Genomic DNA, 144,179 nt, shown 5'->3' on the forward strand with positions numbered 1-144,179 from the left:
TTTTCATTCTCCTTGTCTTCCATTCCTAATTATCACAAGATATTAATACTATGATTCACTGCATCTTCAGACATAAATACATACATTTTACATTGAAACAAGAAAAGTTAGGGCTTCAGTGACTTAAGCTATGCAAAATATCTAAGTTTGAAGGACAATATAAGGTAAGAGAAAGTATACTAAACTTTGAATCAGTAGAATTATTTATTTTTATATTAATTTTTATTGGAGTATAGTTGCTTTACAATGTTGTGTTAGTTTCTGCTGTACAGCAAAGTGAGTCAGCTCTACATATACCTATATTCCCTCTTTTGTGGATTTCCTTCCCATTTAGGTAGCCACAGAGCACTGAGTAGAGTTCCCTGTGCTATACAGTAGGTTCTCATTAGTTATCTATTTTATACGTAATATCAATAGTGAAAATACATCAATTCCAATCTTCCAATTCATCCCACCCCCCATTTCCCCAATTAGTGTCCATATGTTTGTTCTCTACATCTGTGTCTCTATTTCTGCTTTGCAAATAACATCACCTATACTTTTTTTTCTAGACTCCACATATGTGCATTAATATACAATATTTGTTTTTCTCTTTCTGACTTACTTTGATCTGTATGATAGTCTCTAGAGACATGGATGAAATCAGAATAATTTAGATGGCATGATCACCCAAGTACAACCATGGAGCAGTCATGTGGCCTCTTAACTTTCATTTTCTCATATTTAAAAATAAGATAACACCCATCATATACCTCACAGTCCTACAACCTAAAATAAAACCTCAGAGCATTAATTATATCAGAGATTCCATGAAAGCAAAAGCAATGTTGTTCCTAATTTTTATTCTATGCCTTCAAGCACAGCTCCTGGCTCATAAAAAAAAAACAAAAATATTTGCTTCTCATTGTTTGAGACAGTTCCTTAGAAAGCACAGCAATCAGTAAAACACTATACAAATATATAATTTCTATTCAAAGTCTACCTCTGGTCAGACTCAATAGCAATAATTTTCTGTCCAAGAGAAGAAAAAGTTTGCAAGAAAACAAATGGGGTTTGAAAATGAGTAAATGCAAGGTTCACAGGCTAGTTGAGCTGCAAGCACAAATGCTTTATCTAGTTCTTTTCCTGACAGTCCTGTGTTTGGTTTTTGCTGAATAACTCATGCAATATTTATAGATATGTGGAGAGAGAGGCACCCTTTAACAGGATAACAGGCAAAATTTTCAGTTCTTTTCACAGCTTCCCTAAAGGTACTCTTTCTTCTTAAATTTGTGGTATTAAAATTTATGAACATGATTCTCAAAATCTCAGCTAAGGTGCTTGTTAAAACATGCAGAAGTTCAAACACAAATAGTTATGGTATTCAGTGGGAAGGCTGAGAAGGAAAAGTCCTGTTTCTTGTTTTGTTTTATTGGAGTATAATTGCTTTACAATGTGGTATTCATTTCTGCTGTACAATGAAGTGAATTAGCTACATATTTGGGGCAGTACGAGAAGGGGATGACAGCGGATGAGATGGCTGGATGGCATCACTGACTCGATGGACGTGAGTCTCAGTGAACTCCAGGAGTTGGTGATGGACAGGGAGGCCTGGCATGCTGCGATTCATGGGGTCGCAAAGAGTCGGACACAACTGAGAGACTGAACTGAACTGATTCCCTCCCCTTTGAGCCTCCGTCTCATCCAGTTTCACTCATCTGTTATGTGGAACAGAGAACTCAGCTTGGTGCTCTGTGATAACCCAGAGTCCTATGTTTTTAATAAGTGATCCAACTTGATTCTGACACAAATATCCTTTAATACACCTTGAGAAACACTACTTTACAGCTTATTCCCTATCTGCCTTTTGATAAATTGGTTAGTCTCTTTAAAACTCAGTTTATTCATCTATGAAATGAGTTTAATATTATTACCCTACTTATAAAGTAATGTGAGGATCATTTAATATAGTGTGTAAAGCATTGAGCAGAGTACCAAGCATATAATTAATACTCAACACATATGTGTAACTTTTATAGCTCTGGACTCTGACATCCAAAGACACTTGATTGTTTTGCCGTAAACAATCAATAAACAAGCAGATTTGGCAGGGAGAGGGACACTGAGGAAAAACAGAAATACTAAGGATTCTGCTGCTACTTCAAATATCTTGAGATTTGGCTTTGGAGCATAATGTCATTATTTTCCTATTTTCACTTGTCCATTTAGAAAGTACAAATTGGAACTAATAACTGAGAAAACCAGATTATTAGTTTCAAAGATCAGCCATATCTCTGCAATTTAGTGTTTTATCTCTCCCCAATGGAAAAGCACAGATTTTATATCACTGTATATGACTGAATTGTAAAGAATAGTATTTTAGTGGATGGAAAAATTATAATTAAAAAATGTAAACCAATCAAGCCATACCTATAAAGATTCTTTTTATCTGATACTCATACCAAAAGTATCTTGTACAAGAAGTCAGAATAGCTTGGATTTTAGTAGCACAGTTTCTGTGATCAGCTCACCCAGTTTACATACTAACTCTTCCACTTAATACATGAATGAATTTGGGTAAATACTTTGACTTGTCCATGCCTCTATTTGCAGTTTGGTTACAACATACTAATAATAGTAACTATTTCACAGAGCTGCTGTGAGTCAAAGTAATGCATGTAAAAGACCTTCAAAACAGTACTTGGCACAGTAAATAAGACTGTATGATTAGAAACATTAAAAGTAATACAAGTAACATATTAATTTTTGGTTAAGAGAGCCCGGTGTTTTTCCCAAAGAGATTTATCAGAGAATATACCATATTGGGAACAAACTAGATCTTTCTGAGCGTGATATTTAGTGAGGATAAAATTTGAGAGCCCCTGGAAATTAATGTCTGTCACTGAAGTTCCATTTCTTCATTCTTGAAATGACTCTTAATGCATATTTTTATGTTTATTGTTTCCTCCTCTTTGTCACCTCAAGATAGAAACTGCCCTATTGAAAAGATTGAAGGGAGTTAAATCACATTATTTCCTATGTCAGAATCTCAGGTCACATAAAAATCATATGAAATATTTGGAGAATTTTCTGAATATTCTTTGCTTCTGGAGATGCTCTTGGTCCCATCATACACCTTGGAAAGCAGAACTCAAATATACAGAAATATCTGGGCAAACTTGGCCTCTGATTTCCAGTTAATTCAACTTTTGGGAGGTATTAGCAATGTTCATGGGGTGGAAGGGGAGAATGGTCCTGGTGTTTATTCCACTGGCTTTCTCCTATCATGCTGTGGTTTGGCAAAGGCTGCACATTCTATATCTTAGACCATGACCTTATCAGATAGGTCACAAAGTTCCAACAAACACCCTTTTCTTAACCTTTCAGGCCCAGGGGTGATAATAACTCACCAATGCATATTTCACCACCCCTTTTTGGTTCCCTTGTTGCTGTGGTTGTTTGGCCACTAAATCATGTCTGACTCTTTGTGACCCATGAACTGCAGCACTCCAGGCTTCCCTGTCCTTCACTATCTCCCTGAGTTTGCTCAAACTCATGTTCATTGAGTCAGTAATGCCATCCAAGCATCTCATCCTCTGTTGCCCTCTTCTCTTGCCCTCAATCTTTTCCAAGATCAGGGTCTTTTCCAATGAGTCCCTTAATCCTTCTCAAACTTTATAAAAGTGTCCTTGTTAAATGCCCTCAGATGACCCCTGGAGTGTGCCCTTTGATTTCTTCTGTTACAGAGATCAATGATTGATCCAGTGAGACACTGAAACAAAAGAGAATTTTGCAGATAGTTGGGATCTGCAGACTGTAAATTACTAAGATATGACTTTTGGCCATGAGGACAAATGGCCAATATACGAATGAGGATTAAAGTATCAAGTTTCTCAATACCAATACTGTAGTCACAAGATGGGGCAGAAACAACCCTCCATCCATTAAATAATTCATGCTTCCCTTCTACAGTGAAATTACTACAGAAATCTTGCCAGCCAGGCAAAAATTATGTTGATCTGGCCCAACCTTTAGAACCAAACACAGACATTATTAGTGGATGTGAATGTGATACCCAGTATTTCAAGGTCATGGCTTTTAAGAAATGGTTGTAGATTTTCCAGCTTCTCCTTTTCTATCCAATGGCTAGAAGTAGGACATTTAATCACTCACAAGACGGAAGGAGCAAGGCTACATTTAGAAGACAACTACCCATTAACTAGGATTTGTTGTTGTTCAATCACTAAGTCGTGTCCGACTCTTTGTGACCCCATGGACTATAGTAACGAGGCTCCTCTGTCCATTGGGTTTTTCAGGTAAGAATACTGGAGTGGGTTGCCATTTACTTCTGCAGGGGATCTTTCAGGATGAGGGGTCAAACCTGCATTGGCAAGTGGGTTCCTTACTACTAAGTCACCTGGGAAGCCCGTTAAATCAGGATTACTGGAGCTAAAATTGTTACAGGGGAGAATTTACTCCATGCGGACCTGTTATCTTTTACTTTAACCTTTGCTTCCTGTTGCTTTGTTCACTAAAAGGATACCTTTATTTTTTTCCCAAGGATAATGTATTCTCTTTCTTTTTTTTTTTTTCCTTTGCTGATTTTTTTAAATATTTTTAAATATTTTACAATGTTGTGTTGGTTTCTGCCATACAACAATGCCAATCAGCCATAATTATACATACATCCCCTCCTTCCCTAGCTTCCCTCCCCTCTACAGGGAAACAACTGAAATAGCACAATAATAAATGCATATGTTAGCATTATTGAGTCTAAGATTAAAATAGCAATGATCGAAGACAATAACAACAAAAACAAAGGATACTGTTCACACATAATAACCTGCCTTGGGGAACCCTGCCTCTATGCCTAAATGTTAAACAAAAATATCTTTGTTCAGGACCCTGTCCACCTGTGGATGGCTACAAAAAGGAAGAAATTAACACATCCCCCATGCTCATTCCGCAGAGACTGGCCTGGAATTCCAGGAAATATTTGTAAGATTAATGGCCTTTTTTATTTTACCTCCTCATCCCCATCCCATCTGTTCTATAAAAGAATCTGGTATTAAGTCCCCATAAGATGGTTATTTTGAGACATTTGTCTGCCATCTTCTCCTGTTCATTGCCTCAATACTTCATCTCTCATTTAATTGGCCTGTTGAATGGTGAGCCGAGTGAGCTTGGACTAGGTAACAAAATGTTATGTAAGTGAGAAATAAACTCTGTGTTAAACAATAATTATTTTGAGGTTTACGTGTCACAACAACTGCATCACCCCCAACTAATATATAGTGTGTACATTTATTTTAGGGATTAAATCCCTTTCCAGCTTCCTTGTTTAAAGATGTACAGTAATATACAACTCTTTCCATACTGGTTTGCCCAATGTGAGTTATCCTCATTCTTTGCTATCAAGGTCATTCTCATCTTCATATTCTATCCCAAACATAAGCTCATTCTCTGTCCTTTTCATCTTGATAGTAATCCAGTACTATCACCTTCAACATCTGCTACATTGTAAAAACAAGAGCAATAATCTATTCTGTAACTGGCCGTATTGGTTCAGTTTCTTTCTCATTTCCCTCTTTACCAAGTTATGCTTTGGCTAAAACCTCATAAACTTCTACTTTCTGGATGAAGATGTATGTATTCTATTCCTTAAACTCAACATGTTTTCCCAGGGGTGTGAAAAGGTAACTAATTTCAGTTCTTGCATTAATCTGCTCCGGACTACAAAAGGAGAATTTGTCTCAGCCTTTCATGTGGACTGCCTTATCCATCAAAGCATCCCAGACATGCAAGAGGATGAAATATACACCTCTCTTCAGTGGGATACTCCAACATCAAACCCTTATCAGAAACATCTGTCTTCCACCAAAAATTCAGGTAACCAGTTCTAACTATTTACACTAAGACCTTGTGGTTTATGGGTTTTCTTTTCTCCTGTTCTATGATGAGCCCAAGGTGATATTTATAATCTGAGATAACCCACTTAAAAGTATAATAATATGCATAATATGCTAATATTAAAAATGAAATAAAGTGGAGGAGGAGTAAGTAGAGGTGAAAAAGGAAAAGAGAAAAGGACTTGACATATGTAGTACATTGGGTTTCTCTCTCTCTCTCTTGCTGGAAAGACAATTCCTGGATTTGGAAAATAAGTGAAAGAACTCACATAGTTTGTGTAATTTTAGCTTCCACATAAAAAACAGACTGTAAATTATCTGATAAATACTAAGAAATAAAAGAGAAAACATAGGTTGAGAAAAGTGGCAAACACTCCTCAGCCTGGGTCAGTTCTGTCTTTAATATAGAATATTTATATCAGTTTCCTTTTGTTTAGGTAATAAATTACCACAGACTTAGGGGCATAATACAACATAGTTTTATTTTCTTATAGTCCTAGAGATCAGAAGTCCAAAATGGATTCTGCTGGATTGAAACCAAGGTGTTGTGGGGTTACTTTCCATAAAGAGGCTCTAGGGGAGGAGTCCCCAAGTTCTAGGAACTAATGACTGGTGATTTGAACTGGAGCTGATACAATAATAATAGAAATAAAGTACACAACAAACATAATGCACTTGAATCATCCCCAAACAATCCCCACCTTCCTAATCCATGGAAAAACCATTTTCCATGAAACCAGCCCCTGGTGCCAACAGATTGGGGAACACTGCTCTAGGGGACAAACCATTCCCTGTCTTCTCCAGTTTCTAGAGTTGCATCCTTGCTTTCCTTAACATGTGGCTCCTTTTCCATCTTCAACTACAGAGGCACATCTTCAGATGTGTCTTGGCTTCCTTTATTATATGGCAGTCTGTTCCTCTGATCTATGTCTCACTTATAAGGGCCAGATAAAACAGGATGATCTCCCCATTCAAAGATCCTTTACTTAATTATACATTTAAAGTCTCCTTCTCCTCATAAGGAAATATTTATTGGTTCCAGAGATTAGAACATAGGCATTTTGGGTAGAGTCATTATTCAGTCTTCATCATTATCCAGAGATAAATAGTATGCTTTTTTCTCTCACTAGCATTAAGAATATAACAAATCACTCACTCGTTTTTGCTCCCTGAATTGTTGCAAAATTGTCTTTAAAAATGTTCCTTATCCAAAATCATACGTTCAAAGGGAAATACCTTTGAATCAATCGTGCTCAAATGACACTGACCAGAGATGAGGAGATTGGAGACAGCTTTTTAAAATTAATTAATTTATTTATTATTTAATTTGGGGGACTGCACTGGGTCTTCCTTGCTGCACATGGACTTTGTCTAGTCGTGACAAGTGGGAGCAACTTTCTAGTTGCGGTGTGTGGGCTTCTCATTGCAGTGCTTTCTCTTGTCGTGGAGCACGGGCTCTGGAGCACAAGCTCAGTAGTTGAGGTACAGGAGTTTAGTTGCTCCATGTCATTTGGGATCTTTCCAGACCTGGGATCAAACCTGTGTCCCCTTTATTGGCAAGAGGATTCTTAACCACTGAAAGTGAAAGTGCTGGTAGTTCAGTCGTGTTTGACTCTTTTAAACCCCATAGATTGTAGCCCACCAGGCTCCTCTGTCCATGGAATTCTCCAGGAAAGAATACTGGAGGGTTTGCCCTTCCCTTCTCCAGGGGATCTTCCTGACCCAGCAATCGAACCTGGGCCTCCCACATTGCAGGCAGATTCTTTGTCTCTGAACCACCAGGGCAGCCCTCTGAACCACTAGACTCCCAAGAAGTCCTGGAAACAGCCCTTTTGCTCTCAAAAATCAAAACTCACTGCCTAGTTTGCCATCATCTCTAAAAGACTGTTGGAAGAGAATACATCTAACAAGTTACTGAGCTGGTGGTGTCATACAAGGATAAAAGAAGTATCTTGTGAAAGCTGTCCAAGCTGGCATTTTTCCAAGTTATGTCTTGCATTTCAAAGAGTTTGAGTTCACCTTTTCCTGTTATACACAGTTACAATATTACCTCCTCATTTTACTCGGTTTAGTATTTTCCTGTAGATTGAGGGCAGGAGGAGAAGGGAACGACAGAGGATGAGATGGTTGGATGGCATCACTGACTCGATGGACATGGGTTTGGGTGGACTCCAGGAGTTGGTGATGGACAGGGAGGCCTGGCATGCTGCGGTTCATGGGATCGCAAAGAGTCAGACATGACTGAGCAAGTGAACCAAACTTAACTGACCCGTTTCTTTCCCCTACTTTCTCTAAATCAATTTCATTGCCTCTATTTCTTGTTTAGGAGTATGGTGTCTTGTGACAGTGATCTTATGTATTTTCTGCATTGGTTCATTGGCAACCTCTGTTTTCTTGGGCATCAAATGTAAGTATAAAAGGATATCTTCAAAATAATCTATATAGATAGGTTGCATACTACATGTAGCATTACATAGAGGTATGCATAGCATTTTAACTGGAACTTCATAATTTATACATTGATAAATCAATTAGAAACACCTAAATGAATATAATTATATAAAATAATGACTTCCTTATTTAAGTTATGGGATATCCATTAGCTATAACTCTCTAAAGCACTCAGATGCCACTGATAACTTTTAATAGTCAATGGTAAGCTGTTTAACTCAAATCTAATACCATAGGTCTCTTTGGGAAAAATGATGCAAATAATCACTTATATTATGATCCCATTTATGAATTATGTTAATATGCCAAAGCATACAATTTGAAGGTTTTCAGTAATATGCTCTTCCTTTTCTAATATACATTTATTCTAAATTATACAGATTATTTTATTATGAACTTTCAGTTTATATTAGACAAGGTACAATTTTGTTTAAGGCAAATGTGAGGACTTTATTTGGGCCAGTATTTTGCCACATTTCTTTTTTTCTTTCAGTTCAAAGTGAAGACATGTTTTTATATATAGCAAATGAATTTTTTATATAGTGTAACAATTACAGAAGCACAGGTTCCAGAAAAAAGACCAAGAAACTTTATTGCCACTTATGCTAGCACAAAGAAATATGCTTAGAAAGACAGTGATGAAGAGTAATTGTCTAGATAATTCTTATGTCTTGTATGCCTTGGCAAATCATTTCTCCATCTAGGAGGAATTAGCTGGTGATGAATTAGCTGCTGTAGCAAATGAATAGAAGCCAGGAGGGAGTCATGGAAACTTCTAATTTGTAGGCAAATCAAAAAGAAGTCATGCTAACCTGGGAGTCTACTACTTGCATTGGCATCGGAGGTGGGGAGCAGTCTTTGGGACTGAGATCTTAACCTCTGGAAACTGACGCTATTTCCAGGAAGATAGTGTCAGAATTAAATTAAATTATAGGACACCCAATTGGTGTTGTAGAGCAGGGCAAGGGGGTGAGGTGGAATGGAGACAGTACATTTGGTGAACAGAAGTGTCAGAAGTGTGAGTGTGGTAGTAGTGTAAAAGTCAAGGAGATTCAAACCTATGCAGTTTGCATCAGGATACATGGAAGGTAATTTGGAAATATCTAATGCAATGTAAATGCACAAAACTTTGACCTATTAACTTATCTTACAAATGTACTTACACATGTGTGAAACTATGTATAACTATGGTTCCTCATTACAGTATTTCTTTCTACAATAACAAAAGATTACAAATAGTGTAAAAGTCAATGAAGCATTATTAAAATAAATCATGATATATTCATACAATAGACTCCAATATAAAAAAGAATGAGAAAGCTCTTCATGTACTAACAGTATTATGTCAAAAATACATTTTAAGTGATCAAATAAAAAGTGAAAAACCATGTAAAAAGATTGTTATCATTTGTGTAAAGAAGATTGAGGGAACTTTATATTCATTCGCCTGTAAATTTCAAAACACCTCTGGAAGAATAAAAAATAAATTGATAAATCTGAGTGCATCAAAGGGCTGGAATTGAGTGGGTAAGGAATCAGGGATGGCAAAGAGCTTGTTTGCTGTACATCCTTTGTAGATTTTTTAAAAAAATTAATTGGAATATAGTTGCTTTACAATGTTGTATTAGTGTCTGCTGTACTGTGAAGTGAATCAGTTATATGTGTCCATATTTCCCCCCTTTTTTAGATTTCCTTCCCTTTTAGGTCACCGCAGAGCACTGAGTAGAGTTCCCTGTGTTATACAACAGGTTTTAATTAGTTATTTATTTTATACATTGTAGTATATGTATGTCAAGCCTAATCTCCCAATCCATCCCACTTCCCCTTCCCCTTTAGAATCCACAAATTTGTTCTCTCTATCTGTGTCTCTATTTCCACTTTGTACACAAGTTCATCTGTATCATTTTTCTAGATTCCACATATAAGTAATATGATATGATACTTGTTTTTCTCTTTCTGACTTATTTCACTTTGTATGACAGTCTCTAGGTCTATCTATGTCTCTGCAAATGACACTATTTCATTCCTTTTTTTGACTGAATAATATTCCATTGTATGTATCTTCTTTATCCATTCCTCTGTTGATGGACATTTAGATTGCTTCCACATCCTGGCTATTGTAAATAGTGCTGCAATGAACATTTGGGTGCATGTGTCTTTTTGAATTATGGTTTTCCCTGAGTATGTGCCAAGTAGTGGGATTGTTAGGTCATACTCTTTCTGCCCGCTTCTGATGCCTATGTCAGAAGCTTTCTCTATCTCCTTTATACTTTAATAAAACTTTATTACACAAAAGCTCTGAGTGATCAAGCCTCGTCTCTGGCCCCAGATTGAATTCTTCTCCTATGGGGGCCAAGAATCCCAGTGTCTTTGTGTGATTCATCAACAAACTTTCATCTTGGGGGCTCGTCTGGGATCCTTCAGGACAAGATGGGAGCTAACAATTCCAGCCTCACTCCTTTGAACTGTATCCTGAAAAACTGGGATAGATTTGATCCCCAGGGCTTAAAGAAGACACACCTGGTCTTCCTATGTGATACTGTGTGGCCATGGTATCATTGGAGGACGGCGAACAGTGGCCCTTTGGAGGGTCTCTTAAGTATAATACTGTTCTACAATTAGACCGGTTCTGTAAGGAACAAGGGAAATGGGTAGAAGCAGCATATGTGTTGGAGAAGGAAATGGCAACCCACTCCAGTGTTCTTGCCTGGAGAATCCCAGGGACAGGGTAGCCTGGTGGGCTGCTGTCTATGGGGTCGCACAGAGTCGGACACGACTGAAGCGACTTAGCAGTAGCAGTATGGTACTTCTATTTTTAGTTTTTTAAGGAACCTCCACACTGTTCTCCATAGCAACTGTATCAATTTACATTTCCACAAACACTATAGGAGGGTTCCCATTTCTCCACATCTTCTCCAGCATTTATTGTTTGTAGATTTTTTAGTGATGACAAAATTATAGAATACTGATGAAAGAAAAAAATCAAAGATGACACCAAGAGATAGAGAGATATACCATGTTCTTAGACTGGAAAAATCAATATTGTGAAATACTACTCAAAATAATTTACAGATTCAATGCAATTCTTATCAAATTAGCAAGGGCATTTTTCACATGATTAGAAAAAATTACAATTTGTATGGAAATACAAAAGACCCTAGGTAGCCAAAGCAATCTTTTTTTTTTTAATTTTATTTTTAAACTTTACAATATTGATTGGTTCTGCCATATATAGAAATGAATCTGCCACAGGCGGAATCAGACTCCCTGACTTCAGACTATACTGCAAAGCTTCAGTCATCAATACAGTATGGTATGGGCACAAAAACAGAAATATAGGTCAATGGATAGAAAGCCCAGAGATAAACCCATGAAATTATGGTCAAAAATATACATTAGAGAAAAGAGAGCCTCTTCAAAAAGTGGCATTGGGAAAACCAGACAACTATATGTAAAAGAATGAAATAAAAGCATTCTCTAACACCATACACAAAAATAAACTCAAAATGGATTAAAGACATAAATGTAAGGCTGGACAATGTAAAACTTAAAGGAAGACATAGGCAAGAACACTCTTTGACATAAATCACAAGATCTTTTTTAACCCACCTTCTAGAGTAATGAAAATAAAAACAAAAATAAACAGAGGAGACTTAAAAGCTTTTGCAAAACAAAGAAATACATAAATGAGACTAAAAGACAACCCTAAGGATGGGAGAAAATATTTTCAAATCAAGCAACCAATAAGGGGATTGATCTTCAAAATATACTAATAGCTCATGTAGCTCAATATAAAAAAGCAAACAACACAATAAAAAAAATGGGCAGAACACCTAAATAGACATCCTTTGTAACTTTTAATCACAAATATAATGAGTAATATGTAGTTCTCTTCAGTCTAGATTGAAGGCTTATTTTGTTATGTGTCAGTATTTTATCAGGAATGGTTATTATTGTTTGAAGTGTTTCAGATGTCCACTACTATAATGAAGCAGCAAGAAAAACTCATCCAACAGGAGAGAGCACTGCTCAACTTCACACAGTGGAAGAGAAACCCCAACCTACAGATGACATATTGCCAAACCTTAATGCAGAATTCTTTCAGTTCAGGTAATTGATATAAAATCAATTTTCACTGTATGGATAACAATGTATACACCAGTTCCTCAAAACAATGACAGCAAAACAAAAAACCCATAGCAACGCATATTTCTCTGTAAATTATAGTCAGGATTTCATAAAAAATAGGAGAGAGATACTCTTGATCTGCTCTTTAGTTCAATATCATTTATACATGCATCAATGCTAAGTCACTTTAGTGGTGTCCAGCTCTTTGTGACTGTATGGACTGTAGCCGCCAGACTCCTCTGTCCATGGGATTCTCCAGGCAAGAATACTGGAGTAGGTTGCCAATCCCTCCTCCAGGGGAATCTTTCTGACTCAGGGATGGAACTCACTTCTTCTGCATCTCTTGCATTGTAGGCTGATTCTTTACTACTAATGCCACCTGGTAAGCCCACATTACATTAATAGTATGTGCAAAATACTGAGCTTCCAAGAAATAGAAAAAGAGGAAAATATACAGTCAAATGTCAAAATGTAATGAGTGAAATGAGTAGGTAAGATTAAACAAAAAAAGCATTTTATGTTTTATCCAATCATTCAAATTTGTGTGTATCTCCAGTATTCTTGCCTGGAGAATTCTATGGACAGAGGAGCCTGGTGAGCTGCATGCAGTCCATGGGTTCACAAAGAGTCGGGTACAACTGAACACACACTCTTTCACCTACACATAAAATTTAGAAAATTAACTTCTCTGTAGTGGCTATCATTTTAGTAATTGTCAATAAGCCAGGTAGTTCCTTCTAACTGAGATTTAGTCAAGTAAATATTTTAAAAAATACAACGGTTTATGATCTGCTGAAAGCATGGATTAGGCCCACCTCTGAATCATCAACCTTACTTAATCAGCGTTGTTGTTGTTTAGTCGCTCAGTCACGTGATCACTTAAATCAGTGACAAAATCCATTTTGGAGATTAATTCAAACCCAGCATGTTCTCAGCCTTTCAATTGCCATTGTCAGCACTGCTTATGCTATAACTTTAATAATATTCAGGATACTGATTAGCGTTGTTCTGAAAGGATATTGAAGAAGAGCCCTAAATAATTTGACATCTGGGCCACGGAAACTGATAATGAACTATTTGTGACCCTAAGTAGAAGGCTTTTCCCTGGAGACTACAGTTCTGGAAGTATCAGAGTCTTTCCTTCTATAAAATTGTGCTAGAAACACTTGGTCAAAGTCCTGATCTTTGGTTCCCCTTTTATACATCTGAGCATCCTTCTTTCATGAATACATTTCTTCTTGAGATAAGTTCTATAAAACTGGTGAAACATTAAGACTTACTTCTTAGTTATATCAAAGTCCTAAATTAAATGTATTGGTCACTTGTTCAATTTTCCTCACCTACGTATTTTAAAATCACTCCTCAAGGTGCCCTGTTTGTTCTCTCCGCTATATGAGAAACATTTTCATGCTTGACTTTCAGAATTTAAAAATCAACTGGAGGCTTACTACTCTACTCACCTAATGGCTCATTACATTCTCAATTAAATTGGGCCAATAATATTAATGGACACAAAACAATAAGCAAACAAGTGAAGATTATAAATGATGTAAAATTAAAAGGCGGAAAGATATCTAAAAATAGAATAATCAGATCAATTATTATAGAAGAGAAACAATCAGGGAAAAGTATTCCCAAATTAATTTTATCTTAAACTCTTAGAGACCTATTGCACTTGGAAGTAATTGTACAAACCTTACTGTCTTCAGCTTCAAAGGAGCTTAAACTGCTGAGAACTGCATCATATGAGCCACTGGGTTAAAGCAGGGGTCCCCAACCTATGGGATCTAATGTCTGATGATCTGAGCTGCAGCTGATGTAATAATAATAAAAATAAAGTGCATAGTAAATGTAATGTGCTTGAATCACCCAAAAACCACGCCCCGCTCCCAGGTCCATGGAAAAATTGCCTTCCACGAAACTGATCCCTGGTGCAAAAAAAGTTGGGGATCACTGGAGAGAATTCAGCTTCACTGGGAATAATACAAGGGGTTCTTTTGCAAAGGTGTGCTACCAATATTTGTACAATAACTTTAATGAAATGTTTATATTTGAAGCCTATAACTGCAGCCCTTGTCCAAACAACTGGATTCAGAATGGAGAAAGTTGTTATCATGTCTTTGAAAGCTGGACATTTTGGCACACTAGTAGAAAGGATTGTTGGAAGAAGGGCTCTGATCTTCTGCAAATAGAGAGCAAAGAAGAAATGGTAAACACTGCTTTATGATTTCATATCATTCTGAAAATACCTATGAAATGAAAAGACTGATTCTCATAGAATTCCTTAATACTCTGTAACAATGGTATATTTGTTGGGAAAAAAAAGTTTTAGTATTCAAAGTAGGAATTGGCATGGCTTGTTTTCCTTTTAATTGGAGAAACAAAATACAGGATGGTTATTCAGAAATCATGGAGAATATGTTAGTTCTGTGTTCTTTGTTACTCAAAAATGGAGGGAGCAAGAGAAATTCCATTTTGTAACATGCTAATCCACTCCCAGATATGCACACATTATGATTGTATATATGTTTAATTTGCTTTAAATTTGAAGTTTCAATACTTTAGGGAGGTATGCTAAACTATGACAATTATATAATTATCAAGAAAAGTAGAAGTACAAAAAGTGAGGTGACGTCATGAAATGGAGAGATCTGTGAAAATAAACATTTGCTAAATGAACTGTTTAATTGACATTATACCTAGTTTACTAATATTTTAATGAATAAGATGTTTCCTTGAAATTGTTATACCCATAAATTATGTGTGAAGTAGAAAGCACAGTTACACATTTCTGAATTTATTAAAAATATACATCTACCATATTCAGTAATTAGTCAAAGCTCATTTTTATAAGAATAATAGAGCAATTTGTTAAGGATATGTAATAAACCAAAGCAAATTGGACTAGCTAATGACAGTTATGGGTTTGCACTATTTTTTTCTGTGCAAATTAAGTGATAAAAGCTAGAAATATTTATTCCTACAAAATATGCCTGCAGTTAATTGCTTCTGGAGTCTTCTAAACTATTTCTCACACTGACATATCCTGGAAAAGACATATATATACTATCTGCCAAATTCTGAATCCATTAAAATTACTTTGACATCAGATGCCTATTTTTTTCATAGTTTTTAACACCACCTTGATCATTTAGCAATAAGGGGGAAAGTATACTTTCTTTAAAGTTTCTCTCTTTCCAGCCTTCAAGTTCCAATTGCATTTGTAGAGGCAAAATATCACACTTCTATTTCATGGTAGTTTATTAGCTTTTTGTTTGTTTTGGAGTACCACTCCAACCTTGGTTCACTGTTCAAGTCTTGTTTCTTATAGGACTTTATCACGGGCAGTCTGAAGAAGATCAAGAGAAACTATGATTACTGGGTAGGACTGTCACAGAATGGGTCCAACCAACCTTGGCTTTGGCAGGATGGCTCCTCTCCTTCCGCTGACCTGTAAGTCTCTAAGGGAAATGTTCCAAGAATTAGACACAGGTGGGAAATTAGCCATTCATTTTATCTTATACCTTACATTTCCTCCAGGAGACATAATGAGCATGATAATTTCATAGGCTTGATTGGAATCCAAGCCAAGATAAAGAGTAGCTACGTGGCTTCTAAATCTTTCTCCTTCTCAGCCCCACGCGAGCACATTCACATCAAAATCTGAAAGTCTGAATGAATGATATTATGTGATTATCAAGTACATTTCCTTTGTATCATTGAATGGAGAGAGTGCTAATTAAGTGATTCCCATAGTAAGATTTCAGAAAGAACTGGTGAGACTGGTCAGCAGTGCCTTCATATTTTGAAAATTAAGAGTCAGAAAAGAGATTTGAAATTAGAGCCTACCTTTGTGTATTCAAGCATTTTTAAAAATATGCTGCCCATTGAAATAATATTTGCACATTTTATTTTGAGAAAATAGCCCTGTTATTGAAGAAGGAGGGAAAAACTACCACAAGAGGGTGACAGATTAAAACAAAAAGCTGTGCCTCTCTCATTTTATTGCCCAAAGAACATCTCCGTAAGCCCACACCTAACCTCAGATGCACTGACTTGCCGCTCCAGGTTGCCAAGACAGGGACCCCAGTCAACTAATCAGGTCTGTGGATACCTCAGAGACAACGACCTTTCTTCTGCTAACTGCAGCGTTTGGAAATATTTCATCTGTGAGAAGTATGCACTAAGATCTTCTACCTGAAAGAAATTTTGCTTAAAGTGATGACTCCATTATGACCATATTTGCGATAGATCCTTCAAAAACCTGTAATAATGAGCCTAAGAGCAGCGCAGAACTAAACCAGTGCAAGAGCTGTAAAACCAGCTACCTGGAACACAAAGCCTATCTTGCCTTTACACTTGGTAATATTCCTCAATGCTTTCCAGATGTTTCTTTGACACTGTTCAAATTAATTACCAAGAATAAAATTGGTTTAGAGCAACAGAGGACAAAACGGTACAGAATGGAGACCAAGCTGAAGAAAAACCATTTCCATTTGTCTTTTTTTTTCTTTCTCTCTTTCTATTTTTTTTTTAAATTTAGAGTGACTATAAACTCTACAGAAAAATCAATAAATCACTGATGAGATTATGCAATTTTAGCTAACTGATACCCTTTTTAATACATGAATAAATGTGATCTTTCAAACTCACTGTTTGCAAAATCTTTCTATGCATTTGCTGGGCTTGCCAGGCATTATGTTATCAGACTGGTAGGATGGGAAGACAGTGACATGGATTTTCAAATTAGAGGAAAGATAGGCTGCTATCTGCTGCCTATAAGAAAAAAATCATTTTTTAGGACTGCAGAATTTTACTGGAGAGAACAACCAGAGCTACATGTATGTGGAAGGAATAGTCAGGCTGGCACAGCAGTGTGTATCCAGTAAAGAAGAGCTGTGGCCCATATGTAAAATAGGCAGCTAGTGGTGGGAAGTTGCTGTATAACACAGGGAGCACAACCCGGTGCTTGGTGAAAACCTAGAGAGGCAGGATAGGGTGAGCGGGGTGGGAGGAAGGTTCAGGTTCACATATGCTTATGGCTGATTCACATTGTTGTAGGGCAGAAATCAACACAGCACTGTAAAACAATTATCCTTCAATTAAAAATAAATTTAAAAAAAACTACAAAAATAGAAGAACTGTGATCTTCCTTTCTACCTCTTACTGACTACCCCCACTGCTCACATATAAAAAGACTCAAGACCTGTATGACAGACTCCAGGTTCACCCACACCACTACAAATGACTCAATTTCATTCCTTTTTATGGCTAAATAATATTTCTTGGTATGTATGTACCACATCTTTATCCATTCATCTGTTGATGGACATCTAGTTTGCTTCCTTGTCCTGGTTAAATAGTTGCTGCAGTGAACTGTTATACAGAGTAAAGTAAGTCAGAAAGAGAAAATCAAATATCAGATATTAATGCATATATATGGAATCTAGAAAAATGGTACTGCTTAACCTATTTGCAGGGTAGGAAGGAATAGAGACACAGGTGTAGAAAACAAACTCGTGGACACAGGATTGAAAAGGAGAGGGTGGGATGAACTGAGAGTGTAGCTACCATGTCTCAAATGGCATCTGGTGGGAAGCTACTGTATAACACAAGAAGCTCAACTTGGTGCTCTGTAATGACCTAGTTAGGTGGAATGGGGGTGGGGGTGAGAGGGAGGCTCAAGGGGGAGAGGACGTATGTATGCTGCTGCTGTTGCTGCTAAGTCGCTTCAGTCGTGTCTGACTCTGTGCAACCCCATAGACGGCAGCCCATCAAGCTCCCCCATCCCTGGGATTCTCCAGGCAAGAACACTGGAGTGGGTTGCCATTTCCTTCTCCAATGCATGAAAGTGAAAAATGTAAGTGAAGTCGCTCAGTCGTGTCCGACTCTTAGCGACCCCATGGACTGCAGCCGACCAGGCTCCTCCATCCTTGGGATTTTCCAGGCAAGAGTACTGGAGTGGGGTGCCATTGTGGCTGATTCACCTCATTGTACAGCAGAAATTAACAACATTGTAAAGCTATTACACTCCAATTTTAAGAGAAAGAAAGAAAAAAAAAAAAAGACTCATGACCTGGATCCCTGAGACTAACACTCCAGCACTTTTAACTACATCTCTCAATGCCTCAATTTCCTCTTTGAAAATATATATAGACTTTGCTTCAAATATTGTTTGAGGATGAGATTATCCATATATGTAAATTTGCTGAGAGAGCATCTTACATGGAATTTTACTCTCTACCTGTGCTTGCTGCTGTTGTCTGGGTAAATCCCCAGTCATCTCTAGACATCAACTGCTTTGTGTACTCCAGATAAAAACGATCTCTTTACTGCTCATGTTATAAGGATATCAAGAAGATGAAGTTTACAGGTAAATTGTCACCAACTTTCCGGAGAGGATACTTGTCTAAACCTAATGAATCTATAGACAGTCTCTGTTCTAGGTCTGCAGGCTCCCCTAAGCATGGACTAGTTTTTTCCCTAGAGACAGTGGGTGTGAAAGTGTCTTGGGACTTACAGGAAGGAAATTTCCACTAATAATTATTATACCAATAATATTTCACTAATTATTGTTATTAGTATACTACTATACTATTATATATAATATAATAGCATACTATGATGCTTTTGAACTGTGGTGTTGGAGAAGACTCTTGAGAGTCCCTTGGACTGCAAGGAGATCCAACCAGTCCATCCTAAAGGAGATCAGTCCTGGGTGTTCTTTGGAAGGAATGATGCTGAAGCTGAAACTCCAGTACTTTGGCCACCTCATGCAAAGAGTTGACTCATTGGAAAAGACTCTGATGTTGGGAGGGATTGGGAGCAGGAGAGGAAGGGGATGACAGAGGATGAGATGGCTGGATGGCATCACTGACTCAATGGACGTGAGTTTGAGTGAACTCTGGAAGTTGGTGATGGACAGGGAGGCCTGGCATGCTGCGATTCATGGGGTCACAAAGAGTCGGACACGACTGAGCAACTGAACTGAACTGAACTGATTATACTATTACTTTTCTACCACTTATCTACCATCCCTAGAACAACACCTTACCATAAAGCAGACTCTCATCAAATACATGCTAAATTAAAAATACTTTTACTTAATCTCTCATTTCTCACAAAAAGTAGCTGAGATATGTAAGATTCTTATCATTCTCTCCTTATAATAAAGACACCACTTAGAGTAAAATGAAATCTACTTTACTGCGGCAGTAGAAATCATTGGCCTCCTATACAATGTCAGGAACCTTTGTTCTTAGCTCTTCAGGCACTCTGTCTATCAGATCTAATCCCTGGAATCTATTTCTCTCTTCCACTGCATGAAAAAAGGCAAAATGGTTGTCTGAGGAGGCCTTACAAATAGCTGTGAAAAGAAGAGAAGCCAAAAGCAGGGGAGAAAAGGGAAGATATACCCATTTGAATGCAGAGTTCCAAAGAATAGCAAGGAGAGATAAGAAAGCCTTCCTCAGTGATCAATGCAAAGAAATAGAGGAAAACAATAGAATGGGAAAGACTAGAGATCTCTTCAAGAAAATTAGAGATACCAAGGGAACATTTCATACAAAGATGGTCTCAATAAAGGACAGAAATGGTATGGACCTAACAGAAGCAGAAGATATTAAGAAGAGGTTGGCAAGAATACACCAAAGAACTGTACAAAAAAGATCTTCACAACCCAGATAATCACGATGGTGTGATCAATCACCTAGAGCCAGACATCCTGGCATGTGAAGTTAAGTGGGCCTTAGGAAGCATTACTACGAACAAAGCTAGTGAAAGTGATGGAATTCCAGTTGAGCTATTCCAAATCCTGAAAGATGATGCTGTGAAAGTGCTACAGTCAATATTTGGAAATGTGGAAATTTGGAAATCTCAGCAGTGGCCACAGGACTGGAAAAGGTCAGTTTTCATTCCAATCCCTAAGAAAGGCAATGCCAAAGAATGCTCAAACTACTGCACAATTGCACTCATCTCACACGCTAGTAAAGTAATGCTCAAAATTCTCTAAGCCAAGCTTCAATTGTACGTGAACCATGAACTTCCAGATACTCAAGCTGGTTTTAGAAAAGGCAGAGGAACCAGAGATCAAATTGTCAACATTCTCTGGATCATCAAAAAAGCGAGAGTTCCAGAAAAACATTTATTTCTGCTTTACTGACTATGCCAAAGCCTTTGACTGTGTGGATCACAATATACTGAGGAAAATTCTGAAACAGATGGGAATACCAGACTACCTGACCTACCTTTTGAGAAATCTATATGCAGGTCAGGAAGCAACAGTTAGAACTGGACATGGAACAACAGACTGGTTCCAAATAGGGAAAGGAGTACATCAAGGCTGTATATTTTCACCCTGCTTATTTAACTTATATGCAGAGTACATCATAAGAAACGCTGGGCTAGATGAAGCACAAGCTAGAAACAAGACTGCCAGGAGAAATATCAATAACCTCAGATATGCAGATAATATCACCCTTATGCAGAAAGCAAAGAAGAACTAAAGAGCCTCTTGATGAAAGTGAAAGAGGAGAGTGAAAAATTTGGCTTAAAACTCAGCATTCAGAAAACTAAGATCATCGCATCTGGTCCCATCACTTCATGGCAAATAGATGGGAAAACAGTGGAAACAGTGAAAGACTTTATTTTCTTGGGCTCCAAAATCACTGCACTTGGTGACTGCAGCCATGAAATTAAAAGATGCTTGCTTCTCAGAACAAAAGTTGTAAACAACCTCAGTTCAATTCAGTCGCTCAGTCATGTCCGACTCTTTGCGACCCCATGAATCGCAACATGCCAGGCCTCCCTGTCCATCACCAACTCCCGGAGTTCACTCAAACTCATGTCCATTGAATCAGTGATGCCATCCAACCATCTCATCCTCTGTCGTCCCCTTCTCCTCCTTCCCCAAATCCCTCCCAGCATCAGGGGCTTTTCCAATGAGTCAACTCTTTGCATGAGGTGGCCAAACTATTGGAGTTTCAGCTTTAGCATCAGTCCTTCCAAAGAACACCCAGGACTGATCTCCTTTAGGATGGACTGGTTGGGTCTCCTTGCAGTCCAAGGGACTCTCAAGAGTCTTTTCTAACACCACAGTTCAAAAGCATCAATTCTTCGGCGCTCAGCTTTCTTCACAGTCCAACTCTCACATCCATACATGACCACTGGAAAAACCATAGCCTTGACTAGACGGACCTTTGATGGCAAAGTAATGTCTCTGCTTTTGCATATGCTATTTAGGTTGGTCATAACTTTCCTTCCAAGGAGTAAGCGTCTTTTAATGGTGAACAACCTGGACAGCATATTAAAAAGCAGAGACATTACTTTGCCAACAAAGGTCCGTCTAGTCAAAGCTATTGTTTTTCCAGTAGTCATGTATGGATGTGAGAGTTGGACTATAAAGAAAGCTGAGTGCTGAAGAATTGATGCTTTTAAAGTGTGGTGTTGGAGAAGACACTTGAGACTCCCTTGTATTTGCAAGGAGATAAAACCAGTCCATCCTAAAGGAAATCAGTCCTGAATATTCATTGAATATGATACTGAAGCTGAAACTCCAATACTTTGGCCACCTGATATGAAGAGCTGACTCATTGCACAAGACCCTGATGCTGGGAAAGATAAAGGTGGGAGGAGAAGGGGATGACAGAGGATGAGATGGTTGGATGGCATCACCAACTCAATGGACATGAGTTTGAGAAAACTCCTGGAGTTGGTGATGAACAGGGAGGCCTGGCATGTTGCAGTTCATGGGGTCACAAAGGGTTGGACATGACTGAGAGACTGAACTGAACTGAGATATCATTTAAATGAACCTGGAAGTCTCTTGTAAAAGATGACCTCAGAAGGAGAAGTTCCTTTAAGAGTGAGATGAGTGTGTTTTTTTATTTGTTTCTTTATTTACCCTTGACTAGGAGTTTAAATGGGAATTTCAATAAAAGGGATTTTTCTCTAGTTTTCTACTGAACCCATAAAAGGAGAATAGCAAAGAAAACATAAGCTGTCTCTTCTGGTTTGCACAGCTGGCAGCTGGCAGTTCAATACAATAACCTGGAATAAAGGAGAAACAATGGCAAATTTTAGTAGGAAAGACTGTTTGTCTTCAAGACTCTTCAAAGCATTGTCATGGAGTTGTGTTTAGAGAAAGGATAGGAAGCATTTAATAACTCTTTTGAGAAGAAGTACAATGAAGCCAGAGGCAAACATCCTTCGGCTGACATCATCCGTCAGCATGTGATGCAGTATTTACAAGTCTGAGTTTTATCTACAGAGCAGCTGGCATAAACCTCTACAGATTTCCTCAGTAGCAATATTGCTTTCCACACAGATCACACGGGTGGAAGATTTTTCCTTGCAGTTTTCTTTTAGCCCAGAACAACAAGGCTTTTTCAACACAGTGGTAAGATACTGGACTTTAGCATCGGGATAATCAAGTTCATACCCTCGGTTCAGTTCAGTCGCTTAGTTGTGTCCGGCTCTTTGAGACCCCATGACTGCAGCATGCCAGGCTTCCCTGTCCATCACCAACTCCCGGAGCCTACTCAAAATCATGTCCATTGCGTTGCTGATGCCCAGCTGGGCATACCCATAATGAACTGGGTATCTGATCCAACTCATTGAGTTCCAGACTAGTTCTTTTTAGATTTATTTTTAATTAGAGGATTACTTTACAGTGTTAAGTTTCTTCTGTACAACAACATGAATCAGCTATAAGTATACATATATCCCCTCCCTCTTCAGTCTCCCTCCCACAACCCGCATCCCATTCTGCTGGGTCATCCCAGAGCACTGAGCTGAGCTTCCCATGTTATACAGCAGCTTCCCACTAGCTATCTGTTTTACACATGGTAGTGTAGATCTGTCAATGCTGCTCTCTCAGTTCATCTCACCCTCTTCTTCCCCGGCTATGCCCACAAGTCCATCCTCTACATGTGCATCGCTATGCCTGCCCTGCAAATAGGTTCATCAGTACCATTTTTCAGATTAGTTTTTAAAAAGTAAAAGGATAGGAAAAATAAAACCCTATCCTGCAAATGTAAAGAGGCTTTTTTTTTAACATGCTTTATTCAAACATCATTAAATGCATGAAAAGAAAAACTTTAGTAACATTGAAAGAATAATAATACATTAGATTCCAAAAATCTATACATACAATGAAACTTGTACCAGAAGTTATGTACACCTTAAATCAGATTATGCTGCTTTTTGTATTCTTCGAAAACTAGAAGAATTCCATTAGAAAGTATCTGACTTCCAAATATTGAGGCCAACTCTGAGACAGCCTTCTAGACCTTCCTACATATTTCACAATCAGCTACTATCTCTAAAGCAAAAGTTCCCAGCAGACTTCTCACATTTCCTGCTGCTACAGGGCTCCTGACCTGTTTCCTGTTGATAAGTTTTTAAGAGCGGTTCAATATCCTCAGGAAAAGAAATAGCTCACTGCGTACCCTGGGGAACTCAGATCTACCAGGAAAGGTCATGTTCCTCATATGACTTTTCCCTGCAATTTCTTCAGAATTACCTAAACGCACAAGAATCTAGAAAATAAAAAGTCTTCCCTTGTTAGAAAACCCATTCACAAGGAGCTACCCTCTCTGATTTTTGACAGAAAATTGTTCTCACAAAGTCATATTTTCAAAGTCATGTTATGATTATTTCCTATTCTTAAAATTTAAAAAAAAGAAGAGCAAAGGGATTTGTCTGATAATAAATTACAATAAGGGGTCTTTAACTTTCATTTTATGGCCACAAATGTAGTTCTTTCTGCATGACACAATAAATTAATGCAAAATTTGTTCAACAATGAAGAAATTTCCTAGCTAACCAATGGAAAACTGAAGGGAAAATTCGTAAGAAGGAAATCTACAAGCAACGATTGATAAGTGGCACAGTATGATGGGAGTAAATACAACCATCTTCTCTTTATTGTGTATTGGCTAATTTTATGTCATTTCACCATGAGATAGATATTTATGAAAAATAAAAGTGAAGAATCCCAGCTTCCACTGTTGAAAAACAAAGAATGATAACAGATTATCCCTTCTAGTGTTAAACTCCTAAAATTGACTTCTCTCTAAGCCAATGAAGTCAGTGTGTCGTGATAGTGTTATTTGGAATTTCTGCTAGGTGTGTGCATATTGTTATTCTGAGCAGGGGACGCCTGCACAAGAAGCCAGCTGTGTCTGATGTCACAGTGTCCCTTTCATTTGCCATGATCTGATTACATAACTTACCCTATCACAATTCATTTGACTCATCCTTAGCCATATGCTGAAGACATATGCATAACTAAAAAGATTTAAAATTTAGAATGTTAAAACTATCCTCCTGAAGAAAGCATGCCTCTCCCAGACCTCTTAGTTTCCTCAAATAATGAAATAATCAGTACTATTGCAAAAGCAACTACAAACTCTCAATAAGACACGTATAACCACAATACTGACTGCTATCATATTTTGTGGAAGAGCACCTTAAAGTTGAGTTTTTCCCTAAATCATAAGTCCATTCTAAAATCGCCAACACTTTCCATTATTTATATTTATTATTATTAAATCTTTAGTACCTGGGGCAGTACACAATTTAGCGACTAAACCACAGCAACACCTGGAAGGTATAACAGGGACTAAATGGACAGAAATAGGAACTGGACCCACATTAGGCCAGGTGCACATAAAGAGTCGAGAGTTGTGATCTGCAGAGTAGAAGCTTCCAGCTCTCTGAAGGGGGCCTGCTGTTGCGGTTGTAGCTGGAGAACTGTTCACCTCCACCTCCGACTCAGAGGCTCATGGAGACTCTGCACCTTCACCATGGCTGCGGCTTTTTCACAGGCACATCGTCTCAGCTCTCTGCAGTCCTTGGAAAAAGCCTTCCCATTGAGGATGGTCACACAGTCCCTGCTTCTCAGGCTGGTCAAATCTACTATAACATCAAACCTCAAAAAAGAAAGAAAAAAGTTATTTTATCATAGTTTATCTCTAAAATAAGGAAAGTACATAGGGAGGGTCCTAAGCTAGATAAAGTTATAGAATAGACACCCAGAATGAGTTTACTGAAAAGATGGGGTCACCAGCCTCTCTTCTCAGCCCCTCAACTTCCACATACATTCCAGGGGCATCAGGTCACTCAAAACAACAAAAACTATTTCTGACTAAAATTAAAATACACATTGTCATCCAGCTTATCATATGATTTTACTGCCATCCAAAAAATTATCTATCTTCTCTGTGACTCAGTTTATTTAACTGAAGGCAATGGCACCCCACTCCAGTATTCTTGCCTGGAAAATCCCATGGACAGAGAAGCCTGGTAGGCTGCAGTCCATGGGGTCGCTGAGGGTCAGACACGACTGAGCGACTTCACTTTGACTTTTCACTTTCATGCATTGGAGAAGGACATGGCAAACCACTCCAGTGTTCTTGCCTGGAGAATCCCAGGGACGGGGGAGCCTGGTGGGCTGCCGTCTATGGGGTTGCACAGAGTCGGACACGACTGAAGTGACTTAGCAGCAGCAGAATAAAAAATAATCACAATGAATATGTACTTTCTCCTGGAAAAATAAATCTTATATAGTTATATAGGGGTTTTCCTGGCAACTCGAATGGTAAGGAATCTGCATGCCATGCAGGAAACCCAGGTTTGATACCAAGGTTGGGAAGATCCCCTAAAGAAGGGAATGGCAGCCCACTCCAGTATTCCTGCCTGAAGAATTCCATGGACAGAGGAGCCTGGGGGGCTACAGTCCGTGGGGTTGCAAAGAGTCAGACATGACTGAGCAACTAACACTTTTCACTATAGTTATACAGAAAGATGTCTGCTCAAACATGGCTTTAAATTGTTATTTATTTTTAAATTAATTTTTATTGGAGTAAAGTTGCTTTACAATGTTGTGTTAGTTTCTACTGTACAACAAAGTGAATCAGCTATGCATGCGTGCATACTAAGTCGCTTCAATCATGTCCGACTCTTTGCAGCCCCATGGACTGTAGCCTGCCAGACTCTGCTGTCCATGGGGATTCTCCAGGCAAGAACACTGGAGTGGGTTGCCATGTCCTCCTCTATGGGATCTTCCCAGCCCAGGGAACAAACCCACATGTCTTACATCTCCTGCATTGGCAGGTATGTTCTTTACCCACTGAGCCACCTGGGATGCCCAAATCAGCTATATGCATGCATGTATCCTTTCTTTTTGGATTTCCTTCCCATTTAAGTCATCACAGAGCATTGAATAGAGTTCCCTGTGCTATACAGTAGGTTCTCATTAGTTATCTGTTTTATACATTAGTATCAATAGTGTATATATGTCAATCCTAATCTCCTAGTTCATCCTGATTCACCCCTGCCATTCCCCCTTGATATCCATATATTTGTTTTCTATGTCTGTGTCTCTATTTCTGCCTTGCAAATAAGATCATCTATACCATTTTTTTAGATTCCACATATATGCATTAACATATGATATTTGTAATATATTTTGATGATATAGATATTACATTTACCTATCTTGAAGAATATACCATACTTATTCCTATCTAAATGCACATATAAGTTAAACTAATTTTTGATAATATAATTGTTTATATTGTAAATCCTCAGAGACTGTATTTTGAAAAACGTGCTCCCCATTTCATTGCACAGAAAACCAAGAGATCTAAGGTTTTACTTTATCTCTAGGTATTAACAAGTTGTAGAGTTGTGTGACCTTACACAGGTCACCATTACAACCTGGGCTTCAGTTTATTCTTCTATAGCAGAGTTTCCTCTCTCTCTCTCTCTTTTTTGCTCTCTGTCAATGAATCCCATTTAGTCTCTCTAACTGATTTACGAGCCAACCCACTCCAGTACTCTTGCCTGGAAAATCCCATGGACGGAGGAGCCTGGTGGGCTGCAGTCCATGGGGTTGCTAAGAGTCAGAGATGACTGAGCAATTTCACTTTCACTTTTCCTTTCATGCATCGGAGAAGGAAATGGCAACCCACTCCAGTGTTCTTGCTTGGAGAATCCCAGGGACGGGGGAGCCTGGTGGGCTGCCGTCTATGGGGTCGCACAGAGTTGGACACGACTGAAGCGACTTAGCAGCAGCAGCAGCAGCAGCTGAGAGTAAGGACTATATTCTATATATATCTTTGATGTCCTCCTACACAGTATCTTGTCACTCAAGAAAAATCTATTAAATGTTTTTCCCATGTAACATGCTAAAGGCTTACAGTTCGGAGGAGTAAGGGGTTCCATCCATCCACAGCCAGGCCTTGCCGCTGCCATTGCGGGATAGCCCTGTCCAATAAGAGTAGAAAAACTCAGAGTAGCTCTGAGGCATGGCAAACTCCTGTGAAAGGCACACAAGAAAACCTTTAGCTTTAGAGATGTTATAATATATACATGGAAATGTGTATATATTGCCTGGCTTGCATTTTAATACAAGAACAACACAAGTCCTGCCTATGTAACTAATAGGACATTTACAAAAAATAGTGTCCATCCTGAAGTTAGCTAATTTGCCCAAGTTAAAGAATTATTTTGTCTTAGTAAGTATGGACTGAATACCGATGTGCTAAAACCAAGAAACACATCAGCCAAGATTTAGAAATGATCCACTATTTTCAAGTCACAGGATTAAATAAGATTGATATAAAAAAATGTGGGAGACAGATTTGGAGACATTTGGGAAATGGAAGAATCTGGAAGGAAAAGTGCAGGAATGTGAAGAATCTTCACAAATATATGTGACAGGAACCAACCAGGAAGGAGAAAAGAATAATGCAAAAAAAAAAAAATAGGTAAAAGAGGAGTTTATAAGGATGATTCATGTCTCAGATGAAGAAGGAGAATGTTTCATATATTTGTATATACATTTTTGTGTATGTATATATAGAATTCCTTTTCTACTGTCCATATTAAAAAATGTTTGATTATTTTCCTCTATCTATTCTCATTCTTTAACTTGAAATTTATCTAAATCTGTTATAATTATACATTTTTATGTCTTTCTTTTCCACAATACTATGAATTCCTTAAGGACATACACTTCATTTTATTTATTTTCACATTCTTAATCCCTCAGATAATTAACAGCACATAATGGTTCAATAAAAGTTTATCACAAATATAAATGAAGCTATTGCTAAGCAACAGTCATAAAACAGGCATATCAAAGGAACTGTAGCTTAAAATATTATCACCAAATAAATCGTGATCCCTTCATGTTAAAAGTTCTATAAATAAATCATATGAAAGTGATTTAAATATATATAAACATACAAAGTACATGAGAGAAAATTACTATATAACTTCCACAATAATATTTCCAACCACTGAATATAGTGTTCTTCAGTGGTATATCTGAATCCTCAGTATATGCTGGAGGTGGAGGAAATGAAGAGAATATGAAAAATTAACAGAGTTTATGCCAGGTTACACTGGTTTGGCCAAATAAATTACCTCATTTTCTGCCTAAACTTAGCCATCAAGAAAGGATGAAAAAGATTATTTTAGTAGATGAGAGAGACTGCAGAGTTTCATTCATCATAATCATAGATTTCAGGAAGTGGAAAGGAATTAAGATGCAACTAGAAAGATGTTCTTCTCCAGTGGCTCAGCGGGGAAGCAATGCTCAGTGCAATGCGGGAGGAGACCTGAGTTCAGTCCCTGGGTCTGGAAGATCCCCTAGAGAAGGATATGGCAACCCACTCCAGTCTTCTTGCCTAGAAAATCCCACGGACAGAGGAGCCTGGCAGGCTACAGTCCTTGGGGTCGCAAAGAGTCAGACACGACTGAGCATGATGCACAAAGACAAGTTTACAGAAAGATGTTAAGAGTTTGCAGACTTAGTTGAGTATTAATTTTAATTAAATAACTCTGTTGATAAACTACTCTGTGCCATGATCCCTGCTGAAACAATGATAGGTAAACAATGGTCATACTGCTTGAGGAACTTAATTCAAAGTCAATAACAAATGTAAGAGAAAAGGGAACAATCACAGCATTTTAATAGTGAATTTGAATTGTATGTACCGATCAATAAATGCCAATTTTATTTTCATATTTTCCTTGACCACTCTATGTTAGGGTTATAAACTTTCAGAAGGCAAGATATTTATTTTCAGATTATGGAAATGATTTAATTACATGGTTTTCAATCAAAAGTTTTGTCACTTTCACAGAAAAACAGGAAGTGCAATTTTCGTTTCTCTGGTATGGCACCAATATCGCTTCCTTCTTACATAAGCCAAAAGAGGTTAGGAAACTGAGACATTCTTTATTTGAGTCCTGACTGATGGTGAATTTGAAAGGCTTTCTTTCATGTTTCTAAGGAGTGGATATTTGTGGAGATAGTTCCACAAATGACCACAGGGGATCACTCAAAGCAATAAAAATAAGATTAAGCTTTGATTACAATAAATGAGAAAGTCTGTGGACCTTGATTGCTTAGAATCTTTTTATTAAATTAATTTTTATTGGAGTATAGTTGATTTACAATATTGTGTTAGTTTCAGGTGTACAGCAAAGTGAATCAGTTATACATATATCCACATTTTTTTTTTTAGATTCTTTTCCCATATAGGTCATTACAGAGTACTGAATAGAGTTCCCTGTGCTATAGAGGGATTTTTATATATAACAGTGTGTATATGTCATTTATTTTATATATAATGGTATGTATATGTCAATCCCAATACCTCTTTCTGAGAATACTTCAAACACTCACCAACCTCAGGACCTTACCAGCACTTCCTGTGTGTTTATCTTCAGCATAGTCGAGTTCTCAGCAATGCAGAAATATTCACAGCCCTGCCAACTCTTACTTTCTTTATAGAATTGGTAGCATTTGTCCCCATGCCATTTCCATTTTTCTGGGCAAGGGCTACATCTGTGTTCTTAAAAAGAAACCAAATTTAGTAAGTTATTTTCTACCCTGTCTTCCTTCTCTTAAAATCACATAATATTTGATGACCCAAAAAACAATTGACTCTTTCTCTCTCTTAGATATTTAATTGCCCAGGCAATGATAATTACAAATGTTTACTGAATACCCACTGTACTCCAGGAATTATAGTTGGGTTTACAGCAGGAACAAAAACAATACAGTGGGAGTTAGAACAGACATGATCTGCTTTCATGGGCAATGGACTGTAGTTGTAAGAGTTAGAACTTCAAATGTCTTGCCCTGTGTAATTCAGCACCAAAAAAGTATATTCAATTTCATTAAGAACCTTTTCATCTGTTCAGAAACTCAATATGTATTGGATTTGAGAAACCATTGAAGTTTCTATAATTTTCTTCCTCAATATCCTCTTATACAGTAGTACAAGGATTTTTTAATGAAATATATAGCAATAGGATATGGATTATTTTCTCATTCAAATATAAGTAAATAAAATTTTAGAAAAAGACCACATAAATACTAAGCCATGCATGAATTAAACCAGCAAATTTCCATGAGTCAGAAGTTAGGATGGACATCAAAGTCAGAGAAGTAAGTGCACAGACCAAGGGTGAGATGGACTGAGTGGGTAGTGACTATAAATATAAGAACTAGGCTCTCAGAGCCATGGTCTAACACCTATGTGGGCACATGGTCCTGGGCCTTTAAGAGTTGGGTATCTGAAACCAAGTCCCTTGTGGGTATGCAGTGAGATGAAAATCCCATCATTCCACAAAAATATCTTTACTTTAAAAGCAATCCAGTGTCAAAATGTTGACATCTTAAAATCTGAGGTCAACATGCAAATGATTTTTATATTCTTGTTTGTATTTTTCTATTTGAAATATTTCATAAGGTAATCCTGTATTTTATTTACTTGTAGTGTTATTTGGGTTATTCAAAGTTAATTGTACTTATTATTTAAAAATGTCTGAACTTGATGAATCCCATCCTACATGATTTCAATAACTGGGGATGACCTGGCTGTTCAAACCCTTTGTTAAGTTTGCCAGATGACTTGCTGAATAATACATGGTTCCCAGGTACTCTGATGGGAGAATCAGCTCTGTAAGGACAGATGTGCTGAGAACAGAGAGAAGCTCAGTGATCAGCACTCACCTCCAGTTTTGTTATAGAGCTCACGACAGAGTTTCTCAGCCACGTGATGCAGAGTTTCTGCAAGTTTCCTGTTTTGGGTTCGGAGAGATTGCAGCTGTCGGGAGAGATTCCCCAATTTTTCCTCCTTTTGCAAAATGCTGTCTTGCTGAGTGTTGGAGAGCTGGTAGAACTGAAAAACTAAATCAAATTACCAAGTGAGGCTGGACAGCGTATTTCTTCACTTTTATTTCTATTGTCTACACCTGGGGAAAACAAAACAGTATGTTGTTTGAGATCCCAGGCTCTGAGATCTCAAATTGCCTACATTCAAGTTTGGACTCTAGTCTATAATAAATTGCATTGCCTTGGGCAAATGAATTTCTCTATTTCCTTATCTGAAAATGTAGAGTTATAATAACTGTTCCCAGCTTCAGGGGTAAACTCCTTAAATATATTTACTGTTCAATAAATCTTTCTGTGTATACTGTCAAACCATTACTCAACCTAAAAGTATAAAGCATTTATCTATTAATCATTATATTGAGTATTGACAATGTACCATATATTTTTATCATATTCATAGTAATATTATCATTTCTATATTTTATAGCTTTGTAAACTGGGCCCAGTGAGAACAAGTAATTTTCTCAATATGATTAGGCTAGAAAATTTCAACTTAGCTTTAAATTCCAAGTTTCTAAATCTAAGTAGAAACATCCTCCATGAATCATGAGAGTCACTTTCTATCTGAAAAGAATATTGCCTGCAAAACAACAGTTATATCAAAATTGGGGAGCCAGGGTAGAAACATTAAGATGCATTTAAAAAAATTTAATTTAAGATTACAAACAAGGTCTAAAATTTCCTGTAAAAATGCAATTTTTGACATTAAAACCTGCTTTTACTGCTAACATCTTTCTTCAACTGTTCAGGACATATTGTTAAAGGGTCCCATCTGTTGAAATAAATTTATCCCCTTTTGTTTTTGAGTTTTAAACTTTATTCTTACTAGTTTGAAAATTAAAGAATTTTATACATGAATTCTTCTTTATTTGATTTCCACAAGTCTCTGCAAAATGATTGTATAACTTCTTGGACTTCTTTATTACAATAGTGTGTGTGTGTGTGTGTGTGTGTGTGAGAGTGTGTATTAGTCACTCAGTCGTGTCTGACTCTTTGCAACTCCATGGACTGTAGCCCGCCAGGCTCCTCTGTCCGTGGAATTTTTCAGGAAAGAATACTGAAATATTCTCGGAAATAGATTGCCATTCCCTTCTCCGGAGGATCTTCCAGACCCAGGGATCAAACCCAGGTCTCTGGCATTGCAGGCAGATTTTTTACCATCTGAGCCACCAGGGAAGCCCCCCTTTTAAAAAATAATATTTAATATTAGATATTGTAGTGATTAAAGACTTGGTCTATTCTCTGTACCTTGAAGAGGTTGGATATAAATTAAATCTTTCCCTCTGCATGGCCCACTGAGCCATAAATGCCAGAAACAAAAATCACTGCAGCTGTGGTCTTTTGTGAAATGGAAAAGGGCTGATGGGTACATTCATTAAAAATTGCTGATGTTAAATATTGATATATTAACAGGCAAAAACCTTCTTATCGCAAACAGAATGTAAACGTTTAGCTGGAAAGTGATTGTCGTATTTTAATGCTTCTTCCACTATATTCATCATTTACAGGGTTTTATCCGAATAAGGACTTATTCACAGGCTCCAGAATCAAAGTTAAAAAAAATAATAAGTATTTCTTATCCTAGACAAACCTTGAAACCAGGATCCTCCCCCAAGTTAGAGTGTGGACTTACACACAAGCCCCAGAGCTGCCAGGCCAATCAGCAGCACCAAACAGAGAGTCAGCAGGATCAGGGCCACTGGACGCCAAGCAGAAGAGGGACGCCGGTGCTCTGCAGGGAACAGAAGCAAAGACAGGGTTTCACTTTTTCTTCCTCTTGGATCTACATCAGTAGCAAGGGAGTAAGAGGAGTTGGTTCTAACAGGTTTCAGGGTCTAGTTACCATTCCCTTGGTCCTGGGAAATAGAAACAAAGCTCCAGGCCAGGCCTGACTTAATCTCTGCTAGATTCTTTCATAAGCCCTGCTCACTTCTACCTTCCTCCTCTACTCAGTCCTACTTTGCATTGAATCAATATATGCATTACTGTTAACCTTCTTTTTGTCAAAATTAAAGTTGCAGAAGACTCTCAAGAAAATGCCTTAACAAAGAACAATTTTTCACATCATCAGAAAAGAAGTAATGTGTTGTTACTTTTTGCAAAACACTCCCTTTCCCAGTTTGAAAAAGCAAATTGCCTGTCAGTAATGAGGCAGTATTGGTAAAGAACCTTCCTGCCAATGCAAGAAAATGGAAATGGCATCCTACTCCAATATTCTTGCTTGGAAAATGCCATGGGCTGAGAAGCCTGGCGGGCTACAGTCTTTAGGGCAGCAAAGAGTCAGACACAACTGAGGTACTGAACACAGGCACACACAATGAGAAGTTATTGTTTTACTGTTTTGTTTTGGAATTTCTTTGTTGAAAGTCATTCTTATTTTGCTTGTTCATTCATTTGATTTTATAGCTCCAAAAATAGATGATAAATGCAACATGATCATCAGTTTTTCAATGACGGATTTAAGTAATCTCAACCTTGTACCCATTAAGGAATGGGAAAAACGAAACAAAACAAAACTCTAGCCAGCATCTTTCCCTTGCCCACAGCCCACAAGCTTGCCTTCAGGTGATTGCATAGATTCTGCTGAGTCAGAGATAAGCTCATCACCTTGTAAGGTCAGCTATCAATCTGAATAACTAGCAATATGTGACCAGGAAAACCCGCAGTCAGATGCAAGTATCCTCTAGCATTGTGATAAAAATTAAAGGGCAGTTAAACTCTCAAACCCTGGTCTCTTCATGACCTGTGAGTTTCACTTCATTGGGAATTCAAATTAAGTTCAAAAGCAGAAAGATTAAAGACATATAAATTCATTTCCTCCTTAGCAAAGTCCCCTACATGATAAATTTCAGATACAGAGATCTGTATTATGCATTATTTCCAAATAGGGAATGGTAACTATTAATAGTAAAGATAATACAGAAGTAGAAAATATGATCAATATCCTCTGAAACTTACCACCAAACAGGGAAAATAAGTAAAAATTAGGATCCAGATATTGATATATTTTAAAATGTGAATCTTATTTTAATTTTATGATCATATCTTTTCACAAAAACTTTCAATGGTGTGCATTATTTTTAGGATAAAATCCATTATCAGTTTTCCTAAAGACAGATGGCTCTTTTTAAAAAGTGGGCATTTTATTATTGTACTTCTCAACTTAAAAACTGCCAATAGGGGGAATTCCCTGGTGGTCCAGTGGTTGAGAATCTATCTGCCGACGCAGAGGACACGGGTTTGATCCCTGGTCCAGGAAGATCCCACGTAAGTAGGGCAACTAGGCCTGAGAGTGTGGCAACTACTGAAGCCTGGCATGCCCTGCCCTAGGGAGCCTGTGCTCTGCAACAAGAGAGGCTATCACAGTGGAAAGCCCATGCACCACAATTAGAGAGTAGCCCCTGTTCAGTTCAATCAGAGAAAGCCAACACCCAGCAATGAAGACCCAGCACAGCCAAAATAAATAAAAATTAAAAAAAAAAAAAAAAAACACCTGCCAATAGCTTTATTGCACTTAGAATAAAATTCTACAAGCATCTTTTTCTTCTGGAGCCTATCTAGGTCTCTCATCCATTTCTGAACTATCCTCTTCTCACTCAAACAGTCTAGTCACAGTGACCTTCCATTTATCCTTGATCCAAACCACTGTGTCCCTGTCTTGAAAGTGAAAGTGAAGTTGCTCAGTCGTGTCCAACTCTTTGCGACCCCATGGACTGTAGCCTACCAGGCTCCTCTGTCCATGGGTTTTTCCAGGCAAGAGTACTGGAGCGGGTTGCCATTTCCTTCTCCAGGGGATCTTCCCGACCCAGGGATCAAACCAGGGTCTCCCGCATTGGAGGCAGACGCTTTAACCTCTGAGCCACCAGGGAAGCCACAAATGTCCCTGTCTTAGTACCTTTGTATTAGCTCTGTTTATACTCCTGCATTAATCAATCCTCAGGTGGGTTACTAGTAGCCTACTTGCAATTGAGGTTCCCATTTGTAAGACGTCATTGGGAGTTCATCTCTAGCACATCATCCCATTATGTATGTATGTCAAAAAAAAAAAGATTACTAAGTGATATTCCATCACCTTTCTGTGCTTTTGTCTATTTCCTCTGCTTGAATGTACATTCCATTAAAACAGTGATCTTGTCAGGACTTCCCTGGTGGTCCAATGGTTAAGAATCTACCTTGCAGTACAGGGCACACAGGTTTGATCCCTGGTCAGGGAACTAGGATCCCCCATGCTGCAGAGCAACTAAGCCTGGGGGCTGCACCTCCTGAGTCTGCGTGCCACGACCAGAGGGTTGGTGCACTGCAGTGTAAGATCCTACATGATGCCTGGGTGCCACAGCGAATACTTGAAGCATGCAAATAAATAAGATAATACAAATAATAAAAACAATGATCTTGTCTATCTTGTTCACCAGTGTATTTCCACCACTGAAAATAGTGCCTGGCCACATAAGGGCTGAATACATATTTGAGGGCTTCCCTCACAGCTCAGTCTGTAGAGAATCTGCCTGCAGTGCAGGAGACCCAGGTTCAATCTCTGGGTCAGGAAGATCCCCTGGAGAAGGAAATGGTAACCCACTCCAGTATTCTTGCCTGGTGAATCCCCTGGATAGAGAAGCCTAGCAGGCTACAGTCCATGAGGTCACAAGAATCGGACATGACTTAGCGATGAAACCATCACCACCACATATTTGAAGGAGCAAATGCATGAAGGATGAAATTATGAAAAACTAATATTATCTAAACTATGTAATTTTTACAGAGGCACAGAGCATTGTCTAACATTAAGCTTTACAGGATGATTTTTTATTTTTTCAATCTGTTGACTTTTCAGCAAGATTTCTGTCAGCAGAGGGCAGACTCAGCTAAATTCATCTCCTGGCCAAACTGGTTTCTAGACACTGACTTAAGTGACATTCTGAAGCATAAGCAGATATAGCAGAGACTTGCTTTCTCCTCTGTTTCTTTCAAGTAGCTGGTCTATCAGGTTTTGTCTAAATTTTTCTGGAAATTGCTAGCTACTCATGACAGCATCCTTAAGCATATCTCAAATCAGCAGAACATGAAAGAGTAAGATCAGAGATACAGCTTAAGCTAAACATCCTCCTGCAAACTCTATGTCTCTTTAAAGTTTATAAGCCTATGTAGCTCAAGAAAATTAACCGGATGGATGTTTATAGATTCCAGAGGCAAGTGTATATGTAGACCCCACCACCATGGTAGCTTTATTTTTCTCTCTTATCTATTCAGTTTAGTCATGTCCGACTTTTTGTGACCCCATGGACTGCAGCACGCCAGGCTTTCCTACCATCAAATATATTATATATCCTACTTACTTGGGGTAGCATGGAGGAACTGTGGGAAAACTGACCCAGCACTAGGAAAACAGACTTCCATGATGGTGAGACTATAGTATTGAAAGTTTTACTTATTCCTTTTCTTTGAAGTTATTTTTTCTCTAGGTATGTTTTTTTCTAACTGTGAATTTAATTTTCCCGAGTTTTGTTCCAAGTACCCTGATCATAATTAAGTCTCTCTATGGGGACCACTCCCACCTTAAAATAAGAAAAATAAGCTGCCTGGAGGTGCTTTGGTTTAGCTTGGCTTTATTTTTTGGAAGACAACTCCAATGCTGTCTCCTGAGGCTTGTTTAGAAAAAGGTGTGGTCAGGCCAAGGAATGATACCAAACATCCCTAGGAATAATAAGATATATATAGAAAAAAACACCTCTTTCCTGTAACCTCTCACTATAATATGCCATAAAAGGCTGTAGTGCTAAGGTCAAGTTATGAATAAAAATCCCTTTGTAGTGACAAGAAATGTCATTGGTGAGAACAGTTGTCTTACTTGAACAACTGCCCTTCATCAGCCATCAAGGAAGAGTTTGTACACCTCCTCTCCCAGGGCCTCCAAGAAATAAAACAACATTGCTGAATGTAGACTTTTTAAATGCCTCTGAAATAAGAAGGGTCCTAAAAGCTTGAAAAGACACAAAGAATTTAAATAATTTGCATAAAATCACATTGCAAACTGGGCTTCCCAGGTAAACTGGGCTCAGTGGTAAAGAACCCGCCTGACAATGCACAAGATGCAGGTTCAATCCCTGGGTTGGGAAGATCCCCTGGAGAAGGGAAAGGAGATAAATACTGTATAGGAATTAATATCATCCATCCTTACAACTACTTTATGAGGTAGATACTATTATCATCTCAGTGTTACAGATAAGCAGCTGAGTCCTAGAGAAGTTAGTAAGGCAATTAATTAGTTAGAGGTTAGTAAGACAAGGATACACAGCTACTGATAATAGTACTTATTGTGTTATATATGTTTTAGCATTTCATTTGAATCTCCCAATAATTATTCAAGAGGGCACTACTTTAAACTTTTATTTGGATAAGAAATCTGCAGTGCCCAAGAGCTGCTTAATTTTCTTATGGTTGCACAGCTAGTGAATGACGGAACCAGATATGCTATCCAAGCATTCATTCTAGAGCTGAATATTTTTTAAGGGTGATTTTATTTTGTTATTTATTTATTGGCCAAGCAGCATGTGCGATCCTAGTTCCCTGATCAGGGGTTGAACCTGTGTCCCCTAGAACTGGAAGCACAGAGTCCTAACCACTGGATCACCAGGAAAGTCCTGGACCTGAATATTTTAAATCATTTCCCAATCCTCTCAACAAATCCCACATTAATATTTGCCTATATAACGGAGCTCCATATGGAATTACAGAAACACTAGCATTTCACCACTTGCAACTTCTCACATCTGTGTTGTGAATATCTTAATAAGAGTCACCTTAAATTCATATATTCTCTACTCTACCACCAAGGTGAGCTTACTAAATTTAAGTCTCCCTTAAGGTTAAGATGGGCTTCCCTGGTGGCTCAGAGGTTAAAGTGTCAGCCTGCAATGCGGGAGACCTGGGTTCAATCCCTGGGTCGGGAAGATCCTCTGGCGAAGGAAATGGCAGCCCACTCCAGTATTCTTGCCTGGAAAATCCCATGGATGGAGGACCTTGGTGGGCTATAGTCTACACGTCGCAAAGAGTCGGACACAACTGAGCGACTTCACTTTCACTAAAGTTAAAATGTTCCTCCAGCTATAAAAGGTCCTGCATAGAAGCATCCCCTCCTACTCTTCAGCCTCAGTTGCCCCAACCTCTCCCCCATCACTCCTTCCCTTTGAGGACCACACATTCTTCAGACCAACAGTCTACCTTGCCATCCTGTTTGACTTTGCTGATGATTCCCAAAATTGTCTGGATCTAAATTCCAATCTGACATCAACACCTCATCTCCTCTCTTTGTAGTTTTGTCTTCCTTCTTTTATCCATGAATATACAGCACCAAGCTAGCTCTTATCTCTGTGCTTTTGTCTTTCCACATGTGGTCCTCAGTCTGGAAAGGCCACCCAGGGCCAGAGTTGCTCTTCCTGGAAAACCTGAACTTAGACTTACAGACTAAATCAAATGTCACCTCGTTTAAAGATACCCACATGTGTAAACACTGTCAGTAACTTATTCATTCCTCTTTGTTTCTGTGACTTCCTACATATGTTCAATAGCAGTACATGACATGCTCTTCTAATCAGCAATTAAGATCATTCCTTCCACTTCTCCAAGCACCTAAAAATAGAGCCTCCCCTGTGCCTACCATAATGTTTGACTTTTAGTAGTCATGAATTAAAGATGTGTTGAAACAATTAGAAGTGGTTTATGCCATGACTCTTTTTCTATACAGTTTTTTCTTTTATTTACGTTATCATGGAGCTCTTTGCTTTTTTGAGGGGAGGGAGGCTGCAGAGCATATGGGATCTTAGTTACTCAACCAGGGACAGAACCCAAGCACCCTGCATTGGAAGAGCGGAGTCTTAACCACTGGACTGCCAGAGAGGTTCCTCTGCCATGTCTCTTGAATGAAGGGTTTGTGCTGTGGTTCAGGAAATGAAGCTAAAAATCTTGGAAAAATTCAAAAGTATTATAATTAATATGAGTAAGGAAAAAATGGAACTTGAATTTAATAAAGTTTCTCTTCTTACTATTATTTTCCCCTTAAACACAAATACGTTTTCATATTTTTTGATAAGGCTATATTTAGACAGGAAATCTGACCCATAATTATTTCATTCTCTCTCTCTGGTACATTATTACTGGGAAGTGCTGTATTTGCACCTCTTTCCAATCTACAATTGAGTTAGAATCTCCTACACTGTAAAAAATAATTTTAGAAAGCACTCATACAACCGCATAGCACATTAGCTCTAACTTTTTACCTTTTCTCTTTAGAGCCAGGCTCCTCAAAAAAGAAGACAGAAAGGGGGAAAAAAAGGAATGAAGAGAAAATTACTTAAATTATGTATTTTCCTTCTTAACTACTAGTTCCTTTCACACCCCTGCTATGAAAAATGACCAATAATCCATTTTGCTTCCTATTTCTAATAAATTGTTTTTAACCTTCCTCTTGCTTGGAACTCTCTGCCATATTGTTTATTATTTTTAAAATTTGCTATTTATTACCATTGGCTTGTCCGTTTCTCTCAAAGTCAGTGTCTCTTGGCTTCCTAGAAGCCTCTCTCTCCTGCTCCACATCCATTACTGTCTGTCACTCATTGTTAGTGGCTCCTACTGGATCCCTTTCTCAGCCTGCCCTCCAATTATATTCCCCAAGACTCTCTCCTTGGCGCTCTTCTCCTGTGCTTTGTCTTACTTTGTTTTCATTTTACATTCCTCAGTGATCTCACTCAGAAAGTTTAATCCCTACCTAAAAGCCATCAATTCTCACGTGTGTTGGGTTGGCCAAAATGTTTGAGTTTTTCTGTAACATCTTATGGAAGAACTCAAATGAACTTTTTGGCCAAGCCTATGGGCTTCCCTTGTGGCTCAGCTGGGAAAGAATCCAAGAGCCCCTGGAGAAGGGAAAGGCTACCCACTCCAGTGTTCTGGCCTGGAGAATTCCACGGACTGTATAGCCCATGGGGTCACAAAGAGTCGGATATGACTGAGCGACTTTCACTTCACTTCATACGTTTAGCTCAGACCCACATGTGATACATACAAGTGCCTTTAGGCAACTCCAACTGCTTTTGCCTTCTCTTACAAGCATGTCACACTCACACTGAATCCATCCTCTTTCCTAGTCCTCCTGTAGCTTTCTTAGTTGATGGGAGCACCATCTACATAACGTCAGATGAAACCCAGTCAACCTATGCTCTCCTCCTCCTTGCCTTCCCCCTTTGTAACCAGTCACCAATACTTTAAACACTCACTTCTCAGTATCTTTCATATCTAATTCCTCCTCCTCATTCCCACACTACTTTAGCTCAGGTTCTTCTCACCTCATGCTCAGACTAAAGTAAAAGCTGAGTATTAGCTCATCCAGCTTCATATTCCAGTTTCATATTCCTTCAAAACATCCCCCTCCAACTCTACCCTTCAGCCATAATATATTTCATTCTCTGTAATACAGTTACATAAGACTGCCATGGCTTTCCTCTTATGTATCTGGCTGCCTGTAGTAACCTCAGCCCCTTACACCCTCCCATTTCCGTTCCCATATCACAAGAAACACCTTAAAGTTAAGTCCACTCATTGGTCATCCCTCTTTCAAATCTTTCCTGATCTCTACCCTTACCAGACAGAAATGACCAATTCCTCTAGGAGAGCATGCTGCATCACAGCACTGCATCACACATGCTGTTCACTTAACAACTTTCTTATTCTTTAAATTTCCTCATAAGCAGGGATCATATCATATTTGAAATTATATCCTCAGTACTTTGCAACATGCCTGGCATGACACAGACCTCAAGCATAAATTTAGGGAAAGGAGGTCTGAGAGTGTTGTCTTTCATTTTTATTTTGTATCCTTTGAATTATTTGGCATGTTTTAAACACAAATGTGAATTTTATATCAAAAATTGAAAACTAGAAAATAAAGTGAATATGTAGACTTTATTTTTATTCATTCTAAAGAAAATATTAAATTTTCCCAGGCATAATTGTGTCACAATCTTAAATTGAATCTGAATCTTCTGCATTGCTGAAAAACTTCCAAAGTAGTTCTTGTTATTATTTTTAGCAGCAAAATGATATCAGATCTATTTTAATAAATAATGAGGCTTCTACTGTGACTTTCCTCTAAATACTTGCATTATCATGAGATGGAAACAAAATATCAGACATGTAGGGTAAGACAACTATTATCAGATGTTTGCCTTCAAGACACTTTGACCTCCACTCCACCTGCTTCAATTGCCATTCTTACAAAAAGGTTGCCAGATGTTTCAGCTGGTGTTTTATCCTGCTCCACCCCTCTCTCCACCCTCTAACCTCAGCAGAACTTACTGGTACACCCTGTTCCTGATCATGCTGATCACCAAGCCTTGTGCTAGTTCCCAGCTCTAGTCAAAGGTTAAACTGAAGCTGTATACAAGCTACTTGAAACCACAGTCCTAAGAGCTGACTCTTCACAGGATTTGTTGGAGGAACATACAATATCCTATTAACACATATCCAGTGGCTACAGAAACTGACATCTCAAAGTTATCAGTTTGTTTCATATCAAGGAGGCTGAAAATTTCCAGGATCTAGTACCAGAAACTAGATACATTAGTATAAATAAATCAATGAATAAAATCTAAAAAGCTGCCACAAGAATCCAGGTGGCACAGTGGTAAAGAAACCACCTACCAAGGCAGGAGACATGGGTTCAAACCCTCGGTCAGGAAGATCCCCTGGAGAAGGAAATGGCAAACCACTCCAGTATTCCTGCCTGGAAAATCCCATAGTCAGAGGAGCCTGGCAGGCTAGAGTCCAAGGGGTTGGCAAAGGAGTCAGGTACAACTGAGCGACTAAATAACACCTTGTGGTATTAGAACCTAGTCCCGTCTCTACTACAGTTTGAGATCTTTTTACCAGAATGCAGGTCACATTTCTACCTTGGATTGTCTGAGTTTTCTAGGAGATAGAATCCTTCTTCTCTGGACTGAGAAAAGTATCTATGTATAAATGTGTGCATGCTAAGCTGCTTCAGTTGTGTCTGACTTTGTGTGACTGCATGGACTGTAGCCTGCCAGGCTCCTCTGTCCATGGGAATCTCCAGGCAAGGACCTTGAAGTGGGTTGCCATTTCCTTCTCCAAGTGATCTTCCTGACCCAGGGGATTGAACCCAAATCTTATGTCTCCTGCATTGGTAGGCAGGTCCTTTACCACTAGAGCCACTTGGGAAGCCTGTATGTATATATAGTTACGTATAAATGCAAATATAAATATATATATATATATACATTATGCGAAAAGGTGAACTATCGGAAATAGCATAAGATAGGATGAAAATTACTTTCACAATTTAATCCAATCATTTCAATAATATTCTAGGGGTCAAGAGAACAAAAGGGAACGAGATGGGATGTAATTGCAACTGCAGCCATTATTTATATCACCAAATCATGGAATTTCAGAGGTGAAGGGATGTTAGAAAGCATTTGTTTTGATCCCCTCTGATTTCACAGATAATAAAACCAAACCCCTGATGTTGGCGTGACTCTCCCTAGGCCTCACAACTTCAAGAAGCAGAATTACTGTAACAAATTATCAGGGTTGGCGTATCCGCTTGGAAACGCCTCTCTAAAGCCATGAGTTCAAAACTAGCAGAAAGGTAGCGTTTATCAATCTAAATTTCCAGATCAGATCGCAGAGGGTAACTAAAACAGCACTGGATCTGAACACAGGAAGGAGAAAAGACATTGCTCTAACTGTCCATTCAGTCTGACGTTTGCCTGTGTGCTACACAAAACGGTAAAAGTAACACACCCTCAAATGCAAACCATTCTGCCAGAGACAGACTCTTAGAAAAACCTCTGTGCATATACTGAGTTTAATTTTCTCACGTGTTCATATATGTGGCATACAAGTTGTAGTTAAGTGCACAGATATGCATCATTGTAAATCACAGAAACATTTTCTCTTTCCTCCACTTCATACCCTCCTAGGCTAGGAAGCTGGTACCCTAGCTCATCTCATTTCTCAAGGGTCTGACCAACTTGGACTACGGGTACCTGTATGGCCAAGCTCTGGCCGCTGGGATGTAGCAGAGGCTTGAGAATGCAGGCTCATCGTGGTGTCTCCATCAGCATCCAGCATGTCCCGCGTGCTGCTGTACTTGGCCAGCATCTGGATTCCTGCACGGGTGACCGTGGGCTGTGGCTGGATTTCCCCAAGTGAGACGGTTCAGAGACCGAGGCACTGAAAGGCATGCCTGAGGTTCTCCTCCCTGAGCAAGTAGTAGGGGAAGCCTCCGACTCCAGTTCCTGCCACCAGAGGCCCAGCCCCTGTCCTGTGAACTTGAGCTCTGATTGCCAAATCCGTCAGGCCGAGGGGAAACAGCGTGTGTTTTCTATTTGGGCGGTCTTCGTCTGAACAATCATCCGAGGGGTTGCCCTTCTCGGCTGTCTTTTGTTTATTTGTTAGTACTTCCTGTGCAACTACAACCTAAAAAAACGGCAAGAATTTACAATCACCAGAAGGAAGGTTCCCAGCAATCATCGCAGAGGGACCTCACAGGGCTCTTATCCACCACACACTCCCTGAGTTACTCAGATCTAGTTTAGTCTGCCTGTGCCTTTGTGAAAAGAAATTATTGGACTGGCCTCTTTCTTTCTCCGAGGGCATACGGTAAAGCAGGGTCCCCAACCTGTGGGCATGGACTGGTACCTGCTGTCAGATCAGCCTTGGCATTAGGTTAGAAATAAAGTCCACACCTGGTCTTAGATCCCTGGATATGTTCCAGTATCTCCCAGTTTATTGTCTATGGGAACTTGAATAGAATTTATATCCTACTGTTGTGTAAAAATTATATAAATCTTAATTATGCTGAATTGGTTCATAGTGTTTTTCAGGTTTACTATATCCTTCTACTTCTGTGTATATTCGTGCTATTAATTTTTGAGAGTTTGATACTGAAACTCCAACCAAAAATCTTAATTTATCTACTTAAAAATAATTGCGATATATGACCTTGTTTTATATTTCCAAGTCTCCTGTAAATGTGTTATCATATTTTCACAATTTAGAAAAGAAAAAAGAAAGAAAATAGTAAAATGATTTTTAAAAAATAAATAAAGTGCACAAGAAACATGATGCACTTGAATCATGCTAAAACTACTCCCTGCACCCCTGGTTCATGGAAAAATTATCTTCCACAAAATTGGTCTCTGGTGCCAAAAAGGTTAGTGTGGGAACCAGTGTGCACATGGAAAATGGGGAGACTTCACCCTATAGGCTTTACACGGTAAAGCATCAAGTACAGCAAATGTCAGCCTAGGAGGGTCCTTTCATTGTTGCTGTTTTAGTCGCTGTTGCAACCCCATGGACTGTAGCCCACCAGGCTCCTCTGTCCATGGGATTTCCCAGGGAAGAATACTGGAGTAGGTTGCCATTTCCTTCTCCAGAGGATCTTCTTGGCCCAGAGATCAAATGTGTGTCTCGTGCATTGGCAGGCAGATTCTTTACCATCTGAGCCACCAGAGAAGTCCTATGAATTTAATGTGGCACTAATCTCAAAACTCCTCCTTCCAATTCTGCTTTGCAGGGTTAGCGTTAGAGAAAAAAGATGGAGATTGACTTCCACTTAAATTGGGAAGTGGAAGTCTTCCACTTTTCATTTTACAAAAAGGGAGATTTGAGTCCAGTCAGATGAAGCGGTTACTCTAAAGACACATCGCTGGTGCGCTTTAAAAATACTCTGTTGTAGTAGTCAATTCAATGATCTCTCTTCATAGCATACAGTCAAAGTGAAAGTTGCTCAGTCCTGTCCGACTCTTTGCAACCCAATGGACTATACTGTCCATGGAATTCTCTAGGTCATAATACTGAAGTGTGTAGCCTTTCCCTTCTCCAAGGGATCTTCCCAACCCAGGGATCAAACCCAGGCCTCCCACACTGCAGGTGGATTCTTCACCAGCTGAGCCACAAGGGAAGCCCTTATGTACAGTATATGGACTCAATTAAAGATTTTATAATTACACATTTGGTACCTGATGATCTTGAACATTCACATATTATACTGGAAGTCAGAAATTTTAGGTCTATTACTACCTATGACTTTAGAAAGCCAGGTAACCATTTTTTTTTTTTTTTTGGCCTAAATTTACTAAGCTGAGAAGGAAACAAGAAGATTGGTTTAGATAATATCCAAATTGTTTTCCCAAATAAGTACAATAGAATTACATTATTCTACCAATGCTTCTCTGTATTTGGGGGAAATAACTTGGTTAAATCAAACATTCTAAATGCAGAGGAGAGTGGAAGACAATTGGGCTGGGGCAGCCAGGAAACATATCTCCTGAATTCATTATGTGTCTCCAGCTGTGTATTGTTCATCAAGTTATTTTAAATTAAACAAATATAATGAGACCTTTCCCTTCCATAACGCCCTGTAAGAAGCAGAAGATCAAAAAGTATTTGGCCATTTGCATTGGACTGATGTAAATATTAGAAAATGTTACAAGAGAAAAGACAGTAAAAAAAAAAAAAATGGAAGGGAGAGGTAAATGAAGCAAGAAGACAGAATATCAGAAATAGTCACAGTTGAGATGTTACAATTTAGGAGATGCTGATAATTATGATTCTAATGAAACAGTCATTCGAATTATTTCTCGAACTTCAGTTATTCAAGGGCTTCACTGGTGACTCAGACAGTAAAGAATCTGCCTGCAATGCAGGAGGCCCAGGTTCAATTCTTGGGTCAGGAAGATCCCCCTGAAGAAGGGAATGTCAATCCACTCCAGTAGTCTTGCCTGGAGAATTCCATTGACAGAGGAGCCTAGTGGGCTACAGTCCACAGGGTTGCAAAGAGTCAGATATGACTGAACGACTAACACGAATCAGTTATTCAAGGAGATCCTTAATAATTTTTACCAAAGAACCTACATTAAGATTTTTACTACTTGTCCATAAACGCTTAATTTTTTTCAACCATGACAAAGATTCTTACTTCATTGTAGGTTCTATTCTCAGATTCTGAGGCACATCAGTGGAAAACAAAACTCTGTACTTTTAGAGCCTACATGATATGGAGGAAGTCAGATGCTATACAAGAAAGATAGTAAGTAAGTAAACTGTAGAATATATTACACTATGATTAGAGTTATGGAAAAATACAGAAAATGAGGAAGATGAAGAACATACAGGGACTTCCCTGGTGTTCCAGTGGCTGAAACCCTGTGCTTCCAATGCAGGGGATCTGGGTCCCATTCCTGGTCAGTTTCCCACATGCCTCAATGAAGACCTGAGAGGCACCACTGAGACCCAGCATAGCCAAAATAAATAAATGTTAAAAAGAAAATAGAATGTTTGAGCAAATTCTGGGAGATGGTGAAGGACAGGGAGGCCAGGCGTGCTGCAGTCTATGCGATCGTGAAGAGTCAGACACGACTTAGCGATTGAACAGCTGCTTTGTAGGTGCTAGAAGACTACTTTGAAATAGAGTTGGACATTTTCAATAATGTAGTGAGAGTCAGCTTCATTAAGGACTTGCACACAGACTTGAAAGAGTCTGCAGAAATCTAAGGTAAGAATACTTCAGGTAAAGGGACCAGGAATTTCAAAGTCCCCGAGAGGCAAGCATGCTGGCTGTGACTGAGAAACTGCAAGGAAACCATTGTCATAAATCTAATGAGTGATGAGAAGAGACCCTCAGCTTGAAAGAGTAAAATTTTTTAGAGTAATACTCGGTTATTTTTATTTAATATTTTTGATGCATTAAATATTCAGTTTCTGGGTAAAAATAAAATCTATATATAAGACAAAAGACATATAAGAAGACATGGCCACCTAAGCTCACTAAAGATTTAATAGCAAAGACCATCAGATTATTCTTGCCTGGAGAATTCCATGGACAGAGGAGTCTGTCAGACTACAGCCCATGGGGTTGCAAAAAGTCAGATATGACTGGGAGACTAACACCCTCCCTTCAATCAGGATTATGGCATGCTATACTGGCCAGCAACTGTCTTGGTCAATATACAATTGTAAAGGTCTTTAGTTTTTTGGTTAGATTTTTTTTTTTTTTTAACTCAAATATGTGGGAAGTCAAGGAGAGTTTTAGTAGAGGGCTGGTATGACTTGTTTAAACTGAAACTCCAATGCTTTGGCCACCTGATGCAAAGAGCCCACTCATTAGAAAACACCCCTGCTGGGAAAGATTGTAGGCAGAAGAGGATGACTGGATGGCATCACTAACTCAATGGACATGAGTTTGAGCAAATTCTGGGAGATGGTGAAGGACAGGGAGGCCAGGCGTGCTGCAGTCTATGGGATCGTGAAGAGTCAGACACGACTTAGGGACTGAACAGCTGCTTTGTAGGTGCTAGAAGACTACTTTGAAAATTATTGCAATAACTCAAGCAAGAGGAGATGGTGATCCTTGAAGACGCACGTGTTTTCCGTATCATGATCATTCCTCATCTTGAATTACCCTTGAGACATAAGGTCTACTAGCTGCTCTTTTCATTTTTCTGTCACTTGGAAAAGCGTGGATGTTTTCTGTTCATTCTCAGGCACGATTCCACATTGGCTGTAATAGCAACAAGGAATGTATGGCATATTTTAGACAGCCTAGCTCTTGTTTAAATCATGCTTTCAATTTTCACTTATAGGTTATCGTTGCCTAGCCTGTCTGTTCTGGATAAGTACAGCTGAACATTCAGCATCCAGAACTATTTTCTTTGATTATCATGATTTCTTCAACTCATGCACTCCATTTTAAGGATACAGGAGAAAAAAATTAAACCAAAAACAAAATTAAAAATACATGGCATCTTTTCAAAATCCCACTTTATGCCTTAATTTAACTCAGCTTTAATAACCTTTTCATTTTCACATTTCTTTCCAGTGACAACCCCAGTTAGTGTATTAGAAAAGTCATAGTCACTTCATGAAAATTTTTTCTCCTTCTCTTAGATTTTTAAATATTTAAGATCTACAATTTGTTCTTCAGCACAAAACTACCTACTATACTACTTCGTCTCCAGTGCCAAATTTATCGTCATTTTTGGGGAAAAGGTAAACAATAATAGTGTTAATTACACATGGCACATAATTTAAATGCCAAATATTCTTTAATTAACATTTTTATTAAAGTGAAATCGCATAACAGTAATGATTTTAAAGTGAAAAATTCAGTGAACTTGACACAGTTTCTGTTCACATATTAATAAACACTAGAATATCTCTCCAGTAATTATGGAAATCCCCACTGGAAATATAAATAACACCAATGGGAAAGTTTAAAAAAAAATAAGAAAGAGACAAATCATCATATGAGGAAACTTATTTATGTTCCAATAATACCTTTTACAGTAATTTCTGAAAAATTGCTGAAAACTGCAAAACAGTCATCATAAAAATAATAAAATGTTTTGCATTACAAAGAAGAAGGCAATGGCACCCCACTCCAGTACTGTTGCCTGGAAAATCCCATGGATGGAGGAACCTGGTAGGCTGCAGTCCATGGGGTCGCTAAGAGTCCGACACGACTGAGCACCTTCGCTTTCACTTTCCACTTTCATGCACTGGAGAAGGAAATGGCAACCCACTCCAGTGTTCTTGCCTGGAAAATCCCATGGATGGAGGAGCCTGGTAGGCTGTAGTCCATGGGGTCGCACAGAGTCACAACTGAAGCGACTTAGCAACAGCAGCAGCAGCAGCATTACAAAATGTTAATACCTTAGTCAATAGGACAGGTTACTTTTTTATATTTATTAATCAGATCTTTTTTTTGATTGATAGTATTTAAAAAGAGAAATCTTTCTTACCAAAGCAGATTCCCTACAATTTCACATTGTACAAGATTCTCTTAGAGATATGGCAGACATATTATCTCAGTTATTTAATTAAGGAAAAAAAGATGCAACTAATGGTTTTTATGATGCTTTTGATCATAATCATGATGTTTAAAATAATAAAATGTCTCTGATTTTAGTAAAGCATGTTTTTTTCTTTTTTTCATTTAGCTATTCAAAATATATTTCTATCTGTGTCTGATACACTGCTAAAAGTGGAAGAATAAGTAGTGGAAACACAGCACATGTACTCCAGGGGCACTTTTTAGGACAAAATACAACTCTGGTATAGTCAGAAATCAAGATCTCCTGAAACACCAAGAATCCACAGCTAATCCAGGTAAACAGAACGGTAGAATGAAAATTCTACCATTGATAGAATGAAAATTCAAGGTCAGGTGTTCTGACTCCATTTCTAGGACTCTAATAATTAGAACACAATACTGATTACCGGATAGACTTGGGGAGTATGGAAATTGAAGCCTTCCATCCTGTTTCTCAGTTAAGATTGAAGTTGGATGAGCTCTCTTGATATTTTTTTCAGCAATTATTTTGACCTCAAATATGTCTCTTTTCTGTTTGGATTTATACCCTCCTTAGTATCTTACATACATCTCTCTGCTCCTCACCATTATACTGACAACTTCTTCTCACAAATACTGTATGAATGCGCACTACAAAGTTGGTCGTAAATGTCTGACACGTGGATCCATGCACAGTTGTGAGATGAGTCTTTTTTGGTAACTGTACTTCTGATTTGAAACCTGTTAGAATAAAATGCAATATGATAATTAGTACAAGCATAGGGAATACTATTAATATCTACTGTCTCCACAATACTGGCATAGTTGGTAAGGATATGGGTGAAAAAGAGTTTCCGAAGTGCATATTATTGAAAAAAAACCTTGAATTTAAATTCAAATTTTCCAAATAGTAGCATAACAACTTTCACTATTAAGGCATAAAAAGGACTCAAAAATTTTTTAAGAAATACTACTAGTTGAAAATAAAATTAAATACTACTCTGACAAAAAAGAAAAATCATTTAATACTTTATAATATTAAATTATAATACATAATAATTCTTTACTTATCTTTAAACCTTTTACCTAGAGGTATACTTATTACTTACTCCTTGGAAGGAAAGTTATCACCAACCTAGATAGCATATTCAAAAGCAGAGACATTACTTTGCCAACAAAGGTCCGTCTAGACAAGGCTATGGTTTTTCCAATAGTCATGTATGGATGTGAGAGTTGGACTGTGAAGAAGGCTGAGCGCCAAAGAACTGATGCTTTTGAACTGTGGTGTTGGAGAAGACTCTTGAGAATCCCTTGGACTGCAAGGAAATCCAACCAGCCCATTCTGAAGGAGATCAGCCCTGGGATTTCTTTGGAAGGAATGATGCTAAAGCTGAAACTCCAGTACTTTGGCCACCTCATGCGAAGAGTTGACTCATTGGAAAAGACTCTGAGGCTGGGAGGGATTGGGGACAGGAGGAGAAGGGGACGACAGAGGATGAGATGGCTGGATGGCATCACCGACTCGATGGACGTGAGTTTGAGTGAACTCCGGGAGTTAGTGATGGACAGGGAGGCCTGGCATGCTGCGATTCATGGGGTTGCAGAGTCAGACACGACTGAGCGACTGAACTGAACTGATACTTATTAAATAAAGTAGCAGTTTAGTAAAATTATTATTGGGTATATTTAGTGAGTAGACCAAGTAGAAGAGTTCTTGCTAATGGTGACTGAGAATTAAGTGAAGAATCACAGATATCAAGACCATTGAAAAGCAATTCAAACAACTTTCTATATTAAAAAAAAATACTTATTATTTTATTTATTTGGCTTCTCTGAGTCTTAGTTGTGGCATACAGTATTTTTGGTTGCAACATGTGAAGTCTTAGTTGAGACATACCTAGTTTTCTGACCCAGAATTGAACCCGGGCTTCCTGTACTGGGAATGTAGAGTCTTAGCTACTGGACCACCAAAGAAGTCCCAAACAACCCTATATTTTTTAATACATCCTGAAGGTTGTATTTTATTGCAATATAATGATAGACAATGAGAATTGGCCTTCCCTGGTGGCTGAGAGGGTAAGGTGTCTGCCCACAATGCAGGAGACCTGGGTTTGATCCCTGGGTTGGGAAGATCCCTTGGAGATGGAAATGTCAACCCACTTCCGTACTCTTGCCTGGAAAATGCCATGGACGGAGGAACCTGGTAGGCTAGAGTTCATGGGATTGCAAAGAGTCCTGAACGACTGAGCAACTTCACTTATGAGAATTACCATGAGTAAATATAAGCATGGCTCTGTTCTATTTGCCCTTAGTTTCCTAAGGGAGGAGTGTTAGTTATTTAGTCAAGCTCAAAGGGCATTACTGAGCCTCAGTGTAAAAGCTAAGGTCTGTACATCTTCATCCTGTACATCTTGTACATTCTGTACATCCTGTACATCTATCTCTTCTTAAGGTCTGTACATCTTCATCCTGTACATCTTGTACATTCTGTACATCCTGTACATCTATCTCTTCTTGGTCCTGAGGATGGAGGATTGAGAGAATTCTTCTGTTGAAATAATTAGGCCAAGGTCATGAAACAACTTTGATCCAGCCTCAGGGAGAATTCTGGCCAGTGTTCTTCTCCAAAATATCTTTTTGACATCTAAGAGATTTTGGAGAATGTACAGAGCCAGATTAAAATGACTGTCACTGATGAATAGTTACACATCAAAATGTTAATTTGGACCTACTCTTACGACTTTAGGGAGTCCACTAGTCAGTTTTTAAAATAGCAAACGAAAACTCAACACAAACAAGTGCTATAGAAAAATAACATATATATTTTGTCAAGATCATTTGTTAATAAATTCAATGTGCTTGACCAAAGTGAGATAGTTCAGTGGTATAAAATCAAAGTGTGATCATACTCAGCAGTTTGTACTAGTCACACCCAATAGTGCTTGCCAGAAGCAAATGAAAAGCCCCTCTGTAAAATTCAAATTAATTCTACAAAAATTTAAGATATGTTAAGCGCATTAACAACAACAACAACAAAAAACAATTCAGGCATAGATGAAAACAAAAAAATAAATGAATAAAAATAAGAAGAAAAATGCGACTTCCCCAGTGGTCCAGTGGCTAAGCCTCCACGCTCTCAATACAAGGAGCCCAGGTTCAATTCCTGTTTGAGAAACGAGACCCCACATGCTGCAACTGTGTTCGCATGCATACTGTAACCAAAAAGAACCCGCATGTCACAACAAAGACCCCACCCGATCAAATAAATACATGTTTTTAATTAGAAGAAAAAGATAACAGAAATAGATACACATGAGTATAAAACACTAGGTTATCAAACACAAATAGTAAAGCAACTATACAGTGTATTCTAGGAGTTAAAAGACAATATTGAGAATGTTTTGGAAAAGCTAAGAATTATAAATTGCAACTGGATAGATTTGAGAAATTATAAAACTTAAAAATTCATTAAACAAAGTTAAAAGCTTAATCAAGGCTTTTAACAGCAGTTTAACTGAAGAAGAGGAAAAATAATGAAACTGAAAGATGTACAACAGGTAAATAGGTTAAAGAAAAAAGACAAAACTATAGGAAAATGTAAATGAGACGTATAGGATATTGTGAATGGGTCTATAATACATTTAATTGGAATTATAGAAGAAGGGTAGAAAGTCAGGAAAGGGCAACATTTGAAGCAAGTATGGCTGAAAACTTCAAAGCTGAAAAAAGACATAAAACTTATATTGCTTTCAGATAATTGACCTTTCAAAAACAACAATAAAAATAGAATACATTATAATATCTTTTAATGCCTAAGAAAAAAGCTACAGATTTCTAATTTCATACTCAAAACATTTTTTAGAAAAGTTGAAATAAAGAGTTTTAGACACGCACAAAGAATTCAACTGTAAAACTTCAACTCTAAAGGAAATACAAATGTATTCTTCAGATTTTAAAAATGATTCAAAATGGAAGGTAGGAGAGGCAGAGAGGAATAAGAAGCAGTGAAAACCATGAATCTGTGGGGAAAATCTAATAAACTGCATAGACTTCTATTGTTTTCTAGGGCTATATTTTTATTGACTCCAAGATGACATCAATTGTTGGTCGGTTCCCATTTATTTAATTTTATACTGTGAAATAAATGCATCCGAAATGAGAATTTAGCAGAAAACCCAGCAGAAGCTGGAAAACAAAGGACTATTTTGGTGCAGGGGTAAATGAAAAAAAAAAAAACTGCCCAACAGAAAAAGACTAACAAAAAATGTGCATTTCTCAATCTTGCCACCAGGTGGAGTATTATTGCCAGTGTTAGTCAGTCGTGTCTAACTGCCACACCACGGACTGTAGCCCAAGAGGATCCTCTGTCCATGGAATTTCCCAAGCAAGAATACTGGAGTGAGTTGCCACTTCCTTTTGCAGGGGAGCTTCCACACCCAGGGATCAAAACCGGGTCTCCTGCACTGCACGTAGATTCTTTACCATCTGAGCCACCAGGGAAGGTGGAAGGTGGGAGGAAAAAATTATACCCCCAGGATGATGAACCACAAGCTGCTTACTCATACAATTTCTCTATCTGAACCCATGATAAAAAGCATGTGCCAGACACTGTGCCAAGTGATTTTACTTTTATCTCAAAATCTTTAGAGGTAGGAATTATTTTTATTCTTCTTTACAGATTTGGAAAGGGGGGCACAGATAAGATTAAGCAATTTATCCAGTGCCACACAGTGAGATGACTAGACTTAGGCTGAAAACTGACTTCAAAGCCCTGCTCTTAACCACAGCTTTACACTGAGTGATTGCTCCTTCCTGGGAAGCTTCAAACACACGCCCTCCTGGTAAGAAAGCTGAGGAACCACTTGTGTTGATATCTTGAAGTGACCACTCAGCACTTTTTGACTGTAAGTCCTCCTCTATCCTCTTGTTTTACTTTTTTTCCCCTGGCTCGGTGTCTCTTCCCATCACTATGTTTCTTTTTCTCTCTCTTCCTTATTATGGCCAACAGATTGGATCCTTAACTGTGTGACATGCTCTTACCTCTCTGAGAGAAGGTATGAAGCTTTGTCTCTCTGGATACTTACAGGTTAGACAACAAGGTGGAGCCATCCTCCCAGAGCCATGGTTCTTCTGTCCGACGGCGAGAAAGCCCTATCCAGAATGAATGATCAGGTTGGGAAGACACTTGCCTTGCTATAAACTCCTGTAAGGAAACATAAATACAAGTCAAGGAGAAAGAAAGAGAGACAGTGAAGGACAGAGATGATAGAGACAGGCAAGATACAGAGAAAGACTGTTAGGAGATTTTGAGAGACAGAGATTGAATCACCTTGATGGAGGATGCATGCATATACTGGCATCAGCCTAGATAGATGTGCCAATTCTTGAATGCCACTCACTGTCTCAAACAGCATATCTCATTTTTTCAGAGTCCTTATCGTTTAATTTTCCAACAAAGAATAGATCCTTCTTTTACGTATAGCTGTCCAGCTTTCCCAGAATGACTTATTAAAAAGATTGTCTTTTCTGCATTGTATATTCCTGGCTCTTTTGTCATAGATTAGGTGACCATAGGTGCATGGGTTTACTTCTGGACTTTCCATCCTATTCCATTGATCTATATTTCTGCTTTAGTGCCAGAACCATACTATCTTGATGACTGTATAGTCTGAAGTCAGGGAGCCTGATTCCTCCTGCTCTGTTTTTTTCTCCTCAAGATTGCTTTGGCTATTTGGGGTCTTTTGTGTTTCCATACAAATTGCAAAAATCTTCTAATTTTGTGAAAAAAGCCATTTGTAATTTAATAGGAAAATTTCATTGAATCTGTAGATTGTTTGGGGTAGTATAGTTATGTTCACAGTACTAGTCTTCCAATTCAAGAACATGGTATGTCTTTCCATCTGTTTGTGTCATCTTTGATTTCTTTCATCAGTATCTTATAGTTTTCTGAGTATGGGTTTTTTGCCTGCATCAGTTCAGTTCAGTTCAGTCACTCAGTCGTGTCCGACTCTTTGTGACCCCATGGACTGCAGCACGCCAGGCCTTTCTGTCCATTACCAACTCCCAGAGTTTATGCAAACTCATGTCCATAGAGTCAGTGATGCCATCCAACCATCTCATCCTCTGTCGTCCTATTCTCCTCCCATCTTCAATCTTTCCCAGCATCAGGGTCTTTTCAAATGAGTCAGCTCTTTGCATCAGGTGGCCAAAATATTGGAGTTTCAGCTTCAACATCAGTCCTTCCAATGAACACCCAGGACTGATTTCCTTTAGGATGGACTGGCTGGATCTCCTTGTAGTCCAAGGGACTCTCAAGAGTCTTCTCCAACACCACAGTTCAAAAGCATCAATTCTTCTGCACTTTCTTTGCCTCCATAAGTTAGGTTTATTCTGAGGTATTATCCTTTCTATTGCAATGGTAAGTGAAATTAGAACACTCGCTAACTCTATACATAAAAGTAAACTCAAAATGATTTAAAAACCTAAATATAAGGCTGAACACTGTAAGTCTTAGAGAAAAGCATAGGCAGAACACTCTTTGACATAAATAGCAGCAAGATCTTTTTTGACCCACCTTCTAGAATAATGAAAATAAAAACATATGAAAATAGGTAACAAATGAGACCTAATTAAACTTAAAGCTTTTGTACCACAAAGGAAACCATAAGCAAGACAAAAAGACAGTCCTTAGAATGGCAGAAAATATTTGCAAACAAAACAACTGACAAGGGGTTGATCTCCAAAATATACAAACAGCTCATGCAACTCAGTATCAACACAAGAGACAACAAAATAAAATGGGCATAAGACCTAAAGAGACATTTCTCCAAAGAAGACATACAAATGGCCAACAAATCCATGTAAAGATGTTCAACATCACTAACTATTAGAGAAATGCAATTCAAGACTACGATGAAGTATCACCAGCGGTGACACCAGTCAGAAGGGCCATCATCAAAAAACTACAAACAATAAATTCTAGAGAGGTTGTGGAGAGAATGGAACCCTCCTACACTGTTGGTAGGAATGTAAATTGGTACAGCCACTATGGAGAACAGTATGGAAGTTTCTCAAAAAACTAGAAGTAGAACTTGCATATGACCCAGCAATACCAATGCTGGACATATACCCAGAAAAAATGGTAATTCGAAATGTCACATGCACCTCAGTGTTCATTGCAGCACTATTTGAAATAGCCAGGACATTATAGCAACCTAAATTTCCATCAACAGAGAAATGGATAAAGAAGATGTAGTACATAAAAACAATGGAATATCACTCAGGTATAAAAATGAATGAAATAGCGCCATTGGCAGAGACATGGATGGACTTAGAGACGGACTGCCATACACCATGAAGTAAATCAGAAAGAGAAAAATAAATATCATATAATGTCGCTTATATGGGGAATCTGGAAAAAGTGATACAAATGAACTTATGTGCAAAGAAGAAATAGAGACACAGACATAGAGAACAAATTTAAGAATACCAAGGGGGAAAGGAGAGAGGGATGAATTGGGAGATTGGGACTGATATATAAATATATACTTGGGCTCAATGCTCGTGCTCAGTCACTCAGTCGTGTCCGACTCTTTGCCACCCTATGGACTGTAGCTTGCTGAGCTCCTTTGTCCATGGGATTCTCCAGGCAAGAATACTGGAGTGGGTTGCCATGCCCTTCTCCAGGGGAATCTTCCCGACCCAAGGAACCCAGGTCTCCTGCATCTTTGGCATCACAGGCAGATTCTTTACCACTGAGCCACCAGGGGAGTCCCATACATACATGCCTATGTATAAAAGAGATTACTAATGACAACCTACCATATAGCACAGGGAACTCTACTCAGTGCTCTGTGGTGATCTAAATGGAAAGGAAATCTTAAAAAAAGGGGACTCTGTTTTATAGCAGAAACTAACACAGCATCCTAAAGCAACTATACTCCAATAAAATTTAATATAAATAAATAAATCATTGATGTCAAAATGGTGCTTCCTGCATTCAATCTACCAGAATAAATCCAAGAATGACAGAGTCTGTAGGCCATGTTCATGGATGACAGGCTACTATCATTGCCACAATTTTAATTGAAAATATAAGTTTATATAGCCTTTGTCAAGAAATGCTTCACAGAGTTAGATGACTATCTTAAAACAGTTTAGTTCTACTGCATGTTTTATGAATAAGTAATCTAGGGGTTAATGATCATATTTGAATTGTTGACAAATATAACTCAACAAAGTGGCAATTATAGGAAGGTCTAAAAGCCAGACAGACTTCCAGTCCCATGCCCCTTTTTTTTTTTTGCCATACATCTACTTCCATTAATTTTTATGTCAACTACAACTGTGGGGAAAACAAAACAGAAACACAAAAATTGAGAGTAATAAAAGTAAGTATAGAAGTTGTAGGTTGTTCAGATTTATAAGGTAGAATATTCCCTGACTATTAACTTCTCCTCGTATCTCATCTGAGTTCTATCCTTCAGGCAAGATGCATTGTAAGTTGCTCTTTTTCTGTGCAATTTTTATGTCTACAGGAATTTCTCTCTCTGAATTTCTATGGCATTTGGTGCCAATACAAGATATTTAACTTTTAACAGCTGTTGAGTTGTTTCTATTTTCTTAAAAATTATTTGAGCATGGCTAGAAGTTTAAACCTCTTTGCCTTTCCCAGTATCTTGCAAGGAATAAATTATTTATAAGTGTATATTATCATAGCTTGATAATTATGGTGATAAGGGGAAGAACCTTCTATTTCACTGTACCACATTTAAAACCTAAAGTCCAAACCCACAAAAATGAGTGTGGCTTGATTATTATAATAGAGTCAACTTGGAGTTGTGTTTAAAGGATTAATTTTAAAGTGTAATGTACTGGAGTGGGTTTTCATTTCCTTCCCAACCCAGAGATCGAATCTGGGTCTCCTGCATTGCAGGTGAATTCTTTGCCAACTGAGCTAGCAGGGAAATCCAAAATGTGTTCATATTTTAATTAATTAAAAAGAAAGGCATGTATTATATACTTTACTCAATATATGTTATTATTATAATTATGGAGAATATGTAAAATTACTTTCTCTTAGGGAAAATAGTTATCTGGAAACTATCTCTACTTTTCTGCTCAGTATAGACCACAGATATTATAACCAAATTTACACTTACCAACTCTTTTGAGCTGTCTATCTTCAGGAGATTAGAGCCCAGTTGAAAGCATTGTCTTTTACTTCCATCCCAGGAATCTAATAGTGTGCTAAATAGATAACAGCTATCCTCATGTGTGATCCAGTTAGGGGAACAAGAGCTAGAGAAAACTCCTGGAAATAAAAGATAAATACAGTGAGGTTCATACTATGAATGGTACTTCAGTACAGGTATGAAATCCTAAGGACATAATAATCAATAAATTGCCATGAATATATTTCATTTTCAATTCAAATTATATAGATATAACTTTACAGAAGGGATCATATTAAAACCCACATTCATTTACAGCTAAAAAATAATTGAGTGGCTACAGTGTTTTAGACTATCAACTCTCCTTTCTTTCTTGCCTTGTCTTCCATGCCTTCACAGTCAGCTCAAAACTCCTTTTCTCCATGATAACTCTCAAAATAAACCAATGCAATGTCAGTCATTGAGATACACAATAATTTCATGTTGACTTATTTTACAAGTGTGACATCTATTTCAGAATGCAATTCACCAAATAAGAAAAGTATAAGAGCATTCATTCACATTACAGAGTAATGTGATAAAGACAGTGAAGAGGTATGTGTCCAGAGATGGAAAATTGAAGTCCAAATATTGTCATGCTCAATAATGGTGCAATTAGGAATTAAAGTCTACTGTATACAAAATGGTAATTAAATCAATTAATTTGTATGATTAAAGAAAAACAAACTTAACTGGTTTTGTATGGCAAAACCAATACAATATTATAAAGCAATTAGCCTCCAATTAAAATAAATAAATTTATATTAAAAAAGAAACATGTTTATTAGGTTTATAGATATTAAACATATCTATGAACCTTTAAATTCTTAGCAACACTTTACCTTCTTTCCTTTTTCTATTCTTTTTTTTTTTTTTAACCTTTTCTGGTGTCCTATTTCCTATTTTAACTATATCACTTTAAAATGTCTTTTCCCTATGGTGTGAGAACACATTATGTTTCTTCAAATCAAATTACACAAACCTATAAAAGCTTAAATATGTGAAAAATCAGTGATTTGAAAAAAATCCAACTAAGTTGGAGATTCAACTAAGTTCATAAGGTATTTATGCTATCACTTTGTAATCTGGATCTCCTGCATTGCAGGCAGATACTTTATTATCTGAGCCCCTAGAGAAGCCCTTGTATATTGCAGAGGACTTATTTTACTGAGATAATACTGCTGTGGGCTTTATTAGAATGCAGAATCACCACATGTAAAAGTACTTTCTTCATCCCCTGCTCCAAGCCTTAGTACCAAAAATTAAGCCTTCTGAATCAAGGATTTTATTAATCCTTAATTCTGCCCTTGCCTGTGGTCTTGGGAGCCTTGGAAGGTATCACACTATCTTCTAAAGATGATTGTGTGGGTTGACTCTGGTTGTCTTTATTTCTTGATGGAAAGCTGTCACTCTTCAACAGGTTGTTCCCTGAACTGGATCTCCAAATACCTTCATATACCAACAACAATAGTAATGACAGAAAAAAAAAAGTCATTTTTACTATGTTTGAGAATTAAAATTCAAAAATCTACATTTTTGTTGGAATATAAAGGGATGCATTCTTGATTAGTGATAAATAGGTAATACATTGCTGATGGAGAGGTAGAGATAGATGGTAGATAGATAGGTGATAGCTTGAATAGATGGAAAAAAGAAATAACTTCCATAAGGAAGATTTAATACAAAAGATAAAAATGAAGTAGATAGGAGGATGGGGGAAAGTAAGAGGCAAATGGAATATAGTCCTTTGGTACCACGATGGATTTGAAATAGTAATAAATCTTCTTTATTATAATATTTTAAAAATGAGAGTTCCTTGAGAATCTGCCAGGTGACTATAACATAGAATGTATTCAATAAACACATGACTAGTTAAGAAATCTTTCATGCTTTCATATACCCTTTTCAAAGGCACAATAATACTTTATCCAAAATGGAATTCATGAATGATAAAATCTAAGGAAATGTATTCATCTATTACAAAATAACTACTTAGAATTTCATAAGTGCTTTGAGTATTTCCTGATATTATCCAAAGGCATTTAAAGACAGGTGTAAAACAATTTCCTTAAATCATGAGATGTAAAAAATAGCTTAAATTCTTTAGGGAATTTATCTCTTAGGAAGATAAGCACCAATTGCACTTCCTTCACCTCCACTGGTTTCCTTTCATTAATTTATCCTAGGAATTTCACAGCTTTGAAACCAGCTATTCAAGGAAATATTGTAGATAAGAGTATGAGTTATCAAGACAGATCGCCTGCATTTCTAATCATGGTCCTAATGTTAACTAGTTTGTGACCCTAGAAGTAAAGTTAGAACTCATAACATCAATTCAAAGGGTCGGTATTCAGATCCAGGTAGATTATGTTATACTCTTAAGAGAGTACCTGAGGGACTTCCCTTGTAGTCCAGTGGTTAAGACTTGACTTTACAGTGTAGGGGGTATGAGTTCTATCCCTGCTCTGGGAACTAAGATCCCACATGTCTTAGGGCCAAAAAAACAAAACATAAAACAGAAGTAACATTGTAACAAATTGAATAAAGATGTGAAAAATGGCCCACATTAAAAAAAAAAAAAATGTTTCCTTAAAAGCGTGCCTGAAACATCATAAATGCTTATTAAATGTCTGTTGCTGTTCATCTTCCCCACCAATACTTACCCGAGGTACTCAGGACCACAGTTACCACCAGCATCACTGAGCATAAAATGCCCAGAGCCACAGCAATCAGACGCCAATGCGAGGATGCAGCACAAAGCCCTAGAAAGCCAAAGGGAGCAGAAACTGAATCAAGAAACAGGATGACAAATCACTGAGCACTTCAGTTCTGCAGTTCATCAAAATCTGATACCCAGATAACCTACTCATCTAGGGTTAGTCTGAATTTTTCTCCCTCTTTAGTGTACCTCTTCAGGGTCAGCAACTGTAATTTGAGCACAGTGCCTTGAGAGCTGTGCACTCCTAATTTCAGCTCCACATTGATATCTATAGGTTTTGACACTACCAGGATTCCCATCCAGTCTTAGAAGAGACAGCTTAATGCAACAGAAATAACACTGGTTAGGAAGGGTAATCTTCCTCTTTCACTTATTTCTTGCCTGTCATTGGGCAAATTACTTCTTCCGTTTTTCCATTTCTCTTTGTGAAAAATTAGGGTAATGATGCATCAAAGAATGACTGTGAGAATCAACACAAGTAAAAGCACCTAGTTTAGAGACTACTAGCACATTATAGGCAACCCACAGTTTGTTCACACACACCTATAAACACACACATGCCTTCCTATCTCTTGCTTCACCATGTTTTTCCATTCTTCCCCAGTAAGTTGCCCAAGAAAACAAAACTGTGTGACAAGAGGAAAATAATTGTGCAATGGGAATGGCCAGAAAGCAGAAGAGAGCAAATGCTGATGTCAAAACCTGTGAATAATCTCTTTCTTGATAACAGGAAATTCACTTTATATTAATATCACCAGATCAAGACTGAGAATAAGCAATAAGAGCATTTCAGAGAACTGTCAAATAGAAGACTCGTAGAGGAGATTAAATTGCTCACTCAGTGAAGAGAGAAATATTTTAACGCCCTTCTCCAGATTTCACTTTTTTTACATAATGTCTAAGATTCATGTCCTGATAATGGAATCTTTTATCTAACTCACATATATTTCTTCACTGTTACACAAAGAACTTTTTGTTTAATTTTTTTTTTTTCCAAATCAATCTCATGATACACATAAAAAAATCAGATTTGGGATTCTAAACCATTTGACTTCTTTTATTTTTAATTAAACTTTTTATTTTGTATTGGAGTATGGCTTCTCTGGTGGCTCAGTGGTAAATAATCTGCCTGCAATGCAGGAGCCATGGGAGAAATGAGTTCCATCTCTGGGTGGAAGTTATTCTTGTCTGGGAAATCCCATGAGGTTGCAAAGAATCAAATACCACTGAGCGACTAAGCACAAAAAAATGAAGTATATTGATGTATAGTCTATTAACAATGTTGTGATATTTCAGGTGGACAGCAAAGAGACTCAGCGATACCTACACATGTATCCATTCTCCCTTGAACTCCCTCCAGTCCAGGCTTTCACATAACATTGAACAGAGTTCCCTGTGCTATACAGTAGGTTCTTATTATCTAAACCCTGACTTCTGACCACCCTTTGGTCTTTTCCACAAAATCCTGTTGTTTTTTCTGCCTTCTTTCTTTTTTTTTTCTAACTCCAGTATCCTGATGTTATTCATATGCACTTCTTTACGTTCCCTCAAACTTCATTCTACAATTTACTCTTTTCTGTCAAACAAGTCACTCTCATTGAAATTCCTTCATCTTTGCATTTCATCACATTTATCACCAACTCCTTACTTTTGAAGCATCTGTCTCTATAGAACAGAAAAAGTGTGAGTATTTTCTATCATCATAATAATTAACTTCAATGCATTTGATCCTTGAACAACACAGGGTTTAGGGGCACTGGTCCTCCCCACACTATACCTTATAGTTGGCCCTCTATATCTGCAGTTTCTCCATATCCACAGTTTGACATCCATGGATTCAACCAACTACAGATCGTCTAGTAGTGTGCTATTTACTTTTGAAAAACATTGATGTATAAGTGGATCTGTGCAGTTCAAACCCGTGTTATCCAAAGATCAACTGTGCTAGTGATTAGCCATTGAATGGTTGCCCAGAGAACAGTCTTAGTGCTCATTCAAATTATCTTCAGTGACTTCTGAAAACCTTTTAAAATATATTAATAAAAGCCTGGAAAATCAGAATTCTGTCCAATTTTTTCCACTTCTAGTTTTAGTTGTAAGAATGTGAATCTTGAAGTCAGAAAGAAAAAGATATACCTTTCTCTGAGACTATAGATCTCCTGGTGATGTTGCGAGAGCTGAAGTCTAATTGAGTATATCCATCTTCATCCAAATTTTCTACTGAAGATTGATATTCCATTGTTCTACTGAGTTCCTGAATTGACACAGCATCTGAGAGCTTTCTTCTTTCTCCTAAGACAACTGCCTGTGGACAAAAGAGGATCTGTGAGTCAGGTCATGTGGGAGACGCATTTACTAGGCTTAAACAAGTTGAGCTAAAGTAGTCCAACCAGATACCCAAAAGCAGGAAATGAAAAACTATACTGTGGTAATTTCCCATTGGTGCCTTTAGATCCTGTTTCAGAGACTGATGACTCTTCAGAAAATTATAAGGTAGGACTTCCCTAGTGGCTCAGTGGTAAAGAATCCACCTGCCAATGCAAGAGACATGGGTTTGATCCCTGATCCAGGAAGATTCCACATGCTGAGGAGTGACCAAGCCCACCTACCATAACTGTTGAACCTGTGCTCTAGAGCCCATGCTCTGCAACAAGAGAAGCTACTGCAATGAGAAACCCACACACAGCAACTAGAGAGTAGTCTGTGCTCTCTGCAACTAGAGAAAAGCCTGTGCAGCCATGAAGACCCAGTGTAGCTAAAAATAAATAAAATAAAATAAATTTTTAATTATTTAAAAAATTGTAATGCAGCACAATAGATAGATCTTTGTTTCAGACCAAACATAAGAAAAATAAACCAATTAATATTTTATGCTGCTTTCACTATTCTCACATCTGAATTGGACATCATTAAAGGATTTGACCTATGTAAACCTAAAACAATTTTAGTTCATTGAGTTCGCCAATACAGTGTTATAATCATTCATTCATTCATGTACTGGGTCTATCAATAAACATTTATCAAATGCCCATATTTTAAATTGACATTAGCTGGGGGGCAAAGGGATCAATGATACCTGTGAAGAAGCTCACTGAGTAAGAGAGCAAACCCACAGATGGGTATACAGAGGATGCCATAAGGAGGTACATTGTTGTAAAACAGAGAGAGGAAGCAAATCTCTTCAGTGCTGGTCAGAGGTTAATAATACAAAGTAGAAAATTACTTATTCAATAATGAGCTTAATACTATCCATTGCACATGTTCTTATACAATCTGTTTTCCAATAAGTCTAGGAGGTAGGCACCTATAAATTAGAACTATTTTCTTTTTTTAAAAGCATAGTTGATTTACAATGTTGAGTTAGTTTATCATTTACAACAACTCATTTATATATACATATATGATATTCATATAATATATATTATTTTTCATAATATTTTCCATTACAGTTTATTACAAGATAATGAATATACTTCCCTGATCTATACTGTCAGACCTTGTTGTTTAGTCTTCTTTTCAAAACCGAGACATAGAAATTTTAGTTCCTTGTATAATTTTAAGAAGCTAATAAAAATATTGATGCAAGGAATCAAACCAAACTTTACTCTTACTGTAAAACTCATGATCTTTCCTGTTATACTACACTGCCTCCTTCACCATTTTGTACACTTAAATTGCAAGTGACAGCTTATGGAGCATTCAGGAAATGAAATATTGTGTTACATGCTTAATGTTTCCTCTTTTCCAATTTCCACAGAAATGCCCAAGTTAATGCGATATGGAAAACACTTGTCATTGCTAGAAACTAGAGAGGTACCATCTGTTCACATGAGTTGGAGGCAGGCAGAAAGAAGCAGACATCTGGTTGTTATCAAAGATAAAGCCAGACTTCATTAAAGCAGTTAGGACAGTAATTGTTTCAGTAGCACAGTTACAACAGAAAAGAAGGGCCAGAATAAACTGAACTCAACTTCCCCAAAAAAGAAGACAAGAGACTTTTTAAAGGCTGGAGTGTGCTAAGGAACAGGCTCTGAGGGTTAATCCATGTGACTAGACCATTCAGATTTGTTAATTGCTGCTTCTTCAGAAGAGAAACAAACTTCCCTTTTTGACAGGAGACAGTGGTTGGTGTTGAAGCACAGTGGTGTCCCTACCCAAGTTAGATGCTTTCCTTCCTCCTATGGGGACTGGGCGTGTTGTCTCCCTAGGTTCCTGCCTGTTTGCTTTCAGAGATGGCTGTCAGGACCCTGAAGAACGTTTTAGGTGGTAGATTTACATGTCAAAGGGCAGAGAGAGGACTTTAATTGCAGGATTTCTGAAGTAACTGCTCTAAGAGGGGTCTCAGAGGTCTATCTGTTTATCACCAAGTTTTGACTGGACCAAGCAGTAAATCCTCCTGGAAACATTAAGTTTTCTCAGGCAGGCATTTTAAGGGACCTGGGATCATTCCAGGACACAGCCTTAAACTGCTGGAAACCAAGTTAGAGTCTGTCAAATCCCTTAGTGCAGAGGTTTGGATAGAATGGTTCTATTCCAAGAGTTCTACAGTTCTTATCAATCATAGCAAAATGGAAGAGAGGTCAATGGAAAAAGAAAAAAGAGAGAGACATTTCTCCCTCATACCTACTTGCCATAAAAGTTTTACTAACTTTTCAAGACACATTGCAAAGTAGTGGGATGGAGCTAATCTCAACCTCGTCAGATGTCCAGCTCCATGATGCAGCCCTTGAGAAAACATAGGATTTTTCTGAATGAATAAATTGGTTCAAAGAAGAAAGTTCAGTTAACTAAATAGAGCTAGAGCATAGAAGTGAGGAGAGAATATTCTAGACAGTAACAAAAAGATTTTACTATTGATTCCGACACCCGCCCCCCCATGCCACACACGCACACTCAGTGGGAGAATCTTTACAGATTAGCTTTTAGATTCTATAACTGCTAACCTCTAATCCTACAGAAACAATTGGCTTTCTAAGTTATCAAAGAAAATTTTCCATAAATGTAAACATTAGTTTTTTCGTTTGTCTGGGACTGAAACAATTAAACAGTGAATACACAAATCATTGACAATTAGGAAAAAATAATCCCTCAGCATTTTAAAAGGCAGAAGGGGAAATCCCCAGCAGTTCAGTGGTTAGTATTCAGAGCTTTCACTGCCATGGCCCGGGTTCAGTCCCTGACAGCTTAGCTAAGATCCTGCAGGCTGCAAGTCATGGCCAAATTAAAAAAAAAAAAAGAGCAGGAGAGAGTAAGAGTTTGCATGTGCTGTGTTTTAGTGACTCAGTCGAGTCCAACTCTCAGCCATGCGCTCCTCCGGGGATCTTCCCAAACAACGATGGATCAAACACGGGCCTCACACATTGCAGGCGGATTCATCACTATCTGAGCCAGCGGGAAGCTCGAGAGTTTGCATATTCAGAGAAAAATACCCCTGGTCCCCTGGTTAAACTTTAATGTAAGAAACAGGTTAAACATTAATGCAACAAAGCACCTAACCAATAAACAAACAAAACCCAGTAAATAGCAACAATCTTAGTGAGAGTTAATGAAAAACTGTGTTTATACAGCAAGTTTTTTCTTTGAGAAAAATGAAAAATCTGAGAAAATTTCTTAGAAGTGAAAATATATTTTATAAAATAAAAAGACAATTAATTGAACCGAGTCAAATTGAATACTGCACCAAGAAAACAACATACATTCAGTACAGTTGAGTTAGCCTGGGAATGGCAACCCACTCCAGTATTCTTGCCTTGAGAAGCCCATGGACAGAGGAGCCTGGCTGACTACAGTCCATGGGGTTGCACAGTTGGACACAACTGAATCGACTTAGTGTGCATGAGATTTCTCTCATTTCTACATATGTTAAACTGTTGTTAACCCTAGTGTTTGCTCTCAGAACTAAATCTTGAAAATAACCTTCCTAAATAAGTACCTATTTTGATAGGTTTACCAGAATGAGTGTTACATCAGGAAAAGGAAACATAAGAGATCCTGAGGCATAAGTCCAATGTGACTTTTTGGAAACTTTATTGACTATGCCAAAGCCTTTGACTGTGTGGATCACAATAAACTGAAGAAAATTCTGAAAGAGATGGGAATACCAGACCACCTGATCTGCCTCTTGAGAAATTTGTATGCAGGTCAGGAAGCAACAGTTAGAACTGGACATCGAACAACAGACTGGTTCCAAATAGGAAAAGGAGTACGTCAAGGCTGTATATTGTCACCCTGTTTATTTAATTTATATGCAGAGTACATCATGAGAAACGCTGGACTGGAAGAAACACAAGCTGGAATCAAGATTGCCAGGAGAAATATCAATAACCTCAGATATGCAGATGACACCACCCTTGTGGCAGAAAGTGAAGAGGAACTAAAAAGCCTCTTGATGAAAGTGAAAGTGGAGAGTGAAAAAGTTGGCTTAAAGCTCAACATTCAGAAAACCAAGATCAGGGCATCCGGTCCCATCACTTCATGGGAAATAGATGGGGAAACAGTGGAAACAGTGGCAGACTTTATTTTTCTGGGCTCCAAAATCACTGCAGATGGTGACTGCAGCCATGAAATTAAAAGACGCTTACTCCTTGGAAGGAAAGTTATCACCAACCTAGATAGCATATTCAAAAGCAGAGACATTACTTTGCCAACAAAGGTTCGTCTGGTCAAGGCTATGGTTTTTCCTGTGGTCATGTATGGATGTGAGAGTTGGACTGTGAAGAAGGCTGAGTGCCGAAGAATTGATGCTTTTGAACTGTGGTGTTGGAGAAGACTCTTGAGAGTCCCTTGGACTGCAAGGAGATCCAACCAGTCCATTCTGAAGGAGATCAGCCCTGGGAGTTTTTTGGAAGGAATGATGCTAAAGCTGAAACTCCAATACTTTGGCCACCTCATGCGAAGAGTTGACTCATTGGAAAAGACTCTGATGCTGGGAGGGATTGCGGGCAAGAGGAGAAGGGGACGACAGAGTATGAGATGGCTGGATGGCATCACTGACTGGATGGACGTGAGTCTGAGTGAACTCCAGGAGTTGGTGATGGACAGGGAGGCCTGTTGTACTGTGATTCATGGGGTCGCAAAGAGTCAGACACGACTGAGCGACTGATCTGATCTGATCTGATATAAATAAATGAGTGAAGAGAAATAAATATATAAATATGTAGAAATAAATGAGTTATATAGAAAACAAGATTATTCAAAATAAACTAGGCATTTACTTAAGAACCATTGTAGAAGAAGAAAACATGTCTTCAGGACACATTTCAAATAACTTACCTATCACAAATTAAAAAAAAAAAAAAATCCTCAAATTTCACCTCTAGTTTGAATGCAAACTTGGGTCTCCTTCTTCCCTTCCTTCCTCCATTCATCCACTAAGCAATTAAACATGAACTGAGCATTTACCATATTCTCAGTAGCCAAGATACAAAGAAGCATAAGCCCCAATCTCCATCCTAACTGGTTTCAGATTATATCTGGAGGATGAAGACCTAAAAAGTTACTTAAATTAGTTAAGAATGCCCTGGTTTGGGCAGACCACAAAAATCACTTAACTTTATTCACAACACTCTTTCCAGTGTTAAATTTATGCTTACTTCAAATAACATAGAATGCTTTCTAGATTCCTTAAATTTTTTAATTGAGGCAAAACTCTTTTTTTTTTTTAATTGGTATACAATTGCTTTACAATGCTGTGTTAGTTTCTGCTGTACAACAAAATGAATCTGCTATACATATACATATATCTCCTCCCTGAAACAGAACAAGACCCTGTGGTCCTTGTTCCACATATCTTCAGCCTCCCTTTTGTCTGTGGAAAACTTTAGCCAAAGAATAAGTTTAATCAGAGAAGTGAAAACAAGCAGAAACAAAGGAAAACAATCAAAGAGACCTAACAATAATAGTTCAGTCTGTGAGCAAAGTCAAGGACTTTTAGTTCCTTTTCAAGGACTATAGATAATATTCTGGGCCATATCCTGTGAGCTGTCTTAGATAATAAATCCTGAAACTCCCACCACGTGAAGAAGTTAACTACATAATGGTCAGACTGTAACCATGACATAAGCTTCCACAGTTCCTAGAACTGGCCTCAAGGAAATGGGACCAAACCTAAAACAACCAAGATGATGCTGGTCAGACTACCAGTTACAAGTTTCAAGACTGGTCTGTCTGAGCTGACTGTGCTGTTTCTGCATGTAGCCCCCTCCCTCAGCCTATAAAAGCTCTTGCCCACTGGTTGTGGGTTGGGGGAAGACTTCTGGACAGGTGTCTGTCTCACTACCACCCCCCACTCCTCCACCCACACTTGCTGGCATCCAAAATTAAGCAAACTTCCCTTTCCCCCAAACTGACCTCTTTATTAGCTTTTGCCCAGCAAGCAACCAGACTCTACTTTTGGTTACAAATTTGTTGATTAAAATGTTGTGAATAGACACTCAGAGGAAACTAATCTTGTGTTTCCCCTGGAAACGATGGTTGTTCAGTATTCTCTGTGGCTCTATACAACATAACAGCCATGAATAATAAGAACTGTGTAGATAAATAGATAAACGGAAAGCTAAAATTCAACTGTTATCACCATAATTGTTTAAAACTTTGGGCAACAAAAGACATTTTCAGGGAATATTTTATCACTGATGTTGTTTAGTATTGCTGACACATGATAATTATAAAAAGCAAAGTGACTTCTAGAAAATGTAATTATTTTAATTCTCCTAAGACAATTGACCACCTCCTTATTGCCTGCTGAACACTCATTGCCTTTATCTTCTCTATTCTATAAGGGTCTAAATAATCTTATGTCTGACTAGCTTTTTAACTTCATGCCTTAGCTGTCTCCCCTTCATTAACCATGGTCTTGAAATACTGGCTTTTTTATGAAAAAATGAGTATAGTTGATTTACAATGCTCTGTTAATTTCAGATGTATAGCAAAATGATTCAGATATATATAGATATATATATATATATGTATGTATATATTTGGTTTTTAAATTCTTTTCCATTACAGATTATTACAATATATTGAATATAGTTCCCTGTGCTTTACAGTAAGTCCTTGTTGTTTATCTATTTTATATATGATAGTATGGATCTTTTAATCCCATATTCCCAATTTGTCCTTCCCCTATCTCTTCCCCTTTGGAAACCATAAGGTTTTTTTTTTTTCTATGTCCATGAGTCTGTTTCTGTTTTGTAAATGAATTCATTTGTGGTATTTTTTAGATTCTACGTGTAAGTGATCACACAAACACATCAAGGTCAGGGACTTTGCACATACACGTTGGCTGATATGCTTTGCCTTGAGAACATTGCATGGTGAGGTTTTTCTTGATAATGAAGCAGAATACAGCCAGAGCACCTTCCTTTCACTCTTAATCACAACATATAGCTTTTCTTTTTTCTCTTCAAAGTACTTACCAATGTTGAATATATCTCATTTGTTTATACTTAGACTCTCCATGTCCAGATGTTTGTAAGTCACATGACAGGATTTTGTTTGTTTTGTTTTGGCCACACCACACAGCATGATCTTAGTTCCCTGACCAGGGATTAAAACCTCATTCCCTGCATTGGAAGGCAGAGGGAGTCTTAACCACCAGACCACTGGAGAAGTCCCCGTAAATTAGAAATCTGCTTGTCTCATTCATACATATATCCCAAGAAACTTGACTCGTTTCTGATTCACTGTAGGTTATCAATAAATATATGTATAAAAGATTACGAAGGGGAGGGTGGGACAAATTGGGAACATAGCACTGACATATATATATATATTACCACGTGTAAGATAGATAGCTAATGGGAGGCTGCTGTATATACAGGGAGCTCAGCTCAGTGCTCTGTGATGACCTTAAAGGGGGCGGAGTTCCAAGAGGGAGGGGATATATGTATACATATAGCTGATTCACTTCATTGTACAGCAAAAACTAACACAACATTGTAAAGCAATTATACTCCAATAAAAAAGATTATAAGTAAACAAATACTTTAAAAATAATAAAACATGTACAAACATATATAAGTGCCTTCATATACTATAGTCTAAAACTACCTATGCTGCTGCTGCTGCTGCCAAGTCGCTTCAGTCGTGTCCGACTCTGTGAGACCCCATAGACGGCAGCCCACCAGGCTCCGCGGTCCCTGGGATTCTCCAGGCAAGAACACTGGAGTGGGTTGCCATTTCTTTCTCCAATGCATGAAAGTGAAAAGTGAAAGTGAAGTCGCTCAGTCGAGTCCGAAAACTACCTATATAAACCCCAAAAAGATAAGCATTGTGTCTTTATCTGTGTTCTGTGTCCATTTTCTAAGCCAGCATCTTAACGGTCCTGTCTATTGCGGGAAATAGATAAGAAGGCTAGCAATTATGCTTCTTATGAACTAAGAGCTAAGCTATTGGTGATTCCAATTTCTAATCCCAAATCACAATCAAGTTGTCCTTAAATTGCCTTTGGAGAGCAAGGAAAAAACAAAGTATGACGAGTATTATTTTCAAATGGGAGGTTTTTCTTGTATGTACGTTTGCTTGTGCATTTTAGGTTACACGTGGTATTGTCTCTCTTTTTTTATACCCACTGTGGCTCTTCTTTCTCCATTGTATTTGCTTTTGTTACTGTATGGGCCATTAATGTCTTGGTTAGCTATGTTTACTATATTTTCTTTTTTTCCTATACCCTTAAACTCAGTATCATCTTTAAAAAGAAGAGAAATATAGCAAAATGTGATGTAGTACAAGTCAAATAGGAAAGTGTCTAGACTGCCCCAGTACCTCTACAAACAGAGCATCTCTGATTTTATTGTTTTATATTTGGAAAGTTAATATATAATTTTATCTAGAAAAAAAAAAAGCAATTGAACTCATCAAATATTTGGAAGTTCTTCATCTGTTATATGGGCTTCCCAGGTGGCTCAGTGGTAAAGAATGCAGGGGGTACAGGAGACGCAGGTTCAATCCCTGGGTTGGGAATTTCCCCTGGAAGAGAAAATGGCAACCTATGCCAGTATTCTCGCTTGGGAAACCCCCATGGACAAAGGACAAACTATGGCAGGCTATAGTACGTGGAATCGCAAGAGTTAGACAGGACTGAGCGACTGAGCACACACGCACACCCAGTGTATTCCACTCTTTTTTTTTTTTTTTTAAGAGGCGAGGCCACCTGAGATAGGGCAACTGAATTTCAGAGAGGGGAAAACAATCTCCAAGTTTGGGCAGAACTACCAGATTCAAAGTTTGCATTCCATCTAATGAATCAATCATCTTACCTTGTTGCTTTTTAGGTACCCTTAGTTACAGGGTAACTAAAAAATGAAAATAGATTCCATGTGGTGCATGATCTGAACTGAGTCAATATGAATTGATCAAAAAAATTTAGCAAAATCAGGCAGGGTGCATGAGGTGATGGTGCCCTCTGCTGCTTTGTATTATGAATTTCAAGGCAAGTTATAGGAAGTTAACGTTTTACTCATTTGTGAGTGAAATTGAATTTTTGCAGGCTGCATCAGACTCCTAATAAAAATGTAACTTTTCAAAAAAAAATGTGGTTTTCAGTCTGCTTAAAGTCATCTATATTTCTTTATTCCTAATAAGTCATGGCTTTGGGAGTTATTCTATTGTGAGCAGTCACCCCATGGACTATAGAGTCCATGGAATTCAGCAGTCCAGAATACTTGAGTGGGTGACCTTTCCCTTCTTTGGGATCTTCCCAACCCAGGGATTGAACTCAGGTCTTCCTCATCGCAGGTGGATTCTTTACCAGCTGAGCCACAAGGAAAGTCCCAGTAATTACCAGATATGTTTATTGTACATTTAATTTTCAATGTCTGACAATGTGTTAGTTCCTGGAGGGCAGGAAGCTTGTCTTGTTCACTACCAATTCCCAGCATGTAAAGTAGTGCTTCATACATTAAGAGAATAAAACTGTATACATGTAGCTATTTTTATTTTCTTCCTACACACTAGATTATAAGCATCCTGGGAATAAGCTCTCTGTATATTAATTACTACCTACTCTGTTAGCACTAAAGAAAGAAGACATACGAATCAGACTTGTTAAATGAATAAATTCTCACCCAAAAGTGAGAATAATTTCTAATCGACATCTCTTTGTAACAGTAAATTAGAATAACTCGGGGAAAGCAAAACAGCCTGAAACTATTATTCAGATGTTTAGGTCACTTAGGTATATAAGCAGGCATTTTGAAATTATATATTAGGCATCCTACTTCATTTCTAATATATAACCCACACGCTTAATAAGATAGGCATAATATTAAAACTGTTCACTTAATTTTTTTAATGTTTGGGGTTTGTTATAAATAAATAAAAGACAGTGCTGTAGAAGAGTATCCCAGAAAAGAATTTAATAAACACAAATAGTTTGATGCTTATGAATATATTCAGGTAGGTTCCTGCTGTCAGCCTTATAGGATGCTTTAGTAAACTTAAATTATTTATGTTCTCTAAAAGGAAAATTATAAATTATCTATCAGTTGTGCTTTTTCTTAATGGAGTAAAAACTAGGGAAGAGCTGAGTTATGTTCACTGGAGTATAACTTGTACCATTAAGTTTAAATGGGATCTACAAATGTCCAGTTTAATAATTGTCAAAGTCCCTGAGATTTTCTTATGGTCCATGTAAGTCAAATGCCTAATACTCTTACTTAAAATTCTGAATTTTCTCAACTGTGTATATGCTTAGGACCATGTACTTCTGTCTCATTTTAAAAATTTGCTTCCAGGAAATGAGTGGTTCGTTAATTTTCTGGTATATGGCATCCTTCACAGGTTAATACCTTGCACACCACTGGAATGAGTCTTGACTGATCATGGGGGCCGAGGTTGAGGGGATTTTGGAAGTAAATAGAGGTGCAAAGAAGGTACATTTGGAGACATAAGGTATAAAGATTAGATGTTTTATTTTAATCATGTATTTTAAAAATATTTGTTTATTTATTTGGCTCTGCCCTGGTCTTAAGTATAGTATGTGGGATCTAATTCTCTGATTAGGGATCAAACCTGAGCCCTCTGAATTGGAAGTGTGGAGTCTTAGCCACACCAGGGAAGTCCCAGGATTAGATACTTTAAATTTGCTCATTGTACTTGTTAAAATTTAAAAATTGAACAACAGAGCTAGGACAGCATATGTATTCTGCTCATCTCTCCAAACCAGAATAGTCTAACTTTGTGAAATACTCTAAGGTAATTCTATATTTGAAATAATATTCATTTATATGCCATCTATTCCCATTAACCCAAATGCCCTGCAAGCCCTAATAACTCAGAAAATCTCTACAAATAAGAAATTGAAGAACTGTGGAACAATACTCCTTATGGTTCAGGAAACAAATGCCAAGTCAAGAGAAGATCCACAGGACACTATTTCAACAACAACAAATAATTCTAAGCAATGTTTATAAACACAGTTAAACCTAAGTTAAGAAGTTATTTGGTCAATTTACTGTATGAGATTAAGAACCTCTAACAAAAACAGAAACACTTGTAGGAGCCTATTAAAACAACAACAACTAATAGTATAAATAGCTAACATTTCTTGAACTCTAACCAAATCCTAGGCACTGTGTGAGCTATTATATAAACATTATTTCATTAAATCCTCACATATCTATGAACTACTAGATATAACATGAGAATTTATGAGCTATTAGAGTTATTCCTATTTTTCAGTTAAGGAAATCAAGCTAATAAAGATGCTAAGTAACTTTCCTTTTATAGCAAAGATATATTAAAAAGGGATTTCAAATCAGGTAGTCCAAATTTAGAGTGCATTCCTTTAATGAAAAATAAACATGGCATAAACATGAAGTTATTTACATCAGGAATCAGCAAACTTTTCCAACAAAGGACGAGAGAATAAATATTTCAGACTCTGTGGATCACTTACAGCCTGCTGTATATTTATTTATTTATTTATTTATTTTAAACTTTGTATTTTGTATTAGGGTATAACTGATTAACAAACAATGATGTGATAATCTCAGGTGAACAGTGAAGAGACTCAGCTATATATACATGTATCCATTTTCTGCCAAACACCCTTCCCATCCAGGCTGCCACAAAACATATTTGTTTTAATAAAACTTTAAAAATGTAGAAACCAGTCTTAACCCTCAGGTCATACCTAAATAAACTGCAGGCCAAAGCTGTAGTTGTAGCCCTAATTTAAATAATAACAAAGATGCTGCTGCTGCTGCTGCTAAGTCGCTTCAGTCGTGTCAGACTCTGCGCGACCCCATAGACGGCGGCCCACCAGACTCCCCTGTCCCTGGGATTCTCCAGGCAAGAACACTGGAGTGGATTGCCATTTCCTTCTCCAATGCATGAGAGGGTAAAGTGAAAGTGAAGTTGCTCAGTCGTGTCTGACTCTTAGCGACCCCATGGTCTGCAGCCTACCAGGCTCCTCCGTCCATGGGATTTTCCAGGCAAGAGTGCTGGAGTGGGGTGCCATTGCCTTCTATGTTTGGGATTAAGAGACAGTACATAAACTGAGAGACATATCCCCAAAATAGATCAGATTAGGGCAATTTCCTCCAAATCTAAAGTTTAGGAAGACAAGTTGCCAACGTCTGGAAGAATTAGAGACAGAAATAGTAGAAGTGACTGAACAATGACTCATACGCCCTGTCAGCTTGGCTAAACAAGATAGCTCTGTCATCAACTTTGAAATTTCTATACCAGACACAGAGGCAAGAAATTCATCTTCCAATCTTGACCAGATTTCCACCCCCACCCCTCCCCACCCACCCTGCCCCGAAGATCCTTTCAGGTAAACATGTTTTTGTTCAGAGATACCAGTAGTTCCAACAGAAAGAGAAACTAAAGTCCCTACTTAGAAAATCCTTCTCTTGGACATTTGCCTAGAGCCAAATGGAATAACAAATACTGTGCCAACTATAAATTGACACTTGCCATCTAGCTCAACAAGGTTTAAATCATGAGCCACTGCAGCTGCTGACCTGCAACACCCCCTGAAAGGAATTCAGGGTGGAGATCCAGAATAAGGCGCTCTGTGTTCTGGGTGAAACTGGCAGAACAGGTCAGAAGAAGATTTTATGACCCCCATTCTTGCATCTCCTTGTATTTAGAAAAACACTAAAATCATTAATGGTGACATCTGTTCTTCGTGACTAGCAGCAAGCATCTGCCATAATGTGCTTGACGGCACGCACTCCTCTTCTCTAAAATCATACATAACACTGATCTTCACCCCCTACCTCTTTGAAGCAGTTTCTCAGAGCTACCTGAACTGCTGCCTCCTAGGCTATAGTCCTCATTTTGCCCCAAATAGAACTTAAGTCACAACTCTCATGTTGCGCAATTTTTTTCAGTTGACAACAGGATTTACCTTCCAACCTGATAGATACAAACAAAACAGACAAAACGCATGAATCAGCAGTTTTTAAAACACTGGCTATCAAATGATAAAGAAGGACAGTAATCCATGAGAGATGGAAACAAACAAGGTGAGTACCGGGACTGCCCAGCTTATCATGTTTATAGAGTTTGCAGGCCACACACAAGGGAAAGGGGAACTGAGGCGTTTGCTGGAAAACCCCTGAATTGAGAAAGACTAAAAGGCAGCAAGAGTTCAAAGGAAAGTACAAGAGAAAGGAGAGCTGCACAGAGAGAACCCTATAGACTTGCAGAGAATCTCCTACACATAAGAGCATAATGTGAGAGAATTACCAGAGGGATTGGAGAAGTGAAGTGAAAGTCGCTCAGTTGTGGCTGACTCTTCGCAACCCCATGGACTATACAGTCCATGGAATTCTCCAGGCCAGAATACTGGAGATTAGCCTTTCCCTTCTCCAGGGGATCTTCCCAACTCAGGGATCGAACCCAGGTCTCCCATATTGCAGGTGGATTCTTTACCAGCTGAGCCACAAGAAAGAACCATCAAAAATAAACAAAAGAGGACTTCCCTGGTGGTATAGTAGATTGGAATTCACCTGCCATTGCAGGGACTCAGGTTTGATCCATAGTTTTGGAAGATTCCACATGCCGAGGAGAAGCTGGGCCTGTATACCACAACTGCTGAAACTGGTGCCTTGAGTCTATGCTCTGTAGCAAGAGAAGCCACCACAATGAGAAGCCCATGAATTGCAAGGAAGAGTAGCCCCTGCTCACTACAACTAGAGAGAGCCCAGGAGCATCAGTGAAGACCTAGTGAAACCAAAAATAAATAATCATTAAAAAAATAAATAAAGGAAATAATGCCAAAGTTCACATGGGGCAGGAAACACTGCCCTTTCCCAACAACAAGACTAGACAGGATCACAGCTCATGGATTGTTGGGTAGGATACTCAGAAAATTCTTCCTTCACAATGGAGAATAATTAACCCCAGACTGAGAACTTCTTTGGTACTGCCTGATAATCATAAAAACAATAGCCATAAGCATCTCACTGTTTCTATGCAACTTAAATTGCTCCACAATAGAACTCAAGAAGATTTATAAGAACAAAAAAATATCTAGCTTTGACCTGATATAACATCATAAGTCAATTATGCAGTAGCCCCTTGAATGACACAGATTTGAAATGCATGAATCCACAAATACATGCATTTTTTTTTTCACTAAATCCATATTACCATACTACTCAATCTGCATTTGGAATGGAGGATGCAGAAGGCTGACTATAAAGTTATACAAGGATACAGGGAACCCAAAGCCAGTGCTCTGTGACAATGTAGAGGGGCAGGATGGGGAGGGAGGTGGGGGGAGGTTTAAGAAGGAAGGGACATATGTATACCTATGGCTGATTCATGTTGATGTATAGCAGAAATCAGCACAATATTGTACAGTAACTATCCTCCAATTAAAAATAAAATAAAATAAAAATAAAGTTATATGAGGATTTTCCACCACATGAAGGGCTGGTACCCCTAGATTAAAAGTGCTCCATGGAGACATAGAAGATTCTTTTTTTTTTTTTTTTTTTGCTTTGTAAATGCAGGGTTTTGAAAATTGGTTTTTTATCAGAATATAGTTACTATACAATGTTTTACCAGTTTCTGCTGTACAGAAAAGTGAATCAACTATATCTCTACGTATATCCCTTCTTTTTGGGACTTCCTTACCAATTAGGTCACTACAGAGTGTTGAATAGATAGTATGTGCTATATAGTATTTTCTCATTAGTTATCTATTTTATGCATAGTATTAGTAGTATATATATGTCAATCCCAATCTTCCAATTCCTCTGTCCCACCTTCCCCCTTGGTATCCTTATATTTATTCTCTACATTTGTGGACAAGGAAAATTTTTTTAAAGCATACTTCTAGAGATGAGAACTACGAAGTGCGAGATGGAAAATATGTGTGTATTAATGAGAGACACTCAATACAAGAGATTCATGGACCTGATAATATAACAATAGAAACAATCAAAACTGAAATACTGAGAGAAAATAATTTTAAAAAGGAAAGGAAGGGAGGGAGGGAGGGAAGAAAGTAAGCAAACAAGAAAGAAGAATGTAAGCAAGCAGAAAGTAAGCAGGAAAGGAAGGTTTGAGGACAGGGAGGGAGGGAGGGAGGGAAGAAAGTAAGCAAGCAAGAAAGAAGAAAGTACACCATTGTTGTTTAGTCTCTTTGCCACCCTGTGAACTGCAGTACGCCAGGCTTCCCTGTCTTTCACTATCTCCCTGAGTTTGCCCAAACTCATGTCCATTGAGTTGATGATGCCATCCTACCATCTCATTCTCTGTTGCCCCCTTCTCCTCCAACCCTCAGTCTTTCCAGGCATCAGGGTCTTTTCCAATGAGTTGGCTCTTTGTATCAGATGGCACTGTGGCAGCCCAATATTCATATATTTGGAGTCCCTGAACACTACGTGTGTGCATAGGGGCAGGGAGAGGGGAAGAGAGATAGAGGTGGAGTGGAGGCAGGGGTGTTTGGGGAGGCAGGGCAGAAAAAGTATTTGAAAAGGTAATGCCAAGCAACTTAAAAATTTTCAAACTTGATGGAAAAGAATAAAGATTTCCTCACAAGCAGACCTTTGCTACAGGAAATGATAAAAGTCCTTTAAGAAAAATAAAAATATCACATGATGTAATATGGATCTTAAAAAAAACAAAAAAAGGATGAAGAGCACCCAAAATGTTTACTCCATGTATAAATATTTAAGATATTTTTGCTTATTGTTTAGATGTCATTAAAAGATGATTTACTATTTAAGCAAAAATGATAACAGATATAAAAATAAAATGTATGGCAATGTTAATGTGAAGGCTGGGAGAAAAGACATGGAAGAATACTATTTTAAGGTTCCATTCCTAGATGATTCCTATACATGAAGATGTATAATATCTCTTCAACTGCATGCGTGCATGCTGAATTGCTTGTCTTGTCTGATTCTTTGAGACCTGTAGCTGGCGAGGCTCCTCTGTCCATGGAATTTCCCAGGCAAGATTACTGGAGTGGGTTGCCATTTCCTCCTCCTGGGGATCTTCCCAATCCAGGGATCCAACTTACTATCTCCTGCGTTTCCTGGCATTGGCAGAAGATTCTTTTACCACTGAGAAACCTGGAAGCCCCATCACTTCAAAGTAGATTGCAGTAAGTCACAATCGATGTATAAATCTTGAAACAACTACTAAAATAACAACAACAAAAAAAGAGTAATGTTAATAAGCCACCAGGAAGATAAAACAGGATAGTAAGCAATATTTCAGTTCAGCCCACTTCAGTTGCTCAGTTGTGTCCAACTCTTTGTGACCCCAGGGACTGCAGCATGCAGGCCTCCCTCTCCATCACCAACTCCCAGAGTTTACCCAAACCCATGTCCATCAAGTTGGTGATGCCATCCAACCATTTCATCCTCTGTCATCCCCTTCTCCTCCTGCCCTCAATCTTACCCAGCATCAGGGTCTTTTCAAATGAGTCAACTCTCTTCATATCAGGTGGCCAAAGTATTGGAGTTTCAGCTTCAACATCAGTCTTTCCAATGATCTTTTCAGGACTGATCTTCTTTAGGATGGACTGGTTGGATCTCCTTGCAGTCCAAGGGACTCTCAAGAGTCTTCTCCAACACCACAGTTCAAAAGCATCAATTCTTCGGCACTCAGCTTTCTTCACAGTCCAACTCTCACATCCATACATGACCACAGGGAAAACCATAGCCTTGACTAGATGGACCTTTGTTGGCAAAGTAATGTCTCTGCTTTTTAATATGCTATCTAGGTTGGTCATAACTTTCCTTCCAAGGAGTAAGTGTCTTTTAGTTTCATGCCTGCAGTCACCATCTGCAGTGATTTTGGAGCCCCCCAAATAAAGTCAGCCACTGTTTCCACTGTTTCCCCATCTATTTCCCATGAAGGGATGGGACCGGATGCTATGATCTTAGTTTTCTAAATGTTGAGCTTTAACAACTTTTTCACTTTCCTCTTTCACTTTCATCAAGAGGCTCTTTAGTTCTTCTTCACTTTCTGCCATAACAATGGTGTCATCTGCATATCTGAGGTTATTGATATTTCTCCCAGCAATCTTGATTCCAACTTGTGATTCCTCCAGGGTTTCTCATGATGCACTCTGCATATAAGTTAAATAAGCAGGGTGACAATATACAGCCTTGTCATAATCCTTTTCCTATTTGGAACCAGTCTTTTGTTCCATGTCCAGTTCTAACTGTTGCTTCCTGACCTGCATATAGATATCTCAAGAGGCAGGTCACATGGTCTGGTATTCCCATCTCTTTCAGAATTTTCTACAGTTTATTGTAATCCACACAGTCAAAGGCTTTGGCATAGTCAATAAAGCAGAAATAGATGTTTTTCTGGAACTTTCTCACTTTTCTGATGATCCAGCCGATGTTGGCAATTTGATCTCTGGTTCCTCTACCTTTTGTAAAACCAGCTTGAACATTTCGAAGTTCACAGTTCACATATTGCTGAAGCCTGGCTTGGAGAATTTGAGCAGTACTTTGCTAGCGTGTGAGATGAGTGCAATTGTGTGGTAGTTTGAGCATTCTTTGGCATTGCCTTTCTTTGGGATTGAAATGAAAACTGACCTTTTCCAGTCCTGTGGCCACTGCTGAGTTTTCCAAATTTGCTAACATAACTACTGCAGCACTTTCACAGCATCATCTCCACTAGCTTTGTTCTTAGTAATGCTTCCTAAGGCCCACTTGACGTTGCATTCCAGGCTGTCTGGCTCTAGGGGACTAATCACAGCATCATAATTATCTGAGTCGTGAAGATCGTTTTTGTACAGTTCTGTGTATTCTTGCCACCTCTTCCTAACATCTGGCAAGAATACACAGAAGAACTGTACAAAAATGATCTTCACGACCCAGATAATCATGATTGTGCGATCACTGACCTAGAGCCAGACATCCTGGAATGTGAAGTCAAGTGGGCCTTAGAAAGCATCACTACAAACAAAGCTAGTGGAGGTGATAGAATTCCAGTTGAGCTATTTCAAATCCTGAAAGATGATGCTGTGAAAATGCTGCACTCAATATGCCAGCAAATTTGGAAAACTCAGCAGTGGCCACAGGACTGGAAAAGGTCAGTTTTCATTCCAATCCCAAAGAAAGGCAATGCCAAAGAATGCTCAAACTACTGCACAATTGCACTCATCTCACACGCTAGCAAAGTAATGCTCAAAATTCTCCAAGCCAGGCTTCAGCAATATGTGAACCGTGAACTGCCTGATGTTCAAGCTGGTTTTAGAAAAGGCAGAGGAACCAGAGATCAAATTGCCAACATCCGCTGGATCATCAAAAAAGCAAGAGAGTTCCAGAAAAACATCTATTTCTGCTTTATTGACTATGCCAAAGCCTTTGACTGTGTGGATCACAATAAACTGAAGAAAATTCTGAAAGAGATGGGAATACCAGATCACCTGATCTGCCTCTTGAGAAATTTGTATGCAGGTCAGGAAGCAACAGTTAGAACTGGACATGGAACAACAGACTGGTTCCAAATAGGAAAAGGAGTACGTCAAGGCTGTATATTGTCACCCTGTTTATTTAACTTATATTCAGAGTACATCATGAGAAACGCTGGACTGGAAGAAACACAAGCAGAATCAAGATTGCTGGGAGAAATATCAATAACCTCAGATATGCAGATGACACCACCCTTATGGCAGAAAGTGAAGAGGAATTAAAAAGCCTCTTGATGAAGGTGAAAGTGGAGAGTGAAAAAGTTGACTTAAAGCTCAACATTCAGAAAACGAAGATCATTGCATCCGGTCCCATCACCTCATGGGAAATAGATGGGGAAACAGTGGAAACAGTGTCAGACTTTATTTTTGGGGGCTCCAAAATCACTGCAGATGGTGACTGCAGCCATGAAATTAAAAGACACTTACTCCTTGGAAGGAAAGTTATCACCAACCTAGATAGCATATTCAAAAGCAGAGACATTACTTTGCCAACAAAGGTCCGTCTAGTCAAGGCTATGGTTTTTCCTGTGGTGATGTATGGATGCGAGAGTTGGACTGTGAAGAAGGCTGAGCGCCGAAGAATTGATGCTTTTGAACTGTGGTGTTGGAGAAGACTCTTGAGAGTCCCTTGGACTGCAAGGAGATCCAACCAGTCCATTCTGAAGGAGATCAGCCCTGGGATTTCTTTGGAAGGAATCATGCCAAAGCTGAAACTCCAGTACTTTGGCCACCTCATTCGAAGAGCTGACTCATTGGAAAAGACTCTGATGCTGGGAGGGATTGTTGGCAGGAGGAGAAGGGGACGACAGAGTATGAGATGGCTGGATGGCATCACTGACTCTATGGACGTGAGTCTGAGTGAACTCCGGGAGCTGGTGATGGACGGGGAGGCCTGGCGTGCTGCGATTCATGGGGTCGCAAAGAATCGGACACGACCGAGCGACTGATCTGATCTGATCTGATACCATTTCTGTCCTTTATTGAGCTCATCTTTGCATGAAATGTTCCCTTGGTATCTCTAATTTTCTTGAAGAGATCTCTAGTCTTTCCCATTCTATTATTTTCCTCTATTTCTTTGCACTGATCACTGAAGAAGGCTTTCTGATCTCTCCTTGCTATTCTTTGGAACTGTGCATTCAGATGCTTATATCTTTCCTTTTCTCCTTTGCTTTTGGCTTCTCTTCTTTTCACAGCTATTTGTAAGGCCTCCTTAGATAGTCAGTTTGCTTTTTTGCATTTCTTTTTCTTGGAGATGGTCTTGATCCCTGTCTCCTGTACAATGTCATGAACCTCCATCCATAATTCATCAGGGACTCTGTCTATCAAATCTAGTCCCTTAAATCTATTTCTCACTTCCACTGTATAATCATAAAGGATTTCATTTAGGTCATACCTGAATGGTCTAGTAGTTTTCCCCACTTTCTTCAATTTAAGTCTGAATTTGGCAATAAGGAGCTCATGATCTGAGCCACAGTCAGCTCCTGGTCTTGTTTTTGTTGACTGTATAGAGCTTCTCCATCTTTGGCTGCAAAGAATATAATCAATCTGATTTTGGTGTTGGCCATCTGGTGACGTCTATGTGTAGAGTCTTCTCTTGTGTTGTTGGAAGAGGGTGTTTGCTATGACCAGTGTGTTCTCTTGGCAAAATGCTATTAGCCTTTGCCCTGCTTCATTCTGTACTCCAAGGCCAAATTTGCCTGTTACTCCAGGTGTTACTTGACTTCCTACTTTTGCATTCCAGTCCCCTATAATGAAAAGGACATCTTTTTTGGGGTGTTAGTTTTAAAAGGTCTTCTAGGTCTTCATAGAACCTTTCAGCTTCAGCTTCTTCAGCATTACTGGTCAGGGCATAGACTTGGACTACCGTAATATTGAATGCTTTGCCTTGGAAACGAACAGAGATCATTCTGTCGTTTTTGAGATTGCATCCAAGTACTGCATTTTGGATCCTTTTGTTGACTATAATGGCTACTCCATTTCTTCTAAGGGATTCTCACCCACAGTAGTAGATATAATGGTCATCTGAGTCAAATTCACCCATTCCAGTCCATTTTAGTTCATTGATTCCTAGAATGTTGACGTTTACTCTTGCCATCTCCTGTTTGACTACTTCCAATTTGCCTTGATTCATGGACCTAACATTCCAGGTTCCTATGCAATCTTGCTCTTTACAGCATCGGACCTTGCTTCTATCACCAGTCACATCCACGACTAGGTGTTGTTTTTGCTTTGGCTCCATCCCTTCATTATTTCTGGAGCAATATTTAATTAACATCAAAGTAGACAAGGAAAGCGAGAAAGGCAACAAAGATGAGTTGAAAAAAGTGAAGGTGATATCAAGATGATAGACTTAAATCTAATTGCATCAATGTCACAATAAATGTAATCATTTAAACACACAAACACAGGCAGAAGTTGTCAAAGTATATAAAATAGCAAGACTCAACTCTCTGTCACCTGAAAGAAACACACTGTAAATACAAAGACAAAAAATGATTAAAAGTAAAAGAATAGGGACTTTTCTGGTGGTAGAGTGGATCAGAATCTGCCTGCCAATACAGGGGACACAGGTTGGATCCCTGGTCCAGGAAGACCCATATGCCATGGAGCAGCTAAGTCCATGTGCCACAACTACTGAGCCCATATGCTACAACTACTAAAGCTTATGTTGTGCAGTAAGAGACGTCACTGCAATGAGAAGCCCAGGCACCACAAAGAGGAGTAGCCTCTGCTTGCTGCAGCTAGTGAAAGCCCACACGCAGCAGTGACAATTCAGTGCAACCAAAAATAAATTACAAAGTCAAAGAATGGAAAAAGATGCACAAGGTTTACATTAATCATAGAAAAATAGAACTTCCTGTATTCATTTCATTCAAATAGATTTCAAAGCAAACATTATAGAGCCAAACTGATTTTTTTTTTTAAAGGTGGGGGGAGGCACAAGTAAACAATGTCAGGAATGAGAGAGGTAGCATCACTACCAACTCTAGAAATATTAAAATAATAAGAAAATATAAAGAAAAATGTTAGGCCAAAAACAGAAAAAAAAAATAGAAACTTAGATGAAATGGACAAATTCCTTGAAAGACAGAGCCAGCAAAGCTCATTCAAGAATAAATAATTTGAATAGCACTGCATCTATTAAAGAAACGGACTGTTTAACTTTAAGTAGTTAAAAATCTTATAAAACAAAGAAAAATTTTTGCCCAGATGACTTTAATGGTAAGTTGCTTCAAACACTAAATAAACAAATAGTACCAATTTTACATAAAATCTTTCCAAAAATTGACATGAAGGAGTACTTCTCTGAAACCTAAACCTGACAAAGCCATTACACGAAAAAAAATTACATATCAGTATCCTTCATAAACATAGTTGCAGAAATCCTAAGCCAAACTTTAGTGGATCTAAAATTTGGTGATATATTGAAGTGATAATTTTAACCCCAAGAATAATTTTAATCCCAAGAATCCAAAGATGGCTTAGCCTTCTCTAATTATACAGTGTAATTTACCTTGTTAGAAAAAAAAAGAAAACTATATAATCGTATCAATAGATGTAGGAAAAATATTAGACAAATCAATGTGTTAGTCCCTCAGTCATGTCCAACTCTTTGTGATTCCTTGGACTGTAGCCCACTAGGCTTCTCTGTCCATGGAATTCTCCAGGCAAGAATTCTAGAGTAGGTTGCCATTTTCTTCTCAAGACAAATCAATACCCATTCCTAATAAAACCTCTCAGTATTATAGGAATAAAAGGAAAATTCCTCAAACTGGTTAATTCATTTGTGAAAAATACACAGCACCATATTTAATAGTATAACATTGAATGACTTATTCCCAAAATCAAGAACAAAATAAAGATATGTACTTGAACCATTCTTATTCAATATTTTACTAGAGATTCTAGTCCATGAAATCAGGCAAGGAAAAGAAAAAGAAATCATCCAGAAAGGAAAAAATTAAAAGTATTTTTTTTTCAAATAACATGATTATATATATAGAAAATCCAATGAAATACACACAGGAAAAAGACTTACTAGAAGAAATAAGTGAGTTTATCAAGGTTTCAGGGTATAATATTAATATAAAACTTTATTATAATTCTACATACTAGCAGAAGACTTTGAAAATAAGAACTACAAATGATAACAATACCATCTATAGTAGCATAAAAAATGTGAAATACATGATGATAATCTAACAACATCTACACAAAGAACATTAAAAAGCATTGCTTAAAGAAAATAAGGAATACATAAATAGAGCAATACACCTTTTTCATGAGTTGAACAAGTCAATATTTTTAAGAATTCAATTTTCCCTAAATTTATGTATGGATTCAGTGCAATTCAAAATTTCAAGTTTTTTTAGAAATGGACAAGCCAATTTAAGACAGAAATACAAAAGCATAGATTAACCAAACAACTCTAAAAAGGAACAACAAGGAATAACTACCACGTGATTTCAAGATATATTAAAGAACCATAGAATTCAAAATATCATGGTGATGTTGTAAGCCAAGAATAATAAATAAATAAATGGAAAGGAATATAAAGTCCAGAAATAGACCCAGGCATGTATGGATAATTGTTGACAAAAGTGCAAAGGCAATGTAGTGAAGGAAGAATAGTCTTTTCAGCAAATGTTGCGAAAACAATTGAATACCCACAAGCAAAAAACAAACAAAAAACTTCCACACATCCATATGTCACTTAAAAATTAACCTAAAATAAGTTCTAGATTTCCATGTAAAATCTGAAACTCTACAATGTCTAGAAGAAAGCATAGGACAAAAATGAGAAAAATGCTGTGACCTTGAGTTAGGCAACAAGTTCTTAGAAACAATGGAAACAGGAAAATTGACTTCTCTGAAGTCCGACAGGGGAGGACTTGGAACAAGTTAGGGAAAAATATACAGAGGGAGTTACAACTTTTGCTATCAAGGTGCCAGGCAGCTGGGCCAGTGTCTGCTAAGGAGCTCTGCACTCAACCAGTAGCAGGCAGTTCCCGGGGCTCTAATGGTTTACATCTAAGTGATGAAGTATAGGTTAAATTCCAGAAGAGAATTCAAAGGTCTCCTTCTTTTCCTCCAGATCCTTCAAATTCACTGTGCTGTCAATAGAGTCGCCTTCTTTTGACATATACTGAATGCAGTTAAAATGCAGTTTTCAGCAAAAACAGTTCCCCTTTGAATATATGCACAGGTCCCTGAAGGATACATATGGGAAACAGCTCCCTGAATTCTAAACCTACAGGCAGGGAGAAAAAAAAAAGAAAGAAAAATTAAACTTACTGCTACGTTGTCTTAAAGCTTCAAGTCAGTAATAAATGTGAGCAGGAAAAGGTAAGAGAAGATCCGAATGGGTAAATGGGTAAGTCCCTGTGTGCAGGAAAAGGTAAGAGAAGATCCGAATGGGTAAATGGGTAAGTCCCTGTGTGAGAGAGTTGGAGAGAGAGATTCAGAAATTGCCCAGGCTTCTTTTCAGCAAGTAGAGGACACTGCATGGAATGCGGCAGTAACTTCACTAGTAGGTTCAGTGAAGAATAAGAAACTTACGGACTTCCCTGGTTGTTCAGTGGATAAGAATCTGCCTGCCAATGCAGGGGACACGGGTTCAATCCCTGGTCTGGAAAGATCCCATATGCCTTGGAACAACTAAGCCCATATGCCACAGCTACTGAGCCTGTGCTCTACAGCCCAAGAGCCACAACTACTGAAGCCCGTCCCCCTAAAACCCATGCTTGGCAACAAGAGAAGCCACTGCAGTGAGAAGCCCACACATCACATTGGGGAGCAGCCCATTCTCGTGGCAACTAGGGAAAGCCTACGCAAAGCAACAAAGACCAGGTGCAGTCAAAAATAAAAATAAATAAATAAACAAAACTAAAAAAGAGCAGCAAACTTACAAGTGGGGCGTCAAAGGAGTGCCATCTTCCCAAAGCCACGAGTAGTTGGGTTTCCTCATTGACAACCCCATCCAGAAGGGGAAACTGGAATGGGCAATCGTTTGCTGGATGAATTCCTGTGGGGAGTAACATTTCTGTGTTGATGAATGAGTGGATGTGGACTTTTTAGATTAGAGTCACAAAACTAAAGAACTCAAAGAGAACTTTGACATCCTCTCCATGGCTTTACAGTGATGTTTAGTGGAGCCTAGAAATACTTAGTAACCTGTCCATCCAAGCTCACGCACATATCCAGTGGCCACCACAAGGCTAGAAATCATGTACGTGTTCTGATTCTTAAGCAAGCACTCCTCTACTGAGGGTCTAAACCAGATCTACTTACCTATGACCCAATATTCCAGCCTGACACACATCCCACACATCTGTTGAACACTCACCAGTTCATCTGTGCTATTAATCTTCAGCAAGTGGGCATCCAAAGACAAGCAGTTCTCCTGGCTTTTTTCCCAATTAAAAGGGCCAGAGGAAAATTGGTAACAGTTTTCTTCATGCCAGAGCCAGTCTTGGGGACAAGGACCTAGGAAATATAGTATATCTAATCAGTGAGTTATACCTGAGAAAAGATATTAATATTTCTACAATTCTTAACTCAGTTCACCTCTCAGGACTCCCACATGCATACCATCTCTTCTTAGTCAGAATTACACCCATACTTTGCAAATCCCTAAATAGCCTAAAGTCTTTATTTCTCCATTTTTTTTTTTTTGGAGAAAAAGAAATGCATTCTGATTTTAGAAAACTAAATTAAAAAGCGAGGCTATTAAAAAGCAAGGCTTGAGCTGGGATGTAATATTAGAAACATCTATTTTTTAAAAATTATGTTTGGAACTATGGAAATGAGAGTTAGGGGATGAATATTTAGTAGCTAGTCTGTTACTAAAAGATGTGCTTATATATTTTAAAACTTCATCTCTTTGAATAACAAATTTAGGCTTAGATCCTGTAACTCTTACTTCTGAACAGGTAGCCCTATGAAGCTTTTGAGTACTTGAATCATGGCTCATCTGCAATGAGATTTGCAGTATGTATAAAATACACCTAATTTTGAAAACTTAGCGTGAAAAAAAGAATGTAAAATAATGCATGAATAATATTTATACTGATTAGTGTTGCAATAATATTTCAAGTATATTGGATGAAATAAAATACGTCACTAAAATAAATTTCATCTCTTTAATTTTTCATGTGGCTCCTATTGGGGTGGCCAAAAAGTTTGTTCAAGTTTTTTCTGTAATATTTTATAGAATAATAGAAGCTTTAACATTGCATGTGTGGTATACCCTGTATTTTCTTTTGGACAGAGCTGCTTTAGGGAGAACAGTATATGGAGGCAAAGTGGGCATCTCCATTTCAACAAGATTTCAGTAGGTAGAGAGTTTTCAGCAGCAAAATTCCCAGAAGTCCAAAAACCTTGGGGCTTAGGCAACAGGCAAAAACGTGACGGTGTCTGTGTGTCTGTGTGTGTTAGTCGCTCAGTCATGTCTGACTCTTTGTGACCACATGGGCTGTAGCTTGCCAGGCTCGTCTGTCCATGGGATTTCTTAAGCAAGAATACTAGAGTAGGCTGCCATGTCCTTCTCCAGGGGAACTTCCCGACCCAGGGATTGAACCCAGGTCTCCTGCGTTGCAAGCAGACTCTTTACTGTCTGGGCCACCAGGGAAACCTGTCTATGTGTTTACAGATATTTTAAACACTCCCCAATTCCTTCTCTTCCGTTCCCTCTTCCTCTCACTTCCCCTCACCTTTTTCTCCCTCTCATCCTTCCCCTTTCTTCCTTTCTTCATTACCATCATCACCATCTCTCCTGTGTGTTAGTAATACTTGAAACCTCTCTACTAGGGAACAAAGCCCTTTGTGCTACGCTGTGACCAAAAATATAAAACTCAAATCCTTGAGAAAGGCAACATTTCAATTTCACTTTATGGCATAAAATCATGAGATAATTTTGTAAGAACAGGCTTTATCAGAGAGGTCAAAATAGAAGGCAGTGAACTACAAAAGGAGAAATTGAATGAAAGAGGACATACAGAACACCAGGCTGAAAGCAAAGAATGCAAGATTCTTCTCAATTTGCATATCCCTGTCTTACTATGTTGAAGGAAAGAGAATATTGGCTTTCTTGAACTAAAAGAAAAGTCTAGGTAGGTTTTCCAAGTCATGAAAAAGTGAAAAAGATGAATCTCATAATGTATTCAAACCACCTGTATTTCTTTAATCATTTTTTATTTAACAAACCCAAAAACTGCTAGATGCCATTAATGGTTGGCAGTAATTTTTATGTATTGGCTCATTTAATCCTCATAACAACAGTATGTATAAATTCATTCATTTTCTTCTTTTGAAAGACAGAGAAAATGAGAATTTGAACTTAGGCAGTCTAAATCCAGCATCTGTGTGTTTTATCAGTATATCCCATGCGTGTGTGCTCAGTCATTTCAGTAGTGTCTGACGCTTTGTGACCCGCCAGGCTCCTCTGTCCATGGGATTCTCCAGGCAGGAATACAGAAGTGGGTTGCCGTATCCTCCTCCAGGGGATCTTCCCAACCCAGGGATTGAACTGTGGCTCCAGCTACTCCTGCATTGCAGGTGAATTATTTACGCACTGAGCCACCTGGGAAGCCCCCATTATATCACATTACCTCTCAAGCTCCTGAGTTTGAATGAATTGAGGAAATACTTCTTGGTGCCCATCAAGACATATTGATACAGTGTTTTGAGGTAAATCTGGAACTTGCCACTTTTAACAAGCTACTTGGGTGACAATTATGTACACTAAAAGTTGAGAACCACCACTAATTCCAGTGCTAAAATATCTGTTACTTGGAAGGCACTGCATCTTTCTAGCTGGCTGACCTCAAGCAAACTACATATGCAAATTTCCCAGCATCTCACCCTCTTCATACTTTTATGGAGAATCACAGACTTGTCAGTAAGAAAGATAAAACTTATCTCAAACTTGAGAAAACTGGCATATTTTTCTGCATAGTGTTTTATTGTTGCTTTTGAGAATCTTTTCAAAGCTGCTTGATGAAAGGCATGTCTGCCAGCAGAAGACACATCATCTAGTATTTTTGATTAGTTGTCTAAACTTGGCACCTCTGGAAGATGGTTTTGAACAGTCCTGACATAGTTTTAATCCCATATGACTGATAAAAACAAGACTGGTTTATGGCCCCACCTGTGAAATAAACTATTTTTGATATGTAGCTATGTCTGCTTATATAAACATCCCTGTCCTTGATATATTAGGTTCCTTCCTTTAAGCCTTATTTGATTTGGTTTTATTTCCTCAGCTGTTCTTTCCTTAAAGAGATTCAATATACAATTGACACTTGCTTAAAAAAACCAGCTTGTCTAAAAATCTCTGCTTATTTTGGAAATTTAAATAACCCTGGCTGGAAGAAGCACAAGCTGGAATCAAGATTGCTGGGAGAAATATCAATAACCTCAGATATGCAGACGACACCACCCTTATGACAGAAAGTGAAGAGGAACTAAAAAGCCTCTTGATGAAAGTGAAAGCGGAGAGTGAAAAAGTTGGCTTAAAGCTCAACATTCAGAAAACTAAGATCATGGCATCTGGTCCCATCACTTCATGGGAAATAGATGGGGAAACAGTGGAAACAGTGTCAGACTTTATTTTTGGGGGCTCCAAAATCACTGCAGATGGTGATTGCAGCCATGAAATTAAAAGACACTTGCTCCTTGGAAGGAAAGTTATGACCAACCTAGATAGCATATTCAAAAGCAAAGACATTACTTTGCCAACAAAGGCCCGTCTAGTCAAGGCTATGGTTTTTCCAGTGGTCATGTATGGATGTGAGAGTTGGACTGTGAAGAAAACTGAGCACTGAAGAATTGATGCTTTTGAACTGTGGTGTTGGAGAAGACTCTTGAGAGTCCCTTGGACTGCAAGGAGATCCTACCAGTCCATCCTAAAGATCAGTCCTGGGTGTTCATTGGAAGGACTGATGTTGAAGCTGAAACTCCAAAGCTTTGGCCACCTCATGTGAAGAGTTGACTCATTAGAAAAGACCCTAATGCTGGGAAGGATTGGGGGCAGGAGGAGAAGGGGACGACAGAGGATGAGATCGCTGGATGGCATCACTGACTTGATGAACATGAGTTTGGGGGGACTCTGGGAGTTGGTGATGGACAGGGAGGCCTAGCATGCTGGGATTCATGGGGTCACAAAGAGTCGGACATGACTGAGTGACTGAACTGAACTGAACTGTACATACTGAGGACCTCCCAGGTAGCGCAGTGGTAAAGAATCCGCCTGCCAGTGCAGGAGACATGGGTTTAATTCCTGGGTTGGTAAGATCTCCTGGAGTAGGAAATGGCTACCCACTCCAGTGTTCTTGCCTGGAGAAATCTATGGACAGAGGACCTGGTGGGTTATAGCCCATAGGGTCGCAAAGAGTCAGGCATAACTGAGCACATGCATACTGAAGGTATTTGTAAACTGCAAAAGTTTATACGAACCTACTTATCATTAAACTTACCTCGGTTTCAACTTTTTGATCTATAAAATAAATGCATGGGTATCTGTAAACTCTTACTATGTAATCTTTAGTCAACAGAATTACATGGTTGAGACCATGAGCTATACAAGCAAGAAGCTGGAGAAATCTGTTTATTAGCGGCAGTTAGGTGCTAATGTCCAGAATAAGATTCTCAGGCACCCCACCAAGAAAGCAAGGTACTACCAAAAGTGACTCCATTTCACACTTTCTAATGCTCCCTATGAATAAAACACATACCCGATTTAATTATACACTGTTGAAAAACTAAATAGTATGTACGGATAACTTCTGTAATATTGTCAGAGTTCACATTATCTTCTCCTTGTTACAGATGGTACTATTTCTACCACCTCCTAGATTCTGAGTTCACTTCGTTGACTGAGATCAATCAGTTTTTCTCATATGCACTGACTTCCTGAGTCCCTCACATTTTGTCTAATTTGAAGTATCTACTTAACACTCACAAGCCAGCTCACCTCTATTGACTCAACTTATGTTGATGTAGTTGTATACTTTAAGAAACAGTCCCATAGAATAAAGCTAATGAAGAGGTGGGAATCCCCAGGACAAAGGAGACCACTTGGGAAAAGAAATCAGTGATTACGATACATTGGAATGGAAAGAGATGAGAATCTGTACAAAGAAGTGGGAGGATTCTGCCAGAAAAATCTCAAAACTAAAATCTTAAAAAGAAAGAGAAGGCTCTTATGAGGAAGGAAAGCTTAAACCCACCAGAAAGTGTGGTTGATTGAATCAGATACTCTTAAGAATTTGACATGTGATAGAGTGAGGATGACTTGGAATAAGGGCTTTCTTGGTGGCTCAGAGGGTAAAGCTTCTGCCTGCAATGCAGGAGACCTGGGTTTGATTCCTGGGTCTGGAAGATCCCCTGGAGAAGGAAATGGCAACTTTCCTTTTCCAGTACTCTTGCCTGGAAAATTCCATGGACGGAGGAGCCCAGTGGGTTACAGTCTATGGGATCACAAAAAGTCGGACACGACTGAGCAACTTCACTCTCCAGAGCTAGGATGACAAAAATAGAGGACCTCTAATGTAGAACCTGATGAATGAAAAATGATACATACATCTATACACCAATATTGTCCTTAGGACATTTCAAAAGAAAGGTTAAGATTTACAGATAAGCTTCTATTGTCTCTCTGGACCCCCCTCTCCCTCATACCTGAATAGTTTGCTGCCTCTTTCAGAACTTCTTGGAGATTCAGGTTCTGGCGATGAAGTTCCATTAGTTTCTTGGATTTCTCATCCAGCTTGTGGGCAAGGGTTTCTATCATTTCTTTGAGTTCCTTCTGTGACTCCCGGGCAGATTTTTCTGATCGGCGCTGGGCTGAAATCTGTCCCTCCAGGATATCTTCCTGGTGAGTAATATTTGCTTGCTGTTGCTTTAGGAGATCAGACACCTGTGATACTAAATTAGAACTAAATTTAGATTCCAATTCCAATTTCCAATTAAAAAAATTCCTCCACTGGATTTTGAGGAAATCAAAGAACAGAATCAAGCCATCTGTTTTGACAACAAAGCAACCCAACTTTACTCAAATTATGGATTTGGAAGTTATTTGATATTTCTGCAATATATATACATATATATATATATTAATGTTGAAAAATGTCTCAGATACTTGTGATAAAAAACAAACAAACAGGAATTTACTTGTTACTGGGAGTTACACACAAGTTAAAAGAAATTACAGATTAAGTCATTCATCAGTGGCATAAGTAAAATGTAGATAATATAAAATAGGCAGACACCAATCATACTCAGTGACTATTAGTAGCACTTGTCATTAATGATTTACTCTACTGTGTCTTAATTCTGTGTCTTAATTGCCCTCTCTCCACCCTTCCACACTTCCTGATTTTACATAAAAACTGTGACACTCACCCTGTTTTTGAGAAACTCTCCCATGGGACTATTTTAAGCTGCTTTCACAAGAATATGAAAACAATTTTTCAATTTTAGCTTTTTTTTTTCTTTGTCTTTAGAAAGAGTGGAGATGAAAGGAAGGTTGTGAAATCAAGCAGGCAACAAATGTTAAGGGTCCAATGTCTCAATTCTATAAGTTTGGTGGTTCAGTACAAAGTAGACCCTTTGGCTTGAAACCCATACTTGACCCTGTTAAAAAGTGGTCAGCTTTCTTATCCATTCATCTGCTGATGGACATCTAGGTTGCTTCCATGTCCTGGCTATTGTAAACAGTGCTGCGATGGAGGGAGGAGGGAGGAGGGTTCAGGATGGGGAACACATGTATACCTGTAGCAGATTCATTTTGATATAGGGCAAAACCAATACAATATTGTAAAGTTAAATTAAAAAAAAAAAAAAAAAAAGTGGTCAGAACCTCAAAGGAAGACTCTTCCAATGGCCACCAATGAGTCAAGGGCTCTTCTCCCACATCATTAGGAAAGGATTTACAGGTCCAAAGTGTTTATAGATTGAAAAAATAAGTGGTTTTTGACCTTAAACACCAAATGAGGAACAAATTAGCACTTCAAAGGCCTTCATAACTTGGATTCTAGAGAGCCAAAATAGCTCAAAGCTATAACCTAAATACATAGGTGGATTAGATGTATGATCATCGCCATTTTTTTCCCTTTTTCATCACTTTCACCTTTTCATTTCTTTTCCTCTTGACATCCCCTCTTTCCTAAATGGCCATATTGTAAATCCGAAGCCTGTTTTATTTTAAATATTGTATTTATTAAGACTGTGTTTCTGAGTTAACTTTAAATTGGTATTTAATCATTTGTATTAAAACTCAATGTGAACTAAATGAAGTGTCTTTTTATGGGTCCCTCGGGTGATCTTATGGGTTAGTAACTTCAAATTATTTCCTTCCTCATTATTCTGGGATTTAAATGGACTCTATCCATGAAGTTACGGAAACAAAATCAAACAATTACCTAATATCCGTAATCTTCATCCATGCCTCAGTCTATTTGAGGGAAGAACACAATAAACTCATTCATCTTCCCATTCACTCCTAAAAACAGTCTGCCTCAAATGTATCTAAATCAAGGTGGCTTATAGTTACTATGAAACCAACTAATAAATCCTGTTTATAAGCCCTCATTTTTTCTTTCTCCCTTCTTTCCCTGCTTCAGCACTTACATTGCAGTATCAACAATATAACAGTCACCAGTAATCCCAGACAAAGGACCCCTAGAGTCACAGCAGCAGGGTACCACCTCCAAGAGGAAACAAAACGAAGACCTAGAGTGATTCAGAAAGACAAAAATGATGGAGGTAAGTGGTCAAACAATTCTTTGGATCCAGCCTGTACCTGGCACTTTGCACTACTTACTTCTAGTCTTTCCAATGACTCTGCAAATAATTCAATATGCACATTTACAGGCAAAAAAAAAAAAAATATGAGCAGTTAAAAACTTTAAGTAATTTACCCGTGGTCACACAACTGATGAAATATAGAAGCTGGGATTCAATATCAGATATTTGACTCCAAGGATCTGATTCTAGTTAAGTTCAATTTTTTTTTTCTTTTTTCTTTTTGGCCTTGCCACTCTAAACTTCCCTGCCCAGGGACCAAAGTCATGCCCATGACATTGGAAGCATGGAATCCTAACCACTGGATCACCTGGGAATTCTCCAAGTATCTGATTCTAAAGCATATACTTTGTCTCAAGAAACTCTCAGTGCAGCTTGCTTGGATCAACTTCCTCCACAAGGCAGAGAGTCTGATATTTTCAGTATAGACCATATGTATGTATAATTTTATGCTATTTAGTTTTTATTTCATTAAAAATAAATACATCTTGGACCTGGGGTTATTGACCAAATAAAAGATATAAATGAAACTCTTTATTCACTCAATTCATATTAATATCACATCCTACACTCATACTAGCTATAGCACTCTTGCTATGAGAAAAAAATTCCCCATTATTATAAAAGCAAATCAGGTAGCTCACAAGCATATGAATATCTTATTATGAAGTCCATCACCAAGAAAGCACAGATACTACCGGTTCAGAAAGAAAACATTTCAAATAAAGGATTTGGACTCCTCACCTTGTAAGATAAACAAATAAGGCACTGAAAATGTTAACTCTATGTGCAAATAAGGAAATTGACAATTCAGTGCGTTGCCTAAGATCACACAGATGTTAAGATCCAAACAGAGATCTTTAATCCAATTGCGAGTAGCTACATGGCTTGGACCATCACATCACAAAAGCTCCAGTGTGAATGTATAATGATTCAAATCAATCAGTGATCAAATATTACTATTTTCACTGAGTTCTCAAGTGTCAAATGCACTCTACAGATGAATCAAACCAAATAGAAGTTTTGACAGAAAGGAATATGGTTCATTCACTGATTCAAGAGTGATTAAGCTGCTACAATATGTCTGGCAAGTTGGCAGAAAGGAAGCTGAAGATAATTATGTGTCTTGCAAATAATTGCTCAATCCTAGCATTAGGAGAAAATATCTGGGTAAATCTTTCAATCGACATTTCCCTCTGGTCAATATTCCTCCCATATTATAGCTCAGTCTTAACTCTACCACTTTATAGCCATATAAAACTGGGTAATTTAGTTAATCCTCCTGGTCACCAGTTAGTCCTCTGTAAAAGGGAGATGATAGTAGTCCCAACCTCAAGGTGTAAAGCTTTAATGCATATAAAGTGAATATCATAGAAACTAGCCTATAGCAAATGATCAATAAGAGTTGGTTATCATCACCCTCTACTACATCATCATTCATACCAAGTTGGCTTATCATCATCTTCTTTAATAACCATTATATCTGACTTGTTTTCCTTTTAAGTAAATGTTATTAACTCTAATATTTTCTCACACCCATGCATAGTAGTTTTCTACTCCTATATTTAGTTAGTTTACATGTCTAAATTAACTCTGTCCTTGTATTCATTTACCCACCTCTAGTACCTTTCGCTGTCTTACCATTTGGCTTCTGATCAAGTTGATCTTTCATACCCTTGTGGTCATCAACAGTCATTTTCAAATGTATTCCAAGAACGAGAGAGTGAAGCTGTTGAGGACTTCTACAAAGTAAAAGTTTGTGAGTTCCTGCTGGAGTGTTTAAATAACTACTGATATCTGGGGGAATGACTCAATCATTGGTAGGAGGAAGGAGCAGATTTGCTTCATATTGGGAAGTTGGCTGACGCAAATTCTTGAGATATGTCTATTGCAGGAAGGGAAAGCGGTGAATCTGATAGTGTTTCAGGATATTTCACCAATTTATGAAAGGGAAAATTGTATTTTCCATGAGCCTTAGAGGAGTGGATTTTTACCCATGCTTCAGATAAGAAAACTGAAATTAAAAAGGCTAAGTCCCACAAAATTTGTAGAAGAGTGTGTATTTAGACCAGATTTTTATTCCAATATCCATAAATGTTTATTTCACTATAACAGACTATCTCTACACTGGGGTCTTTCATAAGTCTCACATTTTCTTTTTTAATTTTTATATTTTTTTGGTCAGCAATAGGCTTAGGAATTTGGCAGTTAATCACATATGACTCATCTCTCTAGCCATGACAACCTTGGTAATCTAGAATTTAGGAATACTATTTCATATAGTGGCAGTATAGAGAAATTTGCAGCAGATGGAGCTAGTTTGTTTTTTACCTTTACTATTCCCTTGTTCTATAATCGAGGGGAATGTCTTTAGCTATAAATTGGGACACTACAATGTCTACTTGATAATGTAGATAAAGTTGCTGTAGGGATACAAATAAGATACTAAGTGAAAGTGCTAAGCTTTGTACTTCAAACACAGTAACAACTCCATAAATGATAGCTATTATTATTAGCAGTAGTGACAGTGCAGATGGTGATTGCAGCCATGAAATTCAAAGACGCTTACTCCTTGGAAGGAAAGTTATGACCAACCTAGATAGCATATTCAAAAGCAGAGACATTACTTTGCCAACAAAGGTCCATCTAGTCAAGGCTATGGTTTTTCCTGTGGTCATGTATGGATGTGAGAGTTGGACCGTGAAGAAAGCTGAGTGCCGAAGAATTGATGCTTTTGAACTGTGGTGTTGGAGAAGACTCTTGAGAGTCCCTTGGACTGCAAAGGGATCCAACCAGTCCACTCTGAAGGAGATCAGCCCTGGGATTTCTTTGGAAGGAATGATGCTAAAGCTGAAACTCCAGTACTTTGGCCACCTCATGCAAAGAGTTGACTCATTGGAAAAGACTCTGATGCTAGGAGGGATTGGGGGCAGGAGGGGAAGGGGACGACAGAGGATGAGATGGCTGGATGGTATCACTGACTTGATGGACATGAGTCTGAGTGAACTCCGGGAGTTGGTGATGGACAGGGAGGCCTGGCGTGCTGCGATTCATGGGGTCCCGAAGCGTCGGACACGACTGAGCGACTGAACTGATCTGCACTCAGTTCAGTTCAGTCGCTCAGTCATGTCCGACGCTTCGGGACCCCATGAATCGCAGCACGCCAGGCCTCCCTGTCCATCACCAACTCCTGGAATTGATCCAAATCCATGTCCATTGAATCAGTGATGCCATCCAAACATCTCATCCTCTGTCATCCCCTTCTCCTCCTGCCTTCAATCTTTCCCAACATCAGGGTTTTTTCCAATGAGTCAGCTCTTTGCATCAAGTGGCCAAAGTATTGGAATTTCAGCTTCAACATCAGTCCTTCCAATGAACACTTAGGTTTGATCTCCTTTAGGATGGACTGGTTGGATCCCTTTGCAGTCCAAGGGACTCTCAAGAGTCTTCTCCAACACCACAATTAAAAGCATCAATTCTTCGGCGCTCAGCTTTCTTTATAGTCCAACTTTTACATCCATACATGACCACTGGAAAAACCATAGCCTTGACTAGACGGACCTTTGTTGACAGAGTAATGTCTCTGCTTTTTAATATGTGGTCTAGTTTGATTATAAGTTTCCTTCCAAGGAGTAAGCGTCTTTTAATTTCATGGCTGCAATCACCATGTGATTTTGGATGCAATCTCAGTGATTTTGGAACCCCCCAAATAGAGTCAGCCACTGTTTCCACTGTTTCCCCATCTATTTCCCATGAAGAGATGAGACCAGATGCCATGATCTTAGTTTTCTGAATGTTGAGCTTTAAGTCAACTTTTTCACTCTCCTTTTTCACTTTCATCAAGAGGCTCTTTAGTTCTTCTTCACTTTCTGCCATAAGGGTGGTGTCATCTGCATATCTGAGGTTATTGATATTTCTCCCGGCAATCTTGATTCCAGTTTGTGCTTCCTCCAGCCCAGCATTTCTCATGATGTACTCTGCATAGAAGTTAAATAAGCAGGGTGACAATATACAGCCTTGACATACTCCTTTTCCTATTTGGAACCAGTCTGTTGTTCCATGTCCAGTTCTAAGTGTTGCTTCCTGACCTGCATACAGGTTTACACTCAACACAGTTGAATTTTTCATCAAAGAATACATTTTATATGTGTTTGCCTTAAGTCACAAAGATTTCTATGGAATCTCAACAAAGATACTATATGTGTTGCTGCTGCTGAGTCACTTCAGTCATGTCAGACTCTGTGCGACCCTATAGACAGCAGCCCACCAGGCTTCTCTGTCCCTGGGATTCTCCAGGCAAGAATACATTCTCCAGTGCATGAGAGTGAAAAGTGAAAGTGAAGTTGCTCAGTCATATCCAGCTCTTTGCGACCCCATGGACTGTAGCCTACCAGGCTCCTCTGTCCATGGGATTTTCCAGATAAGAGTACTGGAGTGGGTTGCCATTTATTCACTGATAAAATTCTTACCTATCCTCCCTCCACCCCCGACAACTTCCTAACCAGAAAAGAAATCTCTCCTTGCTATTATTCTTGCTTAAAAAAAAAAAAAAAATCCTTATCTATAAGAGATATTTTTTGAATTATTTATGGGCAAAAGTGGTGTGATAGCTAATATATGCTTTAAATGATACCAGAAAAAAATATGTAAAAAAGGGACTACATAGGGGGGCTTCCCTGGTGGTCCAGTGGCTAAGACTCCATGCTGCTAAGGCAGGGGCCTTGAGTTCAATTCCTGGGCAGGGAACTAGATCCCACATGCTGCAACTAAGAGTTCTCATGCTGCAACTAAGACCTGGTGTAGCCAAATAAATAAATACTTTTTAAAAAGCAGGGACTACATAAAAGAAGATTGGGGAAAAGTAAATAAATAAAATATTTAGGAAACCATTAGGAAAACTCACCAATATGATAGTTTATTTATGATTTCATTTCTGTCCCTAAGTTTTTTGCCCTGCCTTTTTCTGTACAGGGTACCGGAGACCAAATTGAAAATAGTTTGTCTACCACTTAAAGTGCTACTCTGTGAGACAGTTCACAAATGAAAACTCAGCATATAGCCAATATGTCCTCCTCCAATCAGCTTGTAACAAATCAGTGTTACTTTCCTTTTAACTAAAGACCCATTCTACCTCCCTTGATTGTGAATGCCAGGAAGCAAGATTAAATACATTACTGCATTTGCCACAGTAACTGTTCACATAGATAGAATCTCAGGAAATTATTTTAATGATGATTAATAAATACTGAAATGACACCACAATGAAGTAGAAACCTTTTCATTTCTCACAGTGACAGCTATTTTGGAGGCCATCAATATTCTAGTGGATTAAGATGAGCCATTATGGGCTTCCCCCATGGCTCAGCAGGAAAGAATCTGCCTGTAACGTAGGAGACACAGGAGATATGGGTTCAATCCCTGGGCTGGGGAGATCCAGGGGATTTCCTGGAGAAGGAAATGGCAACCCATTCCAGTATTCTTGTTGGGAATATCCCATGGACAGAGGAACCCAGCAAGCTACCATCCATAGGGTCCCAAAGAGTCAGACACGACTGAGCACACATACACTAGAAGATGAGACATATAGGTAATTTTGTTGAGGGAAGGGACATGACATATGCTTCTTAGAGCATATCCCATCCTCCTAGCCTTTACGGGTTGTCCTGGGAAGTAGTGTATCAGAAGGATGCATGTGAGCACATAGTTAAAATACCCAAAGAAACACACACGACCAGAAAGAACTATAGAAGCCCTAAGATTGAGCTAGATCTCTCAGAGTTCTGATATTCACCTCCACACTTCACTTATGAGACCCAGAAAAGCATAATCATCCATTGTCCTTTGGGCCAACATCACAGGAATCTCCCTAAGCAGTCTGGGACTTGGTGCCGAGCTCTACAAATCCTGTACTTCCTTCAGAAACAATTCTTTTTTGTTTTAATAAATCCTCTCAACTTAACATTTAGAGGTTGCACTGTCATTGTCAATTTCTTTTTCCACCTTCATTTTCTATATTCTAACATGCACTGTCAGTTCAGTTCAGTTCAGTCGCTCAGTCATGTCCGACTCTTTGCAACCCCATGAACTGCAGCATGCCAGGCCTCCCATTCCATCACCACCTCCTGGAGTTTACTCAAACTCATGTCCATTGAGTCGGTGATGCCATCCAACCATCTCATCCTCTGTTGTTCCCTTTTCCTCCCGCCTTCAGTCTTTCCCAGCATCAGGGTCTTTTCAAATGAGTCAGTTCTTCACATCAGGTGGCCAAAGTATTGGAGTTTCAGCTTTAGCATCAGTCCTTCCAATGAACACCCAGGACCAATCTCTTTTAGGACGGACTAGCTGGATATCCTTGCAGTCCAAGGGACTCTCAAGAGTCTTCTCCAACACCACAGTTCAGAAGCATCAATGCTTCAGCACTCACCTCTCTTTATAGGACAACTCTCACATCTACATATGACTACTAGAAAAACCATAACTTTGACTACATGGACTTTTGTTGGCAAAGTAATGTCTCTGCTTTTAATATGCTGTCTAGGTTAGTCTTAACTTTCCTTCCAAAGAGCAAGCATCTTTTAGTTTCATGGCTGAAGTCACCATCTGCAGTGGTTTTGGAGCCCCCAAAATATAGTGTCAGTGTTTCATCATCTATTTGCCATGAAGTGATGGGACCAGATGCCATGATCTTAGTTTTCTAAATGTTGAGTTTTTGACTTTCCTCTTTCACTTTCATCAAGAGGCTCTTTAGTTCTTCTTCACTTTCTGCCATAAGGGTGGTATCATCTGCATATCTGAGGTTATTGATATTTCTCCCAGCAATCTTGATTCCAGCTTCTGCTTTATCTAGTCCAGTGTTTCTCATGATATACTCTGCATGTAGGTTATATAAGCAGGGTGACAATATACAGCCTTGACGTATACCCTTCCCAATTTGGAACCAGTCTATTGTTCCATGTCCAGTTCTAACATGCACTGTGTTGATTTTCAATTCCTTTGGTGTTATTCCATCTCTCCATTTAAACTATAAACTCTTGAAAAGTAAGGATTGATTGCCTTCTGTTAAGGAAATCTCATTCTTTTCTACACCAGGCATACCATGTAAATTGTGTTATATTCTACAAACAGTTAACAGCACATGAGGTTCTTAACTATCAAGACATCACCAGCATGAACTAGATATTTAAACTACAAAGAAATTTAAGGAAAATCTATCTTAATTGCATTATTTTGAGAAAGTAGAACTAAAGCCGTCCCCGCACACCACAACTCTATTAAGTGGTTTACTATCTTTTTTCTGTCTGATGCTACACAAAAACTCAGTTCACTGCTCTTTCAGTTATATCAGATCATAAAAGACATAGGTGATTTCTTCTGAGTGGTATTATAAATGCAGTATGCTGCTGCTGCTGCTGCTAAGTCACTTCAGTCATGCCCGACTCTGTGCGACCCTGGAGACAGCAGCCCTCCAGGCTCCTCTGTCCCTGGGATTCTCCAGGCAAGAGTACTGGAGTGGGTTGCCATTTCCTTCTCCAATGCATGAAAGTGAAAAGTGAATGTGTAGTCACTCAGTCGTGTCCAGTTCTTCAAGACCCCATGGACTGTAGCCTACCAGGTTCCTCCATCCGTGGGGTTTTCCAAGCAAGAGTACTCGAGTGGATTACCATTGCCTTCTCCTAATGCAGTATGAGACTCTCTCAAAGGATTCAGTGAGAGAGTTTCAGATCACCAAGACAGAGAATATCAGTTTCACAAAAGACTTTAAACATGTTGTCTGGTAGAGGATACCTGCATTCACTCTCAAACCTTTTCTTTTCATTTGTTTTTATTTTTGGTCACACCCTACCCCTTGCAGGATCTCAGTGTCCCCAAACAGGTGCCTAGAGTCTTAACCACAGGACTGCCAGAGAAGTCCTTCAAACTTTTTCTTGATGTCTCTTGAAGAAGGGACACAGAGCTCACATGGAGGTGCCGTCATGTGGAGAGGGTGAAGAACTAGATCCGTCGCTGTCTTCCACGTGATCTAGTTCCTAAGCACGGCCATGTTGAGAGCCATGTTTTGCCTTCTGCTATTCAAGCCCATTAGAAATAAGTGGGTTCTTTTTTTTTATTGTGACAAATGTTATATAATATACCATTTTAACCACTTTTAGGTGTACAGTTTCATGGCATTAAACACATTCACATTGCTGCTTAACCTTTCACACTATCCATCTCCATAACATTCTCATCTTCTCTAACTGAAACTGTATCCTTTAAACAATAGCTCCTGTGATGGTTGATTTTATGCGTCAACGTGACTGGGTCACAGCCTGCCCAGATATTTGGTCCAACATTCTTCTGAGTGTTTCTGCATGCGTGTTTTTGGATGAGATTACCATTTCGATTACCATTTCAATATGGGCTTCCCTGGTGGCTCAAATGGTAAAAAATCTGCCTGCCATGCAGGAAACCCGGGTTCGATCCCTGGGTTGATAAGATCTCCTGGAAAAGGGCTCGGCAACCCACACCAGTATTCTTGCCTGGAAAATCCCATGGACAGAGAAGTCTGGTGGGCTACTGTCCATGGGGTAGCAATGAGTCAGACACGACTAACCAGCTAACACTTAATCAGTAGAGTAAAGCAGATTTCTCTCCATGTGAGTGGGTTTCATCCGATCAGTTAAAAGCCTGAATAGAACAAAGGACTAGCCTTCCTCCAAAAACGGGGGAAAAAAAAAATTCTCCAAGAGATAGCCTTTGGACTTGGACAGGAACTCACCACTGACTAGCCTAGGTCTAGACCCTGCCAGCTCACACTACAAATTTAGACTTGTCAGCCTCTGTAATTGAATGAGTCAATTTCTTATAATAAATCTCTTTTGGTATATAAACAAATTCTATTGGTTTCATTTCCCTGGAAAACCCTGACTTATACAACACCCCACTTCTTCTTCCCCCCAGTTTCTGAAACCACCATCCTATTTTTTGCCTTTATGAATCTGACTACTCTAGGAACCTCATACAAGTGGAAGTTTATGATATTTGTCCTTTTATATCTGTCTTATTTCACTTAGCATAATGTCTTTAAGATTCATCCAATGTTTTAGTATATGGGCTTTTCAGGTGACTCAGTGGTAAAGACCTTGCCTGCAGTGCAGGAGATGCAAAAGATGTGGGTTCAATCTTTGAGTCAGGAAGATCTCCTGGAGAAGGAAATGGCAACCCACTCCAATATTCTTGCCTGGAGGATCCCATGGTCAGAGGAACCTGGCAGGTTACAGTCCATGCAGTTACAGAGTCAGGCATGACTAGAGCATGAACACAGCAGCAGTAACATTGTAGCAACTGTCAGAATTTCCTTCCTTTTTAAGGCTGAATAATATTTCACTGCATAAGTATGTCACGTCTTGTTTATCCATTGATTCATTGAGGAATTTTTGGCTTTTTCCTGTTTTGGAAAGATCCTTGGGGATAATTTCTACAATCTTTATGTGGCAGATAGGTGGACAGACTTGATAGACTGTAAGTGGTTCTCATTATTCCTGTGTAATCTCTTCCTCTTAAATGTGGGTGGAATTTGTGGCTTGGGAGGAAGTAAAGGTGATGTAATGTACGTGATCATGTATATGTGGTTACATAAGGCATTGTGCCTATCTCAAGAAACAAATGTGCATGAATTCTGCCTAGGGGAGCTTAGAAATGAATCCTTTCCCAGTTAAGCCTTTCAGTGAGAATGCAAGCCAGCAAGCACCGTGAGCACAGCCTCATGAGACCCTAAGGAGAGGGTCTAACTAAACTGTGCCCACATTTCTGAGCCACAGGTATTGTGAAATAATAAATGTACATCATTTTATATCACTACTTACATAATTTGTAGTAATGTGTTACATGGCATATAAAACCAGTAATTCTATGATAGTCTTAATCCTCCTATTTTGTTAAACTTCCTTGAGTCTAGTCCTATCACTGACTTTCAGTGCCTTTCAAGTTGCCACTCAATACTTAAACTGCAATATTGGTTTGTAAAATAGATACGCTATATTTTGTCTTCCTGGTGGAACTTCCAGTAGTTGTAAGATAGAACTGGTTTTTCCTGTTATAGTATCTATTTTTGAAGATCCACTGTTGAACACTTCATAGCTCACCCTAGATGCCTCAGAGCAGTAATAGTCCTAGTCTCTGTTTTGCTGAATGCTTCCCTAGTGGTTCAGCAGTAAAGAATCCACCTGCCAATGAAGGAGATGAGGGTTCAATCCCTGTGTGGGGAAGATCCCTTGGAGCAGGAAAGGGCAACCCGCTCAAGTATTCTTGCCTGAGAAATCACATGGACAGAAGAATCTGGCAGGCTACAGCCCATGGGGTTGCAACTTAGCGACTAAACAACAGCAACAGCAACACTGACTTGACCTAGGCAAGGTCCAAAGGAGAATAATCAAAGGAACCAGACATAAAAAATTCCTTAGCTCCACTTATTACAGGTATTGTTTAACAATTCCCTGAAGCATAGATGAAAAGACCTGTGTACAGTCCCCTCCATTGGTTCCACACCGCGTCCTTAACAACCTGGGTACAAGCTAATGATTCATGAGCATAATGGAACCGCAAACTTGTGTAGGGTTGTAATGAGATCATTCCCTTCTGGCTCAGCCACCTGCCCTTCCAATGCAGATTGTCTTCAGTCTTCTCACTGCATTCTCTTTCCTCTCTCATCAGTCCCTACATGGATGCTTTGATGGAGACTGAGTTTAGAGTTAAAACTGCCACAAGGCATAATCACTTCCATTTGAACAAACAAGAAGTTCTCTTCACTAACCCAGTGGTGGAGGGAGGGGTGGGGGAGGGGAAGTGGCAGCAGTAATTCTAAGAAAAATAACAAGAAGGTCATTAACAGAATTCCATTTGTTCTAACTTGTTAGGAAGCTGGAGGGCAAAGAGATGATGGCAATCACAAGGCAGGAAAGTGCAATGGGGGTGAAAAATGTCATGTTAATAGGAAAACCTGTTCATGCAGGTGACGGCTGGCATGATTGGGATAGAAGAGGGCCAGGGTAGCAAGGGGAAATATTCAAGAACAGGAATCCCAAGAAAGCTAAAACAAGGCCATGGTGACAATACATGAAGCAGGAGGACATGTTTTGCAGTCTATTGAGGGTAAAAGTCATTGCTGAAACTGAGTGGAAATCAAAATAATCCTGGCTAACTCTCACAAAATATTTTTTTCATATCAGGGTTGTATATGTAGCCTGGCGGAATACAGTCCATGGGGTCGCAAAGAGTCAGACATGGCTGAGCGATTTTCACTACATTCACGGTATATGCATTTCATACACGTTAACATATTTAATCTAAGTGTATAAAAGTTAGTGTTAGTCACTCAGTCATGTCCAGCTCTTTGCAAACCCATGGACTGTAGCCCACCAGGTTCCTCTGTCCATGGGATTCCTCATGCAAGAATACTGGAGTGGGTAGCCATTCCCTTCCCCAGGGGATCTTCCCAACCCAGAGATTGAATCCATGTCTCCTGCATTGCAGGCAGATTCTTTACCATCTGAGCTGCCATAAGTGTATGAAGTAACCTGATGCTTTTGAATTATGGTTCTGGAGAAGACTCTTGAGAGTCCCTTGGACTTCAAGGAGATCAAACCAGTCAATACAAAAGGAAATCAACCCTGCATATTCACTGGAAGGACTGATGCTGAAGCTGAGGCTCCAATACTTTGGCCACCTGATGCAAAGAGCTGACTCATTGGCAAAGATCCTGATGCTGAGAAAGATTGAGGGCAGGAGGAGAAGAGGGCAGCAGAGGATGAGATGGTTGGATGGCATCACCAACTCAATGGACATGAGTTTGAGCAAACTCTGAGAGACAGTGAAGGGTAGGGAAGCCTAGTGTGCTGCAGTTCATGGGGTCACAAAGAGTTAGACACGACTTAGTAACTAAACAATGAACAATAACAGCAATTATTATTATTATTACTATTATCCATTTTATATAGGATGAAACTGAGCCAACAGAGAGATGTAATATCTTGCTCAAGATCCCACAGCTAATAAGTGACCAAGTAAGTATTTCACCCCACAGACAATGTAGCTGGAGTCTTAGCCATGATGCCCCACTGTCTCTTTGACATGAGTAAGAGAAGAGCAAGTTTAATGATGCTACATCACACTCTGAATAGAAATACTCTAATCAAAATGCCTTCATGTCTCTGATTGTATTTTCTCTATGAAACAACATCTAGGGCAGGTCTCATGGGCATTCCATTCCTAGTTCATGAATCGGAAAATTGAGGACTGAGAAATTATATGATAATTCAGTGAAGGGCCAAGATTCTGCCACCTTTGTCCTGTAAAATGCCTCCTACCTGGCCCCTCTTCTGCTGAAATTTGGAACATACTGTTATATTTTTAAAAAATGACGTAGTGCTCATTTATTTCTGAAAATGAATGATTTTGGATCATTAGTATTGTACCAACTTTTTCTCTCACTGTTTGAATTCCTTGGCTAATAAAAAAAAATTGAGTTTATATTCTCCATTCTCGTATCACATTGTTTTGCTGTGTGAGGGCTTTTAGAACCAACTGCCCTCAATGGTCTTCCTTCAATAACTCAGTGAAATCAGATTTTCAGAGTTAGGAAGGATACAAAAGTTGCTTTTTTTTTTTCTCTCAATTTTTATGACATAGATCCCTGTAAACAAATGCCCAATTTTCCTATGAAATAATTTATTTAAAAAAAATTCTTAATATTTTGTATTAAAAGATTACTGGCTTAACCACACATCATTTATACAGCATTCATTTGTCCCTAGAGAGGTGTATTTCTATAAATATTCTATGTCCTTTCCGTGGGTACTTATTTTGGCTCTGACTTTAGATTGTATGAGAAAGAGAGAGACATATAGATCTTGAGTCTTGTTTTAGAAATGTCTGTTTGATTTTTCACTATTTCAATAAGAATTGAGGTCAGTGTGGAGGGCAACTTCAAGGACAGCATCCAGAAATTCTAATTTCCAAACTTGCTTTTCCAAAGATGCTATAGCTTTCCAGTTCATTTGGCAACCTCTCAGCCCTACTCCAGTGTCTAGGAATAAATGACCCAGAACCAGGAGAGTTGATTATCAACATAGTAAAGGGGGGTGGTTTCCAAGAGCAAGAGAGGAGGGCTAATCACATGGAGAACCGGTGTGAATGGAGGTTGGCAGGGTGACTTTCAACCAGCAACAGTCATCCTGGAGTGCTTGGGTGAAGGGCCAAGAATATTACTCCTTTTCTGATGGGAAAGAGACTTTATTTGGTCTCCCTTTGATCGCCCTTCAAGTCCAGTTTCTTACCACTGCCTAGAAAAATACCTAATTCATAGGACTTAGGTGTCCTTCCTGAGAGTTGTCCTTTTGGAGGCAGTGTGGAAAAAACTTCAAGGCATCTAGAAAGGACTAAAAGTAGAATGCAAGAAAAGGAGGGGCAGGGAAGCAAATGTAGAGACCTTGAACCCAGGGGCAGAAGTAGAGAAAGAAGCTAGGATGAAAGGGGAGAGAAAAATTACAGAAAATAACAACTACAGAGAGTGAGAGGAGAGAAAGAGACAGAGGAGGAAAAACCAGCGTATTGCTGAGAGAAGTTTCTCTCCGTAAGTCCTGTAGGTCAAGAAGTCAGACATGGCCCGGAGCACAGAAGGGAGACAACGGATGCCCAGTGCCTGATCTGGAGAAGTAAGAGTCCAGCCAGATGGGACTGCAGTCCTCAGCTCTGATGGCCTCTGCCCTGGTGTATTTCATCCAGGTGAGTCGTGAAAATGCAGGAAGGAGACTTTTGTTTGTTTCTCAGATAAGCCAACTTTCAAAAGAACCTGGGCAAAAAATGAATGAGGGGGAAAGACATATACTTTCGAACCAAAGGGGTGGGAGGGGAAAAGAATTAACTAGAATGTTCCCTTAGTATTATAGGGTTACATAGTGACCTGTGACGAATGACATCAATGAAAAGAAGGACATATATACAAGTAGGATAGTGGAGGCAATTTAGAAGTGTCTGTTATGTATATTTCTCTCTTTTAGTGTCTTATCACCTAGCCCTCAAAATCTCAAGTAAATTATTGAGATTTCCCTGGTGGTCCGGTGGTTAGGACACCATGCTTCCACTGCAGGGGGCACAGGTTCAATCCCTAGTGGGGGAATTAAGGTCCAACAAGTAAGCCACTCATGTGGCCAAAAAAAGAAAAAAGATTCTCAAGTAAATTATTAAAACCAAGAACATAATTCTCCTAAATGGTATGTCCCACATCAGCCTTAATACCACTCTAGCAGTTTAGGTGCCTCCCAGTCAGAGATAAGTTAAGAGAGAGAAAACTCTTTAAAGGTAATTTGGACCTTTTATTTCTCTCCATTGAGAAGCAGGAGATTCTAAGTAACTCAACTGAGAAAGGGTCATTGGACTGAGGGATTCCAGACCATTGTCAGAGAGAAGTTTATTCAGTTATGAAATCTACTAAGAAGAAAAGCAAATGATGAAATGGGTTGGTTTCCAATTTCTGTACAGCTCCTAACAGGAAGGTTGCTGTCTATTTGCTTCCTATATACCAGTTAATTGAGGGCCTGAACCCATATCTTTTCCTTGTATTTTCTTTTTGCTTCCTCTTCTCTTCCTGTCCTTCCCTTCCAAATTTCTTTTCTCATTTCTTCTCTTTTTGTAACAGTCTTGAAAAGGGATGTTTTATCTACTAACCACTTTAGGCTTTTTTATTTTCCTTTAGTAAAGAAAGCAAAACGAAGTCCTGTGGAAGGGTAGAGGAAACCCATACTTTGTCATCTTTAGTGAAACCAGGAGTTTCTCAAGTGTTTTTTGCAGAAGTCAGCTGTGAGTCCTTTTACAAGTCCTTTTCACCTGAAGTCATGAGTCTGAGTGTCCTCCTGCTCCTAATTCTCAATAAGTACAAATTTCCATCTCCTTAGAGAAATTTTCTGGCATTTATTGTTGATTTCCTGTAATATCAAAGCATCCAAGTTACTGGAAGAGTGAAACAGTTTTTAGAACAAAAATTTACCTAGAGAGCCTTAGAAGGAGAAAGTCAACTGAAACATACCTAGAAGAGGCGGTGGAAGATTTCTTTCCTGGGAGTAGAAGGGACCTGACAGCAATGTCAAGGAGTTAGAGCAGATCTGTCTCTGGTTCCAGTAATTCATTCAACATGAACACATGATAGAATTTGGTTTGGAATTCTGGCCAAATCTATAGGTATGTGCAGTTGTCATGTTACTTAAATTTCTATGCCTTAGACCCTTAACATTTCAAAGTAAAGTACCCACTGGCATGGTTACTGTGCTGAAATGTTATGAAATCTTAAAAATTCTTAGCAATCTGGCTGGCAGAGAGTAGCTATTCAATAAATAGTTCTTCCACTCCCTTCCCCCCTTCTTCTCTTGTATGGTGAGTTTTTGCTTTTGTTTTAATATTTGCCCTCTGAACAAGCCGAATGACATATCTAGCTTAATCTTAAGTCATGTTTTCAAAATATTTTACTCAGATAGTAAATAGTACTACACAGAATTAAATACAGAATCACCACCACTAAGGCACTGAGTTGCTTTTTTTTTAACTTTTAATTTTAGATTGAAGTATTGCCAGTGAGTTATTGATGTACAGAGGAAATAAAAAAAGAACACTGGGGTTGAATTCAACTTGTAAATGAGAGAGAATTTGAAGGATCTGTCTGGGGGACAGATGAGAAAGTTTCTAAGATGAACAAATTGGTATAAACACTGCATCTCATTCACAAAGTCAGGGATGCTCCCTCCCCACCACGGAAAAAAAGAAGAACCAAATCAGAGTAGACATTTGCTCTTGCAGGCTTTCCCACTTTGAATTTAATAAAGATCAGGCATAGGAGGGATGAAAACAGTCCTAACCATGATTGACCCTATGACCTTGTCCTTGCATTTGCTTCGCTCTCACCCGCTAACCTGACGGCACAGTCATGAGGGTGACACATAGGCTGCTGAGCAGAGCAAATGAGACCATTTCCCTGTCTGAGATTATTTCCCTTCCTACAGCTTCCTCGGGCAAGATGTGAGGAGAACTGTGTCAGTCCTGAACAGTAAGTATCTGAGAATGCTCAGTGGAAGGAAGGCGAGACAGACAAAAACATCAACACCCCAAACAGGGTCAAATGTCATCAGATAGCTGTGATTTCCCTATTTCTACTTAAATGGGCCTCCACCCACTGATCTCACAGATGGTTCTCCAAAAACAAGCAGGCATTCCAGTCATCCTAAACACTCAAAATAATACTGCTGACAGCATTTTTTTCCAAAGCCAATCTTCCTATCAAAACTTTTTTGATAGGAAGTAATCTCAGTTTATACAGTCACGGAGATTTGTGAAAGATTTTCTTTCCCATGCTTCTCAGTGACTCACTGGGGCAGACAGAATTCACTAGACTCAGACAGATAAACTTGGGTGGTTGCTCGAGTAGAACCACCATTTCAGATATGCAGAGCATTTCCTATATTTTAGGGCACGTTAATATTTATTGGACTTTCCTGCTGGCTCAGTGGTAAAGAATCTGCCTGCCAACACAGAAGATGCAAGAGACGTGCAAGTTTGATCCCTGAGCCAGGAAAATCCCCTGGAGAAAGAAATGGCAGCTCACTCTAGTATTCTTGCCTGGGAAATCCCATGGACAGAGGAGCCTGGTGGGCTACAGTCCATGCGGTGTCAACTGAGGCAGACAAAACTTAGAGACTACACAACAACCACGGTAACAACAATATTGATAGCAGGTGGCACTTAGCTCTCACTTTGAGGTGATTAACCCTCCATCTAAATCTGTCACAATTAGGTCTCATGTAGACACAGGACACCAAGATGAAAAAGGGAAGAGATTCACTCCTCTTGGAGGTAAACTGTTTTAAGGAAGCAGGGACAGTTTGAATACAAGACTTACTTAGGCTGAAGAAAAATACATATTTAGCCACGGAAAGAGTTTCCCAACAGCCAAGTCTGTTAAACCCAGGGGGAATGGCAATGGCCTTCATTACTTGTCACATGCTCTTTGAGGTTTTACACGCCTACCACTGTAGGAGTGTTACTTTTAATAGAATCAGAATCATAACGCTGTAGAACTGGAAGAGGCTTTGAACGAATGAGAAATATGAGGACACTTAGAGACACTGTTCATTGATGAAACAAACTGTATGGTCTACAACTGTGCAGAGAGGATAGAGAAGTAGATTTCAATAGATTTCAACAGATCACTATATCAGAAAGGATTATTAAATGCATTAATAATTATCTTCAGTAACAAATGTTTTCCTTCCCCTCCTCTTCTTACTTACAAACTTATTTCACTTCTTGTCCCATGCAATCCATATTTTCTTCATCCTGTAGAGAAAACTGATAATTGCCCTAGTTCATTCAGAGTATTTAATTAGCTTTCATCATGATGGAGTTTTTACATTTTCCCCCCCTTCTTGTTTGGCCTCAGTGGATATGCTTATCAGTTTTGATCTTGGATGTGAAAATTTAAAGCCCTTTTTATAGTGGGCATTTTTATGGTTTTATTGTGACCCCCCCCTCTTTTTCTTTTTTCCCCTTTGTTTCTGCTTTTTATTTTTTATCAGAATATAGTTGATTTATAATATTGTGTTAGTTTCTAGGGTTCAGCAAAAGGATTAAGTTATATATATATATATTCTTTTTCATATTCTTTTCCATTATAGATTATTACAGGCCATTGAATATAGTTCCCTGTGCTATATAGTAGGACTCTATTGTTTACCTATATGGTCACCCTTTTTGCAACAGCTTGTAAAACAAATTATAAATGTTCATGCTTATAATTGAAATATTCTTTATGTTTAAGCTATTGACTTCAAATATATACAAACCTTAACTGTCACATTCATTTTTACTCTTTGTAAGCTTACTCTGCAAGTTCTTTCTTGATAATCGTCATCAAAACTGTTTACAATGATTGTGGTTACATGTTCTATTAACATTACTTTAATGATAACTAGTTTAGTCTGTCTTATAGTGATTTACATGATGGTATAAACCGCTTCTGGGCTTCCCAGGTGGCACTAGTGGTAAAGAACCTGCCTGCTAATGCAGGAGATGTAAGAGACTCAGGTTCGATCCCTGGGTCAGGAAGATCCCCTGGGGGAGGGCATGGCAACCCACTTCAGTGTTCTTACTTGGAGACTCCCATGGACAGGGGAGCCTGGCGGGTTACAGTCCATAGGGTTGCAAAAAAGTCAGACACAACTGAAGCAACAGCATGCACGCATGAATAAACCACTACTAAAGGCATCTCATTTCATGGTAGATTTAGCTGGTTACATTGAAGTTAACATAACCTGTAACGCTTTTATTATAAAGGTATCATACATTTTTGTAACTCATATTTCTGATTCTGAAAGTATAACAGGCATTGATTATATTTTTATTGCAAAATAAAATTATTATTCTTTCTCCATAGCTGCCTGACCACAGACTGGGTACATCTCTGGTATATATGGTAAGTTTCAGCTATGTTACCCAAAAAGACATTTAAAAGGAAGCTTTTCTCAGGGGTATTATTTTTTAAGGTTTTTTTTTTTTTTTTTCCTTTTAAAATATATTGACAACAGAGGGGAAAAAATCTGAGATATTGAGCCTACTTACCTAACATCTCATGGAGTAAAGCCTCTTTTCCTCATCACTAACCTATGTGACAATATAGCAGGATTTCCTATTTCAATACCATCTCCTGGTATTGAACATCAACAGATGTTGTGTATTTTCTCAGGGTCAACTCTAGAAATAGCCACAGAAAGGAGACTACTTCAGTAAAAATCTGCCCCTCCAAAACGCATTTAAATCTCTCATAAAAATCTCATGAATTGTTCAAGTGAACTGACTTAGTCTTGCTGGCAAAATAAGGAAGTATATATATGACAGGAAAGCCTGGGAACTGAAATCTTAAAAGCATTCTAAAAAATATTCAAGCAAGAATTAAAATGCAGACATTGAAGGCTGATTATGCAAATTGGTTTAAAAAAACAAAACAAGGAGCACAGAGCTCTCAGTGCTCCGTGGGGTCCTTGCAGGTTGCTGGTGGTCATCGGGGCACTGCTTCTCCTGTGCGGCCTGACTTCTGTGTGCTTCCGCTGCTGTTGGGGTCACCAGCAAAATGGGGGAGAGGAGGGCCGGCCACCCTATGAAGTGACAGTCATCGCTTTTGACCATGACAGCACTCTCCAGAGCACGGTCACTTGTGAGTATTCGGACGTGTAACACGGGAAGTGAAGCCAGGTTTAAAAGAACACCTGGTGCGAAGGTTTAAAAACATTGATCAAACAGTATTAGATTTATTTATTTATTCACGTATTATTTTTGCTTGCATTGGGTCTTCGTTGCTGCATCCGGGCTTTCTCTAGTTGCCCCGGGGAAGGGGCTGCTTTCTGGTTTCGGTATGAGGGCTTCACATGGTGATGGCTTCTCTGGTTGGGGAGCATGGGCTCTAGAGCAAGCAGGGTTCGGCAGTTGTGATACAGGGGTTTAGTTGCTTCATGACATGTGAAATCTTCGGGGACCAGGAATGGAACCCTTGTTCCCTGCATTGTCAGGTTGATTCTTATCCATTGTACCAAGAAATAAAAAGTCACTCAGTTGTATCTGACTCTTTGCGATCCCATGGACTATACAGTCCATGGAATTCTCCAGGCAAGAATACTGGCGTGGGTAGCCTTTCCCTTCTCCAGGGGATCTTCCCAACCCAGGGATCAAGCCCAGGTCTCCCGCATTGCAGGTGGATTCTTTACCAGCTGAGCCACCAGGGAAGCCCACTGTACCAAGAGGGAATAGTATTAAAGATTCTAAATCTTGGGGCAGCTTTAATTTCCAGACGCCTGATGGTGTGGTGACCTTGCCTCTCATGGATGCTGTACTTATGGTCTGATGATGGAATGAAGGAAGAAATGAAATGTTAGAGATGATATTGGAAATGTCTTATAGGAAAAATTTACAAGTCGATAAATAATTACTTTGATAAAACTATTTTAAGCACTGCACATATCCCTTTTTTGAAAACATCTTAGATTTTGTGAAAGCCAAACTTATATTTTCTCTTTACTATATTTTTCATCTTTAGAAAAATTAGTCATGGGATACTTTCAATTCTTTATTCACCAGGTCTTACTCTGTTAAATATTAGGCCCAACACCTGATAGTTATAAGACACTTTCCTTTATTTCCCTCTGTTCTCTTCTTTGGATTATATTCTTTCCTAAAATTGGAGAGTGACCTACCGGGCAGAACAGCAGGTGGCAATATGCTGTGATATTTATTTTGAAAAAAGAGAGCGCTATAGCATATTGTTCGCCTTTTCCTGCTTCTTTCCTCGCTGTCAGTCTACGGGGAAACATAAATAGGCAGAAACAATTACTTCTAAGGGATCTGCAACTTCAGTGGGTTGACATAAAGGGTTTTAAATTCGTAAAGGGGAAAGAAAGGGGTTATGAGATGTGGGGACACATTTTAGATTATTTGAGAAAGCAAAGAGGGAAGTTGGTTTCTACACAAGCTTCACAGGACTTTTATAACATCTGTTGCCAAGAGTGACAATGAGTTTTGACACTTGTTGAAAATGAAGGGGGATTGGGTTTCCCTGGGGACTCAGTGGTAAAGACTCTGCCTGCCAATGCAGGAGGTACGGGTTCATTTCCTGGTCCAGGAGGATCCTACATGCTGTGGGACAACTTATCCAGTCTGCCTCAGCTACTGAACCTGTGCTCTGAAATAAGAGAATCCACCGCAATGAGAAACCCACGCACCAACTAGAGAGTAGCCCCTCTTCACCACAACTGGAGAAAACCTGTGGCCAACAGCTAAGACCCAGTGCAGCCATGAGTAAATAAAGAAAAGGGACAGAGGCTAGACACCCTTTTCATAAAATAATATAAATAAAGGGGAACTGCATGTACTGTAAGTCTCTGGTTTCTGAAGATGTCACATGTACTTGAACTCTGGTTCTTTCCTGCCTAGCCCTGCAGTCAGTGTTCGGCCCTGCGGCTCGAAGGATCCTGGCTGTGGCTCACTCCCCCAGCTCCCTGGGCCAGCTGCCCTCCTCCCTGGACACCCTCCCAGGGTATGAGGAAGCACTTCGCATGACTCGTTTCACTGTTTCAAGGTGTGGGCAGAAAGCACCTGATCTACCATCAGTGCCAGAAGAAAAGCAGCTGCCCCCGATGGAGAAAGAGTCTCCCGGAGTACAACACTCTTCTGATTGATGGGGACCTTTTTTTTTTTTTTTTTACCGTTGTATTTTATTTAGCTGTAACAAATCAAATTACTAAAACTTTTGTTTGTGTTAAATTTGAGATAAGCCTATAGACCCAGCAAGAGAAATGTAATTATAAACAGACATGGCCACTAGTTGCTAATAGTAACAGTTACTATATTACACATATTTTCTCTTGTAATATGTCAAACATTCCTTCTTTGGTTCCTGCTTGCAACACAATTTAAAATTAGCACACTAAAATAATTTACAAGTGATTCACATTATATTTACAAGTGATTTATAAGGAAAACATTACATTTATAAGTAATTTAAATTCTCTGTAATTTAATGTCTCATCTGCTGAAGTATAGTAGTCATAGTACCTTAGAAGTTCCTTTTTAATTTATTTTTAATTGGAGGATAATTGCTTTATAATGTGTTGGCTTCTGCTATAAAACTACATGAATCAGCCATATATACACACACACACACACACACATATATATATATATCCCCTAATTCTTGAACATCCCTCCCAGCCCCCGAAATCTGGTTTTATTAATGGAGTGGAAGTGTCCTCAGGGTTGGTAGATATTCACAGACAAATGGAAAAATTTTTCCTAACTTTTAGAAGGGTTAGGATGGCATCTAAACATCATTCTGTGGGAAAGATAGATTCTAACTCTTCATTTCCAGGTGCATCTATTTTCTGCTATGGGATGCTCTTGTTGAGAACTCTTCTTTATCCAGGGGTAAAAAAATTTGCAATTAACCTGTAGTGATGCTGATTACTACTAAACTGGAAAGCACCAGAGGCAGCTTGGATTCCTTCACCTATCAAGTTCTTTTCCCCAGAGGACGCTGCAAGTTTCCCTAGCAGCAAACAGGTTGTGTTCACTTGTGGAGAAAGACACTCGTATAGGCACAGCCAGAGCTGTTAATGCACTGAATTCACACACCCTTCCTCTCATGAGAACATTCAATTTTATGCTAAATGACAGTGATAATTTGGGACATCATGTAATACCTCACTGGACATCCAAAATCCAGGGGTGGGATTGCGGGCATGGGCTAAGCGGGCACAGTAAAGTACTGAAGTGCAAATATCGAGGTCTTTCTTTCATTCTTCTACCCACTAACAGAACGGGAAACTGAATAGAATGCAGTAACAGTTCCATTCATTTTTTAGTTCCTCTGCCCTGCAAACACATGAACGCACATGGAGGCATGCACACATATGTACGTGTATGCTTTTGTAACTCTAAAAGAATAGCATTGTTTTGCCTCTTTGCTCTTTCCTGCTTTGACTGCTTGCAAGACCTGTCTCTATAGTGACAACACTTGTTTCTAGTGGTGACCTTCACTGCCACCTGGTGGAGTGATGGTAGAAATGCATTCTCCTATTGGCACCTAAAGCTTCCCTGGTGGCTCAGTGGTAAAGAATCCACCTGCCAATGCAGGAGACGTGGGTTCGATCCCTGGGTCAGGAAGATCCCCTGCAGGAGGAAATGGCAACCCACTCCAGTGTTCTAGCCTGGCAAATGCGTACTTCTCCAATCTTTGGAGCACTAACTGCTTGGAGTCCTTCCCAGGGCACCATCCTGCTGTTGCATTGCTAACCTGTCCACATAACACACTACCTCCAAAATTTCCTGTTATTGGAAAATTTAGGAAATGAAGTACATTTGGGGGAAAACTACTTGCCAGTGACCTTAGGAAAGTTACCAAACTCTTTCAAGAACAGTCTCTCATTTGTAAAATAAAGGATAATAACACCACTGATGATAGTTGTGAAAATCAAATAAACTGTCTAGAAATGACAAGATTTGTAAATTATTATACACATGCATTTGTTACTATTACTTTTGACAGTTTATTTTCACTTGCCTCCTATGATGTTGCTGAGAATTATATTCTGATTTGTCCTTTTGCCAGTCAGCTTGCTGTATTATTGCTAAGTCATCCCTCACGTAGCTTTATTTCATCAATAAATATTTGTTGGTTGAGGTAAACAGCTGGAGACATGTGATCCGTCTTAATATATCCTGTGTAGAGGTAAGGAATATTCTAGAAAATTTATTTATTAGTCAATTAGCTCCATTTCAGGGAGCAGTACAGACCCAGGGGTGGCTGATTAATGCACCACCTCATTAAACCCTTTCTTGGAACGCTCACTGAGCCAGGAGGGAAAATGTTCTAAGTGAGTATAATCTGCTGGTGATCTACTTTATTCTGAGTCATTTAAGACACTGCCTCTGGAAATTGTTAAATGCATGAATTGTTAATAACACCCAAGGGGGCCTTGTTTTGCACTGCCAAATGAATCTCTTCAGTGTCACATATTCCATAAAGTACTCTAGATCCTTTCAACCTTCAGGATGCTACAGCCTTAAAGAAGTTAAGATGTCCTCAGGCACAAGGAGATCTTGAAAGAAACCCTGCCTGTAAGGATCTTGTTCTAAAGAGATCTATCTGCCTCACTTTGCCTCCCCCCTTGCCCTGTCCTTAGCCACATGGAGTCTCCCGCCCCTGTCCCCACTCCCATTTTGTCACAAGCCATTAGCAGCTATTTGGCTTCACTTCTTTACTCAGTCTAAGACATCTGCTCATCAGCTCAATCACTTTCACCACTGGTTTAATTTTGTTTCACTCCTTTTAACTATCCTCATGGGTTTCTCTGCTGGCATAGATGGTAAAGAATCTGCCTGCAATGCAGGAGACCCTGGTTCAATCCCGGATCAGGAAGATCCCCTGGAGAAAGAAATGGCAACCTATTCCAGAATTCTTGCCTTTCAAGCTTCAATACCCATCTTTCAGCCACTCCCTGGTGGCTCAGAGGTTAAAGCGTCTGCCTGGAATGCGGGAGACCCGGGTTCAATCCCTGGGTCAGGAAGATCCCCTGGAGAAGGAAATGGCAACCCACTCCAGTACTCTTGGCTGGAGAATCCCATGGAGGGAGGAGCCTGGTATCCTACAGTCCATGGGGTCGCAAAGAGTTGGACACGACTGAGCGAATTCACTTTCACTTTCACCCATCTTTCAAACTTTAAATGTGACTTCAATGAAGCTAACTGATCTCTCCCCAAAGTCTACATCCCTGAGCAGTGCTGCAGTCAAAAAGATATTCTGGGGACAGGACTTGCTGATGGATTGGGTAGGGAAACTTTGTAAGGGAAAATTAAATTCTGGATCAGTGACCTGAGCCAATGTGTGGAAGGTGTACCTTTGAGGATGTGGAAGACTAGTGGAGACCTCATTTAGGGGAAAATTAAATTCAGGGATTTCTAAGATGGGGGAAATGCAGCTGGTGGCAAATATAAACCCAAGTTAATCTGAGATAAGGTCTAATACAAGAAAGCAGCAAGGAAGATTCAGATGTGCCAATGAGAAAAATCATTTTCCTCGTGAGTGAGGGAATCCTCAATTTGTAAAAAAAAAAAAAAAAAATTCCATATTGGACCTTTACACTTTGCAGTGTTTATAAAATAAGCCACTGGAAATGGCCCAGAGATTGTTGAATTTGCTGATCTGGGTATTCAGGGTCTGGGCAGGAGGATGTAATTCTGGAAGCTCTCGAGTTAAAATGTTTATATATATATATATAAAGGTTTAAGTAAGTTAACCAGTTCTCCCTTCTCCTTGTTCCTTTTGCTTATTTTTCAATTGTTCACTTTCTATTCATTTCTTCCCTTTATTGCACATTAGTTTAGTATGAATTATATATTCTAAAAAGAAGGGTCAGCATAAGCTGAAGAAGAAAAACATTACATTGCTAAGCCTGGTACTCAGTAAGCCCTACACTGAACTTGAAGACAGTCCTGAAAGTCTTTTAGGAGGAGAATTCCATGTGCTTAATGTTTTAAAACAGGGAGGCCTGGCGTGCTGCGATTCATGGGGTCGCAAAGAGTCGGACACGACTGAGCGACTGATCTGATCTGAATGTTTTAGAAAGACACTGATAAAAGTCTAAGGTCTTAGCTGAAGTGTGAAAAAGCAGGTCTTCAATCCAGACAGGAGCATACATTGTAAAAATCCTAGTTAAAAGTGATGAAAGCTTGAAAAGGGATGGGGGACTGGATGTGGCATGGTGGTGATGAAATGAATAATCACTTCTTCTCTTCAGGGGAACTCTAAACTGTACTTAGATTGAAAACAATAAGTAATAGAGTAGTTAGGAAATACGACTTTTACATTGTTGTTCTCTAGGTCTTTCCTGTCATTTTAAGGAGTGAAGAATCTCTACCACCCGTTTCTCAGTCTAAATGGTGTAAATATGTGTAACATCCTGCAGCCTGCCTATGAAGCTTCATTATCCAAACTCTATAGCTTAATCTATATATATAGAGAGAGTTTAATTTGGGTTTTCTAAGGTGTTTACCAGTCAAACCAGTCAATCCTAAAGGAAATCAGTCTTGAATATTCATTGGAAGGAGTGATACTGAAGCTGAAACTCCAAAACTGTGGCCACCTGATACGAAGGACTGACTCACTTGAAAAGACCCTGATGCTGGGAAAGATTGAGGGCAGGAGGAGAAGGGGACGACAGAGGATGATATGGTTGGATGGCATCACTGACTCGATGGACATGAGTTTGAGTAAGCTCCGGGAGTTGGTGATTTACAGGGAAGCCTGGCGTGCTGCAGTCCATGGGGTTGCAAAGATTCAGACACGACTGAGTGACTGAACTGAACTGAACTGAGGGTGATTACACTAAGTGGGGGAAAAAAAACCCCACACTTTAAAAAAATCATTTTTTATTTGCCAAAACTGAAACATGTCCAGTGGGGCATGGATATCTGAAAGGAAGTGTCAGTATCTATATGAATGGAGAGAGTAGCATGGAAGCATATACACTACCATATATAAAACAGATAGCCCATGGACATTTGCTGTATGCCTCAGGAAATCCAAACTGGGGTTCTATCACAACCTAGAGGAGTAGGAAGGGATGGGAGGTGGCAGTAAGATTCAAGAGGGAGGAGACGTACGTATACCCATGGCTAATTCATGTTGATGTATGGCATAAACCAATGCAGTAAAGCAGTTGTCCTTCAGTTAAAAATAAGTAAATTAAAAAAAAATTAGTCAGCAATTAAAAAACAAGGTTCATTATATATATAAAAAAAATCTACATAGCAGAAGGAGAAGACACTGAGAGCATGAAGTTCCCAGTCTGAGAGAAATGGACCAGTCGTGGACTAGTTTACACAAGAATAATACAGGAGCTCCTTTCTGCAGGAAGATGAGTCTGAGAGAAGATTGACTGGGTTGTGATGACTGGTTTCCTCTGTGGTTTAGAGGCAAATAGAACAGCACAAGAAACCTTGTATTGGTTTGTTTCTGGTCCAAGTCTAGGTCGGGATTTATAGTATCGAATCTTGTTGAGTTGGCCTTATAGGTCTGGCTGAGAAGACTATCAAACGGTCGGATTAGTTAACACATTAGGAGTTTACATGTATATGATAGCATGGAACTAAATCAAACATGAAATTTATGTAACAAATTTAAGAGGCAGGGGAGAAAAACTGCAAAGTCTGGGAACAGCCGAGTTTTGTTTTCTTTTCATCCGCTGAGCAGATTGGCTGGAAGGTAATAAAGAAGACAGGATGGGAAGTCCGCCCTTGAACAGACTGACAGGGAAAACAATTTCAGTGATTTATGGATTGTCCAAGATACATTTGTGGAAGATAATTTACAAGCTGTGTCTGAATAATGTTGGCCAATACCCATCTGTTGGAACCTTCACCTCTGTTAAGCCAGAATTGCACTATTTCCCACCTCAGAATTGCTCAGAACTTTAGAACTTGGAAAGGGTGTCATGAAGCAGTCATGTCTGAGTTGAAACCTGAAAGATTATAGAATGTAAACATCAAATATGCATGATAAGTCCATTTTCTGTCTATGAGCAAAGATGGGAAAGATGGGAATGCGAATCATGGAGAGTGTTAAAAATCCCAAGAGTAACAAAAAAAGAAAGATTCTGAAAAGATAGGCTGGGATCTTTTGATGGCAAGTAAGTATTACACAGTATGAGGCTTCCCCAGTGGTTCAGCGGTAAGATGCAGGTTCAATCCCTGGGTTGGGAAGATCCCCTGGAGGAAGAAATGGCAACCCACTCCAGTATACTTGCCTGGGAAACCCCACGAACAGAGGAACCTAGTGGGCTATAGTCCAGGGGGTCGCAAAGAGTCAGATACAACTGAACAACTAAACAAACAACAAATTACATATTATAACTGTGTGCAGGCTTGGCCGCTTGCTGCTCAATAGCCGATAAATTGAAGGGCAAGCTTTGATGAAGAAGAAAAGTCAGCAATCTGAGGAGATGGTGGACTTATGTCCAGACACCAACTCTGATGATCCTGCTTAGTCATGACAATTTTTAAATGGAACAAGGAGAAACAATCTTAGTTAATCATTAAGGCAGGAGGTCAGATTCTTCATCATCTTTCCATTGCATACAAACCTGCTGATGTCTCTTCCTCAGGACATTGTCTTGCTCCCATGGTCCACCTGTGGTTGGGTGTTCTCTTGCCTGTGTGATCCACTTGTGCTTGAAAGATCCACCTGCAAATTTACTAAAGAGGAAGCTAGGGAGAGAGGGTCAGTTATTTAACAACTTAATTCTTCATTCTTACTTCTACTCCAAGAAAGCAATCAATAGATTCAGTAAGGTGTTACATATATTTAGGAAAGCAGAAATCAGGAGCTAAGTTATTAATGAGCTAAGTTATTAATGTTGTCTACTGGTCTCATCTTTATGATCAAGGTCTAAAGGAAACAGGGATGGACAAACAGAAAGGAGAGGCAAAGGAGATACTTACCATATGAGTTTAAGGAGTTTGGTTTTTATCCTGCATTGTATGAAAAGCTATTGAAAGTTTTTGAAGAGGGGAAAAAAGATCATGTAACCTGTAAGATTACTGCCACTAGAGGATGAATGGGAGAAGTGAGATGTAGAATTCAGGGAGACCACTATGGCTATTCAGCCACGCCAAAGACAACACTCCAATATCTTTCATAAGAGCTTGGTTATAGGCAAAGTTATGAAACAAGGCAGACTAAATTTAATGCCTCTTCATTGTGTTTCAGTTTCCAGGTAGAACACAGACTAAGTGTTTATGCTACCCTTTGGTTCTTACTGTGCTGTTCCGCAAATGATATCAGTGTTCTGAGTGCCTGGACCTTTCTTGGTCCCAGTTTATATAGCAAACTTGCCTATACAGGATTTGTGTGGTACACCCCTCCTGCACTAGACTTAGGACTTGATTTTCCTTCCAACGTTAATCTGATTACTATGGCAGGTGGAGTTAGGTCCTCTCTTCTCTCTCTCTCCAAAAGGGGTGTAAATTCAAACTCAGTGAACACCAAAGTAGATAAATGCAAATCCAATTCAAAGTGGACAAAAGTTCATGAGGGGTCAAACAATTAGTAGGTAACCATAACCTTCTGAATGCCTACAGGGCCCTTTTAATTTTCCAAACAATGTGCTCCATTTGGTCAGCTTTTGAGGCTAAGTTACAGAGAAGTGATATGACTGGCAGAAAACTGGGTTCCTGAGCTGGCTTTGCACTCAATTTCCTCAGACTTTAAACACCAAACCAAAAAACCTTTTGCTGTTAGTTCTTTAGTTTAATTTTTATTCCTTTTACTCAAATGTATACCTTCAGACAGATTGCAAAGTCAAATAGCTCTACAAGGCTTGTGAAGAGAAGCACCTTTCCACCACACACATGTAAAATCCCTACATTTTAGCTGACTTTTAAAATCTACTTTACTTCAAATACTATGCATAAATTTATATTCCTTTTTTTTTGAAGTATAGTCGATATACAATGTGGTGTTAGTTTCAGGTGTACAGTAAAGGTCCATGTAGTCAAAGCAATGGTCTTTCCAGTAGTCATGTACAGATTGGGGAGTTGGACCATAAAAAATGGCTTCGGGCTGAAGAATTAATGCTTTCGAACTGTGGTGTTGGAGAAGACTTTTGAGAGTCCCTTGGACAGCAAGGAGATCAAACCAGTCAATCCTAAAGGAAATCAATTCTGAATATTCATTGCAAAGACTGATTAAGCTTAAGCCCCAGTACTTTGGCCACCTGATGCAAAGAGCCAACTCAATGGAAAAGACCCTGATGCTGGGAAAGATTGAGGGCAGGAAGAGATGGGGGTGACAGAGGATAAGATGGTTGGATGGCAGCATCGACTCAATGGACATGAGTTTGAGCAAACACTGCGAGATAGTGAAGAACAGGGAAGCCTGGGATGAACAGCAAAAATGAAGTATGAAGTTAGTTGCTCAGTTGTGTCTGACTCTTTGAGACCCCATGGACTGTAGCATACCAGACTCCTCTGTCCATGGAATTCTCCAGGCAAGAGTACTGGAATGGGTAGTTGTCTAGGTTTGTCATAGCTTTTCTTCCAAGGAGCAAATGTCTTTTAATTTCATGGCTGCAGTCACTGTCTGCAGTGATTTTGGAGACCAAGAAAATAAAACCTGTCACTGTTTCTAGCTTTTCCCCTTCTATTTGCCATGAAGTGATGGGACCGGATGCCATGATCTTTGTTTTTTAAATGTTGAGTTTTAAGCTAGCTTTTCCACTCTCCTCTTTCACCCTCATCAAGAGGCTCCTTGAGGCTTCCTCTTTGCTTTTGGCCAAGTCAAGCAGGGGTATGTAATAAGGATCAAAGCAAGTAAGTCTTGCATTCTTTCTTCTGCAAAGTTTCAAAAGGATGGGATTGCTGACAAGATTAGGGTGTGTGCAGGGTCTTAAGTAGCCCAGTCTCTTAATCTTAATGAGCCTCTCTGGTCCCTTTAATCTTGTCTCAGGTGGTTTTGTGACTGCTCCTCATCAGATTAACAAATGTTCTGCCCTCTGGGCTGCCCTGATGACTCTAACTATAAAGAATCTGCCTGTAGTGCAGGAGACCTGGGTTTGATCTCTGGGTGGGGAAGCTATCCTGGAGAAAGGAAGATACAACCTGGAGAAGGGAATGGCTACCCACTTCAGTATTCTTGCCTAAAGAATTCTATGGACAGAGGAGCTTGGCAGGTTACTGTCCATAGCGTCATAAAAGAGTCTGACCTGACAGAGACTCAACAACAATAATAGAGTAACTAAGAAGTAATATATTGGAATAAATAGAAAACTATTACTTGTCATGACATGTGTGTGCACCCATGCCAAGTTGCTGCAGTCATGTCTGACTCCTTGTGACCCCATGGACTATAATCCACCAGGCTCCTCTGTCCATGGGATTCTCCAAGCAAGAATACTGAAGAGGGTTGCCATGCTCTCCTCCAGGGGCTCTTCCTGACCCAGGGGTTGAACCCATGTCACTTACATCTTCTGCACTGGCAGGTGGGTTCTTTACCGCTAGAGCCATCTGGGAAGCCCTGTCACGACACATGTGAACTAAATTTTGCTGTATTGTATTGTTAGAGTATGTCTAGTTTTCCACAAAACCACCAATTGACTTTGAAAGTTGTTGTTGTTTAGTTGCTCAGTCTTGCCTGACTCTTTGTGACCCCATGGATTGCAGCCTGCAAGACTCCTCTATCCCTGGCATGTTCCATGCAATACTGGAGTGGGTCGCCATTTTCTTCTCCAGGAGATCTTCCCAACCCAGGGATGGAACCCATGTCTCCTGCATTGCAGGCAGATTGTTCACTGTTGAGCTACCAGGGAAGCCCTTACAAAATTCAGTTCAGTTCAGTCGCTCAGTCGTGTCCGACTCTTTGCAACCCCACGAATCGCAGCATACCAGGCCTCCCTGTCCATCACCAACTCCTGGAGTTCACTCAAACTCACGTCCATCGAGTCAGTGATGCCATCCAGCCATCTCATCCTCCTTCTCCTCCTGCCCCCAATCCCTCCCAGCATCAGGGTCTTTTCCAATGAGTCAACCCTTCGCATGAGGTGGCCAAAGTACTGGAGTTTCAGCTTCAGCATCATGCCTTCCAAAGAACATCCAGGACTGACCTTCTAACAAAATTACCTTCTGTATAATATTTTAAGTGTTCTGCTACAAGTATATGTAGCAAGCTGTAAAGGGTTGACAGAGTGGCTAGTCTGTGAAAAAGTATTTGCATTTAGAAAGGCCTTAAGGCATAAAGGTTAATGAAATTTCATCTCCTGAGTATCTGTGTTATGTAATCTGCTACTGTGAATAGGTATTTTTAAAATAAAAGTTAAAATCATTTTTAAACTAGCTATGATTGTTTCCAGTAGATTTGATGGGAAAATAACACTCTTCTCCATTGATTTTAAAGTATTCCTTTGAGAGATTTAGCTATATTTGGGTCAAAGCTCAAATCAGCTAAAATAACCAATTTGAAAACAAGGACTAAACATTACAAAAATATAATGCGATACAAGAATTCCTGGATTTTCATACATAATAAGGATTGAAAAATGCCATGGAGAAAAATGATTAGCATTAAAAACAAAGGTTAGGGACTTCCCTGGCGGTCCAATGGTGAAGACCACCTTGCAATGCAGGGGTGCAAGTTCAGTCCCTGGTTGGGGAGCTTAGATCCCACATGCCTTGTGAACAAAAAACGAAAACATAAAAGAGAAGCAATATTGTAACACATTCAATGAAGACTTTTAAAATGGCCCACATTAAAAAAAAAATCCTAAAAATAAAAAAATGTAGGGCTATGCAATTCATTTTCCTTGTTTCTTTTCATTTGTTTTTTTTTTTTTTTTTCAATCAGAGATCCTGAGACCTTGATGAAAGATGACAAGTGACCCACTGTTGTTATTTTTCAGAACTTCCTGGACTTCTTTAGGGCACAGCAGCCCCTCATCCTGTATCTTCACTATTTTTTAATATTACAGTTTCTGCTGCTCTTCCCTTACAGGTCCCTATAATCACTTGTTAGTAGTGGTTGGAAAGGCCTTATTCCTCTGTCTTAGCAGGGAAAGTGGAGGGCAAGAGGGAGGCGACACTGTTACCTCCCGTCTTCCACCAGCCCTTCAGGTGGCGCTTTGTATTCATGGCTGGAAAGGAGTATCCTCCTCCCGTGAATTTTTACATCAGGGGAAAAATTGAGGACTACCGAGTTAATCGCCTGAAACGCCCGATGTTTTTCCGAAGACAGACCTAACTTCTGAGATCTGTCATTCATTTCCATAGCTGTAACCTATGCAAAGTCCTTAGTAGTAACGACTGACGTCACTTCCCTGGACCTTGATCACACCTCATGCCCTTCACCTGCTACATCTCTTCAGTTCCCTGAGTCATGCCCTGTTTATGTTCTAGGGGCAGATTTGCTGCAAAAACCCAAACATGACGCCAACGTGGTGAACGAGAGGTCACGGGGCGGAGGCAGCCAGCCCAGCATCCGAGGCACCAGTGTAATCAATGAACGAGCAAAGGGCGAAATACAAGCCCGGGGCACCTCTGAATGGGCCAAAGGAGTTCCAGGACCCCCATCCCACCTCTTTGCAGACACCAGATCCCAACAGCCTGAAAAAAAGCTGGATTTTTACCATCTGTATTTGTTTTGGGGCCCAACCAAGAAATGGCGGAGAGGGTAGAAGACCTCTTTAGAACATTATTTTTTGTTGTTGTTTTAAAAACACCTCTAATGTTACTTTCACAATAAAATAAAATGTGAAAATTTCTCGTGTTCTAAACGGACTATATTCGGGGAAACTGTAACTAGAATGAGAAAACACTGAAATGGACGGCGCCTGCCCACCCCCATCCCGCGGTCCAAGGTTCGCGGGGGCGGGGCTTCCTGACGTCACAGGATCAGCGGGCCGTCGGGTTGTTTTTGTGCTCGCAGCTCTCGGGAAAAGCCACCGGGAATTCTTTACCTGGCCCTACCCTGTCTTGGAACCCAGGCCCCGAGTCCCTCCTTTCTGAAAGCTCTGCCGAGCGGCGCTGCGACGTGGGCTGGCCTCTCGGAAGCGAATCTGAGACTCATTGCGAATTGCCCAAAGGGATCATCATCAAAAGACGGGAGAGACGCCTTCGTCCGCGAGAGAGGCAGGCCCCGTCCGGGGATTTTAGAAACCCTGCGGTTCATCATGAAGTTCCAGTATAAGGAGGACCATCCCTTTGAGTATCGGAAAAAGGAAGGAGAAAAGATCCGGAAGAAATATCCGGACCGGGTCCCTGTGAGTGTCCTGGGGGGAGGGGGAGGGGGATGGGGATGGGGGCGGGGGAGTCGCGATGGCTGCCCAAAGGCACAGAAGGGTGGCCCCTAACATTACTCAACCTGCACGCCCTTCACCTCGGGGAGAGCCAGTGGAATGGACGTTCGGACTGCGGACCTTTAAAAACTCGTATCCCTATAGCCTGTCCCCATCTTTTAGAGCTGACCGCAGTTTTAGAACGGATCCTACGATTGAGTGACTCAGCAGTGTTCAGCGGCTGTGTTGGCTGGGATGTCCTCAAAATGTAGCTTTTTGGGGAGAGAATGATGAGGTCGGGACCACCCATATGCTGCCTTAAGATAGCATGGAACTGTTCAGGAATGAACAGGGGGATTTGCTCCCATCAATTTCCACCCTTAGGTGGTTCTCCGTTAATCGGGAGGACTTTGGCCCTTTGTAGCCCTGGGTTTGGCAGGGAAATATTCGGAAGCCATTGGATCTTTTGTTTTATTCTGTGAGAATTAGGAAGGGAAGGGGATGCCACAAGAGTCCTGGCCCAGAAAACAAGGTCACGTTCTCTGCGCAGCAACCCGGTTGCCTCATCATTCTTGGCTCCAGGGTTTGTGGGCCGGTGTTTATTCTGAACACATTGTACCTGAACACAATCAGGAAGGACTGAGACCTTCTTCTCGGGTTTTTGGACTCAGGTTTATGTTCTTTAACTTAGTGCAGGCGGAGAGAAGGAAAAGGGAAGAAATACCAAGGTGTCTTTCTGCATCCGGGCGTTTTTCCTGTTACCCTTCCCCCCGCCTCTTGCCTGGTTTTCGGTAATGTGGGCTGCGTAGCTGGATTTGAGGGCAGAAGGCTTTTAAAATGCGATAGAGGGAACAGCAATCCTTGAGTTTTGAAGATGGGAGGATTAAAGACCCTAAGACTGTGTTGTTTATCTTAGGGCAGGGACTTGAGGATAAATATTACAGGTAATTTACGTGTAAAGGAATTGCAGTTATCTGATGGTGAATTCCTTTCCAGTCTTCCATCTAACTTTTCATGTTCTTACAGCTGCCAGAAGCGACCTGGGCCGTATAAACCTCTTGGAGTACTTTTTCCATAATCTAAGAGAGACATGAGGGCTGTTACATGAGGGGAATTACGTACAAAGGTGTTTTCAGCTCAAAAGGAGAACTAGCCCTAATACCCACTAAAGGATGCTTCACAAATTTCTTTCCTGGTCTCTGGACCTTGGATGACTGCTTTAAAAGTTTCCCACCAAGTCTTGGTGACGCCCATCCTATCCTCTTATAATATTTTCAGGTGACAACTAACTTTGATTGATAGCTTACCACATCCCTGGGAATATCTTCAGTGCCCTGCCTGTAGTCATTCACTTAGTCCTCACACCATTATAATCCCTTTCTACAGAAGAAGGATCTGAAGAAATGGAGTAACTTACTGAAAGTGGCTGATGTGTGCCTGAGCTGGGATTCTGATCCTGGCTGTTGGATCCTCCAGGCCATAGTGTTTCTCAAGGTCCGAGGCAGTTCTTGATTTAAGAATGATTTAAGCGTGCATTGTGCTCTCAGATACTGGAAATAGAGAAGTCAACTGTTGCTGCCCTCAACAGTTCAGATGCCAGTATGATGCCAGAAAAACATTCCAGTAAGCAAAATGATGACCGTTTTTTTCAGAACTCCAAGATTAAAGCTCTGTTCCAGTAGTTCTGTATAAGCTACAAGCTCAGAATTGTACCTGTTCCAAAGTCTAGTTAAAATTCTCCTATATTTCCTCAAAACAGCCCTTCCCATTTCAGTTGTTTCCATGCATTCACCCAGAATTTCAGCTAATCCCTCTATTTTTTTCTCATTGTTTGCTGTTAAATATTTTACTTATTTGATAATTTGTAAGTTCTTATGACTCACTCAGATCTCATGATTTCTCCAATTGGATTTTAACCAGTGGCCAAACTCCTTCCAGCTGCTCAGTGTGTGGCTTTCTTTCTGATGACAAAAAAAAAAAAAAAAAAGGAGCTTTGACCTCTGAATCCTGAGATTTGGTGTTAGTTCTGGGCAGAACTTTGCATCTCACTGTGCTGAAGTGTTGACAGAAAAGAGGGTTAAATGATTTCCAAAGCCCTTTCTCACTGGACTGTTCTGTTATTAAAGCAGTCACGTACCCTGATTCAATTGCACTTGTCTTTGTTGCTCTCTTTTCCTGCTCCTTTCTTGTGGTTTCCATCTCTTGTTAATTGGGGCTGGAGCTGCCAGGTCTCAGAGTTCCTGCGTAGCACAATGCTATGCTCCCTCCTTCCCTTTTAATTTTATTTACCTGCTGCCTCATTGTTGGGTCTTCACTGGTCTATTTCTATGCTCTTCTGACTTTCTTTTCATTTCTGATTCATATATCAGTACTCCAGGTTTAATTTTAATTTTTTTAAAAAATTTTTTTCTTTTGGTTTTATAGAAATATAATTGACATCTGGTACTGTATACCTATAAAGTGTACAGCATCATGATTTGACTTATATACCTTATGGAATGATGGTCACAATAAATTTAGTGACTGTCCATACAGTCTCATACAGATACAAAATTAAAGAAATAGAAAAAAAAATATGTGTGATAAGAACTTTTAGGATTTACTCTCAAAGTATAATTGACCTACAATGCTGTTAATTCCTGTTACACAACATCGTGTTTTTTATGCACGTTTCAAGACACCATGATAAGTCTAGTTATGATAACATCACTGTGTTAGTTACTACTCTATTCCTCACACTTTACATTTTGTGCCTGTGACTTATTTGTGATAATGTCCTTCTGGTCTTCCTGGTGCAGAATTCTCTTTCTCTGCAAAAATAGGCAGGTTTTTCACTATGTTAACCTATCCCCTTAAATTTAAAAGCTTCGGAGTTCTCCAAATCTTTATGTTTAGATCTTTACAGTTTACAAAGCCTTTTCACATAAAAGTTTTATGGATTTATGGATTATTTGGAGAAGGCAGTGGCACCCCACTCCAGTACTCTTGCCTGGAAAATCCCATGGGCAGAGGAGCCAGGTAGACTGCAGTCCATGGGGTCGCTAAGAGTCGGATACGACCGAGCGACTTCACTTTCACTTTTCACTTGCATGCATTGGAGAAGGAAATGGCAACCCACTCCAGTGTTCTTGCCTGGAGAATCCCATGGACAGAGGATCCTGGTGGTCTCCAGTCCATGGGGTCACAAAGGCTCGGACACAACTGAGCGACTAAACATACATATGTATTATACTCCTTGGAATGCTGAAGTTAAGAGAATTTATGTGACCTGTGCCCAGTGTTTATTTATGCTTTAACTTTTCTGTACTTCCCTTATCTTCTACCTAAAATGATTATATTTTCTAGACTAAAAATCTAAAACTGATGGTTTTATAATCAATTCAAAGTATTTATAATTTAAATCAAATTACATATTACATCACTTATATAGTATATAAATACTGAATGTGTTTTTGTAATATTTAAATTTAAGTACATTATTTAAATTATTGTTTGAAATTTTATTTATAAAATATTTCCTGTTTTATACATCTACATGTATAACTTTTATGTATCTTTTTTCCTTTTTTAAAATTATTTTTTTTTGGAAGGATAATTGCTTTACAGAATTTTGTTTTCTGTCAAACCTCAACATAGGTATATGTATATCTCCTCCCTTTTGATCTTTTTTTCCTTTTCACCACAGAAATAAATGACCCTTCTAAAACTTGAAAGTATTCTAGAAATATTTAATGTAGACACTGAAAATCCCTTAAAACCCTAACAGATAATCAGTATGGGTTATTATGGGTTATTGTACTGACATTCTATTAATATAAGTACTACTTTAACACTTTTTTTACTTAATAGTGCCTTGAATGCGTTTTTTTTGCAGTCATTCTCAAAAATTTTGATGAAGTACAAAATTTAAACCACATTATCTGTACCTTTACAGATAAATATCATTTATGAGAAAGAAGAAACCTAGTAGGTACTCAGGACCACTTGAGAAAATCCAGACAATTTTCTTGGTGCTTCAACTAAATGCCAGAAAGTATATATCCTGTAACAAAGTACCTGCCTACCAATGCAGGAGCCATAAGAAACTCTAGTTTCATCCCTGGGTCAGGAAGATCCCCTGGAGGAGGGCATAACAACCCACTCCAGTATTCTTGCCTAGAGACCTAAGAAGAGAGGAGCCAGGTGGGCTATAGTCCATAGGGTTGCAAAGAGTTGGAAATGACTGAAGCGACTTAGCATGCACGTACACACGGTAACTTGTAATTAAAATCAAGGTCCTCTTTACTTTTCATAATATCCCTTCCTTATCCTCTTGTTGTTTCAGTAATAAAATTATAACTTTATTAAGAAAGTTTGTTTCCCCGTACATTTTGTAAAGGGTAAGAGAGAATAAGAGATGGAAAAGTTGTATTGAGCCTAGAGAAACTCACTTCAGATAAAGGCAATTGTAGGGTGTAGAAGGTAACATACTAGGTTGGATTCTGCAGTTTTCATTCCCACCCTTTGTCTCTCCTCCCAGGTGATCGTGGAGAAGGCTCCCAAGGCCAGGGTGCCTGACCTGGACAAGAGGAAGTACCTCGTGCCCTCTGACCTCACTGGTAATGCTCTGTCCCTCCCCTGACCCTTCTCCCACAGCAGACCCTTCCCCCCTCCTTCCCAGTCTTTCCTGTGTGCATGTGATCGTGGGCTTGAGGGGAGATAGAACGGAGGAAAGTGAGTGGGATGCCCCAGAGAGTTGGGTGATTCAGCGATGGTGATGTAATTGTTCTTCCCCATCACCGATTTCCTTAAGCTTTTTCCCATTGTTGTAGGGCCTTGTTTGATTTAGAGGCAGCAGAGTGTGAGAGCTTGAAAGAAAAGACCAGATGTGTATTATATAAGCCGCTTAAAATTCAGGTTTGTTATTGTGATACCAATTTACACCATAAGGAAAACCATACTAATTTGTTGGGAAGATAACATTATAGAGATTCTCAGCTGAATACCTTGACCTCTTCAAGTTATGGTTTTTTTGTTCATACATCTTGTAGATACTGTTTGGATTTGCAAAAGATACGTTAATTCTTCGTGTTGATGTTTAATGGAATAACCACTGCATCCAGGAGACACTTGGAAAGATATTGGTAGATGTGTTTGCTCCAGAGTGGTTAGGTTTGAATATCAGCCTTCTAGAAACCGTGGGCAGAGGAGCCTGGTAGGCTGCAGTCCATGAGGTTGCTAAGAGTCGGACACAACTGAGCGACTTCCCTTTCACTTTTCACTTTCATGCATTGGAGAAGGAAATGGCAACCCACTCCAGTGTTCTTGCTTGGAGAATCCCAGGAACGGGGGAGCCTGGTGGGCTGCCGTCTATGGGGTCGCAGAGTCGGACACGACTGAAGCGACCTAGCAACAGCAGCAGCAGCAGCAGAAACCTTTCAGTGTGCTCAGTGAAAAATAAAGCACTGAGCGCCACTCATTGCCCCGACATTGGGATGAGGGATTGTACTAAGATTACTGGAGTCAAGTAGATATCTTCCATCACGAGTTTGTCTTAGGCGGAAATGGACATGAAAGTGTCTGGTGTGTGTGTTTTTTTTCCCCCCATATTATGTGGCTTTGGGATCTTAGTTCCCCCTACCAGGGATAGAACCTGGGCCCTGGCATTGAAAGCACCAGAGTCCTAACCACTGGACCCCAAAGAATTCTGAAAAGTGTGTTTCAAATCAGATTTAGACCATGGGAATGTTAGCATTAGGTCTGAAATTGAGTAAAGTGGAGACGGATTGAGGAATTAAACTCCATGGCACGTCAAGGCACACACAGGCTTCTTGCCATGTCATTTTTTGTTTCTGAAGCTGCAGGACAGTGTTAGGCTCTGCTCAGATGATAATGCCTATCTGGTGCTTTGGGAAACAGGTGCTGTAGAATTGTTTTCCGGATCTTACTACCGTCCTGCTAACCTCTCGTTTTCTTCCGCTTTGTCTTTGTTTTCTAAATGCCACCCCCCCACCCCCCATCCAGTTGGCCAGTTCTACTTCTTAATCCGGAAGAGAATCCACCTGAGACCTGAGGACGCCTTATTCTTCTTTGTCAACAACACCATACCTCCCACTAGTGCGACCATGGGCCAGCTGTATGAGGTAATGGTCCTGGCGACAAGGCCGTACCACCTGGCCTTCTCTAGCCTCCGTCCCAGGTGTTATCGTCCACACACCCGGGAAGTGGGGCAGGTGGTAGAGGTGTCATTTATCAGGATGCTCTCACATGGCCGTGTCAGGCTCTGGGAGATCAGGTGTCTCTTGTCCATCAGCAATTGAGCGGCACACGGGATTCAGTCCCTTTGAATTATTTTCTCAGTCTTGCCCTGCCGTAGTGTTTTAACATTGGAGTGTCCTTATTGAAACAGCAGGAAGTGCTTTCTGACCACAGATATACCAAATCAAATCAAATTTAAAGACCAGGCAGTGTTTCAGTGGATTCATTTGTCTTCACAAATCAACTCAGTTGGAGGGAGTAACGTGAATGATTTTATTTGGTTTAATTTTTGGTAAACTGTAAAAATATGATGATAAACTATAGTAGAGAACTTGATCATGATTTATCACCTTGGATTGTAACTGCATCATTATTCCTCAAAGGGTTTCACATAATACTGCCTTATAATTCTATTAGTGAACTTTTCTAATAATTTCTAGTTTTTATTCCACAGCATACATTCCCTGGTTTATATCCATATATATATATCCCAATATATATAATTTTATATCCCAATATATATATTTTTATATCCCAATATATATAATTATCCCTTCGATTCCCGGGTCAGAAAGATCCACTGGAGAAGGGATAGGCTACCCACTCCATTATTCTGGCCTAGAGAATTCCATGGACTGTATAGTCCATGGGGTCATAAAGAGTCTGACAGGCTGAGCGACTTTCACTTTCAAATATATATAGTTAATGGGTTTCCCTGGTGGCTCAGCGGTAAAGAACCTGCCTGCCAATGCAGGAGACACGTGTTCAATCCTTGAGTCAGGAAGATCTCATGGAGGAAGAAATGGCAACCCACTCCAGTATTCTTGTCGGGAAATCCCACGGACAAGGGAGCCTAGTGGGCTACAGTCCATGGGGTCACAGAAGAGCTGGACACGACTTAGTGACTGAACAGCAGTCAACAACAATATATAGTCATGTTGTGTCTTTGTTCTTCTTGCCAGAATGAGCTTCATATCTCTCATGTGTATGATGTTCTCCATGAAGGTTTTTGTGAACTTAGGGTTCACAGTTGAATCCCAGCCACTTCTGCTGCTTCTTTGATCCCTGTTTTTTTGGCCCTGCCCAGTGGCATGCAGGATCCAAGTTCCCTGACCAGGGATCAAACTGGTGACCCCTGCACTGAAAGCTCAGAGTCTTAAGCACTGGACCACCAGGGGAGTCACGTTATCCCCTTTTGAAGGGGGATGCAGGGTACCTCCTATGCCTACCCTACAAAGTTGTGTGAGACTCCAGACCCTAGGGATGACGAACTTGATTATGTTTCTAAACCATTCTCTCCCCTCTTCGCCTAGGACAACCATGAGGAAGACTACTTTCTGTATGTGGCCTACAGTGATGAGAGTGTCTACGGGAAGTGAGTGGCGGAAACCGGCCAATGGGAGCGACCGGACTCGGGGCAGGGGGAGGGGCAAGTGTGGGGCTTGGGGAGAGAGAGACAGAGGGAGGGCTCCCCCCGTGAAGGAGACAGAGGAGGAACACCTGGAAACACGACACCACACACACCATCACCATATTTTCACACGCTCGATTGACATTTTTTGCTGCTTTCTCGGCCCTGGGAGAAAGCATGTCAGGACAGAGCTGTTGGGTTGGCTTTGATAGAAAAAAAAAATGGGGATATTCTAGTCTCACAACAAACACTGCTGCGAAATCTGATTTCCATGGAAGAATCAGGGGGTGGGCAAGCTGGGGCCAGAGACCGTGAACCGACAATAACTTCCTGCTCTCCTTTGCTTTGGGCAGAGATTCTATTTTTGACATTTGCACAAGACAGGTGGGGATAGGGGTTGAGAATGTTGCAGGATTACTGGCTGGTAGGGGACCATTCCTGGGGACCAAAAGAGACCCACTGTCATTGAAGTATTATAGCCCCTGACCTCTCCTATCTCCCGCATCCCTCCCACATCCCAGTGGTCATCTCACAAGCATCACAGTACCCAGCCCACCACCCCTGTGGTGGCTGTAGACCTCAGACCCAGACACTTAGATGGAGCTCCCCTTCTGCTGGAGAGTAGAGGCCAGGCGTGAGGGACGTCAGGATTGCGAAGATAGTCTCCATAGCATAGAACTGGAACTGAATGAGTACTGAGCATCTCTGTCTAACCTGCTTTGCTCTTTGGTGCCCGTTTTCCCTACACCTACCTTGGACTTGAATGAGCGTCACCCATTTCAGTAATAGGCTAAAACCACTCGTCTTGACATTTCCCAGACTTCACTCCATGAGTTAACGGAGTTACGTACAGAAAGGGCAGGTATGGGGTAAGATGGCTTGTCTGCACCTCTCGCTTATCCAGAACTCTTGCTCCCGGCCCGCTGTCCTCCACTTTCTCAATGCACAGAGATGCATGGTGAGGGCCAGTGGCACCCCCTCCTTGGGTCTTAATTTCCCGCAGCTGCTAGTTAGAAAAATTTGAGAAGGGTGACTTTTCATAGTTCTTGGGGATTCCATTTGATTCTGATTATTTTCACGTTAGGGTTATGATCTGGGTGGGAAGCAGGAATTTGCACCCAGATGGGACATTTCAATTCATCTCAAGACACTTAAGTTCATCTCCGTGAATGAAAAGGGTCCTTCCCGTGGGGGAAGTCCGAGGGTCAGCTCTGTCAAGATGCAGGCTCTTGTATAATGAAGTTTCTGCTGTCAGACCAAGGAAATAAAAGAATTGCATACCTTAAAATGAGTTAGAAATGTTGCCTTTATTTAGTAGGTATTAGAGTAGACGGTGTGTGGACTCCGAGTGGGAAACTTTGGGAGGAGGTGGCCTTTTGAGGGGTCGCCTAGATGTGGTCAGACGTGTACTCCGCCCCTCACCACCCAGGAGTCACTCCAAAGGCCAAAGGCGAAGGGAGCTGGGAGCGGTGTGCACAGGGTGTCTGTTGGCAGAATGTGCGTGGTTTTTTCCTCTACAGATAAATGCCTTGTCACTGCTTTACATGCTCCTCAGAGCTGAAGGTGGAAGACTGCCTACATCAGAAGATAGCAAAGTGGAGGTGGGGGGTGCTTGTTAAAATGCAGATGTCTAGGCCTTGTCCCGGGTTTAGCTGACTCAGAATCTCAGCGTAGGCAGCTGTGTTGTTAACTGGCTCCTTGTGACTCTGCTGCACACCGAAGCTGCAGAGGCGCTGCTCTGTTAACCTGGCTTCCCTGTAAGTCCTAAGCCAGCCTGTTCTTGCTATCACGTCCTGGTCTGTAAGAGGCCACTATCTCCCAGAGCAGCAAAAGGCACCTCGATGGCTTTTGGGCTTGGCACAAGCTTGGTGCCCCTTCCAACCTTAGGTTAGAACCTTCAGTCAGGAACCCATATGTAGATGGGCAGTTGGGGTACAAATTAAGAGACAGCAAAAAACAGATGAGTGGAAATTCCTTTCTGAAAAAAATCAGGTGGTTCTGCTTTATTCCACTTTTTCCCCAACACAAAATTATTTTTTTCCCTAGAAAGCCTGGTGCTTTCTACGAACCTAAGAAGGTTCGTAGGACTATATTGTGAAATCAGGTTAAAAGTGAGAAAGAACAACAAACGTGAATAGTGGTGACTAGGCAGACAAGTGCACCGCCATGCTCAAACTCCGGGGGGCGCTCTACCCTGGTTGTATGTATGGCATTCTCCAGAGCTGGGTAGGGCCCAGCTCTCTGCCTTGTTGCATTCACCCTTTGGACATAATATTGTCAGTTATTCCAGGTTGCTGTGAAAATGTTCCACATATTAACCACATAATTCTTTATGGTGACTGTGTCGGTAACCACCCAATATAATAGGTATGTTGTGATTTGAGGTCTTGTGTGTGAGTTGGCTCTTGCCCATGAATACAGCCCCACGTCAGCTGTAATAACACACCAGTCATTTCCAGAAAAATAAACTGGTTGATAAACTGATTCTGTCCAGTTTTTAACTCAATACAAAACTTGTATTCAACTGTTTCTAGCTGTGTTTTCTTTTGGATCTATTTTTACTCTTATTTGAATAAACTCCAAGCATTCATCCTCATTTTGTTTTTACTGCATGAAACCAATTATTTTGAGAAACTGGTCTACTTTGTCCTTAAGTGGCTGAGTCCAGCTGGTCACTCTACTGCAGCCCCAAGTAACTGTTTCCTTCCTGGCCCTGCCTCCTGTCCAGCTCCTCACTCGCCCCTTTGTTTACCTGGATATTACAGAGCTAGGCCTGCAATCTGGTCAGTTCCAGCCTGTGGCATGCTCTCCCGTGGGTAATCAGGGCTACAGAACTTGTTTTTCTTGTGTTTTAATCTTCCCCATCCCCCAAACAAAAAACAGTCCTTGTTCCCAAAGCTGTAAGATGTTCTCAGCCTGTGGTCTCAGTCTGTTTACCATGTATTTTCTTTTTACTTTTATTCTTGCGGTTAAGGACACTTTAATAGTTTGTAAATACAGGCAAACAGATTATTTTTATTTTGAAGTAACAGGAAGTGATCACTTCAGAAGGAGTCAAATGACATTTCCACGTGCCACCGTGCAGGCCTGCGCATATTTCAACAGTGACTAAGAGACAACCCTCCGTCACTCTGCGTGTTTATTTTGCAGTGTGGACCATCAGTTTTGACAGTTCTGTTTTCAACACAGCAGTGTATTTAAGATCCTCAAGACTTCCATTTAGATGTGTTTAGCGCCTGAAGCTTGCAAAAAGTGATCCTGAGCTCTTGGGTTGGAGGTTTGAAACACAACTTTGTACTTATCTCTTGGGGCCTGTGTTGCCTTACATCACTCAGTCAAAGCTTGGTTTTGCATTGCTTGCCATTTAAAGAAAAAAACTGTGTTTTAGGTGCTCTGATTCCCTACCTCCTTCAAGTCTTGGCTCAGCTATCACTTCAGGCTACCCAGAGCACCTTTTTAAATATTTCAGCAACCTTCACCCACTCGCAGCTCTCACTAATTCCCACGTTGATCTACTTTAGTCCTGTTTGCCGAACCCAGATCCTAACATTTTCTCAAGTTTATGGTCCACTCTTACTAGGTTGTAAGCTCCAAAAGGCAGAAGTTTTATTTTGTTCAATGGTTCATACACTCTGGTCAGAACACTGCCTGGCCTAGAGCTGATGCTCAAAAAAAAGTGAAAGAAGGATAGCTTCTGATAGGCTTGAAGGTTTCAGTTCAGGGATTAGGTCATGAAGAACCAAATTATCCATAAAAGCACAAGTTTCAAATGGGCCATTTAAGGACCGTTGGGAACACCTTGGAGCTTACTAGAAAGATTTGGAGGCTGGGCGTAGGTCTCAAATCCCAGGTTTGCCACTAAACTAGCTCTGTGACATGGGTGGGCCAATTTATTTTTTGTATAAAGGAAGTGGTGAATTTCCTTCCTGTTAGATATAATTACATCAGAGGTTGTGACTATGAAATCCTTTGCAAATTAAATGACATTGTTGCATATTAGGAGTAAGTTTTATTTAAGACTAAAATGGCAGTGACTTAGGCTAACTAGCCAGAATAATCTAGGTTTTTATTTTTTTGTTCACTGGTGATATTCATTGGAAGGACTGATGCAAAACTGAAACTCTAATACTTTGGCCACCTGATGCATAGAACTGACTCATTGGAAAAGACCCTGATGTTGGGAAAGATCGAAGGCAGGAGGAGAAGGGGACAACAGAGGATGAGATAGTTGGATGGCATCACTGACTTGATGGACATGAGTTTGAGTAAGCTCTGGGAGTTGGTGATGGACAGGGAAACCTGGAGTGCTGTAGTCCATGGGGTCACAAAGAGTTGGGCACAACTGAGTGACTGAACTGACTGAATATTGCAGGACATTTATTATAATAAATCCTGCATCTATTTGGAAAATGCAGGATATGGCATGAGTCAGGGAAAGTGTAGCATATGTTGAGCTGGGTGTCTCTAAAAACAGTTTTCAGACTTGATGGGAAATACAGCTGAGAAGGCTCTCCTTTTGGTTAGTAAACTCTCCTTGAGGATTGATTTTCTTGATGGAAATAGCTGATCATCATCTTTGAAGATGATCTTGCCCGGTCTCCTTTTCCTCGGGTGCAGGTAAAACCTATATGTGGGACAGAGTAGCTAGAACATTTCAGAGCTTTGTCAGGCTAGAACCAGCATAAATATGTGAAAATATTTGAAATATATAAGTATTTAAAAAATATTTAAAGCACATGTTTAAAATACATAAATATTTGTATATTAAAATTTAAATACACAAGTATTTGTATATTTAAAATACATGCACAAGGCATCGACTCCATTCTTGTGTAAAAACGTCCAGGTTTGGCATAATGACTGCCTCCTGTTGTTCAGTCACCAAGTTGTGTTCGACACTTTGTGACCCCATGGACTGCAGCATGCCAGGCTTCCCTGGCCTTCACTATCTCCTGGAGTTTGCTCAGACTGATGTCCATTGAGTCCGTGGTGTGCTCCAACCATCTCATCTTCCATCGCCCCCTTCTTCTCTTGCTCTCAATCTTTCCCCGCATCAGGGTCTTTTGCCAATGAGTCGGCCTTTCACATCACGAAAGAATACACAGAATGCACACAGAAGAACTACACAAAAAAGGTCTTAATGACCAGGATAACCATGGTGGTGTGGTCACTCACCTTGAGCCAGACATCCTGGATTTTGAAATCAAGTAGGCCTTAGAAGTAAAGCTAGTGGGGGTGATGGAATTCTGGCTAAGCTGTTTAAATCCTAAAAGATGGTGCTTTTAAAGTGCTTCATTCAATATGACGGCAAATTTGAAAAACTCAGCAGTGGCCACAGGACTGGAAAAGGTCAGTTTTCATTCCAATCCCAAAGAAAGGCAATTCCAAAGAATGTTCAGACTACCTCACAGTTGGGCTCATTTCACATGCTGGCAAGGTAATGCTCAAAATCCTTCAAGCTAGGGTTCAACAGTATGTGAACCGAGAACTTCCAGATGTTAAAGATGGATTTAGAAAAGGCAGAGGAACCAGAAATCAAATTGCCAACGGCCATTGGATCATAGAAAAAGCAAAGGAATTCCAAAAAAGCATTGACGTCTGTTTCATTGACTATGCTAAAGCCTTTGACTGTGTGGGTCACAACAAACTGCCTCTTGAGGCCCAGGCTACTTCTGCCCTCTGTTCCACATCAGTTGGGTGTAATCCTCATCCTGAAAGTCAGACACAAGATCTACTCCTTGTAATCAGATAGAGGAAGAGACCCAGACAAGGACAGCATACTGGCCAGCTCTCTGAAGGAAAGCTCCCTGCAGGTACTAAGGACAGCACCACTGACCTCTACTGGCTGGAATTGAGTAACACAGCCACTCCTACTTGCAAATGGAATTGGTAAAATTTAGTCTCTATCCTAGGTGGCCATTATCCTGGTTCAAAACTTTATTACTGATAAGAACATATAGTACAATTAATCATATACACTAACGTGTAAAATAGCTAGTGGGAAATTGTAGCTCAGCCTGGTGCTCTGTGATGACCTAGAGGGGTGGGATGGAGGTGGGGTGGGGAGAGGGAGGCTCAAGAGTGAGTGGATGTATGTATACTTACGTTTGATTCATGTACTGCAGAAACACAACATTGTAAAGCAGTTATCTGATTACAATGATTTAAAAAAATTAAAATTGGATTTAAATGTATTGCTATGGAATAAGAACATAAAGGAAATCACTAGCATCTGACTTGCCTGGATTGGTGGCTAAATGTAGGAGATTTCTACTTACCCCTTCAAAGTTAGTCATGTGAACTTCTGAGGGGTAAATAAAAGAAACTGAATTTTAAGCAAGACTTTACCTAAACAGATGGAATCTTGAGACTTACTAGGTAGAGTGTTAAAACTTGCCAAACAATGACAGAAACTCACAACATACAAATGGCCACAGTAAAATGCATCTAGATTTAAAAAGGAATGAAAAAGAGGAATGAAAACCAGACTACCATTTGGGATATATGAACTTTATTGAGCCCATTATAGAAAGATTTGAGGTTTCCTTTCATATAATCATTCTAAAGATTCAGATAATATTGCTGTTATCATCTGCACGTGACTTGCTGTAATGTAGGGAGTTTTGTTTGTTCTTGAACAGAATAACCTGTGTTTTATAACCACATTCAATTAAAATTTCCAACCATCAGACTTCCCTGGTGGTCTAGTGGTTAAGAGTCCATTTGCCAATGCAGGGGTCATGGGTTTAATCCCTGGTCCAGGAAGATTTCACATGCCTCAGAGCAACTAAGCCCTTATGCCCCAACTACTGAGCCTGTGTTCTAGAGCCCAGGAGCTGCAGCTGCTGAAGCCTTCATGCCCTAGAGTCCGTGCTCTGTACCAAGAGAAGCCACCACAATGAGAAGCCAGTGCACCACAGCTAGAGAAACCCAGGGACAGCGATGAGGACCTGATGCAGCCAAAAATAGATATTAAAAAAAAAA

The 144,179-nt window shown here is 39.4% G+C and overlaps 6 protein-coding genes across 9 annotated transcripts; 3 read left to right on the top strand and 3 right to left on the bottom strand.

Annotated features, from left to right (window-relative positions):
- Positions 1–5,777: 5,777 nt before the first annotated feature.
- On the top strand, positions 5,778–16,957 carry CLEC9A (C-type lectin domain containing 9A). Its single transcript, XM_055566112.1, has 6 exons — positions 5,778–5,868; positions 8,215–8,295; positions 12,303–12,449; positions 14,525–14,676; positions 15,799–15,920; positions 16,536–16,957. Exons 1-6 carry the CDS (start codon positions 5,778–5,780, stop codon positions 16,666–16,668), a joined length of 726 nt encoding a protein of 241 aa, XP_055422087.1. The 3' UTR covers positions 16,669–16,957.
- Positions 16,958–22,901: 5,944 nt separating this feature from the next.
- On the bottom strand, positions 22,902–44,049 carry CLEC1A (C-type lectin domain family 1 member A). Its single transcript, XM_055570232.1, has 6 exons — positions 43,722–44,049; positions 33,299–33,397; positions 31,504–31,680; positions 30,186–30,337; positions 27,671–27,789; positions 22,902–25,399 (listed from the first exon to the last, which is right to left on the bottom strand). Exons 1-6 carry the CDS (start codon positions 43,834–43,836, stop codon positions 25,225–25,227), a joined length of 837 nt encoding a protein of 278 aa, XP_055426207.1. The 5' UTR covers positions 43,837–44,049; the 3' UTR covers positions 22,902–25,224.
- A 4,760-nt stretch (positions 44,050–48,809) lies between these two features.
- Positions 48,810–63,797, bottom strand: CLEC7A (C-type lectin domain containing 7A). 4 transcript variants are annotated; one of them, XM_055566115.1, is made up of 6 exons: positions 63,596–63,797; positions 61,404–61,502; positions 60,052–60,189; positions 58,690–58,841; positions 54,613–54,731; positions 48,810–50,269 (listed from the first exon to the last, which is right to left on the bottom strand). In XM_055566115.1, the coding sequence occupies exons 1-6, from the start codon at positions 63,696–63,698 to the stop codon at positions 50,137–50,139; spliced, it is 744 nt and encodes a 247-aa protein (XP_055422090.1). In that variant the 5' UTR covers positions 63,699–63,797; the 3' UTR covers positions 48,810–50,136. The 4 variants fall into 4 exon arrangements, with proteins under 4 accessions (XP_055422090.1, XP_055422089.1, XP_055422091.1 ...); XM_055566114.1 differs by lacking the exon at positions 60,052–60,189; XM_055566116.1 differs by lacking the exon at positions 54,613–54,731.
- Positions 63,798–86,706: 22,909 nt separating this feature from the next.
- Positions 86,707–97,929, bottom strand: OLR1 (oxidized low density lipoprotein receptor 1). Its single transcript, XM_055566118.1, has 6 exons — positions 97,806–97,929; positions 95,991–96,092; positions 94,041–94,286; positions 88,708–88,847; positions 88,271–88,386; positions 86,707–87,612 (listed from the first exon to the last, which is right to left on the bottom strand). The coding sequence occupies exons 1-6, from the start codon at positions 97,858–97,860 to the stop codon at positions 87,468–87,470; spliced, it is 804 nt and encodes a 267-aa protein (XP_055422093.1). The 5' UTR covers positions 97,861–97,929; the 3' UTR covers positions 86,707–87,467.
- An 11,629-nt stretch (positions 97,930–109,558) lies between these two features.
- Positions 109,559–119,681, top strand: TMEM52B (transmembrane protein 52B). The gene is made up of 5 exons (XM_055566119.1): positions 109,559–109,925; positions 112,193–112,236; positions 114,619–114,657; positions 115,229–115,395; positions 117,165–119,681. Exons 1-5 carry the CDS (start codon positions 109,872–109,874, stop codon positions 117,407–117,409), a joined length of 549 nt encoding a protein of 182 aa, XP_055422094.1. The 5' UTR covers positions 109,559–109,871; the 3' UTR covers positions 117,410–119,681.
- Positions 119,682–129,143: 9,462 nt separating this feature from the next.
- GABARAPL1 (GABA type A receptor associated protein like 1) lies at positions 129,144–143,214 on the top strand. The gene is made up of 5 exons (XM_055570233.1): positions 129,144–129,532; positions 134,067–134,145; positions 135,551–135,669; positions 137,098–137,159; positions 138,716–143,214. The coding sequence occupies exons 1-5, from the start codon at positions 129,443–129,445 to the stop codon at positions 138,717–138,719; spliced, it is 354 nt and encodes a 117-aa protein (XP_055426208.1). The 5' UTR covers positions 129,144–129,442; the 3' UTR covers positions 138,720–143,214.
- The last annotated feature ends 965 nt before the right edge of the window (positions 143,215–144,179 follow it).

This window comes from Bubalus kerabau, chromosome 1 (genome assembly GCF_029407905.1).
Source record: "Bubalus kerabau isolate K-KA32 ecotype Philippines breed swamp buffalo chromosome 1, PCC_UOA_SB_1v2, whole genome shotgun sequence".
NCBI lineage: Eukaryota > Metazoa > Chordata > Mammalia > Artiodactyla > Bovidae > Bubalus > Bubalus kerabau.

Coding starts and splice junctions, on each gene's coding strand:
- CLEC9A (XM_055566112.1), top strand. CDS start 5,778: ATGCAAGAGGATGAAATATACACCTCTCTTCAGTGGGATACTCCAACA. Junction 8,296..12,302: donor TGTTTTCTTGGGCATCAAAT/GTAAGTATAAAA, acceptor TATTGTTTGAAG/TGTTTCAGATGTCCACTACT. Junction 15,921..16,535: donor TCCTCTCCTTCCGCTGACCT/GTAAGTCTCTAA, acceptor TTGCCGCTCCAG/GTTGCCAAGACAGGGACCCC.
- CLEC1A (XM_055570232.1), bottom strand. CDS start 43,836: ATGCTGGCCAAGTACAGCAGCACGCGGGACATGCTGGATGCTGATGGA. Junction 31,681..33,298: donor GGCAGCTCTGGGGCTTGTGT/GTAAGTCCACAC, acceptor AATTTGATTTAG/TTTTTCAGTTCTACCAGCTC. Junction 25,400..27,670: donor ACCCCTTACTCCTCCGAACT/GTAAGCCTTTAG, acceptor TTCTTTTTTGAG/GTTTGATGTTATAGTAGATT.
- CLEC7A (XM_055566115.1), bottom strand. CDS start 63,698: ATGGAATATCAATCTTCAGTAGAAAATTTGGATGAAGATGGATATACT. Junction 60,190..61,403: donor TGTGGTCCTGAGTACCTCGG/GTAAGTATTGGT, acceptor TGGTATATGAAG/GTATTTGGAGATCCAGTTCA. Junction 54,732..58,689: donor TAGACAGCTCAAAAGAGTTG/GTAAGTGTAAAT, acceptor GTTTCCTTACAG/GAGTTTATAGCAAGGCAAGT.
- OLR1 (XM_055566118.1), bottom strand. CDS start 97,860: ATGACTGTTGATGACCACAAGGGTATGAAAGATCAACTTGATCAGAAG. Junction 94,287..95,990: donor TATATTGTTGATACTGCAAT/GTAAGTGCTGAA, acceptor GTTCTAATTTAG/TATCACAGGTGTCTGATCTC. Junction 88,387..88,707: donor TTAATAGCACAGATGAACTG/GTGAGTGTTCAA, acceptor TACTCCCCACAG/GAATTCATCCAGCAAACGAT.
- TMEM52B (XM_055566119.1), top strand. CDS start 109,872: ATGGGACTGCAGTCCTCAGCTCTGATGGCCTCTGCCCTGGTGTATTTC. Junction 109,926..112,192: donor CCCTGGTGTATTTCATCCAG/GTGAGTCGTGAA, acceptor CCCTTCCTACAG/CTTCCTCGGGCAAGATGTGA. Junction 112,237..114,618: donor AACTGTGTCAGTCCTGAACA/GTAAGTATCTGA, acceptor CTTTCTCCATAG/CTGCCTGACCACAGACTGGG.
- GABARAPL1 (XM_055570233.1), top strand. CDS start 129,443: ATGAAGTTCCAGTATAAGGAGGACCATCCCTTTGAGTATCGGAAAAAG. Junction 129,533..134,066: donor AATATCCGGACCGGGTCCCT/GTGAGTGTCCTG, acceptor CTCTCCTCCCAG/GTGATCGTGGAGAAGGCTCC. Junction 134,146..135,550: donor CGTGCCCTCTGACCTCACTG/GTAATGCTCTGT, acceptor CCCCCCATCCAG/TTGGCCAGTTCTACTTCTTA.